A 121,896-nucleotide genomic window follows, 5' to 3' on the forward strand; every position below is an offset into this window, starting at 1 on the left:
GCGGTTTCTGGGTCCAAGCCTCGATTCGTTTCACTTGAGATTGCCATTGACGGCCGTTTATGAGCGCTATTTGTTCACATTAAACATAAAACATTTTAAAAAGTTGAACATTTTAAATACTGTATACAAAACAGTCTCCGTGCTCACAGCGTCACAGACATTAATATTTTAACTTTTTATAAAAGACAAATCATTGTCTGGCTATCTAGAATTTTTGGTATGGACATAAAGGTTATGATTATAATTTTTTTGTAGTATTACACCACATCGTGTGTGTATATTAGCACCGTTTGTTGTTTTCTTGTGGTAGGAGATAGAGCGTTAGGACCCAGAAGCGCTGTCACGTGATGTCAGACTTAACAACCGAATTGCGCGCCGTCTGTTTGACGCGCATGCGCGCAGCTGCGCTCGTTCACTGAAGTGTGAAGTTTAGCGGAAATTAACTCGCTTGCATAAGGCTCATTCACTCCTGACAGAAAAATGGAAATATTTGCATGACTTTCTAACATTTACAGATGGAGAATATACCTAGGAAATGTAAGTTCTGAAGGAAAACGCCACAAACGCATTAGCATTAAAGAGCGCAGCACATCTGTCAGAGCATCTGATGGCCTAAGCCACTTTAAATTATGTATATTAACTATATCTTAAGAGTTATTTATTTTAAAGACCTTAATATTAATGCATTTTACATGCTGCAGCACTCTGCGTCCTCTGCTATTTTTCAGATGCTCTTATATTAAACTACTGTATCGAGATAAATGGTATTGCCTCATTCCATATCGTATATAACGTGTGTGTGCTAAAGAATTATTTGGAACAATTTGCTTGTCATGATTCTCTAATTGGTGGAGGTTCTCTGCAGAATCATGGGTAATGTAGTTTTTTCATGCTGAATTCTGCTTTTAAAAATCATTGTGCAGTGAAAAAAATTATAATCAACTAAATATAAGAACGAAAGTTATTTGGGTTTGGAATGACATGATGGTGAGTAAATGTCCCTGAATGTACAGTATTATGCCATGACCATTAAATTAGCTCCAGTTAGTTGGAGAAGGAGCAAAATTGTCCATGTTTCCACGTGTGAAGAGATGGTTATACAAACCCCATTCTTCTGGTTCAGTTGATTTGCTCCTCTAATGGTGTCTGTGCCGGGTCAAGGGGTTGGTGCCAGGTTGACACATCACCCACAGTGTGTGTGTGTGTGTGTGTGTGTGTGTGTGTGTGTGTGTGTGCTTTTGTTTATATTACATTGTGGGGACCAAATGTCCCCATGATGTAATATAAACCTGAGTTCACCTACATCGTGGGGACCAGCCAGCGGTCCCCACAATGTAAATGGGTTTATAAATCATATAGAATGAGTTTTTGTGAAAAAGTAAAAGTTTGCACAGTTTCCTGTGAGGGTTAGGTTTAGGGGTAGGGGCAGGGTAGGGGGATAGAATGTACAGTTTGTTCAGTGTAAAATGCATTGAAGTCTATGGAAAGTCCCCACAATTCACAAAAACAAACATGTGTGTGTGTGTGTGTGTGTGTGTGTGTGTGTGTGTGTGTGTGTGTGTGTGTGTGTGTTTGTGAGTGAGTGAGTGAGTTAGCCTCCTCACCTGCCTCTAAGTGCGGGCTCATTTCTCAGCTTGATGTTTGAGAGTTATCTATTCCAAGCCAATCAATCCAACCAGAGAATGGAAGGTGGATGTCAGTGTGTCCATAGTTTAGTGTCGAAGAAGCAGACACTTTGTGATTCCTTAGGCTATACTGTCACAGTTTGAAAAGATAATGACTTTCACTGTGCTAACGTCCACTGGGAAATTACTGGCCAGGCCAAAAAAGGAGGCGGAGAAAAGAACGGAAGATGGGAAGGAAAAAGATCCAGGTCATGGGGATTTCTTGTTTACCGCTATTTCGGAGCCCCGGGGCAGGACAGTTCCACTGTAAGATATTCATTTCCTTGATAAACCACAATAATAACGCGAGAAAGGAAATTGCAGCTCCATTAGCATGCCTGTATTTGTGCAAAAAGCTGTCTGAAGTGACCTAAAACCTTTCCTCCACCTACATCCTTTTGACTGACGTTTCTAATTTAATTCCAAGCCTCTCTGTTATTGCAGCTGGGCAGATGCAGATTCTCAACTGGAAGGCGCTTTAATTGTTTCCATGGCAATTAAGTGTACACAGCTGTGATGAATATTCTGAAGCACAATAGAGGGATGAGCAAATTGACCCTGAGTAAACAAATCAGGCTCCTTCTCACAACCAATAGAAAAGGAGCGGAGGAAGTGCAGAATAAGCAACTTGGAAAGGATGTGGTGGGACTTTCTGTTATAGATGAATGAAAGGACAACAAATATTCACTCTCCAACTAAAATGTCGGTGGTTGCATTTAAAATATCTAGTAAAAAGATTCAGTAAATTAATACTATTATGTGAGGTGAAATAGAAACATATTTGCGTTTTTGCAACAGATTTTGGATGTGAAACTGCAATATAATTGTTATATTTATGGTTTTATAAGTATCACATATCCCAAGTCTTATGAATATAATGAAATTCTTTCATTGAATTGTTCATAAAACGGAATGATTTGTTTATGAATCCTCCTGATCCGGTTCTTGAGTTCAATTCATTAATTCAATTAAATGTTTGCTAAGATAAGTTTATAAGTGAAAATATTGTCTTTTCTTCAAAAAGCAAAGATATGGCTTTAGAAAGTATGGAAAATCACACACAAGTCGTATTTTATTATACTTTTATGGTGCTTTCCATTGTCTTATAGTATTGAAAAGAGTGCAGGATATTCATCAAAAATCAACTTTTGCTAACACACGTTTCATATGGATTACATAACCTGAGAATATTTGTTTTCCATTTGAATTGGTTCATTTAAAAGTAGACATTTTGCTTTCTATAGATAGGCTATATTTTCATGTCTTTGAGGCAAGTTTAAATGGAGTTTCGGTTCATTTTTTTTCCGGCACACTCAAGTTCACAGAGAGAGACGTCAGAAAGCACACCCTGTTTGCTTTTATTATTCTACACAAAGATTTGTTGTTATTGCACACAAATAAAACCTATTCAAAAGATGTATTACTCTTATCTGTATGAACAAAAATGGAGTATTTTAAGTGTAAGTGATCACATCGGCACCTCCATAGCTGTCATGCAGTAAGTGCGCTACTAATCGGCTTTCACACTCCGCACAAACACTTGAAAGCCCACATTTTTTAACGTTAAAGCGAGCGGCCATGTAAAGTTGCTATTACTTAAGGCTGGAATACACTACACAACTTTTGCTCAGATTTTTTTACAGTCAAGTTCACTCTAGTTGCCAAAAGTCAGAGCCAGTCTGCAGATTTGAGCTGACAGATTTAATGGAAAATCGCGTAGTATATGATGGTCACAGACTCCGATTTTTTTAGCTTCAGACTTTGATTCCATCCAGTCAGAGGACTTAAAACCATGTTTGATATTTTGAGCCGATTTTAGAACACATATCAGTGTATGATAATCATTGCTAATAAATACAGTACACGGTACAGTCATACATTGCCCAGACAATGGAAATCAACTTGGGTAAAGTTGGCTTTATATTCACACATTCGGACATCCGTATTCAATAGCCTTGTTAATCACACTACATTGGACATTCAGTGGACATTCACAAGTAAATATGCCATTAAAACAATACTTAATACAATACCTATTTTGATCGACTGTGAAAAATGTAAGCATACCTCATAACATACCTCCACGAATTCGCACATGACATGCATGAAATGAATGAGAAAACGCAGAATCTGCCGTTTGCAGTTTTGCCAAGTCCGCGGTTTTACCACGGAATGGGGCTACTTTTACACTGTTGCTGCGGGTTGTTTTTCACGTCCGCGAATCGAATCGATTGAATCAGATTTTATGCCCCGGAACGTGATTTTTACCCTGGGACCCTTAAGGGATAATTTTTTCAACACCATTTTCAACTAAAAATGTAAAACTTTTAATGCGTTTTGGCTGTTCATTTACACGACAATGGCGTTTTGGGTGCATGAAAACCCAGGCTTTTGAAAACGGGTTTCCTAAGTGCAAGTTTTTGAAAATGGTCTCTGTGTAAACAACAACAATGTAAAGGAAAAAAAAAAAGATCAGTCTATGGTGTTTCATCGTCATCTAATGGCCTGGCAGCAGAATACAGCGTTTTTAGTCGTTTTCGCGGATTCGTATGGATTGGGATCGTTTTGACAATGGTGTCCTCTGTACGCAGAAAACTCAAATGTGAAACTTTGTCATTTTAAGCACATCATTGTTGTGTAAATGTACACTAAGCGACTAATAAAATTTTGGTCGACTGCTCTTATCGTCAACTAACGGTTAGTCGATTATTGGGGACAGCTCTAATTAATTCTCAACATGCAATGATTAGCTTTGCCAAAGAATGAATCGGTATTGTTTGTGATTCTTTTTTTTTTTTTTTCTTAAACAATGAACATACTCATAAGGCTAAATATGTGCACAGTTTTTGTTATTTAATATTTTGTTATTTACAGTGCAGATAGACTTCTTGCACTGCAATATAAAAATCCACTAGAAATCAAATCCTTAGCTCAAAACTTCTTTTCATAAACTTTAAAATGAGTACAGCTACAAAAAATAAGCTACAAACTTTAATAATAAAAGCATTGCTGTTATATCAAAGCACATGGCAAGCTTCATGTGCTATTGGCCCCAAGTGTGCACTTTTGTCCGAGTGCCAGTGTGTACTATGGGAAATGGGAGTTCATTATCTGGATCTGTTCTGTCCCGACACTAGAAACTAAATTTTCACAATTGCCAGTGTGCCACATGTGTATACCAGCCTATAAAGCCTTTGTCTGATTGTTTAGTGGTTCATGCTGCATCTGTGACGGTGGAATCCACAACAGCCACAGAAGCAATGACTGTTATTCCAGTAATTGAACTCCGAGATGACAAAATGTGTTCAGACACAACATATGCTCACGGTCAACCCAGATACTTCTGAGAGAGTCGTGAAGGTGTAACACGCTCATTCCAACAGAACTGCCAGCTAGTCATGAGACTTGCAATTTAAATTTCTCACCGTGAAACATAAACAGCTTGAAAAGAAAACAGCATTCTGCCATTAAATAATCAGCAAACCTTTATTTAATCTCACACAATGCTGTAGAACAGACTGTGCCTCCTTGTCACCTGATTGTATTCGCTGCAAGAACTCTATTATGTGTCTAATACATTGTCACCTTCTCCCAGTTTGGTCCATGCAACCCCTGGCAGTGTTTGTGAAGGCTAAATAGAGAGGCGTTTTGTCACTGGGATCTTCAAATGCTAAACATTAACTATTGTGCTGTCGTCCTACCTTTCGTGCCTGAGAGAGCCATGGGAACAGATTCTCACATTCACATGCAAATACACAGAAAAGCATGCATCTCTGTTTGCTGTGTGGATAAACTGGATGCTCGTTCCCTCTCTCGCTCTCCCTCTCTCTCTTTCCATGCAGCTTTCATCTTTTCTATCAGAAGGAGCTGTTTCCTTCAAAGATGAAACCATTTCCACAGGCCTCTCAGAACCACAGATTTTAAGACCTCTTTTGGATGCTGCAAAAGGTTGTGCTGATAAGAGGAAGTGGAAGACAATACCCATCGCTTTTTGATTATTTGAATGAAGGAACAACAATGAATGTTCAAAGAGGAATGTGGAGCTTAGAGATTTTGCAAATGATGAGGAAAATCACAATGATGTTTACTGACAGACTGTCAGACAGCTTTTGGAAATTGATGATTATAAAGGTTTTTTGGCTTATGAAGTATCAATAAGTACAGCAATAATAAATAAATATAAGCACAGCTGCAAAATCCAATAACACACCAACCACAGTTAAATGCAGTGTTTAATTAAATTATGAGAAAGAGCATATAAACAATATTTGTCAAAATGCGTTTTTTATTTGCATTTATATATATATATATATATATATATATATATATATATATATATATATATATATATATATAATATATAATATATAGCACCCCATATTGACAGAAAAACACAGAATTGTTGACATTTTTGCAGATTTATTAAAAAAGAAATAATGAAATATCACATGGTCCTAAGTATTCAGACTCTCTGCTTTGACTCTCATATATTTAATTCAGATGCTGTCCATTTCTTCTGATCATCGTTGAGATGGTTCTACACCTTCATTTGAGTCCAGCTGTGTTTGATTATACTAATTGGACTTGATTAGGAAAGCCACACACCTGTCTATATAAGACCTTACAGCGCACAGTGCATGTCAGAGCAAATGAGAATCATGAGGTCAAAGGAACTGCCTGAAGAGCTCAGAGACAGAATTGTGGCAAGGCACAGATCTGGACAAGGTTACAAAAAAATTCTGCTGCACTTAAGGTTCCTAAGAGCACAGTGGCCTCCATAATCCTTAAATGGAAGATGTTTGGGATTACCAGAACCCTTACTAGAGCTGGCCGTCCGGCCAAACTGAGCTATCGGGGGAGAAGAGCCTTGGTGAGAGAGGTAAAGAAGAACCCAAAGATCACTGTGGCTGAGCTCCAGAGAGGCAGTCGGGAGATGGGAGAAAGTTGTAGAAAGTCAACCATCACTGCAGCCCCACTGAGTGGCCCGACAGAAGCCTCTCCTCAGTGCAAGACACATGAAAGCCCGCATGGAGTTTGCCAAGATGGTGAGATATAAGATTCTCTGGTCTGATGAGACCAAGATAGAACTTTTTGGCCTTAATTCTAAGCGGTATGTGTGGAGAAAACCAGGCACTGCTCATCAGCTGTCCAATACAGTCCCAACAGTGAAGCATGGTGGTGGCAGCATCATGCTGTGGGGGTGTTTTTCAGCTGCAGGGACAGGACGACTGGTTGCAATCGAGAGAAAGATGAATGCGGCCAAGTACAGGGATATCCTGGACGAAAACCTTCTCCAGAGTGCTCAGGACCTCAGACTGGGCCGAAGCTTTACCTTCCAACAAGACAATGACACTAAGCACACAGCTAAAATAACGAAGGAGTGGCTTCACAACAACTCCGTGACTGTTCTTGAATGGCCCAGCCAGAGCCCTGACTTAAACCCAATTGAGCATCTCTGGAGAGACCTAAAAATGGCTGTCCACCAGGGCTTGACATTAACACCCACCAACCCGCCAAATGCGGGTAGATTTCAGCTGTGGCGGGTAAGACAGCCACTCCCACTAGCCACTTTGGCGGGTTGAATATAATTTCAGTTTATAGCCAAATGAAACGTAGCCAAGCTTGTTGTATCACAAAATTACAATTCAGTCACAATTCTTTATCGATTAACTTGCGGTTATGAAGGTGGGATAGGCGGAATCGCGCTAAATGACACAACAGAAGCGCTCGCGTGCACAATCAGTTCTCCTTGCGTCTGAATACACACACAGATGTCAAAATGCATCGTGTGGAGTATCTCGCGTGAATACAGTCGGCTATGGCTTACGGCTAAGTGGACGTAAACAGGTGGGTAAAAACTGGATATGTGTCAGTATATGACGTCCATGCATTCAGCAGCCCCCAAATAAATACCCCTCTGTCATTAATGTTAATCAAACATCAAAAAATGTTAAATACATGTTTGCTAAATAAACATATGTATCTGAATTTTTTTTTTTAAATTACTATTTGTAATTTGCTTCTTTGTTCTTTTTATATAGCCTAACAAAAATAACTGTATACCTCATGTATAGTCTTGATTTGGGTGGTCAATCTGCATTTGTAAGTTTGAAGGGGTTTTAAATCTTGCAAATCAAGTAAAATGACACAAAATCAAGTAATTTAAGAATGCCAGAGTCAAATTTAATCATATAAAATGTAATTTCCCAACAGCAAAATTGTGGCCAGTGAAAATGCTGAGTGGCTAGTAACTTTGGAAAACCACTAGCCAAGTTGGCTGGTGAGCAAAAAAGTTAATGTCAAGCCCTGCTGTCCACCAACGTTTACCACCCAACCTGACAGAACTGGAGAGGATCTGCAAGGAGGAATGGCAGAGGATCCCCAAATCCAGGTGTGAAAAACTTGTTGCATCTTTCCCAAAAAGACTCATGGCTGTATTAGATCAAAAGGGTGCTTCTACTAAATACTGAGCAAAGGGTCTGAATACTTAGGACCATGTGATATTTCAGTTTTTCTTTTTTAATAAATCTGCAAAAATGCCAACAATTCTGTGTTTTTCTGTCAATATGGGATGCTGTGTGTACATTAATGAGGAAAAAAGCAGCAAATGGCTGCAATATAACAAAGAGTGAAACATTTTAAGGGGGTCTGAATACTTTCCGTACCCACTGTATAGTTGCAAGGTGGGGCCTCCATGGATCGGACTTGTTTGTTCAGCACATCCCACAGATGCTCAATTGGATTGAGATCTGGGTAATTTGGATGCCAAGTCAACACCTCAGACTCATTGCTGTGGCAGGGCGCATTATCCTGCTGAAAGAGGCTACACCCACCAGGGAATACTGTGTCCATGAAAGGGTGTACATGGTCTGCAACAATGCTTAGGTAAGTGGTACGTGTCAAAGTAACATCCACATGGATGGCAGGACCAAGGTTCCCAGCAGAACATTGCCCAAAGCATCACACTGCTGCCGCCGGCTTTCCTTCTTCCCATAGTGCATCCTGGTCCCATGTGTTCCCCAGGTAAGCGACGAACACGCACCCGGCCATCCACGTGATGTAAAAGAAAACGTGATTCATCAGACCAGGCCACCTTCTTCCATTGCTCTGTGGTCCAGTTCTGATGCTCACGTGCCCACTGTTTGCTCTTTCAGTGGTGGACTGGGGTCAGCATGGGCACCCTGACTGGTCTGCGGCTATGCAGCCCAATACGCAACAAACTATGATGCACTGTGTGTTCTGACACCTTTCTATCAGAACCGGCATTAACTTCTTGAGCAATTTGAGCTACAGTAGCTCGTCTGTTGGATCGGACCACACGAGCCAGCATTTGCTCCCCACGTGCATCAAGTCTTGGCCGCCCATGACTCTGTTCACCACTGTTCCTTCCTTGGACCACTTTTGAAAGATACTGACCACTGCAGAACGGGAACACCCCACAAGAGCTGCAGTTTTGGAGATGCTCTCACCCAGTCGTCTAGCCATCACTATTTGGCTGTTGTCAAACTCTCTAAAATCCTTACGCTTGCCCTTTTTTCCTGCTTCTAATGCATCAACTTTGAGGACAAAATGTTCACTTGCTGCCTAATATATCCCACCCACTAACAGGTGCCGTAATGAAGAGATAATCAGTGTCATTCACTTCACCTGTCAGTAGTCATAATGTTATGCCTGATCGGTGTATATATTTGAAGCCATACCGACCACAATTTTTCTCCTTCATTGCTTTAGAATTAGTCGCGAGCTGCTGCCAACTTCATTGATGCCAGCCTTATAGAAAGACTCAAGATTCCTATGTTACCCTTTCAACCCCCCATCCGTATCTCCGCTATTGATGACAAACCCATTGGAAACAGCATAGTTCAAGCCATCACTGCTGCCATTCAATTTCAAGTAGGACTACTGCAAAAAGAATAGTTACAGTTTAATGTTGTTCAGTCTCCTTGAAACCCATTGTTCTTGGCCATCCTTGGTCAATCTCTTGGTCTAAAGGATAATTCAATGGTCAAGAACCTAGAACCACAAGAACAGAACACACCTAGTCCACCAAACATTTCAATCCTCGTCAAGATGGTCACTGTTCTTCACAAGATTCAAATTTACCGCCACTTATCAACCTGGAAGAACGGCAAGGCTGATGCCTTATCACATATCTACGAAAAAAGCTCAAATGAAACTTTCCAACTTTCAATCTAGACCCTTCTATAATTGTTTCACCAATTCGGTGGGATATTATGACGGACATCGAGAATGCCCTACAACCTGCCATGGTTCCCATTGACTGTCCTGCAGGTAAACTCTTCGTGCCTTAGGACTCTGTGATTTACCCTCATGCATCTATTAATTCTCCAATGGATCCCTCTGCTTTCTCTGAGTCTGATATGTTACACTATTACTGTATATGAATGATTTTATTTATTTCTCAGATTAAGCCTTATAATACATTTATTTATTCATTACAACTTCAAATAACTCTCTTTCTATTGTGCTACATATTTATGGCTTGATATTTGAAGCTATACCAACCACACCGATGAGAAACATTATTTCTTTATTGATCTATGAAGCCTGGTCTAAACTCAATATGGCAACATTTGAACATTTTTCAGTATGCTTTCACAAATATAAGGCCTGTTATTTTGAGCCAGAATTTATTGAATAAAACTTTAGAAAACATTGTCCATTTTCTAAGCTATTTACCACCTGTTGTAGATTAAATACATTGTAGTGTATTGAAACATGCTGTAGTGTGTCCTCAGAGGTTTTACGAATGTGATTGGAAAAAGATGATTTTGTAGATACTACAATAAGATTTTCAGATGGTTTATGGCTCTATATTGCCTTAAACATTACATTGAATATATCCTGAACATCATTCAAATGCAAACATGAGATCTTAAGAATAAAATGGTATCCCTCTTAAAGGGGTGTAACATACTGGTACTTATTTAGACCAAAAATAATGGGGGGGGGGACTGTTATAATTTAAGTTTGAAAGTTGGTTTCACAGTCACTTTTTGACAGATTAACCATTCTTATTTAACCGTTCAGCTTTGCTGAAACAATAGAGAGAATTTCACTTTTTATGAGTAATTTTCTTTGATCTTTTATTCTAATTTAAGCAAATGGTCTCAAAGGATAAGCTAATATAGAAGTTCTATGCTCACACAAGTTCAAACAATCCAACGCTGTACACACTTGTTCTGGTGATGAAAGACAGAAAGAGACAACAGTGCTGTGTTCAAAGGAAATGACATAAGTTGGCAGTACTTACAAAAAGTAACTTAACTGAGCTTATAAATCAAAGGTTCGAACTCGATGTCATTATAAGAGATGCTAGAAAATATGCTGTGTAGCAGTCGGGAACTTAAAGGAATAATCACCCAACTATTTAAATACTGTCATGATTTGACAAAGAATGAATCATACTGATCTATCTCTTAAATTCAATTCACTGACTAAATAATCTAGGTGATGAGTAATAACAACTTATGTTTTGGTCGGTTTCTACTTTAAGGTAGCGTGCCTGCTTTTATGATGCTTTTACTTCCTCCAGAGAGTTTGAAAGAAAGTAATGTGAGTCATATTGGAACATAATATGAGTTTCATTATAGAATTACCCTTAAAGAACAAAACGTCCTGCACAATCATTTATCATATTTTACTTCACGCATTTGGTTATGGCATTAAGGAAAATTATTGGCTGCAACATTCCATTCCATCATTTGAATCAATACAATTGTGCTTCCCTGAAATTGTTTTTCCGTAACAGATATTATGCACAAAAGTGCTGGGCACAGAGTCAGGAAAATCTGTCTTTCTCATTGTGTCATTGCTCAATGATGAAGTACCTATACCTCAAATTGACTTAAAACTAAGGTAAGCATCATAACGTCATGTCAAAATTTAATGAAACGTACAAAGCATCATTGTACAGATGGTTTCAATGATTTATGGGTGTTTCTTCGACTATGGGCTCTTTCTGAAAATAAAATCTCTTAATACTAGTTTAATTTAGCAATATCCAACATGTTTTACGGCAAAAAATGTCATTATACCATCATTATTATGTATTGTGTTTAATCGCACTCTGTGACTTGGTGAAAATGACTTTTTTGTCAATTTGTGTAAATGAATAGTTCAGCCATGAAACACTATTAACATTCTGATTGGTTGTTTCAATGTAACTTCCACGGCCAACCGATTTCATGTATCTAGTACTACTTCCCCTTATAACCACGACGCATCCAAACCAATACACTAAATGCAAATTCTTATTCTAACCCTCCACCTCCCCAGCACCACCTGCCTAGACCTGCTATGGTGGATCATTACACTAAAAAAAAAGAACTTTCACTGTTGTTATTTTCACTCAAATCACCCTTGTTCACATTACTTAAAAAACCCATGTAACTACATGAACTTAATTTAACTGCGTTGTTTCTACTAAAATTGAGTATTGTCAGCTTTACTTAGTAAGTGTTTGTTCAGTCAACTTAACATTGCTGTGTGAAAAGCACACATTATTGTTGACATAACTAACTGTGCAGTGGATCCGTAGTTCCCAGCATGCTTTGCAAGGAACTGCATTAGGAGAGTAAATTTAGGGATTAAAGTCTTATTTTATGTGTTTTTCAGTTAAGGGAAAGATGTTGTTAGTTTATGTTAGTGTTTAATGTTCAGTTATGTTGGACATTTAGAATAGTTTCTGTAATGTTTTTGAATTTTGTGGTTACCATTATGCAGAAGAGTGTCGCCTGTGTTTAGGCTGTGCGCACTCATATACACATGCTTATAGGAAGAAATTCCTGCTCTCAATTCAATTGAGTTTGTTCAATTAGTTATTTTTTGCATTTTGGGATGAGGGGCTACATTCTGATATGTTGTATCATTGTATTTAAATGATTATTCGAAAAAAAATATGCGTTCACCTTGCGTAATCAACATAACATTATTAAGTAAACTGCACATATAAATATTATGTAACAGTGACGTTCAAATGATTTGTATTTACTTAAAGAAATTTTGTCAGCTTTACTTGAATTTCTTTTGTTCATTCAACTAAATAGTTTTTTTGTACAAATTACTCAATATTGTTGCGTGGAACCACTTGACACTTATTTTTTAAGTAAATCCAACAATTCATTTTTTTGAGTGTACTTTTTTTCATTATTTTTTATAAAATAATTATTTGATGGTATTTGATGGTAGATTTTTTTATTTTTAGAGAGTTTGTTTTAGAAAACAAAATAGATACGTTATTTGAAAAGTAACAAAAAAAAATAAAGACTAAAAACTGAAAAGTTTTCAAGACTTGCATCTTATGTAATGCAAAGACAAATGTTGAAATCTGCTAATTGTAATAAAAATCAACTGCTAGGACATAAAATTTGCCATAAAACTGAAGCCGAAGAAACACCCATAAATGTTTCCTTATTGAGCCATAACATTGTGGCAAGCTTATGAATAATAGACTACATAACAAAATGTTTTTATTTCTAAAACAATTTAGTGAGTATTAGTGAGAATCAAAAAGAAAAAGCCAGCATAAATCTCAAATGAACACCATTCCCATTTGCTGTTAAAAATAGAAAAAGAGGTTCTCATGCAGTTGGAAAACTGCTTCACTTTTGTGCTTTAGTGGCTTCCATTGGGGTTTGTTTATTGTTCCTTGGCCGCATTAGGCCAAATTCAATAGATTATGAAGGGAAACATTTAATCATTTATGGTGGGAGAAATTGCTTTTATTGCTGCACACAGTTAAATGGAAACAAAGGATATGGCACACAGACACAATTGGGCCTGCTCAAATACGTCTTACTTAAGAGGCCAGATATATAATTATAAATTCATAAGACATCCAAACAAGAAAGAAGAACTATCAAGGCGATTAGTAAAGAATTGAATGATGCATAAACCTTTTTTTTTCCTACTCAAATATGAATATAAGCCAAAAGTCTGCAAGCAGTGTGTTTTGCCCGAACCTCCCTAGTCCTTTTAAGGCAGGTGGAGTTATCTGAAGCGAATGAGTAATGATAGTTGGCTCCCATCACAAACCTACTGCAGACGTGTTTGTTTAGCAGGAGTCACCCTGTAGAAGTAAGTGCAGTGTAGCAAATCACATATGAAATTTTAACTTATCTATAAAAAGCACCAAAGTCTAAAACTCAGCATGAGATGGCAACAGAATTTGTAACAGCCACTTTTCTTTTTTATTCAGATATGAGATGTTTAGAGTAGTTTAAAGGATTAGTTCACTTTCAAATGAAAATTACCCCAAGCTTCACTCACCCTCAAGCCAGGTGTAATGACTTTTTTCTTTCTGATGAACACAATCAGAGATATTTTAATAAATACTCCAGACCGCCTTCCATATTCAACTTAGGAAGAGAGCACAACGCCTCTCGCAGTTCAAAACACTTACGCTACGTCCTACGCCTTCCCTATTCAGCTTACGGGAAAAGCTTAACTGACGCCACACCAGTTTACACTATCTTCGTAAATTGAATAGGGAAGGCGGTATGAATTGTTAGATAGTTTATGAAGGTTAAAATCTCTGAGGTGGAACAGGCCAAATTCACCAATTCATTTGTTTACTGTAAAGCTAGCTATTTTCATGCTAGGCTAATTTTAAATTCGATTAAAAAAACAGACACCAATGTTTTCCTTATTTGTGGAAAGTGACTGTTGTCTTGCTGGTGGCCAGGAAACAGACATTTCTCACTTAAAAATAAAAGGCCAAGTGTCAATTTGGCATTCATTAGCTGTGAAGCGCAAGATATATTTAGTTTCATTCAACCAAATTAATATCCACTCAAACACCATGGAATTTGCATACATATTGGATGAGCCTGCAAAACTGTCCAATTATGACAAAGTATTTTTTAGCATCATTATTTGGTCGATTTATGCACAAAAGCTTAATCAGGATACTGTCTCCTGTTGCCATGGAAAATTTTTGGCAAACGAAGACTGTTGGCATTCTTGAAAAAGATTCAGTGACATATTATCATATAACATTCCGACGCTGAGCCAACCCAATACTGATGCAAATTAATAGCATAATAAATTTGAATTATTTTTTGTCTTTAGGGACGAGACAGTGCCTCTGGGAATCTGCCCAGTGCCCACAATCCACATTTAATTAAAAGTCTATTCTCCATCTGATATCCAATACACATTTAACCATGTCGGTTTGGATTGCGGTTTGATTGGTCTTCTATCCAGTTTGTTTCTGCATGATTCCATGCTTCATTGAGATGGATTATTCCGCTGTTTCTTCAGGTTCCGGTAGTTTGTTTTTGTCTCTTATAGAATTTAGATTAAAATGATGAAGTATGTGTGCATGTTTTAGTTTTGCTTTTTGAGTATAACAATGTTAAAACACTAAAACACTGACATGCTCAAAGCTCATTTAAAATTTTGTTTTAGAAAGGGTATATTTCATGTTGACTTTTTAAAAATTTAGTTGATTCATCAAATTTGGAAAGGCAATTTAAGAACAAAATGTCTCTCTAAATAAAAACGGTACTAAATTATTTTCCATAGGGCACTGCTAAGTAGGTCTACTGCAAATCAAGGGAACTTGGCGTGAAAATTCCTCAAATTTACTAATGGAGGTGATGTGCTCTTCAAAGTATGTGCGCTTTCTGCTGTCAGTGGATTTTCCTTGCACTTATCTGCTCAACACAATTTGTGCCATTTGTACGTGCCATACATCGCTTGCATTACTGCCTTGACGCTTCATTTCTCTGAAGAATCTTTCCATCTCACCCTGAACTGCCATTAGATGGCAGACCATTTAGAAAAATGATGTATGAGCCAAAATATTATGCAAACTGACTCTGACAGAACATATCACACGAAGTGCAACGTGTATATTAGATAAGTGTCCTTGTGTATTTTATATATATATATATATATATATATATATATATATATATATATATACATACACACACACACACACACACACATAAATGTACATATAGTACATAATATATATCTTGCTCTTTTTTCAAAGGGTGAAAATTGAGTAAAGATCTGGCAACCCGATCTGGTCCATGTTTATGTTGTGGTGTCAGTATCCACTCTGATGTCTGATGAAATAAACACTTAAGCTTTTACTCTTGCATGTTAGAAGTATGTCTTGCATCAAGGCCGCACGAAAGTGTACTTCACAAGCTGCTGAGTGATCATTCATTTCCTTTTCCCTTGTCGTTTGCAGTTGGACCCAAGCCACACTTTTGAGTTAAGTGTTATCCTTTCGCTGTGTTCTACTGACCCTCGAGTCCTCTAGAGTCTAGACTATGACAGGAAAAGGTCTCAGTAGAACTACTGTGTGCATAGGAGTTGAAAACCTGCGTTTTTTTTGAAAGCTATTTATTTTGTAACCATTCAAGATGTTATATCCAACCAAACATGAGTGGTTTGACCTTGGAACCATAATTCTGCATTACTATTCTCCTTATATATATATATATATATATATATATATATATATATATATATATATATATATATATATATCATTTAAGCAGTATAAAATGTTTATTTAAATGGCCTTTTTTCCCATTGAGCTGTTAAAATGTACATTTTCCAACCTGATCTCAAGGCAATTCGTACGTATTTTACGAGGTGGCTAATTCGTACGAATTTTTACGAACTCACTTGTAGGAATTCATATTTTTTGCTAAACTCTATGTAATTTACGAGTTGCCAAATTCGTATGAATTCGTGCGAATGACCTACCCCTAACCCCGGCCCTAAACCTACCCATCACTAGGGTTTAGACAAATTGTATGAATTCGTATGAGGTCATACGAATATAGCTTACAGTATTATTCCAGTGTTGGAGAAAGTTACTTTTAAATGTAATGCATTACAATATTGCCTCACTCCCTAAAAAAAAAGTAACATAATTAGTATGTGTCACAGACACGCCAGGCTCCACCTCACCACAGTACCCACGCACCCAATCACCAGCATACTAATCACCGCCACCTGCATCTCTTTCACTCTGCAATCACCAGCACTTCAAAACCACCACACTCACACACACTCACTGTCCGGTCTCGTTTGCAATACCTTGTGTTTATGCTTACCTTAAGGACTCCCCTTCATCATACTAACCTGCTCCAGCGATCTCCTTCATCTCCTTCGTCTCCTGGTCCCTTCGTGTGCTTACCCTTCTGTGTGTGTGAGTGTCTCCAACGTCTCCCTCCATCTCACTTCAGCTCCTGGATTATCAACCATACAAGGACAGTATTACTCTCTATTCATCTCTCAAGAACCCGATAACAGCCATTACCACTCTGTGTTCTCATATTGTTCTAATAAACTCACCTGGATTGCTTTTATCTCTGCCTCCGTGTCTATATCATAACAGAAGACCGGACCGTAACAACTAACGGCATGAGTACAAACGATCCATTCCAGGAACTCGTGGACGTGCTGCGTCGAGCACTCACACCACAGCCCTCAACATCGTCATCCCACAACACGGCTGTCTCCGCACCCACCAGCACCACTCCTTCACCTGCATTCACCGCCAGTCCCATGGCCAAACCGGCGCCCTACTCTGGATCGGCGGAGGAATGCAGCGGATTCCTTCTACAATGTGAGCTGGTCCTGGAGATGCAGCCGCACCTCTACACCACAGACACGGCTAAAATAGCGTTCATTATTTCACAACTGCAAGGGAAGGCTCTGCAATGGGCAGATTCGTTATGGACCCAGAAAGGCCCAGTCGTCCAATCCTATTCGGCGTTCGTCTCCCACTTCCGGGAAGTATTCGGGAAACCTCTGACTGATTCCTCGACTGGTGAGAAACTTTATAATCTAAAGCAAAGAAACCTATCTGTTAACGAATATGCCTTGCAGTTTCGAACGCTAGCCGCCACCAGCGGATGGAACGAGCAAGCCCTCATCACCACGTTCCGTCAGGGGCTGGAACCCTCCGTGCGGCTGCATCTCGCTGCATACGAGGACTCCATGGGATTAGAACGCTTCATCCAACTCGCCATCCGCGTGGGGTCCCGTATGCAGTCGTGCATTCAAGAACACCAGGGCCAGTCATCCACCACCAACCTCCTCCGTCGGTCCGAACCCGTCAGCTCCCCAGAACCAGCCAACGAGCCTATGCTAATAGATCACTCTCGTCTCACCCCAAACGAAAGACAAAGAAGGCTGGCCCTGAATCTCTGTCTCTATTGCGGAACAATGGGGCATAATCTCTCCACATGCCCAATCCGTCCTCCTCGACCCGTGGTGAGTGCAATATTTCCCTCCATTCAGAAAATGAAACCACTCACTACAACTGTAACCCTTACTGCTGCTAACATCTCTGTTCCAGTGGTGGCGCTCCTTGATTCAGGGTCAGCCGGAAACTTCATCTCAGGCACCCTCTGTAGACAACTCAACCTTAAGATCTCTCCTTCACCGACGAGCTATCAAATCCACTCCATCACGGGCAAACCCCTAAGCCGCAGACACATCCGTCACTGCGTGGGTCCACTTCAACTCAGCATCGGTATCCTGCACACTGAACACATCCATTTGCTGGTTCTGGAGGAATCCACCGCTGACGTGGTTCTAGGGCGCCCGTGGCTGGAACAACACAACCCCAACATCTCCTGGCGCACGGGCGAAGTCCTGAAGTGGGGCGATCACTGCTTCCCAGACTGCTTCCCAGCGCTTCCTGTTCCAAAACCTCCACTCTCCAAGTCTCTTCTCGTTAATGCCACGTCCATCGAGAGCCCTGTTGAGAAGCGCTCCGTGGATGTTCCCCCTGACTACGCCCCCTTCAGCGACGTTTTCTGCCCGCAACGCGCCTCCAAGCTTCCTCCACACCGGCCATGGGACTGCGCCATTGATCTGCTGCCGGGTGAACCAGTGCCCAGGGGACGCATATACCCCCTGTCCATACCGGAGGAGAAGGCCGTGGAGGAATACATCAAGGAGGCACTCGAACAAGGTTACATCCGCCCGTCTACTTCCCTGCTGCTTCAAGCTTCTTCTTCGTGGCAAAGAAGGACGGAGGCTTGAGGCCTTGCATCGATTACCGTGCACTCAACAAGATCACCATAAAGTTCCGCTATCCACTTCCCCTCGTCCCAGCGGCCCTGGAACATCTCCCGCGGTGCCACTGTGTTCACCAAGTTGGACCTCCGCAGCGCGTATAACCTCATCCGGATACGTGAGGGGGACGAGTGGAAGACCGCCTTCGTCACGCCCACTGGACACTACGAGTACCTCGTGATGCCGTATGGTCTGGTCAACGCCCCTCCGTATTCCAGGATTTCATCCACGAGGTGCTCCGGGAGTTTCTCCATAAGTCCGTTCTGGTTTATATAGATGACATCCTCATCTACTCCCGGAGCTTGGCCGAACATCGCCACCACGTTGCGGAGGTCCTCCAGCGCTTACGGCAGTTCCATCTCTTCCTCAAGGCTGAAAAATGCTCATTCCACCAACCCTCCGTCCAGTTCCTGGGGTACGTGATTGATCACAGTGGCATCCGGATGGACGAGGGGAAGGTCTCCGCCATACAGTCCTGGCCCACTCCTACCACCATCAAAGAACTCCAAAGATTCCTAGGCTTCTCCAATTTCTATCGCCGGTTCATCAAAAACTACAGCACTATCGTCAGTCCACTCACCAACCTCCTCCGTCACCAGCCCAAGTCTCTGTCCTGGTCTCCACTAGCCACCAACGCCTTTGAGACCCTGAAGAAAGCCTTCACCACCGCTCCCCTCCTCGTCCACCTTAACCCGGACCTTCCGTTCATAGTAGAGGTGGACGCATCTACCACCGGAGTGGGAGCGGTCCTTTCACAGCAGCAGGGGACACCAAGTAGACTCCATCCATGCGCCTTCTTCTCCCGCAAGCTCAACCCGGCGGAGGTCAACTACGACATCGGTGACCGCGAACTCCTGGCCGTCAAGCTTGCCCTTGAGGAGTGGAGGCATTGGTTGGAGGGAGCTACTCACCCATTTCAAGTCCTCACTGATCACAAGAACCTCGAATATCTGAAGGCCGCAAAGAGACTCAACCCTCGCCAAGCTCGCTGGGCTATGTTCTTCTCTAGATTCAACTTCTCCATCTCCTACCGTCCTGGTTCTAAGAATACGAAGGCTGATGCCTTATCTCGCCTCTATGCTCCTGAGGAAAAGCCCGAAAAACCTGATACTATTCTGCCGGAGTCCATCTTCGTGAGCCCTATCCAGTGGTCCGAAGAAACCATTCCCTCCGCCAATGCCTCCACACGCACTCCGCCGGGTTGCCCACCGGGCTTGCAGTACATCACACGGACACGTCGCACTCCACTCCTGCACAACGTTCACTCTTCACTTGGCACTGGTCACCCGGGGGTCAAGGAGACCCTCTCGTTGCTCAAACAACGCTTCTGGTGGCCCAATATGGCCAACGACGTCAGGAGGTACGTGCAGGGCTGCAGGGAGTGCGCCATCTCCAAGAGCCCACGCCATCTTCCCACCGGCAAGCTCTTTCCTCTGCCCGTTCCTGAGAGACCCTGGTCCCACCTGGGAGTGGACTTCGTCACCGACCTCCCCGAGTCTGACGGTCACACGTGCATCCTGGTGGTAGTAGACCGCTTCTCAAAGTCCTGCCGATTAATACCCCCTGGAGGGTCTACCTACCGCCATGGCCACCGCAGAACTAATGTTTAATCATGTCTTTCGCTATTATGGATTACCTGAAGACATCGTCTCCGACAGAGGACCCCAGTTTATCTCCCATGTCTGGAAAGCCTTCTTCTCCCTCCTGGGTGTGACCGTCAGCCTATCGTCTGGATACCATCCTCAGTCGAACGGGCAGACGGAACGGAAGATCCAGGAGATCGGCCGCTTCCTGCGTACCTTCTGTCACGGCCACCAGAACTCCTGGAACCAGTACCTGGGTTGGGCCGAGTACACACAGAACTCCCTCCGCCAAGCCTCAACTGGACTAACACCCTTCCAGTGCGTACTCGGCTACCAACCCCCGATGTTCCCCTGGGACGGGGAACCCTCCGACGTTCCGGCAGTCGACTACTGGTTCCGGGAGAGCGAGAGGGTGTGGGACTCAGCTCACCACCAGCTGCAGAGAGCCCTGCGCAGACGCAAGATGGCAGCCGACCTTCGTCGCTCCGAGGCCCCTGACTACCAGCCGGGGCAGAAGGTCTGGCTGTCCACCCGGGACATCAGGATGCGTCTGCCCTGCAAGAAGCTGAGTCCCCGCTTCATTGGCCCATTCACCATCCTTCGGCAGATCAACCCCCCGTCACCTATCGTCTCCAACTCCCGGCACAGTATAGCAGAATTCACCCTACATTTCACGTGTCCCTACTCAAACCTTACCACCCTTCTGTTGTTCCCTCCACAGAGCCTGACGTGGCAGCCGCCGAGCCCCCCCTTCCACTTCTCCTAGAAGACGGCACAGCCTACGTGGTCCACGAGATCCTGGATTCCCGGCGCCGTGGTGGTAAACTCGAATACCTCGTGGACTGGGAGGACTATGGTCCCAAGGAACGCTCATGGATTCCCAGGAACGATATCCTTGATCCTCTTCTGTTACAGAACTTCCATACCAACCATCCAGACAGACCTGCCCCACGACCCAGGGGAAGACCACCACGACGTCGGGGTCCGCGGCGCTCAGGAGCGGGCCGTGGGAGGGGGGGTACTGTCACAGACACGCCAGGCTCCACCTCACCACAGTACCCACGCACCCAATCACCAGCATACTAATCACCGCCACCTGCATCTCTTTCACTCTGCAATCACCAGCACTTCAAAACCACCACACTCACACACACTCACTGTCCGGTCTCGTTTGCAATACCTTGTGTTTATGCTTACCTTAAGGACTCCCCTTCATCATACTAACCTGCTCCAGCGATCTCCTTCATCTCCTTCGTCTCCTGGTCCCTTCGTGTGCTTACCCTTCTGTGTGTGTGAGTGTCTCCAACGTCTCCCTCCATCTCACTTCAGCTCCTGGATTATCAACCATACAAGGACAGTATTACTCTCTATTCATCTCTCAAGAACCCGATAACAGCCATTACCACTCTGTGTTCTCATATTGTTCTAATAAACTCACCTGGATTGCTTTTATCTCTGCCTCCGTGTCTATATCATAACAGTATGTTTGAATTAGAATATTGAAGGTCAACAGAAAAGACATTGGTTAATAAAGTAAGATTAAATGCATAAAGTATATTTGTGTAATTTAACATAGTTAATAATTACAGGTTTGTATAGAATTCTGAGATTGCATTTCATTGTTTTTATTCATTTTGAGGAATACTGAATGTTTTCGTGCAAGTGAGATGAGTAAATGCATGTTCACATTTAGTCTATTATTACAATAAGCATCATGTTCACACAGCGCACACAACACCTCTGAACTTTCCCTATTTCTCTCAACATGGGGACAAGACAGCTGTCAGTCAATAAATGTGAAAAGTAACTTGCATTACTTATTTGAAAAAGTAACTTAGATATTTTGCTGTAAATTGAAATTCGTTACTTTACTAGTTACTTGAAAAAGTAATCTGATTAGTAACTCAAGTTACTTGTGATGCATTACCCTCAACACTTATTTTTACTAAGCAAAAGTATCACTAATAATCAGTAAATCTTAATATATCTGGTAAAAGTTCAAAAAGCAAGAGTTTTTTTTAGTTCTTGCCTTATCTGTACAGGCTTATGCAGTTATTTAGAATTAATACAATTTAATTTGAGTCATATTTCCTCTCCAGAGCACATTTAAATTCAAGAGATACGATTTGCTGTTCCAGTCATAATGGACTTTGATTGTATTCTGCTGCTTGGAGTCACAAACACAGACTGAAACGAACGAGGGCAGCACGTCTAGTTTCATTCAGAATATTAAATCTTTCTGAACACAATACCAAAAGCAGTGTCTGCAGACCCCGTTTTTTTTTTGTAACGTGACATACAAAGTGGCTGTTTTAGCAGAAGGAAATGGCCTAAGCCCTCTCTTTTCAGATAAGAAAGGTAATTACAGTGGTTTGGACAAGGCCGGCACTGTCGGGCGAATTCAGAGCACAAAACGGGCAGATTAGAATATGCACAAAAGCACCACTGGGATTTCAGATTACAGGTGGTCTTGGACATAACCACATTATTTGATGATGCATTGTTTCATGAAGTATTCTGACAGTGGAAAGAGCATGCTTGCATCCCATTCTTCTCTTCTGACATGTCTAAGATCTTTTATCATCAATTTTGGATGGACTTTGGGTTTCTTTGGTTCTTTTAAATGCTTGGTAGCTGCTGCATCCTTTCTTAAATCCAGCTTTCTGGAGGCAACAATTTTTATTAGCTTTTAAAGCACTAGTATGATGGTTAAATTACATCCAGAGCTCATTATTCTGACACATGGTGCATCAAGAGGGAATTTCTGAAGCCGTTTCCTCAGTGATAGCATGAGTACATTAAGCCCCAATAAAAACAGGAAGGCGAAATCTAGCGCTGTTCGCTATGACATCATTTGGACTCGAGTTGCTCTGTACATCAGAAATCAACAAAAGAGGCTTGAATTTACAGCCCATTTTAAAACAATTAAACTGGATTTATGGGGCCTTCAAATTGCTTGCAGCTTTTTAAAGATGTTTTAGCAGCACCATAAAAAGCACTCTCGCAAATAACAAAAAAATAACTTTGGCAGGGAAATGCGGTATTAAACCTTTTACTGGCTTGTTACGGTAGTTTCCTCGCACCCTTTTGTTGTTTCATATTAAAAGAATAGTTTGCTCTCAAGTTGTTCCAAAGCCGTTTGACTTCATTTCTTCCGTGGAATATTCTGGCCACTCTATGGCATGTAATGAAAGTGAATGAATCAAGTCAAGTCAAATTTATTTATATAGCGCTTTAATACAATACAGATTGTTTCAGAGCAGCGCAGTAATAAACAAAAAAATAACAGTATATGCTGCAAAGTTCTTCAATTATGAAACAAATACAATTTCAGCTGTAAAGCAACTCTAAAAGACAATAGTGTCATCATTCAGCTCACTTTAGATCAATGTTGATTCAATTCAATCACCATAAAAGTGATTCATACATTATGACTCACCCACTATACCACCAGTCTTCTGATACAATAGTGAGTAAAACACCGAAATTTGATTTATTACTAAGTTCATGAGAAGAGTAGCCATGTTTGATTCATGAATCATTTTTAGTCAGAGCTTTTAAAGGTGCAATGTGTAAAAGTTGGGATGATCTATTGACAGAAATGTAATATAATATACATAACTATGTTTTCAGTGGTACATAAAGACCTTATAGACATAATGAACCGTTATGTTTTTATTACCTTAGAATAAGCCATCTCTATCTCATACACCACGGGTCCCCCCTCCATGTCAAGTCGTCATTTTGCGGTGGCATGTTTCTACAGCAGCCCTAAATGGACACACTGCTCTACAGATTGTTTAGTACGGTGGCCCAGTAGTGCACAACACAACGAAATTAAAAAAGCAAACATAAGTTCACAACACAGCGAAATCAAGCCACAACACAACGGAATAAAGCCACAACACAACAAAACTGAGCCACAACACAACGGAATAAAGCCACAACACAACGGAAAAAAGCCACAACACAATGAAATCAAGCCTCAACACAACGGAAATGCTCCCGACCAATAGGGGGCTCTCAGCTCGGTAAAGATAGTTTTCCTTGCCACTGTTCTATAGAGTCGGCAGTGATATCAACACCACGATTAGTTTCAGCACTATGTAACCACCGTATATCGACATGAAATATTAATTCAAAATCACCTACGTGCACAATAGCTTCATATTTATACCTGTGAATGATTTGACGCGCTACCACTGTGCATGGTGAAGGGAACGTCTGCCAATTCCACCAAGTGATTAAAACGTATAATTTGTATTCATTAAAATTACTAAAAAACAGACATATTCAAATTCCAAAGCTTGTCAGTCTTACCAACATGAACTAACAAGCTTTGGAATTTGAACAAGTCTGTTTTTAAATGTTAAAAGTAATTTTAATGAATACAAATTATACGTTTTAATCACTTGGTGGAATTGGCAGACGTTCCCTTCATCATTCGCCATGGTAGCACGTCAAATCATTCACAGGTATAAATGTGAAGCTATTGTGCACGTAGTTGATTTTTAATTAATATTTAATGTCGATATACAATGTTTACACACTTAAAACTAATTATGGTGTTGATATCTTTGTAAGACTTTCGACTTTATAGAACAGTGGCAAGGAATACTAACATTACCAAGCTCTGAGAGCCCCCTAGTGGTCGGGAGCATTTCCGTTGTGTTGTGGTTTGATTTTGTTGTGTTGTGGTTTGATTTTGTTGTGTTGTGACTTGATTCCATTGTGTTGTGGTTTGATTTCATTGTGTTGTGGCTTGATTCCATTGTGTTGTGGCTTTATTTCGTTGTGTTGTGGTTTGATTTCGTTGTGTTGTGGTTTGATTTCGTTGTGTTGTGGTTTGATTTCGTTGTGTTGTGGTTTGATTTTGTTGTGTTGTGGCTTGATTCCATTGTGTTGTGGTTTGATTTCATTGTGTTGTGGCTTGATTCCGTTGTGTTGTGGCTTTATTTCGTTGTGTTGTGGTTTGATTTCGTTGTGTTGTGGTTTGATTTTGTTGTGTTGTGGCTTGACTCCGTTGTGTTGTGGCTTTATTCCGTTGTGTTGTGGTTTGATTTCGTTGTGTTGTGGCTTGACTCCGTTGTGTTGTGGTTTGATTTCGTTGTGTTGTGGCTTGTTTCCGTTGTGTTGTGGCTTGTTTTCGTTATGTTGTGGCTTGATTTCGTTTTGTTGTGAACTTATGTTTGCTTTTTTAATTTCGTTGTGTTACACACTACTGGGCCACCGTAGTTTAGTCATTATGTTGTTGTTCTTCTAAATTGTTCGTGTTTTTAGAGGCAGCTTTCATCGTCACTATGTTGAATACGCATGAAGTAGTAGTAGTTAGTAGTAGTCTGATTTATTTGAAGCAGAGATCGTTCTTTGTTAGAAGTAAGAAGAAACCTCATTGCTTAACTGGTAATGTACTCTCTGCTGTCTCAGACGACAATAGCTTTGCATCGGCAAGGCGGCCACCGTAGCTTCTCCGCAACTTCACCGCTAGATGCCGCTAAAATTTACACATTGCACCTTTAAATGAATTGGTGATTCAGTTCATAAAAGTTCACAGTTCACTGAACTGTGAAACTCACTGAATCAAGGATCCAGTTGCTGTGGCTAACAGCTCATTGGAGGGGAAGTTTTGCATTGAATAAGTTTCATTTCAATCTGTTTCTCAAACAAAGCTATTGTATGACTTGGAATATAATAAATATATTTTAATGATACTTTTATGCTGCTTTTTTGTCTTTCAAGATCTTGACGCTCTCAGAAATTCACTTGAATTAAGGAAAAAAAAAAGTTTTTGGGTGATCAATCCTTTAACATTCTTTTTGGGTCAGAATTACTTCAGAACTGTTTGTTTGGATGGAAACTTTGCTTGGAGTTAAAAGCTGCTTATAGTTTAAAAACTACATTAATTTCTCATGACATTTTTCATGAGTGCAGACAGTGTACTGAAATGACTTTTCAGACAAACTTTGATTAGAAATTTATTTTAAAGACCGTTTAGAGAAGGGCCCATCCATTTATGATAAATCAAAAGAATGACTCTCTAAAATAGATGAATTTATCATTGTCAAAGCACATTAATTTTGTCATGCTTTGACCTCGGTACATGTTGTTGACAGTCTGAAATGATTATTTGGATGAGAAACAGCAGACATTGACCCTATCTGTCACTGCACATTTATGCCATGCATGGTTGCATGCTTGTACTGCAGTTTTACAAGGCCATCTGATGCACTGGAAGAGGAAATTATGTTTCTATTTTTTTGGAACTCGAGTCTAATGTTGTTTGTCAGGGCAAATACCACCATCTGTGACACAAATTGCACTAACCTTTTCCCAAATGCTATTCTCATACATTCATGATTCACAGTTAACAAAATCTATGAATATCATGGTATATCTCGCAAAATAACTGCAGGAAAGTTTTCGACCAATAAAAAGTAGCATGCGTGGATACTTTTGTACAGAAACACTGAACCAAGGTAACTACCTTCCTTTTACATAGTTCACATTTTTGACCAGACAAATGGGCACAAAATATCTCAGTATTTTTCTCCTCTACTGTAAAAATGATTTTTCAAAGTTGTAAATAAAACAAAGATTATTGAAATACTTTTTACAAGAACATTTCACATTTAATTAGGTGTGTTACCCTGGACAGTTACTCAGAATAAAAATTGTTTTAAAAGTAACAATAATTGGTGTTTTGTTTTTCAAAGAGATTACAAAGCATTCTGCAAAAATTGGCTGAGAGCCGTGCAATATTTTAGTGATAACAGCACTTCTACCTTTTCACCGTTTATATCACTCCACTCGAAGTGACTCTCATGGCGGCCAAGCAAATCCACCATATTTTTAACAAATACTACACTCGAACTGTAGTTTTAAGAGTTTTTATGTAAGAATGTAGTTGTTTAGACCTGAAATATGTCACTCATATTTAATCATAGCACCTGTTTTGCAATTTGTTTTGACATTTTCGGAGATGCGAGCTCCAGGCCATCAGTGGCCGTTCAGTGCTCGTGTACCCGCCGAGAACAGCTTCATCTCGGCCAGTGCTTTGGGGATTTGCCGCTGCTTTTATAGTGGTTAAACATGAGATATAATTCATTTTGGGTAGATACAATCTTTGGTCTCATTAACCTATTGTTCCTGAGCAAATCGAATTGGGGTATGTTAAATTTAATAATTTAATATTAAGGCTATATTTAACTTACTCCTGTAGAGCATCCTGTAGTTTTTGTAGCCTACGTTTGACTGAATTGTACAACTAGGTTTATTTCCTATTGTGTAATGGCTATTGTTGTTTAATAAATATTATTTTATATAAATAATATGTTGTATTTGGTATTGAGAAAGGGTCCATTAGTGCAACATTCCACTGTCACTTTTAGCCAATTAGTATATATTAGTGTATATATATATATATATATATATATATATATATATATATATATATATAGCTAATTGGCTAAAAGTGACAGTGGAATGTACAAATTATACTGTCAGTTATGATAGCATTGCAGATTTTATAAATAAGTATTACAAAAAATTTTTTTAATACAATAGGCGGTGAATCCTGACAAATGGAAATGCTACTTATTGTTCTAAGGCTGCTTAGGAACAAGCTGTTTCATTGTTTCCCTTTGAAAGTCTTTGAAAGGTCAAGGAGAATAAGTCATTACAACGGGAGACGAGATTTTCCGTTCATTTTATTTAACTAAATCTTGTTTCCAGGTTCTGAAAACTGCTTTAGTAATCTGTGTTTAAAGTGTTCCAGTTGTCCAAGCTATAGTCTATCTGCACCATTTCTCAGACATAGGCTTTATCAAAGGAGTAGAGCCAGGCTTTACATTTCAAGACAGAAAGAACAAACAAAACACCTTGTAAATCAGCTACAATGAAAGTCCATCACCTATATGCCAACTGAGGTAAGAGAAAACGCAGACCTCATGGTCATTCTTTACAGCTACGCCAACTAATTTTCAAGGGAGGGTTCGAGAATGGAGGGTGTTTCAGGGGAAATGGGCATATGGACTTTCTTTGCATCACTTGCCTCTAAGTCAATTAGAATGCTACTAAGAGAAAAAGTCCCCAGCACAGTACATTAGCCGCCAGTGATTTGAACATTTATCACTTTAGGACAAGAGGCCACTGCGCTTGCCTGCATAATGGTCCTTACCACTTTGGGGGCCAAGCGCAGTGTTGTATGTAGACATAACCACCCCTATGCTCATCTTGTGCAGGCAGTGAAAATTTAAAGCCAATAAAAGCCTGCTTATGTTCCTTTCTTGCAGAGTAACATTAAGTAGTATCATTAAAGACGTGAGCTGGTTAGATCTGTTTAGATTTATGTTTTATTTCGCATGTTTCTGTTTCAGAATAGAAAAACAACTTTATCTATATCATCTCACATTTGCGATTATTTCTACCAATAATGACTATATCTCACATTTTCGACTATTTCTACCAATTTTGAATTTATTTTTCACATTTGTGACTATTTCTAAAAATTGTGACTATCTTAAATGTGCGACTATTTCTCACAATTACGGCTACTGAATATCTTATTTGCGACTATTTCTCACAATTACGACTACTGAATATCTTATTTGCGACTATATCTCACAATTGTAAATTTATATCTCACATCTGTGACTATTTCTACAAATTGTGAGTTTATATCTTATATTTCCGACTACTTTTCACAATTGTGACAGTATCTTATATTTGCATCTATTTCTCACAATTGCGAATTTATATATTATATTTGTGAGTATTTCTACCAACTTCGAATTTATATCTCATGTTGACTATATTACATTTATATATTACAATTTTGACTATATCTCACATTTGTGACTATTTATAAAAATTTTGACTGTATCTTACATTTGCGACTATTTCTCACAATTATACGACTATCTCACAATTGTGAATATATCTCGCAATTGCAACTGTTTTTCACATTGTGAATTTTTATCTCACAATTGTGGCTATTTCTCACAATTTCTCGCAACTGTGGCTCTGTATCTCACTTTTGCAACTATATCGTAATTGTGACTTTACTTCTTATTTTCAACTAATTATGAGGCACTTAGTGTTCTTTTGCATAAAAAATAAGCAGCAAAATGTAGAACTAAAAGCTTTGTAGCACTTTTCAGACAGCTGTCAGTCATAGGCAGAAACTTCTCCTGTGTCTGCATCTTTTGGGATTACAGTGGTGCTTCAACATGAAAACAAGCACCACATCCTTATAATATGCTATTCATAATGCTGACTAGAACTGACTAAAACACTTTGACTTAAAAAGCACTGTGTGGCTTTTAGCTCTGCAGGTCCACTCCTGCCCTGGTCTCCAGCTGTCTTAAAGTCTGCTAACGCAGCATGTGATTAACATATACATGAGAGGTGTTTCACACCTGAGCTTTTAAACAGCATTTCTCTGTGCTGCATATGGCCAAAACAAATTTAGTGTTGCAGCTTTACAATTCACTGTGATGTCTTGGGATAAACAGAAACATCATATGATGTGTGCTGATGAACTCCATGACCTCGTTGGATATCACAACTGTCATGGAACTTTTTCAGCACTTAAAAGAGAGCGTCCTGGCGACCTCAACCATTTCCTTAAGTAGTAAAAGCTGTCTCAGTGAGACATTAAATTGCCATCTGGCTTAATCACCGATAGGTTTAACTCAAGTCAGTGTTACCAAAATGACATCTGGACGTTAAGCAGTTTCATACTGCAATAGTTACTTAAAGGGATAGTTCACCCAAAAATTGATATTTTCACCCTCATGTTTTTCTAAACATGTATGCTTTTATTTTAAATATAAACATGTATATTTTTGTTTGTGGAACACAAAAGGATATATATATATATATATATATATATATATATATATATATATATATATATATATATATATATATATATATATTTATTTATTTATTTATTTATTTATTTATTTATTTTTTATTATTTTTTATTTTTTTTACCCTAATGTAGTTGTTTAGACAGTTGAGAGATTTGTTTAGACGTTTTCAGAGATGCGAGCTCCAGGCCTTCAGCGGCCGTTCAGAGCTCGTGTACCCACTGAGAACAGCCTCATCTCCCCCAGTGCTTCGCGGATTTGCCGCTGGCTCTTATAGTGGTTGAACCCAAGATATAATTCATTTTGGGTACATAAAACGGCAATCAAATTGGGCTATGTTAAATTTAATAATTAAAATTAGGCTATATTTAAATTGCACCCTTAAGAGCTCTGCTTTTGTACGTATGACTTATTGTACAATTGTGTTTATTTCCTATTGTCTATTATAATGGCTATTGTTGTTAATTTAAATATTGTTGTTCAATAAATATTATTTTATATAAATAATATTGTATTTCATATTGTGAAAGGGTCCATTAAGGGTCCTACGGCACTCGAGCCTTTAGCCAAATCACAGCCAATATATTGCACGGCTATTGCTCTTATATGGAAAAGTCTTCAAAATATCTCAGGAGGCTTGAAATATAGTGCAGTTGTATGAACTGCTTTTCTAAAAAAACAATAAATGGTGCTTTTAAGCTATACTCAAATATGTTGGAATGACATGAGGGTGACCAAATAATACAAACATTTAGTGAACTGTCCCTTTAAGATGACTACCATATTTAAACGGCTAGCAATCAGTCACACCACAAACAAAGTCTATGATTTGTGTGGTTGAGCTGAAGTGTTTCACTTCTTTCTCTATATTTAACTAATTCTGAACTCTGTCCTTGGATTCTGTGGATGAAAAACTGGACGAAACAGAAAAAAAGAAAAGAAATGTCAGTCCGACTTGCCATTCCCCATCCGTATACCCCCTCTAAACTTTCTTTTCTCATCTCTCTCCAGAGTTGCACAGCCTGTGCCAAAGATGAACTGAAGCATTAACAAGCTCGAATGCTGCTGGTTTGTTTCTCTCACACAAGCACTGAGCTTACTAGGGCAATACAGTCAAACAAACCTTCTGGCATATTTCACAGCCCCTTGAGTTGTCGCAACCCCAGGCAGATCAATAGGTCGGGTGACAAGATCACACACAGGTTAGTGAATGTGTGAGGTGTCAAACTAACAACTCAGCCTGGAAGGTCGTCTTCTATAGACATTTATGAGCAGATTTGGTCTTTGTATTGCTAGAAAGTGACTACTTTGATTTGCCCTTTTGGTGAAGCATGCTGTTTTGTCCTTCAGTGAGAGAGACTCAAAGCTTGGTAGGGAAAAATTGCAATAAAAAATGTACTAGGCACACTCATTATTTAAGTGGATATTTAATAATAGATAATTGTATTATTTGTACTCCTTTTCTTTTCTATCTATTATTTTCTATTATGAAATCTCGAGTTAAATAAAAGGCTTTTTAATAAACCTAAGAAATATTAGGATATGAGAAATTATCGATGCAAAGAGGGTGTATTTTAAGCTGACTCTTTTCTATAGATTAAAATAACTGCATTTTTAAGCTAATTGAATGGTGAATGGGAAATCATTTTCATTAATTATTATGGCATTTTTCCAGTGCAGTCAGTTAGAATGTGTTAATGACATCTGCTGGTGCGTTTCTCTAACTTCCCTCTGAACAGACAGATATACAGCGTATGCAGATGTTCAAAAGATATTCTTGTAGATTAGTGATTGTTAACCAGGGGGTCAGCGTCCGCTAGGGGGCCTCAACAAATTTTAATGGAGGCCACAAAATGATTTGAAATGAAAAACCGCCTGGGCGTTGTATAAAAATAATATGCTGAGACTGGTGAAAGTGGTGAAGACTCAAAAATTATGTTGATAAAATACGTTTACAAATTGTACCAAGTTGCTAATGATATCTTAAGTTTATATACATGCTTAGAAATGTAATATTTAGTATTACAACACTGTAAAATATTGTAAGGATTCATTTTTATTCTGAATTGTACTATGAAATCTAAGGGACAAAATATGAGATGGAAGAGAAAATTACATGTTAAAGGATTAGTTCACCTCAGAATTAAAATCTGCTGATAATTTACTCACCCCCATGTCATTCAAGATGTTTATGTCTTTCTTTCTTCAGTTGAAAAGAAATTAAGAAAATATTCCAGGATTTTTCTCCATACAGAGGACTTCAACAGGTTGAAGGTCCAAACTGCAGTTTCAGTGCAGCTTCAAAGGAATAAGGGTCTTGTTTAGTGAAACAATCGTATAATTATATCATTTTTAACCTCAAATGCTCCTCTTGCTCTGCGATGTGCCACGCATTATGTAATCACGTTGGCGGAAGTACCAAGCAAGTGTTTACAAAGCAATCATGCAAAGACTAAGTCAAACGCCCTTGACAAAAAAAGGTAAAACAACAATGTTGGATGATTTTGAAGTTGGAGGAGAAAATGAGAGGAGAATTTTTCGCTGTACTGCATTACTTCCGTCTATGCCACGCGTGACCTTTCCAACATGATTGCGTAAAGAGCAGAGCTAGTGCAAGACAAGCATTTGTGGTTAAAACGTATATAGATTTTAGATGTTTCGTTAATTAAGACCCTCATTCCTCGTCTAGGATCATGTAGAACCCTTTGAAGCTGCACTGAAATTGCAGTCTAGACCTTAGTAACTGTTGAAGTCCACTATATGGAGAAAAATCCTGGAACGTTTTCCTCAAAAACCTTAATTTCTTTATTGACTGAAGAAAGAAAGACATAAACATCTTGGAAGACATGGAGGTGAGTAAATTATTAGGAAATTTTAATTCTGAAGTGAACTAATCCTTTAATGCTTTTGCATTCTCTCGTATATGTAAGAAACTTTGCGTTCGCTCTAAAATTTTTGTGTTCCCCCCCGAGAAACTTTGCATTCACTTGCAAAATGTTTTGCATTCCCTAAAGAAACTTTGTGTTCGGTCGTAAAGAACGTTTGCAATTGAAGTTTCTTGCAGGAACACAAACATTTTGAGAGCAAACGCAAAGTTTCCTGGGGGAACGCAAAACTTTTGCAAGGGAACTGAAAAGCATTGAAATATTGTTCCCGCCATCTCCAAGTCCCTTTAGGGGTTTTATATAAATCAATGCAGGCTCGGTCATTTCTTTTAATAACTCAATCAGTAACTCAGAAATATACATATATTAATTTTTAGAATTTCAAAATGAGTTCACTGACTTTTAGGAGTCGAAGCATCAGTGTTTGTTTTCTCGCCCCGGGTTTCTCTCACTATTGTGAAAGGGAAAACCCGAAATGGAGCTGGAGCGTGATTACAGAGCGTTTAGAGCAGGGAGAGGAAATCACTCCGTTCCACTCAGTCCGGTTTACAGTCTGTATGTTTGCCAGTTTTTGTCTGAAAAATAAGTTACTTTATAAAAATTACTTTAATAGAACTATTGTACATTAAATTTATGTTGTAGTACTGTAGACAAGCACGGTTGTGACTACATAAAGCTATTCAGTACATCAACACAGTGTGATACATCTCATGTAGGCTAATTAAAAAAAAAAAAAGTCTGTGCAGTTAATTCCACGCATTTAAAATATATGCCTCCAAATCATTCCCTTGCATAAACAAGCATAACAGACGGAGGAGTTCCCAAAATCATCCTCCATGTCTCCTCAGTGCGCAGCTCCTGTGATATTCTTTTCTCCTGCTGCTGCAGCTCGCGGCTGTTCAAACATTCGCGATCTCTCTCTCTCCTTAGAGCGTCTCACCAAGAATGTCAGCCGTCTATGTCTAGGTTTTGTTTAAAGTCTGAATCTATTCTCTTTAAGTCTGAGCTCGGTTATCAAGGAGACCAAATAGGTATTTCTCAGTTTGAATATCCTTTCAGTAAAGTCAACATCTGAGTCTTGTCTCTGCGCTCGCCTTCAATCAATCTCGCGCACCGCGGGCACGGGACTATCAACCGTCCGCAATCCTCTCAGTGGGAATGGATACGGTGTCTTTACTCTCTTTTATTCGTGAATGGACCCCAAAATAGACAAGTTTGGTCGATTTATGCGTCTGTTTGTTTTCACTGTCTTTTCCAGTTCTGCGTTTTCTTGCTGGTACTAGACTGCAAACTTGTGTTTGGACAGGCAAAGAAGGGGAAATGATGGACAAAGACGGACTGGTTGTGCTGTTAGTTTTCTTAAATGTCTTTTTCATCCATACGGATGCGTTCAGAAGAGGTACCGCAGAGAGACAGTCGAGATCCGAGGGTGGTTTCTGTCGGATTTTGCGGACGCAGACGCGGACCGCTCGGAGAGACGGACAGAACGAGTTTCGCCTCAGAGTTGAAGGAGACCCAGAAACTTACCAACCCGAGAGCACTTACAGAGGTTAGAGGTCAAAAAATGTTCTTTAACGGTCAGTTTAAAAGGCTTTTAATGCACGCCTGTGCAAAAACAGCATGTGTGGAGTATTGTAAATATTGGTGCGTAAAGCGTCGTCTTTAGTGCATCTTCTGCAGGTAAACCAAGTTGGTTGACACAAAAATGCTGAACAGTGTGGGAAATGTGTGTAATTATTGAAAAAGAGTTTAGAAAACCTGCTTTTTGCAGCACTAAAACCTAGAATGTTTACCAAAGAGGATATTTGGATAGGGGAGAGTGGGATTTTAGTAGCACGTTTTGTTCAAAAGTCTCTTCGTGTGAGTTTGTGTGTGTGTGTTAGGTGTCTCAAATTGCGATATAATATTCACATACTCGTCTGCTACAAATTAAAGTAGGTTAGACATTTACAACGTAAAACTTTAAAGTGTACATTTGTGTCAAGTATAAAAAGTGCCGTAGTTAGCCTACAACCTACGCTAAACTACTGTAACACTAATAGAAAACATGGATATTATGAGCGTTAATTTTATGTGGCAATCACATTTATGTGTTAAGAAATCACTACTGTTTTATTTAAAACAATTGAATTCAAACTATATAGCTAATATTTTATGCAAAACAACAAAATTGTGTAACAAAATAGAAATACAATAAGCATAAGCAAATAACTGTTGCAAATTAGTCTATACTTTTGTCCCATTTTGTGGCACCAGTACTAGAAAAGTGTGTTACAACCTCCTTGTTTGGTAAGTCATTATATTATTTTTTACTAGAAATAATGAATTGTGTCATATGCCAAAACAAGACACCCTGCTGATTCAGATGATGCAAGTTCTGCAGTTCATCCATTTTTATTATTTCAGAATGTTTTTGTACTTTAAATCCTTTGTTTTTACACACTTTACAACATTTACTGTCACCATAGGAGGATGGCAGTCATTTATGGCCTCATTTCTAACTGGTTAAACTGTTACAGATCTCCCCTACAAGTGAGGATCTGTTAGAAAACACTGTGACTGATTTGAAAAACTATTTGCAGTATAACCTGGTGTATATTTTAATGTTTCCACAATAATTTACCTGTCAGGATAAGTGTAATATTGATTTTAACATCAAAACGCTCCATAACCTGATATTTTCTGACATTTGTATTCATGAAAGTGGCCTTCATTAAGCAGCAGATGCCTTTTTATGAGGGTTTTATGCCCGGCGTGTTTGTACATGCATATGTATTCACTGCTTCATGTGAAAAGCACTCGCACAACCCACACGCTTACACGCAAACGTATGTGCCAAATGCGAGAGCAGTTTGCGACTTGCCCTGGCACACTGTTGAGATCTGACCTACTGTTAAGATCTTTTCTGGTACCTCTGACTTATATTTTGTTCTCTTTCTCTCTCTCTCTCTCTCTCTCTGTAGTGAGTTTGTATGCCTCCAGCCCATCTTACTTTCGTGGCTTTACCCTCATTGCTCTGAAGGAAGGACGGGAGGGCGTCACTCCTGACGATTATGCCGGCACTTTCAAGGTGAGGGATTGCAGTGACCCCGTATAACTGCCTTGAACTGTGGCAATCAAAGATGACAGTATAATTGCAGTCTCTGCAAAATGATTTGCAGTTTATGTTGGGTTGCGTCTGCATGTCTGTATTTAGACGTGGTACATTTTAGGAAGAAAATTATCATTAACCCTTTGATGCATGAAATATTAAATCATAAAAAACACATTTGATTTAAAAACAAGAATGTAATCATCTTCTTTTCTGAAAAAAATATGGATTTTATAAATAAATACAGTGATACAGAAGATTTATTTTTTGTTGTCATAAATAAAAAACATTAACATAAAGAGGAAAGTCGTATTGAATAATAATTGATAGAGGATCCGTTAGTAAAAGTCAGCATGAAACAAAAGTTGCAATAGTCTTTTCTTCCCTATTGTGATGTATGAGTGAAACAGCTTCTCGAACAAGAAAAAATGTAGTGTGGGACATTATCCTTCGAGAATTAATTTGATGATTGTGGCTTGCTACTGCTGTGATGTCATGTGAGTGACAGTTTTCTCCGCCCTCACGCCAGTGAACATCATCAGAGAAGAGATGTCGCTGCAAAAGGGAGAAGTTATTTTGATGAAAGATTACGAGGATACATTGTTAAAAAAAATGATGTGAACAGATAATTCATTTATAATAAATACTGCATTATTCCATAAAAAAAAACAAGAATTGTCAATTTTGATTTCATGTTGACTTTAAAAATGGCTGTAGTGAATGTTATACATCAGAGGGTTAAAGGTGCGATCACATTTCACATTTCAATTTTCATAGGCAAAAAGGTACATTATCTATAGTGTAGTGATGTATGAAGCACTTCATACAGATGTCACTTTCTGTTGGTCAGCGCAGCGAATCCAAATTGCAAAATCATTCGCCCTCACACAAAATTTCCAATCGTCTGGATTTCACCTGCAAAAATTTGCTGAACGACAGTAAATATGACCACACCTATAGTGTTTTAAAGGGTTAGTACACCCAAAAATGAAATTTCTGTCATTAATTACTCACTCTAATGTTGCTCCAAACTCATAAGACCTTCGTTCATCTTTGGAACACCGAAATCAGAGAGCTTTTTGACCCCCTATAGACAGCAATGTCATAACCACTTTCAAGGCCCAGAAAGGTAGTAAAGAGATTGTTAAAATAGTCCATGTGATTTTATGGAGCATTGAGAATACATTTTGTGCAAAAAAAAACAGTTAACACAGTGCAGCACTTCCGGGTTCTACGTTGGAACGCCAGCTCGAAATTGAAGTATTTACTCGAAGTATTTACTTCATAACATTAAGATTGAACCACTGCAGTCACATTGACTATTTTAACAATGTCTTTAGTACCTTTCTGGGTCTTGAAAGTTGCAATGACGTTGCTGCCTGTGGGTGGTTCAGAAAAAAAGATCTTAAATTGTGTCCTGAAGATGAACGAAGGTCTAACGGGTTTGGAACGACAGTAATTAATTACAGAACTTTCATTTTTAGGTGAACTATCCCTTTAAGGATTTCAAATCCATCTTTTGCCAGAAAGCAAAGCTGAAGTTGTCTCAGACATGCTGCTCCTCATTGGTAACGCACTGACCGTCTCAGAGCCGTGTCCTCCCTGAAAGACAGGACCCCTATCATTTAGTGCTCTCCACATCAAGCCACAGTGCTTCCCAAACTGAAGCAGGAAGGCTGTTAGCGCGGCATCTCTCCCCCCAGATCTCATTAGCTGTGGTTGCCGCTCTGCACTTCTTACCGCTGTGTTTTTCAGCGCTCAGATTGCCTGGCGGATGTTAGCAGGCGTCCTCTGTTGAGGTCTTTAACTGGGGATTTTTTCGTCTTGACAGACTAAAATGAACGAACGAAAAAACACAATAAAAACAACTACAAAAAGACAAGACAAAACGAGAAAAGGCTGTGGTTTTGTCTTAAACAATTATGAAGCAATGACAAATAATGATGTTGGAGATGTTGAATAGGAGAAATCTTTCTAAAAATTTAGTTCAAATAAAGTTAAAGTTTTTAGAAATGTGATCTTTGTGTTCTTTTTGGCTTCATACATTTTTGAGATTGATTTTATACTTTTGACTCTAAAAAGTGGCTTTCAAGCACATTGTTCTTGGTATTTTTTTGTTATCTAATTTAATTTGTGCTTTTGTCAAAATAAGACTATAATATATACATTATTTACACACACAGTTAACAAACTCCATCTCTGAATATGCTGTGAGTTTGGTTTGCTTATAATGTTCATCTTGATACACAACGTGTGCCATTTCACCAGATTTGTAACATAAATCGTTTATAAACCTATGCCAACACAGAAGAAAACATCAGTTTGTTTCTAAATATGCAAATTGTTGGTCACTGCGATTTCAAAATAAAAGTTTAAACCCTTGCTGTGAGTTTGCATGTTTTGATGTCCACATGTTATATTTCAAGAAATTACAGTGGCTGTAGCATTTCTATCATAACGAAGGGGCAAAATATTAAAGATTAAGTGGACATTTAAATTGAAATGTTTTTTGGCCAATATTAAACAAGGATTTGATCTGCTGTAAAGTGTAACAACAACAATCACCAGGCTGTTGGTGCCCTGTGCAGGCATTTGTTATAATACATAATGTATTTTAACTGTCATTCAATAAAACCAAAGGATTTTTTATTTGAACCAATTATAATTGCCTTATTGTTATTATACATATATTTTAAGTAATTTTAAATGATTATGATTCACTTTTTTTTATTTCACTATTTTTATTACCACAAAAAAGGGATCTGATTACTCGATTAATCGTCAAAATAATTGTCTGATTACTCAATTACCAAAATAATTGTTAGTAACAGCCCTAGATATAACATTTCAAAATCCACTTGCATTGTTTTGCATTTTATATTTTAGCTTTATTAAAAATAGTGTTAAAATATCGTCTTGTTCTCATGAACCCAGTATCGTGCATGGTCTCGTCTCATGAGCTACTTCGTCATATCCCAAATAAATCGTACTTTCACAATAACAAAATTGACGCTTGTGTAAATGCTGAGTTGTCACATTGGCTGGTGAGCAAAAAAACTTAATGTCAAGCCCTGTGTGTATATATATATATATATAGAGAGAGAGAGAGAGAGAGAGAGAGAGAAATTAATTTACATTTTTGAGAAACATATTTTACTTCAAAATGAGTATGAATTCATACATTTAAAATGTTCATGATTCAAGTTGTGTATTCCAGTCATAGGCTGTTTATATTGCAGTTTTAAATGATTTTTTCTTTAAAAATGAGCTTCATCTCAGTGACCCACATCCATTTTCTAGTATTTATGTATACAATTTAATACATTATATTGTTTGATATGATGTCTGAGAGAAACATTAATGTGTCCTCTGTAGTATAATGACACCATTTATAACATGGGAATCTATTTTTACAAGCCCAAGTTTAGCAGGGAGCTTGACCCATTTATTAGGGTACTCTTGTGTAATGTAATTTTTGCCCATTGAAAATGATTGCAAACACATTTGCTGGGTGAAATGTAAGTTCAGTCTACTATAGCTTAGTGATTTGATCAATGACCCTGACCATGACCTGCATTATCTGCAGAATAAAACGTTTTTGTATGTTTGCTGTATTATGGTTTGTAATAGGTGTTTTAGAAAAGTTTTCAGTTGCAGACGTAACCTCATTCCAAGATGTTTGCTACCCATGTCTGTTAACTGTGCCTTTCAAAATATTCATATTCATCAGTCATCATGACAGTTCATAATATACAATGCTGGTGCACTTCTTATGCTAGCACAAATTGACAAACAACTCTCAGGCCAAACCAGCGTGGTTGAAATAAACATCGTGACATCTCGCCATTCGTTTCACTTAATCTCTCCAAGGAACTCCCTGGAAGATAAAACATCCTCAATTCCTTCAGGAGATGCGGTTATTCACTCAGGCCACGGAGTTTTGTGCGTGCGAGAGAGACAAACTGAATGAGGCAGAGTTTAAAAGGGCAAACAGAAAACGGCTTTCACTGTCCCTCAGGAGCAGGGCCACACAGCCTCGCCAGGAGCCACAATTAAAACAAATGCCTCTCCTCTGTTTCCTACAACTTTCCCCCAGCTGGTTCGCAGCATTTCTGAGACAGCCACTTACAGCCCCTTTTTACCCAGGAAACAATGCACCCGGCTGCTTGGCCCGCATGGCCTCTTTTAAAATAAACACTTGGAGAGCGACTGTTGCACAGTCCTACAGCTCAAGCATATCTGTACAAAGTTTAGCCTAGTTTCCCTATCAATTCAGAAGTTTCCGGTTCACTGTTTTTTTTTTTTTGTTTTTTTTTTCAGTCTGAACATGGTTGCGACAAGGTTGCTTGAGTAGCCAAAACTGCAGCTTTTTTACAGAAATGAAGGAAAGAACCAGAGGATACTGTGTGCAGCTTTGGGTTTGCATGAGAGTGTGTGAAAGAGTGGGAAGTGGAAATGGAGAGAACGAGAGAGAGAGAGAGTGAGAAAGAGGGAGGAAGAACTTAATGCACCACGAGGATGGATTTTACTCTTCGATGGACATTTGGCAGCGATTTCATTTTGAAACATGCAAACAAAATGTACTTTTCCATTCCCAGTGGAATTTTCCATCACTTGGACTACGTTATTTTACAAACAGTAGGAGCAATATATATCTGGAAGACCTTTCATGTACTTTTGTGTATTTTTTACTTATAGGTATAAAAATGTGCACAAGTACATATGTGACAGGTACTAAAGAGGGGAGGAAGAAGTCTTCATTATTTTTTGAATATTTATTTATATATGGTATTTCAGTGCAAAAACCTATGAGAGCTTGTTTATGCACATGAACTAAAAATAAAAAAGGTAATTGCAACTTTTTTATCTCACAATTCTGACTTTTTTCTCGGAATTGCGAGTTATAAAGTCAGAATTGTGATATAAAGTCAGAATTGCAAGTTATAAAGTCAGAATTGTGAGATATAAAGTCAGAATTGTGAGATATAGTCAGAATTGTGAGATATAAAGTCAGAATTGTGAGATATAAAGTCAGAATTGTGAGATATAAAGTCAGAATTGTGAGATATAAATTCAGAATTGCGAGATATAGTCAGAATTGTGAGTTATAAAGTCAGAATTGCGAGTTATAAAGTCAGAATTGTGAGATATAAAGTCAGAAATGCGAGATATAAAGTAAGAATTGTGAGATATAAAGTCAGAATTGCGTTATAAAGTCAGAATTTTGAGATATAAAGTCAGAATTGTGAGATATAGTCAGAATTGTGAGATATAAAGTCAGAATTGTGATATAAAGTCAGAATTGTGAGTTATAAAGTAAGAATTGCAAGTTATGAAGTAAGAATTGCAAGTTATGAAGTAAGAATTGTGAGATATAAAGTCAGAATTGCGAGATATAGTCAGAATTGCGAGTTATAAAGTCAGAATTGCGAGTTATAAAGTAAGAATCGCGAGATATAAAGTCAGAAATGCGAGATATAAAGTCAGAAATGCGAGATATAAAGTCAGAATTGCGAGTTATAAAGTAAGAATTGTGAGATATAAAGTCAGAATTGTGATATAAAGTCAGAATTGCAAGTTATAAAGTAAGAATTGCGAGATATAGTCAGAATTGTGAGATATAAAGTCAGAATTGTGAGATATAAAGTCAGAATTGCGAGATATAAAGTCAGAATTGCAAGTTATAAAGTCGCAATTACCTTTTTTATTTTTTTATTTAGGGTGGAACCAAGCTTCCATAAAAACCTGCACCTTATTTCTTAACCTTTCGAAATCTAATTTAACCAGACATTGAGAGTATTTAAATTTGCTAGCATTCTTTTTAATGTAGTTCCAAATGTAGGTTCTGGAGGAGCCTAAACATTCAGTCCTGTCAATCATCATCATTTTTCCATTTGGGTTCGAGCCTCCTTCAAGGAAAGCATGTGGGGAAAGCAATTAATTAAACAATTATATTAAAAATGGATGTTTAAATTACCTTTTTAGTTATCATGGAAAAAGTAATTCATCAAATGATGACCAAATGACAAAGAGCATTATAATCAGGCACACATTCAACATTTTAAAAAGCCAATTCATGTATATGGATTGTATTGGTGCATTTTTCTCAATTATTGACTTTTTTCCAAGAAGTTGGTGATCCTAGATGTTAAGCATGTCAAAATGTTGCCTCATGGGTTAACATGAACTCCAGGTTTAAGAAGCACAGAACCATCAGATACAAATATTTGTCTTTTGTGCTTGAAAAGGCTGTCATGTACAGTTAGTCATCTTGGCCCACAAATGAAATTTGATCCTATAGTCATCCCTGTGCTCATTTACAGTACTAGTTTGCTGTTTAGTTTGAAACTGTTGCGTCATTAGTCTAAAAAAACTCACAAAGTCAGACTCCTGCTGTTTTTGTTAGCTGATAAAGGACTAGCTCCCCCCTCCCTCATGTGTGGTTTCATTGTTCAATGTTCCACAGATCATCGATGAAACTGACACGCAGTTCATGACTAACTGCCCCCCGGCTGTCACAGAGAGCATTCCCAGAAGACGTACAAGGATACAAGTGTTCTGGACAGCGCCACCTTCTGGCAGTGGCTGTGTCACTCTCAAGTGAGTTATGTATTGTTTGTCTTTTATTTTTACCATTATCCTGGGCTTGGATAGCAATAAATAAATGAAAATCCATGAATTTGGGCTGATAATCAACGTTCGTAGTACTGAATTGATATATTGTTGAATAAATGGAAAGGAAAACAGAGAAAACAGGGTACAGTCTCGGCCTCTATGCCGAGTTTAGTGTCTAGAATACAATACTGAGTCTAAGCACTTGTTTCATTTAGTCAGTGTTTTATCAGTCACCTTCTTGGAAAGTATTGAAAAAGGAAAACAAAGTCTTTTTCAATCATATTTGAAGCTGAGTAAACAGAAATGAATTTAGGACCATTCATAGAAGAAGTGATTACGATTGATTGATGTTGGGCAGTTATTGTATATTAATATTGAGCCATTGAAATCACCCTTGAGAGTTCCCTTCATCTATTGTAGGCTGCGGATCAAAGACGATTCTGAAAATTCAGAATCTTTAAAAGTTTTTACACATTCTGAGCATTCAAACAACATCCTCCCATTTGAGTTTCCTTTGCATACAGTAAGCGCCCAAGCATTCTACAGTGATCTTCAACCAAACAAAATATGAATGATCTGTCAGTGTTGTGGTGTCAGTGTTTCCACTCCACCCCCTCATGCTTTCATGCTGTCTTTGTGTCTTTATCTCTCTTTCTCCCACTTCTTTTGAGGACATAAACAACTTTAAGTGTGTTTGATGCATTAAAGACATCTGAAAGTCTCTCTCTCGCTCTAGCTGTACATGGTGCAGTGCATTTATGCATTTTCCACATTATGGGTGCCTACCCTCAAAAAACTTTCCATGTCCACTCTGGCCTGTTTACACCTGGTCTGAATGACTGAGGTCTGTAATACCTGGAGAAAGTCATCCATTAGCATTCTAGTTCATTTTAATGGGAAGTATGCATTTGAAATCTGCCACTTTTGCTCATGGACACTCAATCACCCAAGCCCTTAGCCTTTAATGGCTTCAAATATGTTAAAACACAAACACAAACAGTTTTGTTCTTGCATGTCATGCAAGCAGGTTTGAGGTTTTGCAAGAACCAATGAATTTTTCTCTCGCATGTCATTCAAGCACATTTGACATTTCGCAAGAACCAGTGAGGTTTGTTCTTGCACGTCAAGCAAGTACAATCGTGTGATCGTGTTTCTTTAGAAGACTTTGATTAAACCGTTTGATTCATATACAGGTGCTGGTCATATAATTAGAATATCATCAAAAAGTTGGTTTATTTTTTACTAATTCCATTCAAAAAGTGAAACTTGTATATTATATTCATTCATTAGACACAGACTGATATATTTCAACTGTTTATTTTTTTTTTTAATTTTGATGATTATAACTGACAACTAAGGAAAATCCCAAATTCAGTATCTCAGAAAATTAGAATATTGTGAAAAGGTTCAATATTGAAGACACCTGGTGCCACACTCTAATCAGCTAATTACCTCAAAACACCTGCAAAGACCTTTAAATGGTCCCTCAGTCTAGTTCTGTAGGCTACACAATCATGGGGAAGACTGCTGACTTGACAGTTGTCCAGAAGACGACCATTGACACCTTGCACAAGGAGGGCAAGACACAAAAGGTCATTGCAATAAAAAGAGGCTCTGTGTCCAAGCACATTAATAGAGAGGCGAAGGGAAGGAAAAGATGCGGTAGAAAAAAGTGTGCAAGCAATATGGTTAACCACACCCTGGAGAGGATTGTGTAACAAAACCCATTCAAAAAAGTGGGGGAGATTCACAAAGAGTGGACTGCAGCTGGAGTCAGTGCTTCAAGAACCACTACGCACAGACGTATGCAAGACATGGGTTTGAGCTGTCGCATTCCTTGTGTCAAGCCACTCTTGAACAACAGACAGCGTCAGAAGCATCTCGCAGGGCTAAAGACAAAAAGGTCCAAAGTTATGTTTTCTCATGAAAGTAAACTTTACATTTCCTTTGGAAATCAGGGTCTTAGAGTCTGCAGGAAGAGAGGAGATGCACACAATCCACATTGCTTGAGGTCCAGTGTAAAGTTTCCACAGTCAGTGATGGTTTGGGGTGCCATGTCATCTGCTGGTGTTGGTCCACTGTGTTTTCTGAGGTCCAAGGTCAACACAGCCGTATACCAGGAAGTTTTAGAGCACTTCATGCTTCCAGCTGCTGACCAACTTTATGGAGATGCAGATTTCATTTTCAAACAGGACTTGGCACCTGCACACAGTGCCAAAGCTACCAGTACCTGGTTTAAGGACCATGGTATCCTTAACACTAGAAGTCCCAGAGATTTGTAACCCTCCTTTAGCCAAGTGGATGCTAACTGGCTAGTCTTTTGGCTATCATTAGCATCAATTCATGTGTAAATATGGTCATTACCTGAGCAATCTGCAGGGGGGTTGAGGGTGTGTGTGTGAATGGTTGCTGGTGGCTTGTTTGTATGTGTGGGGGAGGGAGGGCTGCTAAAAGCAGAGAACTTGATTGACCATGGGCCGGTTTCAGAAAGGAGGTTAAGTGAAAACTCTGAGTATGTTAACCCTGAAATGAGGGAGTGCAAGTGATGTTTAAAAAGTTAACTCACTCATTCACACTGCAAAAATGCTTTTCATACTAAGTATTTTTTTATCCTATTTCAAGTAAATTTAAAAAAAAATCTTAAATCAAGATGGATTTTCTATATGAGAAAATTATATATGATATTTAGTCTTGTTTCCTGGGGGGATCTAAATTAAGTGCATTTTACTTAAGTAAAATGATCAATATCTGCCAGTGTGGTAATAAAAATAATCTTAATGCAAACGGAAAGTGTTGGAGTGTCTACCCAGGTGAAAAAAAAAGTGCAGTAAAATACACTTTATTTTAGTACACTTTTACACTTCCATAATGTTCAGTGCTCTATTTCCGTGCACTTATTTTGTACTTAATATACTAAAAGTTCTTCTTTAGTACTTCTTAAGATAATCTTAAGAACATCTAAGTGTACTCAACTGTGCTATTTTGAGACACCATGAATTTGAACTAAAATGTGCTTTTAACATACTATCTCTGTATAGAAAAATGTATTTAGTTACCACTTATAGTACACTTGAACCCATCTTTCAAACACTTTTAAAAATGGACTTATGATGTATTTCAAATATAAGATTAATATATAATGAATATATACAAAATGTATTTATAATATATTACCAGGCAGTGCCAGGATTGTGAGTGATTGCTGGAATGTACTCACTCACTTTTTAATATTATTTGTAAATATGTGTACAAATGGTTGGTTTCTTTATTTTATTTTGTACTATTTTTATCAATAGATCTCAGCAACAAAGGAAAAAAAAAACATGGGTGTTGATTTCTCCCTAAGATGGCAAAGTGAAACACAAGTTTCCTTGAAGTGGCTCAGCATGGCCCCACATTGTTTACATAACAAAAGCAACTGTTCACAGCTGATTAAGGATATTAGCCTAAAGCCTTCCAGCCCATCGGCTGTCCTGCGGGTTTTATAGGTAGAAAAGCCAAATGGCTGCTCTCTGGGACTTCTAGTGTTAATTGGCCAGCAAACTTGCCTGACCTTAACCCCATAGAAAATCTATGGGGTATTGTGACGAGGAAGATGCGATATGCCAGACCCAACAATGCAGAAGAGCTGAAGGCCACTATCAGAGCAACTGGGCTCTCATAACACCTGAGCAGTGCCACAGACTGATCGACTCCAAGTAATATTCTAATTTTCTGTGATACTGAATTTGGGATTTTCCTTAGTTGTCAGTTATAATCATCAAAATTAAAAGAAATAAACATTTGAAATATATCAGTCTGTGTGTAATGAATGAATATAATATACAAGTTTCACTTTTTAAATGGAATTAGTGAAATAAATCAACTTTTTGATGATATTCTAATTATATGACCAGCACCTGTAGATTATTTTTTACAATGTCTTTATGAACTTTTTGAACAGTTGTCTAGGTTTTGGTGGAATGGACTTTCAATGGAGGGACTGAAATCTCTCAGGTTTCATGAAAAATATCTTCATTTGTGTTTTGAAGATGAATGAAAGTCTTAGGGGTTTGGAATGACATGAGGGTCAGTAATTGATGACTTTATATTTTTGGGTGAACTTCCAACACAATCTAATGGCAATTCATAACTAATTCGTAGTTAATTTGTATGAAGTTGTACGATCTCATTCATAGGTTTTCATACAATCAGTAGCTTTGTTTCCATCCAAAGTTGCGAATTTAAAGGGCACCTATTATGCCCCTTTTTACAAGATGTAATATTGGTCTTGGGTGTCCCCAGAATGTATTTGTGAAGTTTCAGCACAAAATACCCCACAGTTAATTTATTATAACCATTTGAAAATGTCATTTTTGGGGCCTGTTTTAAAAAGAGCTGTTTTGGTGTGTACCACCTTAAATATAAATGAGCTGCATATCCCCGCCCTGCCTTTGGATAAGGGCGTAACTTGCATACCTATGGCAATAAACAGTCGGTTGAAGCAGAATGGCTGAGAGTGAGAGACCCGCTGTTTTGTATGGCATTCAGCCGTACATGTTTGAACCGGAATCAGACCCAGATGATGAAGAGACTCCGGCAGAAGAAATACAATTGAGAATGGAGCAGGATGTCTCTGAATGGTTATTTGATACATTTATGTACTTATAGAGTTTTAATCGCGTCCCCTTTGCAATTATGGATGTGTAACACACACACACACACACACACACACTGTGATAACGTTCGCGCAATTTTTTGAAACTAAAAACACAAATACTGTCATAACGTTTGCTAAGTACGTTAGATACACACTATACAAACAAGGTTTAAATTATATACACAGACATTCTACAACGACAACAACTTTAGACGCATTTGTTATTGAATTGGCTGACATCGACTGAAATGACTATATTCTCAAAAAACATTAAATACACTTACTTCTTCTGGAGGTGACGTTGGATCGCGAACAGTAGGCAACGATCCACACTTGAGGATTAACTTTGAAGCAAGACCTGCTTTGAATTGACCCTCGTTCTCAAAACAGTCAGTCAAAAAATTATTTGTGCAAACATAAACGTATTTTGGAATTTTGAGTGGCGCCTTTCCTTCGTAAATAAAATCCATCCACTGCGTTTTCAGTGGCTCTGATGTCGGAAGTAAGTGAAAACTACTATGTTCATTATTACGTCCCACAACAGAACACTTATGTTTCTTAGGAGACATTACCGGCTGTCGTTGAAACAATGGAGGATGGTTGACAGATCACCGACGGCGGGGTCTATGCCAAAACCAGATTGTCAATCAAACCACGTGGGTGGGGCTTAGCGCAATTCTACGTCACAGTGAGAGCAATCTTAGAACAGGGCGTTCTGAGACAGTGCTGATGAATTATTGAGATTGTAAAAAAAACACTGGGTGCATTTTTCTCATTCTAGGGTGGTTTTGCTCACACACTGCCAACACACATTTATGGTCAAACACCATGTAAAAGTGAATTTTGCATAATATGTGCCCTTTAACTTATGCGCAAAATTGGAATATCACATAAAACATTTGAAAATAAAGCAGTGTTTCCATCCAGTGAGTAAACTGGTGCTAAATATCAAGAAAAGTAGGAGAAGCCACTGTATATAATAATTTTGTATATAGTAAATTATTGCGCAGATGGAACACAATAAAGTTGTCTTGTTTTCAGAGGCGGATGCCTGCTGTTTGGGAATGCAGTCCTGTAAGACGGTTCTGGAGGGTAATTATACTGAGTCACTTTGACGATAGGCTTTTCTCAGGCATTTCAGAACAACCAAAACAGCATTTCAGATTCTGCGCAACGAGATCGGTCCGCTGGTTGGTCCAGTTGTGCCATCCCATTGCACAGTCACATGATTTTTTTGATACACATCAAAGGATTTATTTGGTAAATATGTTTCCATCGTAGTTTATGCGCATGTTTTCTTGTCAGATAAAAAAATAGTGTTTGGGTTTTTTTATTCACAGTTTTAGAATGTATGTGCATCTTGGCATTTTTTTATGCAATATCCCAAAATGTGCATAAAAATAGGTGGATGGAAACATAGATAGTGACTGTTATGTTTACGGGTGGATCATGCTTACTTTTTCTAAAAAGTTTCTGTCACATCGTACGAATTCATACAAAATCGCCACCTCATAAAATAGTTACATTTTGCCATGAGATTGGGTTGGAGCTATCCCTTTAAACCCTTTGTTTAAGCACAGCTGAGTAGTCCTTATTTTGAATACTCTCGCACTATTTCATCTGGTTTGCAGGTGCTTTGTGAATAAAAAACTTTTTTTCCCATTTAAAATAATGCATCCTAAAGTGATACAACTGATTAAATGAGCCCCCAAATGTGTTTTTACTTAAGTAAAGCCAACTCTACTTGTGTAGCAATTGTGAAATTAAATTGATGTAGAGACAATTAAAACCTTCACAGTGGGAGTATTTATGAGCTCGTCCTCCTGGCAGTTATCTCATTCTCTCCTCTTTCTGTCACTTACACATTCATCTCTTTTGTCCTGTCTCTCTCCCCCTGTCCTTTCTCCTGTCCTTTTTTTTTTCCAAGGAATTATTATTGTAGATTTTAATTTATCCATCTATCTTAAAAAGGCAGGGATGTCTGTTTTTCTAATACACATTTGCTGGGAAGCATCTGCTGTGCCAATGTGGTGGATCTGCTGTCACTTCGCCTTGGCATGTCAGAACTGTAGAGACATTGCACCTTGTAGCACCGGGCTGAATGCCAGAGCTCAGGCTCGAAGCACAACTGGCAACAGCATCCAATGAACATCAAATAAAAGTGCAATTACTTCTGGAATCCCTCCAGCACTTTTCTAGTGAAATGTCAAACAGACCAGGGATTGGAAGGAAGTTTTGATCTGGATTTTGTTTCCTTTGATTCTTTGGTGCCATCAAGCTGTGGAAGGCAGATAAGATGCTGCAAACATTATGGTTTTGTTGAGCTTTGGGACTCTGACTTACAGGTGTTCAAATGAGATGATCAAGACCAAATAACAACATAGGAGATGTCTTAAGAAGTCTTGAGCAGTCACACTTTGTTGACCACTGTTAAGACACTTTCACACCAATCGTGAATATTCGTATTTGGTGGCACAAGCGCATTGAAACTTTCACTGCCCACATTAGAGTAGAATCCTGAAAATTCCTCTAAATTAAATGTTTGAAGTTTATGAACCCTTTTGAATACAGGCATTACCTGTGATTAGCGAAATGCAAAATATTCTACAAACACCCATACTTTTTCTCTGTAAGAGACCATTTATTTTCTCAATCAGCATTCTTTCACAATATTTTTACATCTTGTTCCCATTTTGTCAAATACCTTTTTAATAAATAAAAACAATTAATGCAAATTATTTAATTTATTAATTAATTAATTTAATGAATAAATAACATATTTATTATATATACACTTTACATGTATATTTTTAGTAGTTAATGCATTGATGTGTGCTGTTCCTTTTTAAGATTTAGGTTCAACAATTTAGATTATACTTCAGAAACAAAATTGTATAAAAAAAAAAAAGTGCAAATAATTCAATAGAAAATGTTTATTTTTGCTGCTAACCCAACAAAAAATCTTATTTGGTGATAATTCAGTTCTTTTTTTGTGTCACACTGAGAGTAGAAAATTCATTCAAACATTTTCTATGGCACTACTCGGCATGATTATTTAATTTATCACCACTTCAGTAGTGCAAATACACGTTATGATTCAATCCCATTTACTTTCCCATTACATTTTTTGCTATCAACCTAACAATGAAATTTGTTTGAAATTAATTTTATCTCGCATCGCATTTGCTGTGAAAGGGCCTTGAAGCGGAACAGCATTGTATGTCAAATAGGATGTTACTCGGTTTCTCAAAAAGCACTTTGCAAAGCCCAAATGAGCCCAGAATCCATCATATTGCAAACACCTTCACATTTTGATAAGGCCAGCACCACATTCTCTTGTAAGCCACCCACGTAAAACATGTGGGTTTATTCTCAGAAGGGCATAGCATTATAGACAGATCTACCACATGTCATATCCTTGACTGACAGCAACGGCAATAGACTCTAGTGGGACAGTACCAGGACTCACCATTGATATTCCACATGGGTCGATCTAAGCCGAGTGAGGTTAGGTCTCTGGGGTACTCCATCAGCAGCAGGTTTAAAGGAGATTCAAACCTCCACCGACCCACTCTTGAATACATTTGCTTTTTCCCTGGCTCTTGTTAAACATATTGACATCAGTAGATGTCTCTATATGTCTACATTTTAAAAGCCGAACTGTTTAAAGCATTCAGCATGCTGACTGCGATCATTGAAATCTACTCTCAGATAGCAGCATTATGGAAATGTATGTAGCATTATGCGCTGAAGCTTTTGTTAAAAGATGCATCGCCTGTTCCCATTACAAAACAATTTTGAATGCGATAATGGTGGTACAGTACATGTAAAACACACAGAACTATATAAAAGACTGATAAAAGGCACAAAAAGTTGGGTGAACATTTTAATGTCTTCATTACAGGGCCAGTGTTGTGCAGCGAAGAATCATTTTCTTTCAAGATGAAGGCTCACTTACCAAAAGACTGTGCGAGAAAGGTAATTTTAAAGCTGAGTTTCTCATACACATCTCTATGAAAACATTTTTACATCTACAAAATCATTTTTTCCCCCTCTTGGCATGCTAAGTAAACAGACCTTTTTTTTCCTTTCATCTGTTTTTGATGTTTCTATATAAAATGTGCATTGTAAGTGGTTGTGTTTATGCATGCCGTGTAAATTTGAGTTTGTTTAATTTTAGCATAGAGTGTGCATAAGTTAAATGCACATGTGCATTGATTTGTGACATGGAAGTTAAATAACTATCTTCTTCTGAACGGCTTTGCAGATCCAGTTGCGGCTACTGAAAAACCCATTCAAGAATGCTGTGCTTGTGGGACAGCCAAGTATAGAGTCACTTTCTATGGAAACTGGTCTGAGAAGGTGCATCCTAAAGACTACCCAAGTAAGAACAAGCCATTTGTGACATATTATATTTCCATAAAACATTATTGTGAGGTACATTGTGCCAGGGTACTTGCTTTAAAACACATTTATTGCTGAACATCATTTTGCAAATTTCGCTAACTTTTACCCTGTATTGCAGTGGTTCCGAACCTTTTTTCAAAGAAACCCCCATTTTAACATTCAAAATCCTTAACGATTTTTAATGATCCTTAACCAACAGCATTTTTTGAAGCCAAAAAAAAAATGCATCCATTCATCATAAAAATAATCCATATGGCTCCAGGGGTTAATAAAGGCCTTCTGAAACGAAGCAATGGTTTTTTTTTAAGAAAAATATCTATATTTAAAACTTGATAAACTAAAATAACTAGCTTCCAGAAGACGGCCATTGCAACTTGACAAAAGAGTAACTTCTGACGTAGGATGTAGGAGTAGCGTAAGCTTAGCCTTTTTTAGACTTCTAATTTGTGACCGGTGTTTTGTCTTGCTCTATCCTCTGTGCTTCCGCATTTGTCAATGCGTCATGCGTTGGGTCAGAGGTTAACTCTTTTGCCGTAAGTCGATTTTTGTAGGCTGCTGGATGCTAGTTATTTTAGTTTATATTGATTTGATTATGGATATTTTTCTTGCAAAAACCCATCACGTCACTTCAGAAGGCCTTTATTAACTCCCTGGAGCCATGTGGATTACTTTTATGATGGATGGATGCACTGTTTTGGACTTCAAAATCAGAAGCACCCTTCAAGAGCAAGGATATTTTAATTATAAATCCAATTGTGTTCGTCTAAGAGAAGATAGTCAAATATACCTAGGATGGCTTGAGGGTGAATAAATCATGGGATAATTTTCATTTTTGGTGAACTGTCCCTTAAAACACATTCATTGCTGTACAATAATTTGTACAGTATAATTTGTCTATAATAAAACATTGTTATTTACTAATTTTGATGCCACATTGATTTTACATTTCAAACTTAAAGATTTGAGCAAAGTGCAATGCAGAAAGCGTGGGCAGAGGTGGGCAGCAATATCTCTTTCCTACAGCTTTAGCTCTCAGGGCTGGTTTGCTAATATAGCAGTCAGCAGGAGAGCTGGTTCATTACCTATGTGTGTGGCAGCAATGATCCAATCTGTTATTTACTGTCTGGCAAACAGGCAAGACGACTGCCTGGGCCACGATACTTTGTGAGATAAGAGATGCTTGGGCGGATGTTGTCACAGAGCACACTGCTTCTAGTTAATAGGTTTGTGGTAAAAGACATTGATGTATGTGGTAGGCTCTTTAAAGAGAGAGAAGTGTAGAAGCTTAGATGTGTGAAGATACATGCTAGAGACCAAGTTACTTCAGAAGAATAATTAACTGGTAGGTGATGTTGGATTTAGCATTATATAAAGCTGCAGCTTGAAAGATCAGTTATTTATTCACCACTGTTGTTTCTGCCCCAAAGGACGTGCTAATCATTGGTCGGCTCTCATTGGTGCTTCTCACTCAAGAAGCTACGTGTTATGGGAGTACGGAGGTTTCGCCAGTGAAGGAGTCAAGCAGGTGGCTGAATATGGATCGCCTGTCAAAATGGAGGAGGAGATTCGACAAAAGGTAAGTGCAATGAGCTGAGATATCAGGATCATACTGATTAAATTAACTTAAAAGGTAATGTTGAAGTAATTGCTCAGCTTTCAGACCAAGTCTTTTTCTTGGGATTATCAGCTATTTACCCATTGATTGTTTTTTAAAAATTCTTTGTTGGCCAGGATTAGGCTCATTACATTTTGTGATGCATTTCTCAAGATGCTGTTTGTTTAGAATTATTTTAAACCTTGACAAACTAGCCAAAAGGGACGAATCTGAATGAATCTTTTAAGAAAATGAACAAATCTTTTTTAAGCAAACAGATCAGTGTTTTTGAACAAATCTTTTGAATCTCCCATGTATGAGTGCTTTGGTTGCTTCATAAAAGTCGACCCTAGTCGATAAAATGGAGGAAAAACTAATCAGTTAATTGTATTGCCTTTTGTGGAGAGAGAGCTTATTGGGCTTAAAAGCTATTTCTTTGTTATTTAGCAGATATGAAGACATGCAAAGTTTATTAAGGCATAATAAGACTTGTTTTGGCCATGATTGACTCAACGATTGATTTAGTGACTCATAATAGACAAAAAGTCATTTGTCCCAGACTAATGATATAATCCACAGAAGGAATGAATCTTATTGGTGAAGGGAATCAAAAGATTTGAGTCACTGGGATGAATCAAATTCCCCTGCACTAGAAGCAATGCCCTTGCTGAATTTTTTCATCTCTAATAATTGATCTGAAGTTTTGTCAGCACCCACAAAATCAAATTCCATTAGCTGACTTACTGCTTTCACTCTATCAAAAGTTGCTTGGCACTCATTTTACATTTCTGAAGTTTCGCACGCACTCACGGTGTCGGAAATAACATGTCAAAGGTTGATCAGTTAACGGAGGGTTCTGTCGAGCATCTTAATTAAACACATTAGTCAGTATCAGCTAATCCTCACATTGCTGTAATTTAATGTTCATTTCCGCCTTTTGAAAGACACGTTAACAATTGCATGTCTGAGACTGAAGGTCATTTAGCAGCTTTGTTAGGGAGGTGTGTGCAGTATAATTTAGTACTAACGTGACGGTCTCTCTCCATAAGGATTTTAAAGGTCGCCTGGGAAAGGTTCATACCCTAAATGTTCCCATTTGTCTTTTACACAATGCACCGTAGGTGGATTTGAAGTGCACATCTTGACACATCTCAGATTGAACACAGAATCTTTTCTATTTCACCCACATGCATATATATACATATACATATATATATATATATATATATATATATATATACAGTAAAACCAAAATTTATTCAGACACCTTGAAAATTTAATTAATACAGTTTATTCACTATAGTTTAAAAAAAAAAAAAAAAAAAATATATATATATATATATATATATATATATATATATATATATATATATATATATATATATATATAGTGGGTACGGAAAGTATTCAGACCCCCTTTTTCACTCTTTGTTATATTGCAGCCATTTGCTAAAATCATTTAAGTTCATTTTTTTCCTTATTAATGTACACACAGCACCCCATATTGACAGAAAAACACAGAATTGTTGACATTTTTGCAGATTTATTAAAAAAGAAAAACTGAAATATCACATGGTCCTAAGTATTCAGACCCTTTGCTCAGTATTTAGTAGGAGCACCCTTTTGATCTAATACAGCCATGAGTCTTTTTGGGAAAGATGCAACAAGTTTTTCACACCTGGATTTGGGGATCCTCTGCCATTCCTCCTTGCAGATCCTCTCCAGTTCTGTCAGGTTGGATGGTAAACGTTGGTGGACAGCCATTTTTAGGTCTCTCCAGAGATGTCCAATTGGGTTTAAGTCAGGGCTCTGGCTGGGCCATTCAAGAACAGTCACGGAGTTGTTGTGAAGCCACTCCTTCGTTATTTTAGCTGTGTGCTTAGGGTCATTGTCTTGTTGGAAGGTAAAGCTTCGGCCCAGTCTGAGGTCCTGAGCACTCTGGAGAAGGTTTTCGTCCAGAATATCCCTGTACTTGGCCGCATTCATCTTTTCCCCCGATTGCAACCAGTCGTCCTGTCCCTGCAGCTGAAAAACACCCCCACAGAATGATGCTGCCACCACCATGCTTCACTGTTGGGACTGTATTGGACAGCTGATGAGCAGTGCCTGGTTTTCTCCACACATACCGCTTAGAATTAAGGCCAAAATGTTCTATCTTCGTCTCATCAGACCAGAGAATCTTATTTCTCACCATCTTGGCAAACTCCATGCGGGCTTTCATGTGTCTTGCACTGAGGAGAGGTTTCCGTCGGGCCACTCTGCCATAAAGCCCCGACTGGTGGAGGGCTGCAGTGATGGTTGACTTTCTACAACTTTCTCCCATCTCCCGACTGCATCTCTGGAGCTCAGCCACAGTGATCTTTGGGTTCTTCTTTACCTCTCTCACCAAGGCTCTTCTCCCCCGATAGCTCAGTTTGGCCGGACGGCCAGCTCTAGGAAGGGTTCTGGTTGTCCCAAGCGTCTTCCATTTAAGGATTATGGAGGCCACTGTGCTCTTAGGAACCTTAGGTACAGCAGAAGTTTTTTGTAACCTTGGCCAGATCTGTGCCTTGCCACAATTCTGTCTCTGAGCTCTTCAGGCAGTTCCTTTGACCTCATGATTGTCATTTGCTCTGACATGCACTGTGAGCTTTTAAGGTTTTATATAGACAGGTGTGTGGCTTTCCTAATCAAGTCCAATCAGTATAATCAAACACAGCTGGACTCAAATGAAGGTGTAGAACCATCTCAAGGATGATCAGAAGAAATGGACAGAACCTGAGTTAAATATATGAGTGTCACAGCAAAGGGTCTGAATACTTAGGACCATGTGATATTTCAGTTTTTCTTTTTTAATAAATCTGCAAAAATGTAAAAAAAAAAAATCTGTGTTTTTCTGTCAATATGGGGTGCTGTGTGTACATTAATGAGGAAAAAAATGAACTTAAATGATTTTAGCAAATGGCTATATGTTATTTTACAAAAATATACTGTATGTATGCATGTTTGTGTTTGTGTATGTATGTATAATAAATCATTTCAAATAAATGTATAATGTAAATAATAAAGTATTAGTATTCCAAAGTATTACTGTAACATTACTGTCTGATTCCCATAACAACAGTCTTTATTAAATAAAACAAACACAGGTACAACCAAAGGTTATGAACAAACGATATAGCTTGTAAAACACAAACAATACCTGACCCTAAACTGAACTGAACTTAAATGTATAATGACAATGAACTAAATGACGAACAGGTGTATTGATTACATGACTGTCCATGGTAACTAAAGACCGGCGGGAAACTAGAACAAAGGAAACAGGTAATTGAAGAAACAAAGTCCATGAAAATTAAACTAAGACAGAATGTGACATTTACAAAATAAAATTGATTTATTTTTTATTTATACAAGATTTGTATATCAATAAATATTCTATACAACCATATTTTGGAGACAAATTTGTACCCAGAAGTGAGTTAAACCTGACAAAAACTCCCAAAACCTCCTTTTGGGGACATCCTCATATGTAGAAACGGCATAAAAATAAAGTAAATAGTTTGTTTGTTTGTTTGTTTTATTGTAAAAATGCAGAAAGTTTAATCTCCCTATTTAGATAGCTAAGCAAATGTGTGCATATAAATAATATATATGATATTTTACTAAATCCAGTACACTTCTGCATCAGCAATATCAAAATGAGAAACAAAGACACATAGTGCAAGACACAATACAAGAGTGCAGTACACGAAGCCACCTTCCAATAGAGCTACTTTTTTTCTTGAAGCTGTCAAGTGTCTATCATATTCCAAAATTGATTTTGTTTTCTTCTATCTTGTCCATTTATTTTACAGCTCTTTTGTGCTTTCAGGGCTTTTTCCACATGCTTGATCTACGTTCTGATACTGTTGGTTGGTTTTACCTGACATGATCATTCATCTTTTCAGATGGTGCAGACACTTTGTAACCCTAGTGAGGGTGAATCTGTCTACAGGGGCCCTTTGAACTGATATGCTTTGCAGCTCTGTTTTTTACTTAGTTTTTCAGCTTTTGGCAAATTGGAAAATTTCAAAAGATTTGATGTGCACTATGCTGTTTGACTTTAAAGATACCCTTCACTCAAAAAAAAAATTAAAACTCTTTTGTCATTCACACACTCATATTGATCCAAACCTTTGAAGTGTCAAATTCAGATGATTAGCACAATGTTCATGCTGCTCAATGTAAGTGAATTGTGAGTAGAGGCTGCCAAGCTACAAAATCACCATAAAAGTGTCATAATTTATGGTCATTTTTGGTACTTTTTGCTACTTCATGACAGCCACTGGTCACCATTTACTTCAAAACGAAAAGAACATTACGAACATTTTTCATTTTTGGGTGCACTATTTCCGTAACATGTTTAAATTTGTATTGCAGAATACTTCTGATAATTTTAAAGCTTTTAGCATAAAATGGTATTTCAGACTTTTTTAGCATATAATTTTCCCTGCTATATGCCAAGAGGAAGCAGAAACATTGCAGCGCTACGAGCATCCTACTGTAAAATCAGTCATCAAAGCCTTTTCCAAAAACCATCACAGTCATTTACTGTCATTTTTGGCAGACATCATTTCACCATTAGGCACATTGCTTTCGGGAAGGCAATCGCAGAACATTCTCAGCAGAAAAGAGTCATGCGGATAAATATTTCAGTTGTACATCATGTAGAGTCTCTTCTGAATGCAAAAATGCGACAATAGACAGGAGCACAATAATACATGCGTATTCAACACCATTGCAGAGACGCTCACTAGTTTTCTTTTGTAAGTATGGCCTAGCACACTCTCCCTCTGTTTTTCATTGAAATCTCAAAGCCTGACCTTAAAATGGGGGGAAAATAATCCTATAATGAGCTAACGCTTATTATAGGCTAAAACAAAACAGCTTTGCATTAAGCTAGTGATAAATTATACTATTATCTTGTTTACCACTGCTTGCACAATGGTTCTACCTTTAAAACTTCAGGTACTGGAGTACCACAAAGTCAAAAGGGCTTTTAAAAGGGCTTTTTCCCATAGCTGGTGCATGGACAGAGATGTAATCTGCTTCTAGTCTTTTTTTTAATATTGCCAGGCCATGGAATTCAAATCATCTTTTCCCCTCTTTTTTATGATGATTAAAATATGTAATTTTCGTTTCTCCCAGAGTCCCCTGGTGAGTTTTGACCTTGAGCTTACGGTCCACATTTTCACAGACACCTTTAACTTGGAATAAAAATTTGGAATAGCATTATAACATGCTTCAGTTAGTTAATGAGGTAGATGTCATGATTACCGAGGTGTCATAAAACTGACTCTATGAAGGTCATACGGTTTTTATCCGAGGCAAGCCTTTGGAAGATCTCAGACATCAGCAAACACAATAAGTCAGGAGGTTCTGAGGCAATTTTTTAACATTTGTTATTCCAACTTAGCTGTTATGTCATTATGAATCTTATTATCATCTCATCTCGGTGATGATATATTTATTCCTCAATCTATCAAAAGCACAGTGTGAGGCAAATGGGAAAGTGAATGAAATGTGCTTTGGAATGAAGCAGGACAGGATGTTTAGTGCTTTTGGAGCACTACGATGTACATAACTGTGAAATTTCCATTTATACTAACAGTATGGGAGCTCTCTATTTACATGCTAAATACGCCACGAGAACCTGTATTGTGATGTTTAGGTGGGTGTTTTGCTTGTGCCTCTTAGCAGTCTCAGTTAATTAGTGTCTGTATGTGCTAATTAAACATTGCAGCATTGATATGAATTTGATGTTTAGTTTTTGCTGACCCACTGAATATGATGTGCCTCTTTCCTTTTGTTAATTATCAGCTAAAGCTGCCAAGCATCTTTTGGTTTTTGGTCTATATCCATATGATATATAGTGCTGCTGCCAAAACACTGTATTTCGTTTGTGAATCTATCATTGAGTAATTTTACATCATTTAAAGCTGAATTGTGTAATTTATGTGCCTCTAGTGTCACAAAAATGGGATATAATCATAATATATACTACCGTTCAAAGAGTTTTGGGTGAGCAGGATTTTTTATTTTTTTATTAAATGTTTATGAAAAAGCCTCTTATGCTCACCAAGGCTGCAATTTTTATCACAAAAAAACAAACAAAACAAAAAAAAAACAGTTAAACCATAATATTGTGAAATATTATTACAATTTAAAATAACTTTTCTATTTGAATATATTTTAAAATGTAATTATTCCTGTGATGAATTTTCAGCATCATTACTCGGTTCTTCAGTGTCACATGATCCTTCAGAAATCATTGTAATATACTGATTTGCTGCTCATTTCTTATTATGATCAATGTTGAAAACAGTTGTGATGCATAATATTGTTGTGGAAACCATGATATATTTTTTCAGGAGTCTTTGATTTAACAGAACATTTATTTGAAATAGATGTCTTCAATGTCACTTTTGATCTAGTTAATACATCCACACTTAATAAAAGTATTGATTGAAAAAAAAAAAATAATCTTACTGACCCCAAATGTATGTATGTAAATGTGTGTGCATGTCACTTTAATTGCATATATATGTATCATCAATTTTAATTTCATATATATGTATCATTGTTGTGCTGGAATGGAGAAAGCATTTTAACATTGAAAAAATTACACCATTCAGCTTCAACTAATTAATTCATTTGATGCTAATTCTTAATAAAGACACTATATTTTTATCTTGAGGTCCACAAAAAAGAATTGCAACTAATTTGCATTCTTTTGAAAGTGTTAATGACAGCAATTTTGAATTTGAACGTATGCCCATTGTGTTACCCTGAGATAAGTTTCTAGCACAGAAACCCTCAGAGTTCCTCATTAGCATTGCAAGTCATCAACAAAACAACAAATTTCTTCCTTCCATTGCGGTGTTCAAACCAGCAATTAAAGATGAAGTCAGTCCCCATGGAAACTATATTTAGAGTAGAGACTCATTTTTGCTTATTTCTGTGATTTAACTTCTCATTTCTCTCTTGGATATGTCCTGCCAGATCCAATGGAAGTCCACTTTAGAGTAAAAAGCGCCAAAGGGACCGTAAAGAGTCAGCTTAGGTTCGCCGTTTTGTGCCTGTCTCCATCTCGAGCTGCGATGACAACATTCCTAATGCCTAATTCCCGCAGGCTGAGCTTGTGGGGCTTTGGATGGTATCCATCGGATTCTTCCACACCGTCCCAAAACTTCTGCTCGCTGGGCCCATTGTCCGTTCTAGCCCGACCTGGCCCTCGCACTGTTTAGAAAGATGTTTCAGTGCTTTAGCTGAGAACAATTGTCTTGTTTCAGCCGACTGGCAGGTTTCGGGTTGCCTGTCAGCTTTGCTTTGGATGCTGCACAGAGACATTGGCGTATGAAAAACAAAGCTAATGCTTCTTCTGGCGGTGGTTCCAATAGGCATTACTGATGTAAAAAAAAAAAAAAAAAAAGAACAAGTAGATCCTGTGAATTGTTTTAAGGCCCTTTGGGAGCAGATATGCTACTCAGTGAGCAGCATAAAAGTCCTTTAATGTGTTTTTAGTGCCAGAGAAGACCTTAATAACCAGCTAGAGGAGTAGCACTACAATTTGTTTCCAGCTGCCGTGTTGTCTTTTGCATCTAGGTGAGGAAGAAGAATTGGGTTTGTAGTAGCTAATGGGAATCTCACGGGACACAGTTCTCACAGTATAGAAAAGCTATGAAACAACAGTTTCCTTCGGTTTTTGTAATGGAAGAAGAACATTTATTTCTCCAAATCGTCCTTCAGATTTTGGCATGTTCGACATCAAAGCTTTATTTTCATAAAGCCGGCTATTAATACACACCAGTTGTTTTTATAACCCTAGTATTTTGAGGGTTTAGGACCCTTAAGTTGGGACGTTGGCTGTGCAAGCACAAAATGAACCGTCTATTGTGCACAAAACTTCTGTCATCTCCTCGTTGATGTGTGTGTGGCACCCTGCATAAGCACTGCGGTCCAAAGGTGCCCAGGTCATGTGTTCCGGTAATCCTTAGGATCATGACGGAATGTGAAACATCTGGGGTAGACTTTGCTGTGATAGCAGGGACTCAAAGCCTAAGATCTCCATACAAAGCTCTGTGACGCGGCTTAGGATTGGCACTGAGTCTTCCAAGCACCCCCAGGTGCTTCCAAAGCTCCTCTTCTAATCCTAAGGACCTCCAACGCTCGTTCCCAACAACCTCACTGAAAACACCTATAAGTGTTGGGGAAAACAGAGTTTTTTCAAGTTATAGGCTAAAGCTATTTATATTTTATAGTAGTTCAATTAAAGTGTAATACCATTTTTGCCTGTGTGTGTGTGTATATATATATATATATATATATATATATATATATATATATATATATATATATATATATATATATATATATATATATATATATATATATATATACGCAGTCCTCAAATTTGATGCACAAATGGAGTGTTGTTGGACACAGTTCAGCCAGTGTTTGTGCAATTAGTGGAGAGTATTTTTTTAGTGACTTTTTATGCAAGCTACATTTTTACGCCAGTAACTGGTGATGAGTGACTGTCTTTATGAGTAAGTCATTGATTTATTAATTCAACCGATATGTTCAAGTTTTCTGATTTAATCTGAAACAAATCAAGAGCCTGTTTATGAGTGAGTCATTGAATCATTTATTCAACTGATTTGTTCAAAAACACTGATTACTTCAAAACTAAGCCACACTACTGTGCATTGCTTGGATAAGTGGAATCATTCATTCTTCTTTGGCTTTGAGTGTGTATTTCGTAGTAAAATTTATTTAAATAAAAAAATAAACATAATGTATTCATGAAATAATTAAAATACAAGGGCCAGATTTACTAAACAGGGCAACTTAGAGTGAAAGCGCAATTTGCCGATGGGAGTTGGTGATCTACTGCTGACGTGCAAATTTAAAAAACAGATACAGTTAAATCATTTACATAATGACCTATGCAATCTTCCAAGAGGAGTGCAAATTAGCGTTTGGTCCAAATAAGCAGAGCTGATGCTCATCAGGTGCGGGTCGACACAAGCGCAACTTGTTACATGTAATATACGAATAACGTCTTCCTCTGGCATTCCAAAGAATTAATATGAGTGGAAAATATTTTTGCGCTCTCTGTTCTGTGCAATGTCTTGTCCTAGCAGCAACAATTGCAGCCATGTCGCAAAATGGATTAAGACATGTTTTTTGGGTGTTAAATAATGGCTCAAATACCAGTAAATTGATGAGCTCAAACATTAGTAAATCGCGTTGCATGATTCATTTAAATACTCTCCTCCCATAAATTTTTTCGTCTGAAAGGGAAACTCCTACAAATGCATATGCAATAAGATCAGCCGTAAAAACAACTCAGTTCACGCCTTTTCAGCGCTAATTTTGCACTGCGTGTCTTTAGTAAATCCAAAGTGTTTTTTTTAACACCAAAAGAGTTTTTGCTGGTGCAAGCTGTTATTAAAACTGTCCCCATGTATTATAAAGTTTTATTTTAATGATTTAGTTTAATTAATATATTAATGGATCGTTGAATCATGTTTGGAAAAAAGATTTACAAAAGAATGAATCATCTGATCAAAATGATTCACTAAAATGAATCAGACTTCCTAGCACCAGCTATAACCCATTAAAACATTTTATTTGAATAAACTGATTCATCCTGTATGAGAGTTTGTATGAGGAGATTTTATGCTTTGCCAGAATATAAAAAAAAAAATAATTCTTATTCTTTTATTTCTTCCAATTAGAGTGCATAAACAAGCATTTTGTGGCAATAGAGATGTTTCTGGATATGTAATTAACAGTGACACACTCTGGATGTAGAGGTCAATGGAGCAGTGCTGATTGGGTGTATTACATGGATATGGAGCTGTGCTTTCTTTGACAGTGATGTGATACCTTGCTGCGGCTCCGGAAAAGATTATCCCTTGAGCCGCTCCAGGTGGCTGCATGTATAGATGAAATTTGACTTTACTAATTTCCTGTGTAAATTAAAGAATGGACAAGAGAGAGGAAGAAAGATGATTGTGTGATATAGATAGAGATACTGATTCCAGTTCATTATTACCAGGTGATAATTAAGTCCGACCTTCAAATAAAATGAGAACCTGTAGCAAAAATGAGAGGAGATGGCAAGTGAACTAATGGAAAGGGTACAAAATAGTGCATGAGGGTTTCTAGAGCCACTTTTAGTACCAATAACTTGAAGTAATCATTTTCTGTATGAAACATCTCTCACGTTGTTCTGGAGGATTTTTTGTTGCTTCAGTTCATTGAGGTTTGCAGCCATCTGTTTACGCACAGCTTTCTTAAGGACCCGCCACATCATTTCAATCCGGTTGAGGTCTGGACTTTGACTGAGCCATTGCAACACCTTGATTCTTTTCCATTCTGTTGTAGATTTGCTGGTGATCTTCAGATCATTTGTCATGTTGCATTTCAGCCAAGCTTTAGCTGTTGGACAGATAGCCTTACATTCAACTCTAAAATACTTTAGTATACAGAGTAGTTCATGGTCGACTCAAAGACTGCAAGATGCCCAGATCCTGTGGATACAAAACAAGCCCAAATCATCACCCCTCCACCACCATGCTTGACAGTTGGTATGCTTTGTTTGGTTTTCGCCAAACGTGGCGCTGTGCATTATGGCCAAACATCTCCACTTTGCTATTATCTGTCCAAAGGACATTGCTCCAGAAGTCTTGTGGTTTGTTCAGATGCAACTTTGCAAACCTAAGCTGTGCTGCCATGTTCCTTTTAGAGAAAAGAAGCTTTCTCCTGGAAACCCTTCCAAACATGCCATACTTGTCCAGTCTTTGTCTAATTGTACTGTCATGAACTTTAAATTTTAATGTGTTAACTGAGGCCTTTAGAGTCTGAGGTGTAGTTCTTGGTTATTTTTTTGCAGTTTCTCTGAGCATTGCACGGTCTGACCTTGGGGTGAATTTGCTGGGACGTCCACTCATTGGAAGACTGGTGTCTGTTTTGAATGTCTTCCACTCATGAATAATCTTCCTCACTGTAAAATGATGGACTTTAAATTTTTTGGAAATGGCCATATAACCTTTCCTAGATTGATGGGCAGCAACAATTGCTTCTCTTAAGATCATTGCTGATGTCTTTCCTCTTTGGCATTGTGTTAACACACCTGAAGGTTCCAGACCAGCGAAACTGCCAAAACTTATGCTTTTGTATTTGTTTGTATTTAAACTGATGATCAATTAATCAAAGGTATTTGATTAGCAGTACCTGACTGATACTTACCCTGTTGATTCCTATTGAAACAGTAAGGGTGTACTTAGTTCATCACACATGGCTTCTCCATTTTGGCCTAGTTTTTGTTAAATAAACCATGACATGGTGTAATATGTCATGTTGTTCATCTGAGGTGGTATTTACCTAATTTTAAGACCAAGATGGTTATGTTGACATTATTTTTGTGTGAATTTGTCCATTCAAGTGCAAGAAGATAAAAGCGAACTCAATTTAGTGTTCATGCGCTTCATCTGAAACGTTTGCACCCTTTGGATGAGTTTGCACACAAAACTTCACACACAGCATGCACAAGTTCTCTTTTGTGTATTCTTGCGCTTGAATGTTTAAATCAGTAAAGCTTAAAGGGTTAGTTCACTCAAAAATTCTGTCATTAATTACTCACCCTCATGTCATTCCGCACCCGTAAGACCTTCATTCATCTTCGGAACACAGATTTTTGAATAAATCTGATGGCTCCGTGAGGCCTGCATTGGCAGAAAGTTAATTTACACTTTCAAACACTTCGAAGAAAACAAAGCTTCATTACGTCATAAGTGTTTCGAAGTTTCAATGGTTCACATGACTTTGGCATTTTGAAACACGCTCCAAAGAGTGTTAATTTTAACAGCAAATTTTTATTTAGTTTTAGTCATGGTCTTTTGACTAAAATGCCATTTCGTTTTAGTCATATTTTAGTCATCAGAAATTGTTTCAGTTTTAGTCTAGTTTTAGTCGACTAAATATCATAAGATTTTAGTCGATTAAATCTACAGTAGATTGGGCAGCTTTCATTCTTGTGCCCAGAGCTTTCATTATTGTTTTGTGCCTGTTTAAACACAGAATGCAATACATACTGTTTTGGTCTCACCTCCGCTCAACATCCAGGTGATGACAACATAAATGGCAACACAAATATGACATTAGAGCATATGGCATTCACATCGAACAAAGTTTACAAAGAGTCACTCTTTTTTTTTTTTTTTTTTTTTTAATGACCATCATTGTAATGTATTGGGAAGCCAGAATGTTCCCAGACAGGAGATTTATATGATGCAGGCAGCAGCTCTATCAGTGGCTTGTCTCCTACACTTGCCATGCTGAACTGCAACGCGCCAACACGCAGGGAACTGTGATGTCAGCAATAGATTTACATATTAACAGATGATAGGACAGCTGCTCTCGCGTGAAACGCATGCAGAGTGTATCCACTGACAGAAAGATACATTAGTGGTCTGTTTTATGCATTGTTGTTGTTGTATTTAAAAAAAAAAAAACGTATCATAGCTGCTTTGTCAGGTTTGAGATTATCTGCAGTGCAATTGTGTGCCGAACCTTGGGTGGAGAAAGGTACTGTTAAATTTCTTACAGAGAACTGTTACACCCCTAATATATCTCAACTAGTTGGTTGTTTTGTGATCCATTAAGAGACTGTCAGGCCTCTTCGTGTAAGATGAGGCAGGGCCGCCCACCACGTCCCCTTTCACTTTCGTCTGAACCCCACATCTCCGTTTCAGAGGAAATTGCTGCGAACCACTCAGCCCCAAGTCTCCCAAGTCTGTCAAGTGAGAAAAGCAAACGCTAAGCACTCACATCTGACATGTTACAGGATGTGCTCTCATTTTTTTCCATCTCTGAGGCAACAGACTTTAAAAGGAATCTTAGCTACCTCAAAGCCTACAGCCTCTCTTTGACTACTTGAATTGAAAATAGACATCTAAAACATGGCTCCAGCAGTTACCATGCTTTAAAGAAAAAAAAGAGGCAAATAATATTGGGAACATCATTTCAGATTTTTTTGGTTTACTTTACTTACTAACTTTCTGGAATGCAAGAAATGGATCCTTTATTACTAAATACATTTTAAAGTCAAAGTGAGGTGAATTAATGCGTGTTTTTGGGTTCAAATAGTCCTCTGCAAATAGTCCCATTCACCCTGTTCCCAGCATGTATTGGTGAATTAATTAATATGGTTCCACTATTTCATTGTTTGCAAGTTTGTTTTATGCTGTAGTTGTTGATGCTTACTCAGTGCATTTACAATGAGTAAGTTCTTGTCTTGTAGTATCAGGATGACTTTGTTCTAGTCAAAATTAGTTAACTGATTGATGTTGGGATTCATGTCAAATCTTGAGGTCTGTATGTGGCCCTTTAAGGGTGTGTTTAATTAAAATGAACCCTGGTGCGATTGCTCTGTTAGTGCGGTTCATTTGAACATGTGTGAACGCTGCCATCCGAACCCTGGTGCACACCAAACAAGCGGACAGAGACCACTGAAAAGATGGGTCTCTGTCTTTTTCCAAACGAACTCTGGTGCGGTTTGAATTATATATGAACGCAACACAGACCAAACCCATGTAAACAAACCAAAAACAGGAAGATGATACGGATGGATTCCCGCTGCTTTTTTGACTCCTTTACACATTTTATAAGCTCTTCATGAGTTCCTAGCTGGCCAAAATACCATCATGCAGGCTAAGCACACACAACAAGTGCATTTATCTCAGCACACATCATTGTTTTGGATGTTTGATATTAAGTTCCGTCTCAAAATAGGCAATACGTCATAAAATCCGACCAATCAGGTTGTGAACGTGTCCTAATGCCTTTAAGTTCGGTATCTTTTGGTTCAGTGATAAAATTGCCAATCTGAACGCTAATCGGACCAGGACTAAATGTTTTTTTTTCTTTTTTGGTCCGGACCAAACAAACCAAATGAACCGAACTACAAGATTTTTAAGTAATCATGTTGTGATTATTAATGCAGTGTTCATAATCACATCACATTAATGTCAGTAGTTTAAGACAACGAGCACTTTTCTCTCCATGACATTGTTGAAAAAAAAATTGCATAATATTGAAAATTTAAACATATTATGTAAATGAAGGAAACAGTTTGCATAAAACTTATTTACAAAAAGGTAAATTCAGAAAAAAATATATATATAAATGAAATGTTATGATAAATTAAACTAGATAAAAAAAAGTTTGTCAAGACAAAACTTTGAAGCTGGCTTGAGAAAGCCAGACCAGAAAGTTTGAAGAAGTTTTAAAAGCTTGAAGTTTTAAGGGTTTTCAGTTTGAAGTAGTTTGAAGTTTAAAGTCATTTTAAAGCTTAAAGTTTGAAGGTTTTGAAGGTAATACAGATAATGCATAACCTCTATTCTCAACTCAAAAAGCCATTCAAATGGTTGCCTTCAGTATTTTTTGTTTTATGCACACCTAATTATTATAGCGCAATCAATATAAAGGGTCAAACTAGAGCTGCTGTAAATTACCATAGTATATCCCCATTGTTCTTGCAGAAATTAGCATGCTGTGAACCATAGCAGAGGAGTATAGATGTATATAAAAGACTGACTGGTGATATTTCAGGATTCAGTGGACACACATGGTGTTTCACAATGTTCATTCCCTAGAGGAACAAGAGCTAGACTCTTCATTCCAGCATCCAAAGAATGTAAAAGAATGGCTAGCTTTCCCATATTGAGATTCAGAGGCTACGTCCAGGTCCCTCGACACCCTCTGTGTCAGTACAGTCTTCATAACCTGGCACTTGGACAAAACACAATAAAGCCACATTATGCGATGCACTTTCTTTAATTCATGAGGGATCCCTCATAAATCCGTTTTCAATAATGGCCCCTTTTCCCTGCCTTGTTTTCCCTATGTAAATGAGACCTCTGCAGCAAAGGGCCGACTGACAGTAATCTTCCGTAATTTGGTTTGCGCGGCTCTGTGGTAGCGCTCTGGGAGGCCTGAAAGAACACATATCATTCAGAGGGAGGTCAGACAGTGCACAAAACAAACTGACAAGGCCAAAGCTCACTCACACTGCCTGACTGACAGCTGAGAAGCCTGCATACTCAAAAGGCCAGCGAAGACAGCGAACGATTAAAAAAAACCTGTTACGATTCTAGCGTGAGTCTGAAGCGCTGATGCTCATTTGAATGGTCTGTCTTTTTGATTGATGGCAGGTCTGCACACCTGTTACACACTGACGTCATTCCTGAATTTTGAGCAGTTTTGAAACAATTAAGCTTCATGATTGTATTGCTTTGAGTTCAATTTCACCTTTAAGAATTTGAAATGGAAAGGTGCTTATCTTATATTATTTGTTGTTTTTATTAAAAAATAGAGTCGTAATAAAATGAAGAGTATCCCAGTCCCTTTTGTATGATTTATTAGTGCAAATTATAAAAATAGAAGGAAATGAACAATAAAGTATTGATTATTGGCCGATATTAGATTTTTTATTTATTGGTATTTTTTTTTTTATCAGTAATTTGTTGATATTGTGTGTGTGTGTGTGTTTCAGTGTGTTTATATATCTTGGTCAGTATTTTTGGATATTTAATTGATCATGCTCATATTTACTATATAGTTTATATAATTTTTTTTATATAAAAATGACCTAAATTTAAATAAATTACATTTGTTGTTCTAATTATTTAATTTAAAAGTAATTCAATTACATTAAAGGGTTAGTTCACACAAAAATTAATTACTCAAGTGACAAGAATGCTTTTTGTGCACCAAAAAAAACCCCGAAATAATGTCTTTATTCAACAATACCTAGTGATGAGTGATTTCAAAACAGTGCTTCATGAAGCTTCGAAGCTTTATGAATCTTTTGTTTCGAATCAGTGGTTCGAAGCGTGTATCAAACTGTAAAAGTCATGTGAACCGTTGAAATTTCGAAACACTTATGACATAACGAAGCCTTGTTTATTGATATCACATGACTTTGGCAGTTTGATACACGCTTTCTGGGCATTTGAAAGTTTTTTCTTGCTGGCATCAGATTTTATCAAAAATATCTTAATTTGTGTTCTGAAGATGAACGAAGGTCTTATGGGTGTAGAATGACATGAGGGTGAGTAATTAAAGTAATTAATCATTTTTGGGTGAACTTACCCTTTAATAGCATTATAATTATTATTTGTATTATTATTTTTTTATTATTTAGACAAAATTTTATAATATTTGTACACCAATGTATTTGGCATAATTTACATAAACAAAAATAATCTATATTGGCCTGAATTTGAATTTTTTGCGTTCTGGTTTGAAAAAATTGGTCATAATTTCATGCACCATGGTATATTGACATTATACCATGATACTGTTTATCATGTATCATGGTATTTGTCCAAAAAAACAAACAAACAAACAAAAAATAGGGTATTTCTATAGTACCATTAAACATTAAACATAAAACATGGTACTTTTTGTACGTTGTTAGTCTAAGCTGTATCGAACATTACAGATCAGGCTTTCAGCAGTTTTTGCCTTCTAGCAGAAACTCACAGCCGTTCCCTTAATAGTCCCACTGCGGCCCTGTCAGACTGAGAGATGATTGGCTGTAGAGATTCAAGACGAATGAGGGGGAGAGTGACAGGAGGTGGAAGACAGACTTCAACTCCATGAAAGGGGAAGATGTGGACAGAGGAGATTGTAAAGGTCTTTCATTTGCACTGTTTTGAAACATGCTTCACTAGATTCTTTACTGAGAGTAATGGAAGGAGAGGGACTAGACACTTCTGAGTCAAGCTACGACAGCTGATGAAAGCTATAATATTAGTCTTACAAATGGCTGGGTAGTGAAAAGTCCAAATCAGAAATTAAATAACTGGAGAAGACATATAGACAATTTAGCGAGTGAAAAGGTACATTAACACTAAATCAAGTGTGCCATTCTAAATAAAAAAAAGTCCAAATGAATGAATTGATGAATTGATTCAATCTTAAATCAAGGTTCAGGGCAGACTGGGCAGCTTGGTTTGTGCCGAGCCACATCTGTCAGGTCAGGAGGTCCATTGCATCTCTTTTTTTTTCAGCCTGTCTCGAAAAGCCTGAGGTACAAAACCTGCATGTCAAAGAAACAGACTTTCCCGGAGGTGTCACATGTCTTCAAGGTAGTGATGACACTTTAGTTGTGCTGTTCTGTCTTCTCATTTTGAGCCATGCCAGATGCTAGGATGGAAACAGTGCTACAAACATAACTAGGATCTGAACTAGTAGAAGGAAACCAGCTACTGCTTTTTTAGTAAGAATACTACTTGTAACCTGAATGTGTACTGTGTGAACTGATTTTGCTCTGATTTGCACAGGTGTTAATGAAGCACCTAAGGACAGACCGGAGTGTATTTGTTTGCATGTGTGTTGTCCTGGGGTGCTCTTTGTGGTCAGGAACAGACAGATATTGTCAGCATCCACTGGTTGGCCTGTTGGCAGATACTTGCTTCTGAGCTGTTGGATCCTAGATTGCTCTCTCTCTCAGCTCTGAACACATTAGGGTACTTTGTGAACAAACATTGGCTGATTCATGTGCATCTGGCTTCATTATGTATGTGTGTCATTCAAGCAGATAAGTTAATTCTAATTTTTCCAGTAGGTTGTCGTTTTGAAACCTAAGAACAGTTGAGAGCAGTACAGTCAAACCAAAAATTATTCAGACATTTTTTATTTTATTTTTTTCTAGTGGGTGAAGGACACTATAGTTCATTCATGTAAGTGAGGATAGCAAAATAAAGCAACATTTTTTCAGTGTTAACCAAAATGAAAACATTCAGGTTGAGTAAATGACAGAATTGTAATTTTTGGGTGAACTATCCCTTTAAATTCAATGAAAATGAGTCTTTGGTATGCATATTCAAATAGGTGTCAGAGATCAAGTTTTAAATAATTCATATTCATGAAATAAGTGCTTGAGCAATGATCCAGATGACATGAATCATTCGGAGATAATGACGGCGACAGTGAGGAAACTCTAAAAGGCCAATTGGCAGAGTTATGCAGGAGATACAACAATGGATCATGACTTTCCTTATTAATTTACTCAAGGAATAATCAAGGTATTTAAATAGCAATTTATGCTAATTGGCTCTTCTGAAAATTTTAGCTCAAGCATAGGAGAGTGGTATAGAAGCAAATTAGCTGGACATGAAGGGTTTTTTTTTTTTTTTTTTTGGCAAAGTGACTTTGAGAAAAGAAAGTTTGTATTACATAAGTGGCAATTACCAGAGCAGGTAGCTAAGGTTAAATGGCTTAATCCCACGTACGAGTGAGAGGGTAATGCAATTACAAACAAAGTGCTGATTCAGTCACAGTGCTAGATACAAGTCAAGTATTGCCTTTCTTGAAAAAAAAAAATGCTGTGCAAATGAAGTGTCTGTGTTAGTTTGTGAAGTAAGATATGTTAGTTGTGTAAATTACCAGGGATAAAAGGTTGCTGGTCCCAAGCTAATACATTTAAATAGTTTTTTTTTTTTTTTTTGCATAATCACAAACAAATAGTTCTATCTTCCCTGTTTATAATATTAAAAAAGTTTTGTTTCACTGATCTCGTCATGATAGAAATGTGATTTGAGAGGAGATAATGCTGATATTTTTCTTTATATTTATGGGAAATATAACTTCATCCAAAGGGGGAATGACAGCTTATTTTAGGCTACATTTGCAGCCTTATTATTTGCAACCCTGTAACCCAATTTTTTTTTCAGTTAAATATATATATTTTTTAAATGTTATACTTTTTATCTACTTAATATTATTATTTATGTATTTATTTTATAACAAAATGCATAAACTTGAAGGGACTTAATAGGACTTTTTAAATATTTTTATTTTAAAAATGCAGACTTTGACTTTTGTTTTTAAATCATATGATAATTTAAATTCCCCCTGTAGTCAATAATTTTATCCCTTAAAACTCATCTTTTATCACCAAAATGACATATTTAAATGTTTTTTCCTGTGAAAAAAAGTCTTCATGCCTTAAAATAGCTTTAATATAACTCTACACCCTTGCCTAATTTAATATACGTGGATCAATGAATATGCAAATTAGCCTCGACTCGCTCACACCAGCCAGCTCAGAGATCCACTCAGCCAACTTACTGAGGTAAACGCTGCACAATGGTATCCCTCTTTACAACATCAGATAATAATATGATTAGCTTTTGCTTGACCATGTTATTAAACCGCTAATTATGTGAAGCTAATGTTACACAAACCACTTTTGCCATGTCAGAGTCAGACAGCTGCGTTCTAACATTCAGTATCCTTAAAGGTGCCCTAGAACTTTTTTTTAAAAGATGTAATATAAGTCTAAGGTGTCCCCTGAATGTGTCTGTTCAGCTCAAAATACCCCATAGATTTTAATTCATTTTTTAACTGCCTATTTTGGGGCATAATTAGAAATGAGCCGATTCAGGGTGTGTGGCCCTTTAATTCTCGTGCTCCACGCCCCAAGAACTCGCGCTTGCCTTAAACAACATAAAAAAGTTCAAACAGCTAATATAACCCTCAAAATGGATCTTTACAAAGTGTTCGTCATGCAGCATGTCTAATCGCGTAAGTACAGTGTTTGTTTTGATGTTTACATTGATTCTGAATGGATTTGAGGCTGTGCTCCGTGGCTAACGGCTAATGCTACACTGTTGGAGAGATTTATAAAGAATGAAGTTGTGTTTATGAATTATACAGACTGCAAGTGTTTAATAATGAAAATAGCGACGACTCGATGGTAACTTTAACCACATTTAACAGTACATTAGCAGCATGCTAACAAAACATTTAGAAAGACAATTTACAAATATCACTAAAAATATCATGGATCATGTCAGTTATTATTGCTCCATCTGCCATTTTTTGCTATTGTTCTTGTTTGCTTACCTAGTCTGATGATTCAGCTGTGCACAGATCCAGACGTTAATACTGGCTGCTCTTGTGTAATGCCTCGATCATGGGCTGGCATATGCAAATATTGGGGGCGTACACCCCGACTGTTACGTAACAGTCGGTGTTATGTTGAGATTCGCCTGTTCTTCTGAGGTCTTTTAAACAAATGAGATTTATATAAGAAGGAGGAAACAACGGAGTTTGAGACTCACTGTATATGTTTTCCATGTACTGAACTCTTGTTATTTAACTATGCTGAGGTAAATTAAATTTTTGAATCTAGGGCACCTTTAATACAAATGCTTTAACAATTCAGAATGTCAGTGGAGAAAGGCATATAGTTCATCATAAGTTCGTAATATACATCATACACCCGCATTATTGCTAAATCAACATATTTTTTTTAAATCAGATTTTAAAAATTATACCAGGATAACCTGGCTTCTCTCGAGAATCCCCTGCTAGTTCGCTGTGAATGATATGCTAAAGCCCGCCGGCATGTTGACATGATTGGTTAAAAGGTAGTTTGTGACGTCACAGACACCAGCGATTTCAAACAGCGGGTTTTTCACTGCAGTTTGACATGAATTTGACATATATTGACATATGAATTTGCACATGGTTTGTCTTAAAGCATATTAAAAACACCACATAGACATATAAACAACATTAAAAACATGATTTTCACCACAGGGGACTTTAAATGATAATGTAAATATTATAGTATTGATTGAATTAGATTTTTATTTGATTTTATTTTCATTCCCTATTTAGAACCCTCTTTGTGGTAATGGCCTAAATGCACCTGTCAGGGTACCCGCGGGGTCTTAAAAGCATTGAAAAAGTCTTAAATTTGATAATCTAAAATTAAGGCCTTAATAGCCTTGAATTTGGTATACAAAGTCTTGGATTTCGTTACAAAGGTCTTTTTATTTTTTTTTTATTTTTCCTAGGATTAAGTTCATACCATAACAAAATGAACTGTTACTAGTGTAGGCTAATTAAGAATTCATGCAGCGTAATGTTGAGTGCACCTCGCGCTCCACGTCATAGCAGTAAGCGTGAAAGCTCGCGCACCCGTTACTATGGTTACTAGGCAAGTGAGGTAAATTACTAGAGATGAGCCAGATACTCGGCTGAAACGAGTATCCGGTACGGATAAAGCACTTCTGCCGAGTACGAGTATTATACGAGTAATACGAGTCAATATCTGTGCTCGGATTGAATGAAAATCATCATTGGGTAGCTGATTGTGTCAGCGTTCTGTGATAGTCTAGTCCAGTGGTCTCAAACTGCCGGCTCGCGGGCCATTTACGGCCCGCAACTGATCTCAAAAATAAAACATAATCTGGCCCGCTAAATTATTATTATTATTATTATTATTATAATTATTATTCTCTAGTACGCGTCACATACGCGGCCACGCCGGCATTCTCCTTTCCAATGCACTTTCGCTCCCGTGGCGTCTGTCGTTGCTATGCAACCATGAGCCGCGCTCTCAACCGCGTAGCTTCTATTATGAGCGCGCTTGCCTAAATTACAGTAAAAGCACTCGACTTAAAGTCACGAGCGTCGTTTTCTATCACCGAAACGCGACCGATGCTACCATGTCAAGAAACAGAAGAGTGTACAAATGTATTCAAGGGTTGTATTTGTTCTGTACAGTGTTGTTCAGTGCAAGATTTTAATTTTATTTAAGCTAGCATGAAGTAAAGGAAAACGGCCTACTTCCACTAAATGTTAAAAACTAATAACAATGAGAGATTTTTATTTTTTGGCAAAATAAAGTTGATATATATAGCTTCAGTTTTTTGTTTATTTCTATGAGTGTTGCTGGTTTTGTTCCTAAATTACTAATTTTTTTATTCCATGCACCTTGTTGGATGTGAGAAGTTGCACCAGACTATTGCAATTAATAGTATTATATTAGTAGTATTATATTAGTATATTAGTAGTATTACATCAATTACATCATAGTATTAGCCAATACAATTATATTACACTCTGTAACAATGAGAGAGACACTGCTGTTTACATTTAGTAGGCCTATGGTAAATAAAATATTTATAGTATAGGTATAAAAATATATGCCGAATTAATTATTTTCTAGGGTTCAAAATTTATACAGATTTGACATTTTCCCCTCATACTTCTGTCAGAATGGGTACGAAGTTGGTATTGAATTTCATTTAAAATGGTATTAAAAAGGTCTTAAAAAGCCTTGAATTTCATTTGGAGGATCCTGGGGGTACCCTGACCTCTGCTTACTTTGTTGATGACTGACACATTCAAATTATGCACATTATAGACCTTATGTAGCCCTGCCCCTTTTCAGCGCTTGTTGCATTGTCTTCTGATTTGTATTTCCACAACATGAAGGTAAGATCTTACGGATTTATGAATGAACCGCTTGGTTTTAAATCTTCCCAGTCTACTGATGTTTGTTATGGCAACCACTTCAAACATTACAATGCTCATGATAACCTTCGTTAACTCTACAGTAAGTAAATCCACTTCACCAGCTAATTGCTCTTCGACAGCGATGCCATAGAAATATACAGAGCTACCGCAAATATGGAAGTTCAAAGACAAAATTCTAAAGATGGATGCGCACTTGTTTCTCTGGTGTATAAGGTTTATAAAATCAAAAAAGTCTGCATGCCTTTCTTTAATCACTGACCATGTCACCTTTTTGTGTCCTGCATTCATATTTTTCTTTAGCAAAACTGGACATCATACTTCTTAGCCTGCAGCTAATCTGTGTTATATTCGCTGGCCTGACAATAAAGAATTGCCTCAGAGGAGCCGGCGATAAGCCGCACGATTAGATATCTGATCTGCATGCTCATTACATGGCGAAGGATCACTTCCTTAACAAGATAAAACAATGAATATGCATCACACAGCCCTGAGGGCGATTCATAAAAATGCATTCCAGTGTTAAACGTTTATTTTAATAACCTTTACCTCAACCCCCAAATGACAACAGCACACCAAAACCCAACACCACACACCTGTTGTTTGTTAAATGTGACAAAATTCCAAATGAATTGCCCTCTGGTCCAACACGTATGCAATCAATATCACGCCAGCCATATGAATTAGCAATTACGTCTGAACTTTTCGCTCAGGGGCTCTGTGGCATGGCATTTGAAAAACAAAATGATTAAACATCGCTTTTTTTCTCCCAGTATAGCCTTTCTTTTCATTTTTGTTTAATCATTTTATTGAACGTATGTTTTTAAAGTGGGAGGTCTCAGACTGCTCTCATACAAGAGAAACTAATTACAAACAAGATACAAAAGCACCCATAGAAAATGAAAGTCTGTGGGGTTTTAGGACATGAAATCTGATGATTATTTACCTGTCCGGGCAAATGCTTTGTGCATAGTAGATGATTTGTTTTCCACATTCTTGATTGTAATCTTTGGATTAATGTCCTCAAAATCCAAGAGAATAAATTTCCATCTGGGTTAATCTAGCCTGAGGTATATGTACATTATCATGGCTGCTTTTATAAGCATGATGGAGACAGTTATGGCTTCTTCACGTCAAAGCAGATTCACTGGTAGTCACTGTGGCACATAAAGAAAGTGATATCTTATCGGTCTTATCCTCCATTTCGCTGCACAACTGGCTTCTTTATAATGTCTTGTCTTTGTTCAGCATACCTGCTTTTTATCTCTGGATTTATACATTGCTGTGAAGTAAGTAAATACATAAAAAATAGTTGTAACTTGCCAGTAAGAAAGATACTTCGAAGGAGTAGCTGTGTAGCTTAACAAAACACTGCATTGCTGTATTTTGCATCATATTTTAACATGAGGTTCAATTCATGTTCTGAATTGGCCTGTTTGAACACTTAATTCAGATGAGCAGTTTACTGATCAAATAAATGATTTACTTATTTATTTTAACACTGGATCTTTTTTGCTTCTGTTATGTAAATTAGTTTGCTTTTCTGCCGTACTTGCGTTAGTTTAATTATTGCAAAATTAAGTTAATTTTAATGCTGCTATGCTAATTTTTTGCCAGATAAATTTAATATATTTTTTACATATGTGATTTTTTTTATTTTAATTTTTTTATGTATTTATAAATATTTAAGAGTTATTGTAAGGAACTCTGCGAGTAGGTGCCTGAGTTCAGGACTTTTATCATGATTTCACCATGTGCCTGCTTTCACTGCTTTGTTTATTGCCATACCCTTGTTAGTTTCCCTCATTTCCTATTTATCTTGTTAGTCTGCCTCTGTATAAATAGATCCCTGATTCTGTCTAAGTTTGTGGGTTATTGTTTGAGTTCCTCAACTTAGTGTTTGTGTGTTGTTCTCCCATGGTGTTCATGCCTTGTCTGGAGTTCATGTTATTGCCATGCCTGGAACCAAGTTTGTATTCATGTGACTGTTTTAGTGTGGAATAAACTGCTTGCATTTAGATCATCAACACAGCAGACATAGAATAACCGACCCATTTGAGATGGATCAAGCAGCAGTTTTTCCTCCTGGAGCTCAACTTCTTCTGTTACACCAAGATAACCATTCCATAGAAGACCATACTCAAGATTTCCTGGACCTTGCATACCTGTCTGATTTTCCTGATAAAGTGCTTGCTGCTTTTTTGTCGTACCAGTCTGAATGAGCCTTTGAAAATCCCTATGTTGGGACATTAGATGAAACAATTGAACAGGCTTTATTATTGAGTGGTTCTATGTTCACTGATAGATATTGGAGGAAAAACCTTGTCACGTTTCAGCACGTCTTTCAGAGCCACGTCACGTTTCAGCGCGTCTTCAAGAACCATGTCCAAGTTGATCTTTTAGAGCCGTGCCATGTCTTTGTAGATCTTCCTGAGCCCTCACCCGAGATGGTTGCCACACCTGAGCCCTTCCTTCCAAGTGTGCTTACTTCCAAGTGTGCTTACTTCCAAGTGTGCTAACTTTCAAGTGTGCTTACTTCCAAGTGTGCTTACTTCCAAGTGTGCTTACTCTCAAGTGTGCTTACTTTCAAGTGTGCTAACTTTCAAGTGTGCAAGTGTGCTTACTTTTAAGTGTGCTTACTTCCAAGTGTGACAGTGTATTTACTACCAAGTGTGCAAGTGTGCTTACTTCCAAGTGTACAAGTGTGCTTACTTCCAAGTGTGTTTACTTTCAAGTGTACAAGTGTGCTTACTTCCAAGTGTACAAGTGTGCTTACTTCCAAGTGTGCAAGTGTGCTTACTTCCAAGTGTGCAAGTGTGCTTACTTCCAAGTGTACAAGTGTGCTTACTTCCAAGTGTGCTTACTTCCAAGTGTACAAGTGTGCTTTCAAGTGTGCAAGTGTGCTTATTTCCAAGTGTGCTTGCTCCCAAGTGTGCAAGTGTGCTTACTTCCAAGTGTACAAGTGTGCTTACTTCCAAGTGTGCTTACTTCCAAGTGTACAAGTGTGCTTACTTCCAAGTGTGCTTACTTCCAAGTGTACAAGTGTGCTTTCAAGTGTGCTTATTTCCAAGTGTGCTTGCTCCCAAGTGTACTTCCAAGTGTACAAGTGTGCTTACTTCCAAGTGTACAAGTGTGCTTACTTCCAAGTGTACACGTCTGCTTTCAAGTGTGCTTATTTCCAAGTGCACAAGTATGCTTACTTCCAAGTGTACAAGTGTGCTTATTTCCAAGTGCACAAGTATGCTTACTTCCAAGTGTACAAGTGTTCTTACTTCCAAGTGTGCTTACTTCCAAGTGTATAAGTGTGCTTACTTTCAAGTGTGCTTACTTCCAAGTGTACAAGTGAGTTTTAAAATAGTTAGCAACATTTTTGAAATGGTAACTTAAATGTACTGCTGTGGAAATTTGCAAAACAAGGACTCCTTGTATGTCCTGTGACAGAATTGTGTGGCTCAACTATGCTCAGATTCAGAGAAAATTAACATCAAAGCCGTCCAACTTTAAAGCCATTTTTCAATGTTTGCCGTTTGAAAACAAATGAATGTGTGGCTTGAAATTTGACCCATTTGTTTTGTTTTCTGACATTGTTTTGTTAACATGATGCTTTCAAAAAGTGGAATGTCCCACCATTGGGGTTTCATTGTCCTCAGCTTCTGAATGACATTTTTTAAGAGGCATAAGGGTTCACTTGGGGTTTTCATTAATCCTCCATCTTAATTGCTTGACTCGGTTACCTCACGTGTCACTTCCTATTAGCGGCATTTGGATGTGTAATGTGCGGAAGACAAGATAATTATGGTGAGATGGCTTGGGTAGTGCACAACATAGAGGAAAGGTTATTTGCATCTGTATGGAGCCTGACTGCCATAGAGCTACAAAGTGTCACGTCTGAATGTACTGCTAATGCGTTTAGCTTGAGTTAGACATGCAAGCTGTACTTTCCTAGCTAAACTCCCAAGCGGATACTGCATGAATTCAAATAGGAAGTAAAAAAAGATTAAATGCAGAGTAATTGCACTGGAAAGGTATGAGGGCATATATCTAATCTGTGTGTGTGTGTGTGTGTGTGCATTCATATGAACACCAAATATTAAATATGAAATAATAAAGTTATGTTCATTTATTTAATATTATATATAAAATAATAAATAAATGTAGACAAGCTTTGAACAATGTTATTAGAGAGGCTCATTGGCGCCGATAGCCTTGTGGGCAGTGCCAACATATAGCACCATTCGGACGACCCGAATTAAAGTCCTGGCTCTTGGACCTTTCCCGATCCCGTCCCCCTCTCTCTCTCACACCTTGCTTCCTGTCCACTTTATACTATCTTATCATAATAAAGCCAAAAATTGCTTGTTAGAGAGGCTAACATACTTTTTAGTGATCCATTAAATTTAAATATAATTTCAATATAATTTTGGTGCTCAGAACAGCATATCAAATGTATCTCTCTGTCACAAAATTTGTTTTGGAAGCTTGTGAAGAAACTTTTTGGCTCTGGAGCATTTTCTGAAGAGTTTATTGGAAGTGCATTTGTTATTATTCATTGCTTTGACTGGGTCTCGCCTCCACCCATGTCCAAATCAAGATAACATGAACTCCAGCGTGTTCTCATATTGCAGATGTGCTACAAGTCTTTCAGAGGAACTTTGTCGTAAGTCTTCAAGCTTGCTGAGGTCAGCAGGTCTATTTCCCTGCCAAGTAGGTCTATTCCCTGGGCTGGCGGGAGGTCGGAAACTAATTACAGAGCACAGGGCAAGGAAAAGTCAACTCATTTTCTTCCACCTCCTTATTGGTAGTTGCACTTCAGCATGTTGGTATAGCAACGGACATTGACGGATACGCTTTTGTCATAATGGATTTGTCAAATAAAGCTTGTTGCACTTTATACAATACCTCTTTCTGTCAACACATACACTCAAAATACACACTTGTAACCCACACTATGATAACATAAGCTTGGAATATGTCTCCTAAAGCCTAATAGACCAATTATGTTATGTAACACAGTGACCTGTGTATAAATGTGCCAACCAAGATGCAGAAATTGTTGACTTTTAAAGGTTTATAGATTTTAAAGTGGTAGCTGTCCAATTAGTAACTGATCATCCTATGAATTTTTGCCATCTGGACTTGTCATTACGATGCACAAATGAGAACCAAGGTTCATGTTGCTAAGCTACATGCCAACATCTGCAGTTATTCCAATTTTTGTTTGTCTAATTGGATTGAGTTTAAGTCCAAGAGCTAATGAGTGTAGGAACAATGGCTGGAAATCAAGTGATACATGCCGGCGTGTCGTCTTCGAATAATAAGGTGTAATTGGAAGGACCGATGATAATGGATCTGCCTTTTTAGAGCCAATTAAGCTTTTTTCAATCTCTAAACATATTAACATCTGTGTTTTGTTTAATTACACATCTGTTAAAATTAATTTCAACCACAACAAGAGTAAACAAACATGATTGTCTCTCAATTAAATTCAAGTGGCCTGAAAAAATTGAAGAAGATTGTTTTCTGTTTTCGCAATTTGAATACAAATGGAATCCGATATGAATTTGCATTTATTGTTCGTTATATAAAACAAGTGCCATTTGTGTCCCTCATGTACACTTTAAATTTTTTTTTTTAAATAACTTTTTTCCCATTATTCACATTCTGACACAAAAATCTAAAATTTCAGAATTATAACAATTATAATTTATTTTTCAGTAGGAAAAATAAGCTAGGATTTTATATTTGATCTCTTATATATTATTGTAAAATTATTTCAATTGTGTACCAGAGCTGTGCATCAGCCCTCTTCCTTTTTGTTTTCCACAATTTTTTAATATAATGAAAGCTTCCATAAATTAAAATCATGTTGTCAATTGTCATAATTACAACATATTTCAAGGACAAGCTAATTTCAACTTTAAAAAAAAAAAAATTATGGTCTACTGAATTAATATTGAATTAATCTGTTAAAGTATGTTTACAAACTAGAAAAGGCATAGAATGACCCTTATATTTAATGATCTCATTCATCCAGAGACTCTTTTGACAGGCAGTGCTTCCAAAGCAAACAGAGAGAAAATTAGTTTTACCTCTGTTTTTTCTTTTTCATAATGCATTTCTATTCAATATATTATACCGGCATATGAAATTCAAGGTTGATTGACTTAATCAGTCAACAGTTCATGGCTGATTGTCCACTCCACAAAAAGTCAGACTTGGTGATTAGGAATTTGACAAACTTTGACAAACTGTGGTTAAACTAGTTGTTATGCTAATGTTTTAGCCAACTTTATGAATGTTTCTTTGGGTGTTTATACGACAAAGATGCACTTTTAAACAGAAATTTCTTCCTTTATATTTTTAAAAAGTTTTGCGTACAAACATGTATATAAAATGCTGTGTTATGCATGCCAGGCCAGTAGGTGGTGAGGTCAGGATTAGAATTCGTTGGCAATGTTAGAATTTGGCGTACATGTAAATAATGCACTGGTTGTAGTAGCGGTGGAGGTATTCTTTGCTGGAAAGCATTATTAAACTCTCAACACAGTCCTGTAGTCCACCATTGTTGTTGTAGTTGTCAAGTACTCGCACATGCCTATAGACTGAACACGTAATACGTATGTGCATGATGTCGCCGGTTTATTAAATTCACATTTGTGTAGTTTACATAGAGGCAATAATGGTATAGTTTTCAAAACCTGTTTTCGAAAGTTTGTCTTTTTTAGGCCCCAATAATCTCGTTGTTGTGTAAATTAATGGCCAAAACTCAAGCTTTTTATTTTTAGTTAAAACATAGTGTAATGTAAACGGCACCTTTAATTCTGAACATTTTTTTCCCCCCTTTCCCTGTAGGAGTGTGAGAGAGAATTTAAGTGTGGACAGTCATATCTCTGCATACTTATGGCCGAAACCATTGATTAATGAGGCTTAGCAGTGCACTTTCTGGCACAAATCATCTGGTAGAGTGGTATAGCTTTCAGTGAATGCTCAGAAGATGATTATAGAGCTATAAAATGATTGTGGTTAGCATAGCTAAGATGATTTTATCTTGAAAGAGTCTGATTAAAAATTTGTTGTGTTTAGTTGAAGGTAAATCTCTCTTTTACTCTGAGTTATTGGTTATACAATCTTAAAAATGGCAAAAGTTTTTAGCCTGAAACCATATGAACCTCCATTTAAGACTGCTTTATTCTCTAATTCTGTGGAAAACATTCATACTGGGACTTTAAAGAACACATGAACAAACACACAGATGGAACCTATAGAAACTTTTATAAAGCCCAAGTTACTGAATCTATTTTTAAGAGACTGTTTGAAACTTGTACATTAAAAGTTAAAGAAAAGTTCAAGTTTCACACAAGTTTCTGTGTGGGATTGCTCAGATATTATAAATGCCAGTGAGTTGTGACATTTTCCCGATGCCTGCTGGCTGTTGGCCTCACCTCTCCTTCATCACTGACAGAATGAACGACTGAGAATTTTAGACTTTCGGCTGAAACGACGCTTTGGCCCCGATTGAAAGGTTGTTATAGCCAAAATTGCACATACAAAAAAGAGAATTTGAAAATACATTTGTTATATAAATGTCTTGTTTTCTTATTTTAGAAGTACTGTAGGACTGACAAAAATCCATAAGGCAGCCCTATAGAGTGTGAGAAAGAGAGAGCGAGGAAGAAAGCAAGAGCGAGAGGCTGAATGTTATCTCATTTTCTCCTGTCTTGCATTTCCCGGGATTACATTAAAGCCTGGATGGGGATCCAGTAAGAGTTGGTTATTATTAGCTCAGTTCCCTCTTGCGTTTTAGCAGTATTACCATAAACACAGTCAACTCTTCTCTCACTGTAAACGCAGTAACAAAGGGCTCCCAACCCTGGATGAAATTATGAGCTCTTTTGATGTAGCAATCTTGAGCCTGATAAAAAGGGACTATCAAGCTTTGTTTTTGTTCGTTTGATCTGAATCGTTGGTGTGTTGCTTGGCATCCCTTTCATGTCAGAATTATTAATTGTCTTCACCTGTATATTATTTTCCCTGCTATTGTTATGATTTTATTTAGAAGACTTCACAGACACTTGGCTGTGGGCTCACAGGAGAACTGGGGTAATTGTCACACCGGAAGTTATATATTTCACAAGGTCTATATTTCAGTAACTATAAGGTTTTTAGACAAAGGTTCAATTACAGAAAAGCTTGCTGACTCTAGCAGTGGTTTTGTATGTTTTTTTTTTTGTTTTGTTTTTTTTTAATAGTTCAAAACCTCCTTAAATAAGAATAATGCTGTGAGCATGTATGATATGCTGCTTCTGCATAAATAGACATACATAAATCCTGTAGCAGATCTAGGCAGGTGGAGCTGGGGGAGGTGGAGGGGTTCAGAGGAACTCTGATAGCAAACAGGATGAGCAAGCAATATCATTGGCTGCAGGATCAGCAGAGGCCAATCAGATTGTGCCATGTGGTAATGATGTGATTGCTTGCAGGTTGCATATAAAGGACCTATCAGCAAGCGTTTCATGACTGAACATACAGTACAACTTACCAAAATCTGCATCATGTCTCATGTAATCACTCAATCAATCAGTGTTTCAACCGCAGAAAGACGTCAATGAAACAGCTTGTAAACAATGTCATGTAATGTTACATTTACCTCAGAAAAGACATTCAATGTCCATATGTCATGAGTCAGCTAGAAAAATTAACTCTAGAGGAGCATTTTGATAAATATATGCACTATATTGCATATTCATTGTATTTTTTACTTAACATGTTCATCAATATTATGAGCACTGACAGGTGAAGTGAATAACATTGATTATCTCTTCATCATGGCACCTGTTAGTGGGTGGGATATATTAGGCAGCAAGTGAACATTTTGTCCTCAAAGTTGATGTGTTAGAAGCAGGAAAAATGGGCAAGCGTAAGGATTTGAGAGTGTTTGACAAGGGCCAAATTGTGATGGCTAGACGACTGGTTCAGAGCATCTCCAAAACTGCAGCTCTTGTAGGGTGTTCCCGGTCTGCAGTGGTCAGTATCTATCAAAAGTGGTCCAAGGAAGGAACAGTGGTGAACCGGTGACAGAGTCATGGGCGGCCAAGGCTCATTGATGCACTTGGGGAGCGAAGGCTGTGTGGTCCGATCCAACAGTCGAGCTACTGTAGCTCAAATTGCTCAAGAAGTTAATGCTGGTTCTGATAGAAAGGTGTCAGAATACACAATGCATCACAGTTTGTTGCGTATGGGGCTGCAGAGCCGCTGACCAGTCAGAGTACCCATGCTGACCCCTGTCCAGCGCCAACAGTGGGTACGTGAGCATCAGAACTGGACCATGGAGCAATGGAAGAAGGTGGCCTGGTCTGATGAATCGTGTTTTCTTTTACATCACATGGATGGTCAGGTGCGTGTGCATCGCTTACCTGGGAAACACATGGCACCAGGATGCACTATGGGAAGAAGGCAAGCCGGTGGAGGCACGTGTTACTTTGACCCTAAGCATTGTTGCAGACCATGTACACCCTTTCATGGAAACGGTATTCCCTGGTTGCTGTTGCCTCTTTCAGCAGGATAATGCGCCCTGCCACAAAGCAAAAATGGTTCAGGAGTGGTTTGAGGTGTATATACATCTTCAGTATAGTTTGGACTTGCTGGACTGTCTGCATACAGTGCCCAATTCATCATGACTCTGTGTCACGTTTATTTTTAGTGTTTCTTACAATGCAGTTGGCTGATATCGATTTGGCCTTATCTTTATTTTTAAAGTCGCATAAGTAATTAACCAGCAAAGTTACAGAAAATAGCATTCTCATTATACTTTCCTCTTCTTTTTAACAATTTCAGATCTGTTGCTGATTAAGTGAGCCTTTGTGTAATGGACTTGAAAGAACGGTGGACTTTTTGTGCTAGTGTGAAATCGTGCACCTTTCAGCAGATCCATAAAGAAGATTGTGAATCAGTGAACAATAGGCTATAGGGAATTACAGGGACTTGTTATTGAGTAGGGCCAATTAAAAATAATGTGTGCCAAAAAGACTGATTCATACTTTTTAACCATGCCAAACTATATATATATATATATATATATATATATATATATATATATATATATATATATATATATATATATAAAATACTGTAACCCAAAGACAGCTTCCAATTAAATAAAGCATTTTTCTTTATGCCAGTGTGTTGCTAATGCTATTCATTTAAAACTTTTGCCACTGGAGTAAAAAACAACAAAGACTAGAACTGGAACATTCCTAAAATACAGAGCATCTGCAAAATAATGTTTATTGTTAAAATGACCATGTTTTTATATAACCTCTATGCTAAGAACTCTTTAAGGCAGAAATCATTTAGTTGTGAAAATAAAAAGTGCAGAAGCCTTGCAAGTGTGAGACTGAGTTGTTAGCTCTGACTGACACCTCTCCGAGCACAACTCAATTACTGCCACCACGCCGCACTTGTTTTGGCAGCAGCTGATGGACACGTCCTGCGGGGATTGCGGTCACGGGCGGCACAGGGCACAATGGTCCGATCAAGGTCAAGATTACAGATGATTCAGAACTAAAAGGCAACACAAAAGTGCCGGTAATGTACTAGGACTGTTGAAGGATTATTCTGAATGGAGGTTATTGGGTGATAAGTAGCAGTGACTCTGAAAAAAGAGGTGAAGATTGGAAAAAGTGATTCAGAAGAGAACTTCAGTACACGCTTGCCGAGCTCTGGACGACTGGTAATTGCTGTTTGCCAAATGAGTGGCACTTCCAGAAAACTAAAAATATTTTTCATTGTCACTCTCTATCTACTCTCATTTCTTTGTGTGGCATGGTCCGGTTAGCTAGAAGATCAATGACATGACTCTCATTTTTGTTTTCAAAATAACATAAAAAATGTGTGCCATTAGTGAATAATATGACTTGAATACATATCTTCTATGATGAATTATTTAAAAATTAATTCTTATATTTTGTGTGTGGGGGGGGGGTGCAATTCATACATAAAATAACTTAAAAAACATCTTCTATGATGAACATGATTTTAATATCTGAACTAAAATTTATTTTAATAGTTTATTTTTAATCCTTTAAGGGTGATACAACTGTTATGATATTATAATGATGAAAAAGCCTCATTAGAAATTAAATATTTTTTTGAAAGGAAAGCCTTAAGTAATTATATTATTAATAACATAATTAATTATATTATTATTTCAAATTTAAACAAACAAACAAAAATAAATAAATAAAATAAACAAAACATTCTAAATATTCTAAAAAAGAAGGCAAGGTTAATTAAGATTGTACAAAATCATGTTATAACCCTCTATAAATGTACTGATATTTACTGTATGAAAAAACCTAATACAAAAATACATTTTAATAATTTCTAATATATGATATATTTGAAAATATTTTTACTGAATGGTTACACCATGACTTTTTTATAGTCATTAAATATAAACTTTTGTTGAAAATTGTAGTTCCAATGAATTAAATCCCACCACCCTAATGTCATCGGCCATCGCTATGTTTCACTGTAGACATCGTCCACTGCCAATTTGGTAGACATCACCCAACCCTACTTGGCACATAATTTTAAACTAAATTTTTCCTTTTCTTTGTCTTTCTTTATCTTATTTATCATTGACTCAGATGCCATAACTACACCATTATGGTGCAAAAGGCATATTTCACCATTCAACAGCAGCCTTTGGTAGTATGTGAGCTGCATGCCTTGTCAGTCGGTTCTGCCGTGTGCTTATATGAGACTCTTTTGAAGCCTGGAGAAATGGAAAGGTGTATATGACCTTCCCTGAGGCATTTCTCAAAGAACCCTCTGAGACCCTTTGGCTTCTCAGCAGTCACACTCTTCTACCTCTCATCCTTTGTTCCTCTCCTCTTCTTCGGCTTGCTCCATCCCCCCGGCAATTTGGTCGAGGTCAGTTTGGGGCGACAGTCTGTGAAGTGTAAAACCCGTTTTCAGAAACAGCAGCCAGGGACCCAGAGTGACACAGTTCTCATTTGCTGCACAGCAAGGATGGCCCACAAGCAAATTCAGTATGTGCAAGTGAAAGTCAACAGTTGTCCTTCTTATCTGACATCCTGGAAAATGTAAAACACTACAGGTGAACAGCATTTAAAAAAATAACAAATAGATATCACCATACTTTCCCCAGTTGATTAATCACAATACATTAAGACAATATTTGTTTGCTACTGAATTTGAGATTTCTGACTCAGTGTGTGAGAAAAAAACTCATTTCGAGAAAACAGCCTTTATATATGTATTGAAATTGAAATCTACAGTTGCAAATAGATACAGTGTAATAAACACTTAGATTTTGGTTTAGTTTTCTTTCCACTAGTCATTGAAGTTATTGAAGGAAAATAGCCCAAAATCTCAAAACACTGGTTTTGCCTGTGATGTCTTGCTTTAAAGTAATAATTTAGCTAAAATTACAATTCTCACATTGTTTACATTGTCATTGTTTACTCACCCTCAGGTTGTTACAAACCTGTATGACTTTTTCTTCTGTGGAACATAAAAGAAGATATTTTGAAATGTCTCCAGTGTTGTTTTGGACCCCATTGTCGTTCATTGTAAATACAAAAAACGTTTTTCAAAATATCTACTATTGTGTTTCACAGAAGAAAAATCATAGAAGTTTGGAACGACAAAAGGGTGAATAAATGGTGACCAAATTTTGGGAGAACTGTCCCTTTAAACACTGTAAATAAATACTGTCATTAGCATTCATACAGCGATACACGGGATATCTGCATCCGCAAAACAAACACCAGGCCAATGCGTGTGACCTGTATGTGAATGCGAGCAAGCGACCCGAAGAATTGAGAATAAGTTTGTGACCAAAACACCAAAGCAAAACTAAAAGTGCAGTTGCCTCAAGGTGATAAAAGTTGAATTGGAGACATTTTCTTTACAGGAGCCTTTAGGGAGCTGTAGACTCTCTCAAAGGTTGAAAAATCGCCAGTCTGCCTTGAACAAAATGTCTTTCTGTTTTCTTGAAGCTTCTCTGGTATATCCGTCCTTAAAACCCTCAAGGAGGTCAAAAAGCTTCAGAAGAACTTCTGGCCCATGGTTTGGCACTGATGTATTATTATTATTTCGCACCACAATCGATGTTCATGTTCGGAGCACTGGACCGGTTTGTTTCTTGGTTCAGCGGTTCGCCGATTTACTTTGAGATTTCGCTCCCAGGTTGTCAACCTAAGTACACTTGATAAATCCTCAGAATAAGCAGAAGTGATGTCCATTTGGCCCATTTCAGCCACTATATTTCTTTTTGGTTCAAATGCGAAAAACTTCCAGAGTGGTGGACCGTAAATTAATATCCTCAAGCATGTGCGGCACCATCTGCCTCTTTGAAATATATTCATCAATTTGGCCAATTAGCAGATTAATTGCTTAATTACTTCAAGGCAGCTGTGTATTTCTCACAAAAATGCCAACAATGCCAGAAAGAAGTCTTGGAGGCCGTTTCACAAACTTACTTCTTCCAGAAATCTTTGTTTGGTAGCAGCTGTTACTGAATTTCTGTTGCAAAGTGGGTCTATTGTTGAACCAGTTAGTGTGTCGATAAATATAGAAGTCGAATGCACAACAATATGTCTTTGTTGACCCATGTGGCCTGTGTGTGCTATTTCTGAGGATAAATGCAGTAACAGCAAATTTACTTTCAGTGCACTTGACCTAAACTGATGGCTGTTTTTTAAACTCCCAAACTAAATCTGCATGAAACGATCCAATAAGCATTGAGTAAGCAAGTGAATATTGATTTTTATGGTGCTTTGTATCGGTTGTCTTTGCGTTAATGTAATTCACGCAGGCCATTAGGAATGTACAAACTCACTTTGTACGTCTGTTTGATGTTGGGCGGCAAACTGTGAGTGTGGATACTTTCCTCACTCAGCTCTGCATCAAAAGAGCGTTTGCCACCAGCATGTTAATTTTTCAGTAGTCTCACTTTCATTGATCTGACAGAAGAGTTTTGTGAGGACATTTGTAATGACGGGTCGCTTGCTGCCAGTATAGATTGAATTTAAGTAAGGGGTCTCAAAGACACTTCACAGGCCATATTATAAGTATTTGTAATGAAAAGTATTTGTAAGAAAGCATTTGCTTTCTTTATTATCAATATGACATATTCATATTATATGAAAAATTATAATCATGTTTTTACTCGCGAACGTCTGACCTCAATGGACCGAACAGAAGAAATGAACCAGAGAAGATTTCCACGTCAATGTAGGCGGAGCCCAGAGCGCACCTTCCTATTACGCAAGCACTACGGACCAATGGTACTGAAGGTGTTTACCAGCCGGAGTGAATTTTTCTGAAAAGTTCACTTTGGCATGCTGTTTCACACTCCTGAAATGAACACCAAACAAACTTCGTTTTGGCCTGATTTTGTTTTAAATGGCCTCATACCAGTTATATGATGCATTATAATATAAACGTATTAACTTATAAGCAGTAATACATTACAATATTGCGTTACTCCCTAAAAAGTAACTACTTGCGGTACTCAGTTACATTTATGGAAAGTAGGGATGCACCGATATGATTTTTTGGGCAATACTGATACTGATATTTGTCACTTCCTCTCTTATTTGAAATTTTGTCATCAAAATAGATTGTATTTTGATCATGTTTTAAATAAGAAAAGTTCAAAAACACCTGCATTAATATACTAGCAGGTTTATTGCTTTATCATCAAATAATTTTTAATTAACATGGTTTGGATCTATTTAACATTCCGCAGGCCTACATAAAGACAACAGAACAAATATACATATGAAATAAACTGTGCTTTTTAGGTAGATTTAAAAGTTTTCAGGTTAAGTAAACAAATGTAAAATAGCACTGCATATTCTTTACTGTATAAATTATATACATATTAATCCTTCTTTATTGTAACAGACTTTATTGTGATTAAACTTCTAATTTGTTTTTGTATACATTTTATGTAAGTTTAAATATGTATGAGATCTCCTTTACTAAGGCAGGACTCTTATTTTGACGGGTGTTCTAGTCTATGTACTGACAAGGAGAGCATGCATGTCTTCAGAGTTATTTTGCAGATTTAAAATTTGTCCGTTTATTAAGCATCCCCCAAAAAGGCATAATATCTGTATGTATTTGTTAACTATTAGTTGCAATCAGTGTTATGAGTAATTTGCTGTATGTCGATGATAAAGCAATGGAGAGCGAGAGAGAGTTTAATGCGCACTTCTTGTGCTCTGTATTGTTTAGCTTTTGTGGTGATTTTATTGGAATGAAACGGACGCAATAAACTTAATAAAGCATCAGTAAAGTTTTGGTCATCATTTGGATGGGGTCCGCTACACTTATGAAAGTTACAAAAGTTTAGTCAAGAATAGTGTGCAATTTTTGTTATTTGATTAACTTTAAAGCACAGACAGCAGTGCTAGGATTACACAACAGTCATTATAAAGCTCAGCACCTTCACGCAGTTAATTTATAAACCATCAGTTTGTTATATTGGCCTTTTTCCTGCTACAGCCGATATGCCGATGGTTGTAAATTGAGCAAAAATCGGCCGATAAATATCGGCGCCCGGTACATCGGTGCATCCCTAATGGAAAGTAATGTGTTTTTTTGCCGTTACTTTATCTCACCTGAGCTGGGCTTGTTTTTTAATAACAACAAAAAGTTCTATTTTTGGCAAATGTTAAGGCCCTTTCACACCAAAAGTGAAATGAATAAGCCTCAGGCTGAAGGAAATGCATATTTACTCCTGTACAGTAGAGGGCTTCTAGATAGAAGAAGAAAAGGATACAGGAGAAGGACAAATGTATACACAAATATAATACACAATACACAAATGTGAATACACAAATGTAATGTTTATCTAAAGTAGTTTTTGCTTGCTATTAGTATTGTTAAATTGGATCATCAAAGGGCAGCAGCAAAGACATTGGTTAATAAAGTGAGATTAAATACATAAAGTATATTTGTTTAATTCACTATGTTTAATTATGGCAGGTTTGTGCAATATTCTGAGATTGCATTTCACTGCTTTTATTCATTTTGATGAATACTGAATCTGTTTTTGTGCAAGTGGGATTAGTAAATGCTCACATTTAGTCTAGAACAACAATAACCGTCATGTTCACACAGCGCGCACAACTCCTCTGCACTTACTCACAGTTTCACTCCATATGTGGACAGGAGAGCTGTCAGACAATACATGGGAAAACAAAGTAACTTGCATTACGTATTTTAAAAAGTAACTTAGATATTTTGTTGTAAATTCAAAAGTAATGTGTTACTTCACTAGTTACTTGGGAAAAAAAGTAATCCGATTACATAACTCAATTACTGCTTATAAGATGCCTGTGAACATACTGGTCACTTTGGGACAAAAGGAAAACATGATTTTTAAACTAAACGCTTTCTCAGTGTGCAGTGCATTATCAGACAGAGGTCTACATAATGAGCAGGTAAGGCACAAGCTCCATTATGCTTGAGTATTGCACCTGAAACTGTCAGCGGTAACTTGTACCTTCAGGATCCTGTCTGAATGTTGGAACACTTCTTTCAGCCCCTAGCATCCCCTGATGAATACGTACAGAGCCTGCCTTTCTTACTCTTTCTGTGCCTGTCGATCTCTGTCTGTTGCTTTTGTCTTAATCACACTCTCACTTTCTTTGTACGTGTCTTTGATTGTTCTTTACTAATGTGGTTTTATTATAGCTGTTTCTTTTGGTTCTCAGTAAAGTATTGTTAAAGCGTGGTGTCTTTTTCCCTTGGGTCCAGGTATCACATAACAACAACAACAACAAATGGATCAATGCTCCAAACAATAGCAGAAATCTTAAACACACAACAAGAAGTGAAGTATTGTTATGAATATAATATTTTCAGAGGTTTAGGGAAAGAAATAAAGAATGGAAAAGAAACTTTTCTTTTTGCAGTGGTGGAAAGATAGACAAATTGAAGAAAGTAGAACACAAAATCCTTGCTGTTTTGTCTCAGCGCACTTGTCGTTCTATATATAGGATGTAATAAAAATTCAAATTCTTTTTTTTTTTTCTGTCTGTTTCTCTCCGTCTGTCTCTCTCAGGGTGATGATGTTATGACAGTTATCAAAACCAAAGCCCAGTGGCCCGCCTGGCAGCCTCTTAATGTGTAAGTTTCCATCTTTTTTGTACTTTTACATTTATACTGAGGCCTCAGAAAGTATTTTGACACTTTAGCCACACTTAAAAATGTAGGAATGTCATTGCATTAGACCACATGACAAAATATAAAACCAAGTGTGACTTAAAGTGTCCAAATTTAATGGGGGCAACTGAATATATTAAATATGTTATTGAAGAACCAAAGAATCTCCATATGCAAAAGGTATTGTGTCTTGTACATGAAACATTAAATTTTGAAAACCCCATAAAATATCCAATATATTTGGGGACAGTAAGAAATTATTACAGTACTTTTATTCAGCGAGAATGCATTAAATTGTTCAAAAGTGACATAATACAAATACAAAAATCTATTTTCATCTTCCAAAAAATATAAAGCAGTACAACTGTCTTCAACATTGATAATAATAAGAATTATGTACGGACCATCAAAATCTGCATATTAGAATGATTTCTGAAGGATCATTTGACACTGAAAATTCAGCTTTCCCGTCACAGGAATAGGCAGTTTTATTTATTTTTGGACAAATAAATGCAGTCTTGGTAAGCATAAGAGATTTTCAAAAACATTTTAAAGGTGCCCTCGAATGAAAAATTGAATTTTTCTTGGCATAGTCAAATAACAAGAGTTCAGTACATGGAAATGACATACAGTGAGTCTCAAACTCCATTGTTTCCTCCTTCTTATATAAATCTTATTTTTTTAAAAGACCTCCGAAGAACAGGCGAATCTCAACATAACAACGACTGTTACATAACAGTCGGGATGTACGCCCCAATATTTGCATATGCCAGCCCATTTTCCCAACATTATGAAAGGAATTACACAAGGGCAGCCAGTAATAACGTCTGGATCTGTGCACAGGTGAATCATCAGACTAGGTAAGCAAGCAAGGACAATAGCGAAAAATGGCAGATGGACCAATAATAACTGACATGATCCATGATTACATGATATTTTTAGTGATATTTGTAAATTGTCTTTCTAAATGTTTCGTTAGCATGTTGCTAATGTACTGTTAAATGTTGTTAAAGTTACCATAGTTTCTTACTGTATTCACGGAGACAAGAGCCGTCACTATTTTCATTATTAAACACTTGCAGTCTGTATAATTCATAAACACAACTTCATTTTTTATAAATCTCTCCAACAGTGTAGCATTAGCCGTTAGCCACGGATCACAGCCTCAAATTCATTCAGAATCAAATGTAAACAATATAACAGTATAGAATACTCACATAATCCGACGCATGCATGACGAACACTTTGTAAAGATCCATTTTGATGGCGAGCTCCGTGGGCGTGGAGCAGGAGAATTAAAGGGCCAGTAGCCTTGAATCGGCTGATTTATAATGATGCCCCAAAATAGGCAGTTAAAAAAATGAATTAAAAAAAAATCTATGGGGTATTCTGAGCTGAAACTTCACAGACACATTCAGGGGACACCTTAGACTTATATTACATCTTTTAAAAAAAAGTTTTAGGGCACCTTTAAAAATCGTACTAACCCTAAACATTTGTATGGAACCCCAGAAATGACATGCAGAGAAAAATAAAACACATTGTAGCCACAAATTACGAATTCATTCCCTTGACTTAGTAATTAGTTAAATCATGACTACGTTGTACAACTTTGTTCCCTCAATTTTCCCGTACTTTTAAACGGTAGTGTAAGTTTCCGAATCTTTCCATTGTCTTCTTTCTCCTGAGTATTTTTTAGTGGAAAACAACAAGGTCTGGTTCATGAAAAAAAAAAACCTCTCTTTAGCACCTGCTGGGTATGTAGATGTTTCTTTCCCGCTCACTAACGAGGCGGTTAATATTTTATGTGCGGTTTTGTTTAGCGAAGGCTTCCGTTTTTTGATGAGAGTAGCATTTCCCCCGCAGTGCTTTTGCGATTGAGGTTAATGGCCTCCCTCCAGCTCCAATACATCAGGACATTTTCTTGACCTATTTTAACATCAGACTGTCAATTACCACAACCAATTTACCCCATGAAGAGGGAATGGAATGGCAGTTCCGCTAATTATTTCTAACCATAAGTCAAACGTACAAGGTACTGTACTTTCCACCTATAGGGCTCACTGTGGTGTCCCATAACTTTTTTTAAAGCATTAGAGACATAAATCACTTTTTTTTTGTGAGATGTATTAGATATGTTTGATAAACTCTTATAAAATAAAATTTGATATTAAAGTCCCCCTGCAGTCATTTTATCCCTTAAAACTTGTCTTTGATCACCAAAATGATGTATTTAAATGTTTTTTTCCTGTGAAAAAGAATTCTTCATGTCTTAAAATAGCTTTAATGTAATTCTACACCCTTGCTTCATTTAGTATACGCAGATCTATGAATATGCTAATTAGCCCCGCCTCCACTCACTCACGCCAGTTCAGAGATCCTCACTTACTGAGGTAAACGCTGCACAATGGTATCGCTCTTTACAAAGTAGGACACATAACTGTAATTAATATGATTAGCCTTTTTGTTGACTATATTATCAAACAGCTGCTAATAATGTGTTGCTAATGTTACACAAACCATATTCCCGTTTGACATCTCAGAGTCAGACAACTGCCTTCTAACAATCAGCATCCTTACAAACTCAGAACGTCGGTGGAGAAAGGCATATAGTTCATCATAACATTGTAATAAACATCATACACCCGCCATATTGCTAAATCTTGATATTGCTAATGCTTATCTTGAGGCTCCTTTGCTTAGAGTGGTCAGTTAATGATATGCTAAAGCCCTCCGGCACATTGGCAGTTTGTGACGTCACAGACGCCAGCGATTTCAAACCACGTTTTTAAAGAGAAAATACTCAGCAATTGTGACTTATGAATTTGCACATGGTTTGTCTTAAAGAATATTTAAAACACCACATAGACATAAACAACATTAAAAACTTGATTTTCACCACAGGGGGCCTTTAAGGAAGGGTAGCTAACATTCTTTGCTGAATGTCTGGTTTGTAGACATAAGTCCACCATTTTCTTTCTTTAATAGACAGAGAACAGTATGCATAGATACTCAGTTACACAGTTCTGGGTTTAGAGGACCTGGAGAAGAAGTCATTTGAGAATCATTGAGTCACCCCCCCCCCCCCCCAAAAAAAAAAAAAAACGTTTGCACCTCTTCACATATAGTGAAATAAAAATCATTGAGGCTTGTTGCATTTAAAACATATAGGTCAGGGATATTAGGGTTCAATTTATTTAATCTTACAGGGGTTAAATAAGTTCTCTTATCCAGTTATATTGTAGTCGTCTCAACCGAGTATCATTGGTTTATGTTTGTGCCTTTAAGCTTATTGTACCCTATTCATCCTCTGATTTTATTTTATTTTTGCAGACATTGTGCTTGTTATTTGGCATAGTCCTTGGTTTTGATTTCAAAACATGAATTTAATTCTCATCTGCCTGGAGTGCATGGCTTTCTCTTCCTCTCTCTTCTGCTCTCAAGTGTGGGCTGTGAGAGTCATAAGGTGCTGGTTTCATGATGAATATTTAATATGTGTTAATCAATAGATCCAAGTAACATCTTCAAACGCGCAGCCTGCTCTGCTCAAATGGCAACAGTTGCTTTGGTGATGGTTTGTTATCAGGGCAATTAGTTTGATTAATTACCATCTGCATGGATTCTAACAAATTATGCCTCAGCGAATAATACATGACACTGACTTCTTGTAAGTGGCGCTGTGTTTGTGTACAGTCCTTGCTTTGAAACAACTTCACCTTTTCCTTCGTCTTCTCTCAGGCGTGCCGCCCCCTCGGCAGAGTTCTCGGTGGATCGAGCCCGTCATCTAATGTCATTCCTTACCATGCTGGGCCCCAGCCCTGACTGGAATGTGGGATTGTCTGGGGAGGACCTCTGCACCAGGGATTGCGGTTGGGTCCAGAGACTGGTGAAGGATTTAGTGCCATGGGACGCCGGTACTGACAGCGGGGTCACTTATGAGGTCAGCTTTCATAGAGTGATTACGTAATTACATTTAGAACATACCGTTAGATCTTTCAAAATCCATATACCATATCCAGATCTTTCAGAATCCATATACAGTTGGTCAACGCAAGTCATTGTGGATAACTCTGTGTGGATTGAAGCTACGTTGAACAATCAAAGGGATAAATCGCATCTCTTCTACTGTATGTTAATCTGAGACCTTGTCTTCACAAACTCTTTATGACAAGACTTCAAGTCAGTTGCTTGGTTTGTCTTATATACATTGAATTTTTGTTAAAAGTTGGGCTATCAGTAGATTATTTAGTATTTAAAATATTTAATCACATTTTATATATTTTTTGTAGTTAACATGTTAATGCATTCAGTTTCAAGAAAACTAAATAATACATTTCTCAAATTATTCAGATAATTAAAATCTGCTCTTGCACGAAACATAACAGATTTTGCAAACTGCATGCAAACACGGACCTAAGTGCAAATGTGCGATACTTAAATAATTAAATATAATAATAATAATATACGTTTCATTATTAAATTATTGCACATTTGCATTGAGGTCTGTGTATGCATAGTTTGCAGCATAACAATAATAATAATATTAAAACAATAATTATAATTTAAAAAATCACATAACAGAATGCAAGGTATAATGTCAAATTAAATAAAGTTTTAATGGCATTTAAAAAAAAAAAAAAATGTGTTAAAAATGTTTAATCACCTGCATTAACACATTAACTTTGACAGCCTTAATTATAATGGAATAATATTTTGTTTTGCCCTGAAGGTATAATGTGGAAATGAAATTGTTATATAAACAAAGCAAAGGCTACTTTGTAGAGCATATTTTAGTTTACTGCTCATGAATAGACATAATCCAAGGCTACACTAGATAAATAAATACAGCAAAGAAAAAAAAAAAACTGTGCAAATAAGGCAGTGTCCTATGTTGCTTCTAGTGTCAATAACGTGTTAATATTTACTCAAGAGCCCTTCAGTGGAAACAGTATTAAGTCTTTGGACATGCAAAATGTTTAGTGGAACCAGTGCTTGACACGCTGCCCCCTGCTGGTACAAGACAGTCCTGAGTTGTTCCTTGAAAGAAATAAAAAGTCAGCTTTAGAAGTTGAACTCAGCTTAACCGAGCAGTTGGAGCAGCAGTTGGTCTTTGTTTTGCAGCGTTTCTCTGAAGGCGTCGGAGTGGAACGCAAATAACTGTCAGGTGACCCAAAGTGCAGAGGCAGGAAACAAGGCCATAAATCACTCATAAAGGGAATATTACAGAGTGAATGAATGATGTATATGGAGATGAAAGTTGGGAGGCCCTGGCAGATGGCATCCAAAAGTCACATACTCTGCCTCTCTTTTTTTTCTCTCCCTCCCTCCCCTCTCTCTCCTGTCACCCTCCACTTCATATTTATATCCAAGTCTCCCAATAAACCCAGCAATCCCCAGGAGCGGATTCGACCCCTCACCAGTTTGGATCACCCGCAGAGTCCCTTTTATGACCCTTCCGGTGGCCCCATGGCACCCCTTGCCCGGGTGGTGGTGGAGAGAATCGCAAGAAAGGTGATTTTAAAAGCTAACATGTTCGTTTCATGTCTTTTTTGTTTATAATTATAAATCTATCATGACAACTCTCAGAAGAGTTTAGCATGTTAATGGATATGGCAATGTATTTGGTCTTGGAGGAATAGATGTGCTACGCTGCTGCTGATGTTGCAGCTGTTGATTATTGCTGTACTGAGTACAGAGACTTGCTACTGCCATTACATATATACTCTCGCTGTTGTGAGCAAATAAGACATACTGCTCAATTTATCCGTAGCAGATCTGTACAGGTGGAGCTAGGGAAGGTGGAGGGTTTCAAAGGAACTCTGGCCCCGTTTACACGTCATGGTTATTTTGAAAAACTGAGACATTTCCCTTCGTTTGCGCCCTTCGTTTACACGCAAACGGAGAATTTGACTCTGAAAACAAGTCTTTCTAAAAACTCCGGCCAGAGTGGAGATTTTGAAAATCTTTGTTTGCACGTTTGCATGTAAACTGAGACAAACGGGTGTTTAGGCAGCCAACGTCACAGTATGCGGCAGAACTCGCACCTACGTCAAAAGTGCGACCTATGTTTACATGTGATCATTTAGAGTAGCAGTCGTATTTATGTTTATGTTATTCGCTGCTATTTATGTTGTTATTCGTTGCTATTTATGCATTTATGTTGGTGCAAACTCTTCTTGTGTATTATTCGTTGCTATTTTCGGGATTCTGATTGGCTTACGTGGGCTTGAGTGTAAATGAACACTTTTCTGAAAACTGACATGTGTGCACGATGTTATTTTTGAAACCGGAGAGATTGAAATGTCCGTTTATGAAATTAGCCGCCCACGTGTAAACGTAGCCTCTGACTGCGCACTTCAAACTACTACAGCAAACAGTGACCAAATATTTAAATGTTGAGAAGCAAGCTCATTGGCTGCAGATGCAACAGGAACCAATCAGCGTGTACCGTGGAGTTTATGATGTATTTGTCAGCAGGTTAAATGAATGACCTATCAGCCTGTGCCATCTAGAGATTCATGACAGAACTAGGTATTATTCACATCTGTCCTAAAAGTCCTAAAAATCAAATGAAAATAATTTCATCAAAGTTTAAAGAAATTAATGCTTTTATTCATTAAATTGATCAAATGTGACAGTAAAAGTTTTACATTGTTACACAAATAAATAAATGCTATCCTTTTGAACTTTCTATTCATCAAAGAATCCTGTAAAAATGTATCATTTTTTGCACAAAAATATTAAGCAGCACAGCCGTTTTCTACATTGATGATAATAATAAATGTTACTTGAGCAGCAAATCAGCATATCAGAATGATTTCTGAAGGATCATGTGACACTGAAGACTGGAGTAAAGATGCTGAAAATTCAGCTTTGCATCACAAGAACAAATTACATTTTAAAATAGAAAGCAGTTATTTTAAATTGTTAATTAATTTTTAAAACACTTATTTATTTTATAACACTAATACTGTTAAATGTAATCATTAGCAAAAATCAAAATAAATATTTATTTGTCATAGTGTAAATTGTGATGCCTAAAATGTTTTATTTGTAATTTATTTAGACAAAATAATATAACATTTTACTATTTGTTGGTTATTGGCCATAACATTGAGTGTGTTTTTTTTAAGGATGTATTCATGTCTATTCCCTGTTTTTTAGCAAAATGGGACGTTTTTTTTTTTTTTTTTTTTTAACATTCACCATGAACAGCTGTGTTGTTTAATATAGTAACTGACCCCGAATTGCTGAATCATAAAAGCCCATTTGCTAAACAAACTAAAGCAATTGCTTACAAAAATATGTCAAGGCAAAGAGTCATGATACAAAAAAAACACAGCAATGCTCATAACACATCTGTTATTCTTCAAATGACAGTGTTTGGAGGATTCGATTCTAAAGTAATCCATTCTGGAACTTATCGGCATGATCCAGAACACTTAATATTCCACACCAGATGTTTCATCTCTATCTCACAGCTGGGAAGAATCTCATCTCAAGGCTTTTGAGTGGGGTAAAGCGTGGGATTGCCTCCAGCCAGCTAGTTTACAATCATCTGCCCCTGGAGATTTTTTTTTTCGTCGGGCTTAGCATGATAGTGATCAGATGGCAAATGGTGGATCTTATCAGGTGCTGTGATGTTGATCCATGTTCTTCCAATCTGCAGGGAGAGCAGTGCAATACCGTGCCCGACACCATAGACGATATCGTCGCTGATATTGCTCAGGAGGAGAAGGAGGAAGGTGCGTATGGCTACGCTATCTTATCCAATTTGTAGCACCTCATTTAAAAACATAGCCACAGGACAGTTTAATGAACAAGGCGGCCGGCAGGTATCTTAGAGTAAACCTCCCAATGTCCCTTCTGTCATGGTTAAGTCAAACAACAGGAAGATGAAGAAGAACAATATGCTTTATCATGGTGCACTTCAATTATGTTTGTTGGCTAATGCACCGCGCCAGATAATTACCTGTGGTTTCCCTCTGGTTTTTTTGTGAGTTTCAGGATTGGGAGGTGAGGACTGGAATGAACAATGTGGAGCGGTGCTAGACTTATTTTTTTTTATTTTTTTTTTTAAGCTAAAGAGCATCATTTCTGCACTTCTAGCAGCCATTAGTCCAGAACTTAACCAGTGTTACTGTCTGGCTGGTCAGGGAATGTTTTGATAGCACCACTGAGAGGAATAAAAAAGAGACAAGGACAGAAAGATACAAAGACACAAAGAAAAGTCAATGTCTTTGCCATTAAATGCCCTGCTAAAATGTCTCTGCTTTTCATTGACCATGCCATTTCCCCTAATGAGTCTGTCTACTTATTTTTCTGCAGGAGACAACACTCCAGAGACGTGCATCTACTCAAACTGGTCTCCATGGTCGGCCTGTAGCTCCTCCACCTGCGATAAGGGTCGGAGGATGAGGCAGAGGATGCTAAAAGCACAGCTGGACCCCATCATGCCCTGTCTGCACACCCAAGACTTTGAGCCCTGCATGGGTCCGGGCTGCAGCGAGGAGGGTGAGCAAGATAATGCTGGTCTCCAGCTCTCCAGTGCATATAAAAGCCTTTGAGGCTGACGGATTTAGAGATCGCTATCTCAGAGCGTGCCAGGAAGGAAGGTGCATGGAATAAGGGAAAGACAAAAAATGTAGGAGTAAGGAATAAAAATGTTAAATGCATAAAAAGCATTGATTTTTCTTTTCTTTTAGTCAGCTCTGAGTGGAGCACATTATTAATTGATAATCTTGTTACAGAGAGTAGTGTAGAGAAATGCAAGGCCTCTGATTTCAAGGTTAAGAAAATCTTATCCGACCTCAAACTGCTGCTGTGGAGTTTTATGCCCGCAATCTGCTTGAGCAGACCAAGGTATCGATTCTCTCGTTGGAGAGATAGACGCTATAAACCATAACCGTAAACTATAAATTGCGGTTTATCGTTTAAAAGAATCAATAGGACATTTGCACTTTGGTTGGTTGGCCATTTGGGTCAGAGTGTAAAATCTTGGTAAGTTAAACTGCAAATAATATCTTCACGTTTGAGTTGTTGGCTGTCTTTACTTAGATCTGTGTATGTATACAGCTCTAAGGGCTGCACAGTTAATCAAATTAAAGTCAAAATTGCTGTATGGCCTTCTGTGACTTTAATTAAATATATATAGTCTCCATGTGCTGGATGCTCTACAATAGGCATTATTCTTCAGTGTGGCAGAAACAGGTCTTTACTTTTCCGCAAAAATAAAGGCTACATTCGAATGTTTAACTAACCACTTTGCGGCGTGATGAAAAATTTATGATGAAAAGATATTTTTAATTGAATATCAAATTTTTTAAAAATTGCATTCAATTTTAAAATAGTGTCAAATAATCAAATTTTACAATATATTAAAGGTGCCATCGAACTTTTTTTTACAAGATGTAATATAAGTCTAAGGTGTCCCCTGAATGTGTCTGTGAAGTTTCAGCTCAAAATACCCCATAGTTTTTTTTTTTTATTAATTTTAAAAACTGCCTATTTTGGGGCATCATTAAATATACGCCGATTTATGCTGTGCCGCCCCTTTAAATCTAGTGCTCCCCTCCCTCTGAGCTCGCACTTGCCTTAACCAGCCTAAACAAAGTATTCGTCATGCATGCGGCATGTGTGCGTCGGATTATGTGAGTATTGTATACTATTATATTGTTTACATCTGATTCTGAATGAGTTTGAGGCTGTGCTCCGTGGCTAACGGCTAATGCTACACTGTTGGAGAGATTTATAAAGAATGAAGATGTTTATGCATTATACAGACTGCAAGTGTTTAAAAATGAAAATAGCAACGACTCTCTTGTCTCCGTGAATACAGTAAGAAATGATGGTAACTTTAACCACATTTAACAGTACATTAGCAACATGCTAATGAAACATAAAGACAATTTACAAATATCACTAAAAATATCATGTAACCATGGATCATGTCAGTTATTATCGCTCCATCTGCCATTTTTCGCTGTTGTCCTTGCTTGCTTACCTAGTCTGATGATTCAGCTGTGCACAGATCCAGACGTTAATACTGGCTGCCCTTGTGTAATGCCTTGAACATGGGCTGGCATATGCAAATATTGGGGGCGTACATATTAATGATCCCGACTGTTACGTAACAGTTATGTTGAGATTCGCCTGTTCTTCGGAGGTCTTTTAAACAAATGAGATTTATATAAGAAGGAGGAAACAAGTTTGAGACTCACTGTATGTCATTTCCATGTACTGAACTCTTGTCATTTAACTATGCCAAGATAAATTCAATTTTTCATTCGAGTGCACCTTTAAAGTATCTAGATATTAAAAAAAATATTAATGTTTATGTTTTTGATATAATTTTTATACTATTGAAAAAGTGTAATTTCTAATATATTCTAAATGTTCAATTATTTTGTATAAGATATGATATACTATCATATATACATAATTTATTTTTTAATATTTTAAAATATTTTTTAATATACAGTATTAAAATGTTCTAAATAGTCAAAATGTGTTTAATCCCAATGTGTTTAATATATGATGTACTATTGTAAAAAAAAAATATTGTAGTTTTATAATATTTTAAAATATCAAATTTAACAACTATAAATATTAGTAGTAGTTGTAATATGCAAAAATAATATGATGTTCAAGTGGACAGAGTTGCAAAAAATCAATCTGAATGAAAATAATCACAACTAAAGGCCGATTCACACCACACAGACAAACGCCAACAAACAAGTTGGCCACTGGATTTAGAATTTTAGGATTTTTTCAAAAATATCTTAATTTGTGTTCCGAAGATGGGTGGAATTTGTGTTCATTTTTGGGTGAACTAACCCTTTAACACACTGATCTGACAAAACACAACAAACGTGTTTGTTGTTGTTTGTCTGTGCAGTGAGAATTTGCCTTAAAATGGACCAAAAATAGGTCTGAGTCCACTTTGAAGTACAATGTGAATCCAATGAGAACCAGATTGCTTTGTAGTCCATTGAAGTCATTTTTGGCTCTAAAAAAGGTCTGTATTTTTATACTTTAAAGAGAAGAAGCATGGATGTCCTTCAAGACTAACTTTTTCTATTAGCAGCAGAACGTTTTGTTGTGCAAAACTATTTTAACTTGGAGACAAAAGGCATAGTTTGTAGTTTTTGCTGTTCTGCATTAGAGCTGCTGTTTTAGTTTGAGTTATTCTTGTTCTTTTAATCTTGATGTCAAACAAAAATGTGAGATGTTCTAACACATTGCAGTTAAAATCGCAATATCAATACGCAAAAATGACCACAATAAGATTCTTAGACTTAGTTGTGCAGCACCTGTGATGTTTTTTATCTGTCGCTCTGTCTCGCCATCTGGTTGATGGTGACTTTATCTCTTTTTTTCCCTCTGTCTGTCAACGTATCTGCATCAACCCATCCATCTACTTCATCTGTACCTCTCCATCCTCTGATCTGTCTGTTTTTCCACATCACGTCTTCATCCTGTCAACCCTGACGTGAAGCTTTTAAAGACGCCGAAGGCTGTTGTTTCTCGCCAGTGCTCGCTATTGATTAATAGAACCAGCATTGCTTTGCGTAGACGCTCCTTTGTTTTTAATTAATAGGCCGTTAAGGGCCTGCATTGATTGATAATCCACCATCCCGTTGACAGGCTGGCACTGGGGCCTCTGGGGGCCCCATCAGGGCCACGTTTATTTACAGCTCTTATTAATGATTCACTTAGTTCTGCTTTATTAGGTAGTGCTCGATGCTCGTCCCAAATGGGGTCTGCAATTCTGCACTGGAGACAAATCTATGGAGAGTCGCCCCAAGTTCATCCATCCCGTCTGATAACAAATCTATTTACAAGCTCTGCCTTAGAGATAATTGGAACGGCTGAGGTGAGATAAAGCATGGCTGGATCGGTCAATTTGATCACATCTGTCAGCACTTTATAAGGGGAGAAAGGTGGAAGATATGAAAGATGAACACAGCACAGCAGCATTGAAGGAGGATTGTAATCTTACAGTCCGTCATACATAAAGAAAGAGGATTATAGGAGAAGCTCACTGCATAATATTGTTGTATATAGTGAAGACTGAATATTTTACATATTTTTTCTTTATCATAATAAAATAAAAAGGGCTGGGCTGCTGGACGTGGGCTGTTTGTAAGTCATGGCCAGCAGTATCAGAGACTCCAGATTTCAAAACTTCAATTATTATTAATAGTCCTATTATTAATGATATAATGAATATTAGTATTAAATTCGGAAAATTAATACTAGGTAGCAGGTAGCAATAAGAGGCCGGAAAAGTTAAATGTACATATAAGGAACAACTGGAGGACCAATATGCAACTTATTAGATCAACTGGCAACATGATTGGGTATAAAAAGAGCCTCTCAGAGTGGCAGTGTCTCTCAGAAGTCAAGATGGGCAGAGGATCACCAATTCCCCAATGCTGCGGCGAAAAATAGTGGAGCAATATCAGAAAGGAGTTTTTCAGAGAAAAATTGCAGAGTTTGAAGTCATCATCTACAGTGCATAATATCATCCAAAGATTCAGAGAATCTGGAACAATCTCTGTGCGTAAGGGTCAAGGCCGGAAAACCATACTGGATGCCCATGATCTTCGGGCCCTTAGACGGCACTGCATCACATACAGGAATGCTACTGTAATGGAAATTACAACATGGGTTCAGGAATACTTCCAGAAAACATTGTCGGTGAACACAATCCACCGTGCCAAAACTCTACAGGTCAAAAAAGAAGCCATATCTAAACATGATCCAGAAGCGCAGGTGTTTTCTCTGGGCCAAGGCTCATTTAAAATGTACTGTGGCAAAGTGGAAACCTGTTCTGTGTTCTTTTTGGAAAACTGGGATGCCATGTCATTCGGACTAAAGAGGACAAGGACAACCCAAGTTGTTATCAGCGCTCAGTTCAGAAGCCTGCATCTCTGATGGTATGGGGTTACATGAGTGCATGTGGCATGGGCAGCTTACACATCTGGAAAGGCACCATCAATGCTGAAAGGTATATCCAAGTTCTAGAATAACATATGCTCCCATCCAGACGTCATCTCTTTCAGGGAAGACCTTGCATTTTCCAACATGACAATGCCAGACCACATACTGCATAAATTACTGCATCATGGCTAGGGATGGGTACCGAAACCCGGTATTAAATTGGCCCCGGGGATAAATTTTGAAAGACCAGTGTATCGACAAGCTCTGACGTTAACGGTTCTGTTAGCGGTACTGGAGAAATTATGAAGAAAATACACGTACATTTATTATTGCTATATAGACATTATCTTGCAAATTCTATCTCACCACAGTCGCCAGTTGTGTCTGTATGCAAAAATATTTGGACATTTATCTATGATGCATTTTTGCTTTCGCAATCCAGAAGAGAGATCGTAAAACTATTAAAAACTAGCCGCGTTTCGTCTTGCACACCTTCATTCTCTTCACAGCTGTGCGCGTTCTTCCCTAAACCCAAACTTAACGTCAGAATCAGAACAACCGGTGATTGTTGTAAAATGCTGTCTTTACTGTTGCTGAATTGCAGTAAATGTTTGATAATTATTATCAACGTTTTAAAACGTTGAAAGCACAATAATACGCATAAGAGACGCTTTTCCTCAGGCTGAATTGTGTGTGTGTGCGCGTGCGCTCCAAAACGGATCGCAAATAGACAAACAAATTACACTTTGGGCTTGAGGTGCACGTCCAAACGATCAAATACACACTAAAATATGTTAAAAATGACCGGATTGGAGCGTGTTTAGCTACTTAAACGTAGTTTATATCGTAAGTGTACATGAACAGCTGGGAGAAAATCCAATGTGTTTTAATATCTATTGTTTTAAAGTGACAGCAGTCACCTTCTGACAATTATACCATCAAACAACAAAATGCAAAGAGAAAATCACTCAGCTCCTCTTCTGAATATAGTTAGCTTTAATAAGCATTAATCTATTAATTTATACTGTGAAAACCATGCAGTGTTATTTTACATTTGGTTACTTTACTTATATTTCTTTTATAGGCTAGGCCTATATTACTTACCTGCACACATAAACAAATGAAAGCACTTTATTTCATTTGTATCTTTGTTTTTTTGTATTTGTTGGTTTGTTTTACTTTGTTTCTTTGTTCATGTTCTTTCTGTATCTTATATAAAACACAAAAAAATGCCAGACACTATATAATATAAAGCTGTTCATGTTAATTCATATATATATATATATATAAACAAAAAGTACCGATAAGAATACTGTTAAAGTACCGGATCGATAAGCAGTATCGGTAAGAGTAGTAATACCGTAAAACCTTAACGATACCCATCCCTAATCATGGCTGCGTAGAAGAAGGATCCAGGTACTGAAATGGCCAGCCTGCAGTCCAGATCTTTCACCCATAGAAAACATTTGGCGCATCATAAAGAGGAAGATGCGACAAAGAAGACCTTAGACAGTTGAGGAACTAGAAGCCTGTACTAGACAAGAATGGGACAACATTCCTATTCCTAAACTTGAGCAACTTGTCTCCTCAGTCCCCAGACGTTTGCAGACTGTTATAAAAAGAAGAGGGGATGCCACACAGTGGTAAACATGGCCTTGTCCCAACTTTTTTGAGATGTGTTGATGCCATGAAATTTTAAATCAGCTTATTTTTCCCTTAAAATGATACATTTTCTCAGTTTGAATATTTGATATGTCATCTATGTTGTATGCTGAATAAAATATTGAAATTTGAAACTTCCACATCATTGCATTATTCACAATTTGTACAGTGTCCCAACTTTTTTGGAATCGGGTTTGTATTTTTTATATTAAATTCTACACATTAAATATTGCATTTTATGTTAATTATAATATTGTATAATTTAATGATAATAATAATAAAAATTACAATAAACATTTTTTCTGACAATATAGTTTATTACTATATTGCAAACTTAATAGGCTAAGTATATTATTATTACATTCTGCACATTAGATATTAAATTGGTTGTTAATTATAGTATTGTGTAATTTATTATTATTACACAATAAATACAATAAACAAATGTGGCAAATAATATACTTTATTATTATTATTATTATTAATAATAAATTATACACATTAAAGACACATTAATTTGATGTTAATTATAAATATTGTATATTTAAATAAAAATAACCACAATAAACATTTTTCCTGACACAGTAATATAGTTTATTATTATTTAACATCAAATGTTGTGTATAATGTAACAATAATAATTATTATTATTATTATTATTATAAAGCAAATTTGTTGACAAGTAATTTAGTTTATTACTAAATTACTTGTCAGCCTGTTGCATCATTTATAATTTTACTGTATGTTTGGCACCTTTTGGCTCATCCATGTAAAAACGATTGAATTACTAATAATTTTGTCCACAAAATAACAAATATTAAAGCATATACATCTTTCAATCAAAAGCTTTTTAAAGTCAGTCAGTTGTGTAAAAATTCAGTACATTGAGTCAAATGTGTCCATTCATTCATCACCAGATCTCAGGGTATACTTTTAAGAAAGTTTTGTGACATACTGTACCTCACTATAGCATATGGCTGCGTTCTGTTCTCTAGAGGCTTCCACATGTATGATGTCAGAGTGGATCAGCTGGTCTCCATGCAGCGCCTCATGTGGCATGGGCATGAGATCCAGAGAGAGATATGTCAAGCAGTTCCCAGAGGACGGCTCCAGCTGTACACTGCCAACCGAGGAGACCGAGAAGTGTGCTGTCAACGAGGACTGTTGTGAGTTATACATATATGTTGTGTTCATGTTTTATGGACATTCAGTGTCAAATAACTATCCTAAAATCTACACCAGTAATATTAGACACGTGTGTGTGTGTGTGTGTGTGTGTGTTTTAGCACCCAGTAGCTGTGTGGTGACCGAGTGGGGTGAGTGGGAGCCCTGCAGTGTGAGCTGTGGAGTGGGGATGAGGAGGAGAGAGCGCATGATGAAGATGGAAGCATCGGACGGCTCGCCCTGTCGAGCGCAGCTGGCTGAGGCAGAGAAGTGCATGATGCCTGAGTGCAGTAAGTATGAAGCCACGAAATGTCAATTCAGTCAACTCAATCCAACAACCTCTCATGGGCCAGGCAAGATGCCCTGCTTCACCAAGCTTGATTCATTACCAGAATTCCTCTTTGGTGCTAGTCGATTTCTAATTAGACTTGCTTGTCACTTGAGTCGGGCTGCGCCAGCCGTTCATAAAGGCTCATTTAAATTGAGGCGTCAAGAAACGACTCTTTGTTAAGTCAGTACTTCATTTGGCTGCATCTTCTGTTCTTAAGGCAAGATATAGAAGGTTGTAAATTCTCTGTAAAGTAATGAATAGTCACATTATATGACTTTTATTCATGCAATAATCAATACGTCAATAAGTTAAAGGCTGTATATTTTAGTTTTAACTCGTAACGGTTGATGCTTCAAACTGAACAATTCAAACTGGAATAATAAATAAATATTATAATAAGTAATCATAAATAAAATATAATAAATAGTAGATTTAAATATGTTAAATTGGGACAATACCAATACAACAGACTGGAAAGATGTTTCATTCATTCATTCACTTTTATTAAAGGGTTAGTTCACCCAAAAATGTAAATTCTGTCATTTATTACTCACCCTCATGCCGTTCCACACCTGTAAGACCTTCGTTCATCTTCGGAACACAAATTAAGATATTTTTGATGAAATCTGATGGATCACTGAGGCCTCCATGGCCACCAATGACATTTCCTCTCTCAAGATCCATTAATGTACTAAAAACATATTTAAATCAGTTCATGTGAGTACAGTGGTTCAATATTAATATTATAAAGCAACAAGAATATTTTTGTTGTGCCAAAAAACAAAACAAAATTACAACTTATTTAGTGATGGCCGATTTCAAAACACTGCTTCAGGAAGCTTCGGAGCACAAATGAATCTGTGTGTCAAATCATGATTCAGATCGCGTGTCAAACTGCCAACGGCTGAAATCACGTGACTTTGGCGCTCCGAACAGCTGATTCAATACACTGATTCATTATGCTTCGAAGCTTCCTGAAGCAGTGTTTTGAAATCAGCCATCACTAAATATGTCGTTATTTTGTTTTGTTTTTTGGCGCACCAAAAATATTCTCGTTGCTTTATAATATTAATATTGAACCACTGTACTCACATGAACTGATTTAAATATGTTTTTAGTACCTTTATGGATCTTGCGAGAGGAAGTGTCATTGCTCCCTATGAAGGCCTCACTGAGCCATCGGATTTCAACAAAAATATCTCAGTTTATGTTCCGAAAATTAACGAAGGTCTTGCGGGTGTGGAACGGCATGATAATAATAATAATAATAATAATTATTATTTTTCTGAGTAGTAAATGTAACTGGCGAATCAAAATTGTTTTTTACTTAAATATGATTGATCTATAGTGGGTGAGAAAAAGTAAGCATCATGGAAAAGTTTTGGTTTGAATGCTCTTAGTTTTAGAAATATTTTAAATATAATTTATTTGGCTATACAGTAAAAATGTAAAATATGCTCTAAAATACATTTAATATACTTTTACATTTTTATAAAAATTAGCACTGTCAAAATTTTTTTTTTTTCAGTTTAACGTGTTAAAAATATTTAACACAATTAACACAGCATCCTTTTTTACCATCATCCTTTAGCTAGCGTTACATTATATGATCACACTCTAATTCATGCAAATGCTTTTAAACCATTCAAGTGCGATAAGACGCAAAAGAGAATGCAGTGCGGTTCTGGCGCAAGCTGTCTGTGAATCTGACACACAACTCGTGCGCACAGAAAGCCACTTCGCTGGTGTTCTGACAAATAATGCTACCTATTAGGTTGTGCTAGCAACACTATATTTGCATTGTTTTAAGGGCAGGTTTAGGGTAAGGATGTTAATAAAGCCTCAAACCACATAATAATTACGATGCTGGTAGCACAACCTGATAGGTACAGTAGCATTTTTTGCTGTCAATTTGTACTTCCTACTAACAACATCCGCATTGAGTTCACAAAAACACACAAAATTATGCCAAAATGCCCATTTTGTAGAGTATCCTTATAAGCACAGTCTTAAATGAGTTAAATAATGTCTTAAAGGGTTCTTATAATGCCCCTTTTGATGAAATATAAGTCTCTGGTGTCTCCAAAATGTGTCTGTGAAGTTTCAGCTCAAAATACCCCACAGATCATTTAGTATAGCTTATCAAATTTGCCCCTATTTGGATGTGAGCTGTTTTTGTGTTTCTTTAAATGCAAATGAGCTGCTGCTCCCTGCCCCCTTTCCAGAAGAGGGCGGAGCTTTAACAGCTCGCACTTCGGTTGCTCAACAACAACAAAGCTGGAGAATCTCACGCAGCCAAAATGACAATTGTCAGTAACGGTGTTCAGCCTTACATTGTTCAAACCGGAGTCGAACACTGATGGAGAGACTCAGGAAGAAGTTACAACTTTTAGAATGCAACTGGACGTTTCTGAATGGTTAGTGGATACATTTATGTAGTTGCTGTGGAGTTGATTCAACTCTTCGACTAGCATGTGCCATTTTTTGTGCAAATCCAGCGTTGAATTGACCCTCATTTGTGAAGCAGTCCGGTGTAAAAAACGGCATGCTAACAACACTCTACTACAACAACTCTTCCTCTTCTCTAAAGCAGCCCAACATGGCCTCGCCCCCTTCGTTGCGTGTTCTCGGGGTCAGGGTTTATCTAAATTTTAGGGTTAGTGATATCATTAACCTGGGAAGAAACTTGTTTTAGTCCCTACCAGCCGTTTGTTGTAGTCCTTAAACAGGGAATTCCTTAAAAGAAAATGTCTCCCTTTGCATTAAACTTTGAGCGTTGTAACTTTGCAGATGTTGTTTGTGCTCTAACAGCAACATTACACACTAACTAAAGTGAAAAAAATGTGCAATTAATTACAGAAAAATTTGCAATTACGTAGTAAAAAAATTGTAATCGATTGACAGCACTAATAAAAATATAAAAAAGTAGTAAGACTCTATTAACCATGTGTGTGTAGACGCAGTGGTGTGTATGCTGTCTCCGTGGTCAGACTGGGGAGAATGCAGTGTGTCCTGTGGTGTAGGCATGCGTTCCCGTCAGCGCATGCTGAAGACGCCCGTAGAGCCTAGCCTGTGCCCAGATGAGCTCGAGCAGGTTGAAAAGTGCATGCTTCCCGAATGCCGTGAGTAACACACACACACACACTCAGAAAATACACAGAAATACACAGATTGGTGAAAAGCTGTCTTTTTAATTAATGCCAATCCTCCTCTAGCCACAGACTGCATGCTGTCGGAGTGGTCAGGGTGGTCCGAGTGCAATAAGTCTTGCGGGAAGGGTCACATGATCCGCTCACGAATGGTCAAGCTAGAGCCTCAGTTCGGGGGCCTGCCCTGCCCCGAGACGGTCCAGAGGAAGAAATGCAAAATCCGCAAATGCACGAGAGGATCCCGCGCCAGCGACAAGAGGAAGAGACAGGAAGCTTCAGACAGGAGGAGAGCAAAACAGAGCAGGGAGTCTGTGGCAGAGGAGAGCTCAGGTCTACAATTATTTAGTATTTACTTGTTGCAAATTTAGCTCTCTGTCAACAGATCATTCCTGGAAGCAGGATTTATGTTGATTGCACATAGATTGTGCAACTGAATCTGACTTTAAAGTCAACCTGAAGTGCTGAATAGCTAATATGAGGTGGGAAGAGAAACTGTTTTTAATGCTTTTGCAAGTGAACGCAGAGTTTCTCTGGTGAATGCCAAAGTTTTGCGATCAAAAGTATTGAAAATCGTTTTTCATCTCATTTTCAGATAAGTTTTGTTTTTAAAGTTACCATATGGATACATCAAGATGATATGAAATGCCCGTTTGTTTGTTTTTTCTAATCTAATCAATTCCCAAAGAATAAAATCAAGTCTCGACCTTTTTTTTTTTTTTTCATTTGAATATTCCATTTTACACAGAAATATGTTACATTATGGTAGTAAAATGAGTTGCAAATGTCATTTTTTGTTGCCGTCTTAAGTATATGTTAATTTCCTTTGTATATTGTTCCTGGAAACTGGTAATTCCTCTGTTCCAAATCCAATTAGCTCCCTACAGAGTCAGTATTTTAAGGCATCCCAAATGCACTCTCAACATAAAGGCCTGTTCCAAAAGGCAGATTAATAATAATGCACAATCATTTTGTAAATATTATTAGAATTTAAAATTAATTATTAAATTGTAATATATTTTAAAATGTAATTGATTTTCAGCATCATTACTCATTACTCAGCATCAGAAATCATTGTAATATGCTGATTTAATCAAGAATAGAATAGAAAGTTCAAAAGATCAGCATTTATTTGAAATAGAAACCTTTTGTAACAATATTAATGTCTTTACTGTCACTTTTGATCAATTTAATACACATTGCTGAATAATGAAAGTATTAATTAAAAAAAAAAAAACATACTCACCCCAATGATATTTGAACAGTGTTCACTTATGAGGTGTCATGACAAATAGGATGCATCTTAAAATGCCGTATGTAGGCATTAAGGCAGGGACTATGTTTTGGAACAGAGCTACTATTTTTGCTTTTGATCAAATTGTTCTCCTAAGCTCCCTGTAAATCCTCCGTATTGCTCCTACATGAAGCAATCAACACATCACATCTTTCAAAGCTCTGCCATTCTCTCTGAGCCAGAGTATCTCTTACACACACACACACACACACACACACATACACGCACACACACGTCGTATTGTCAGCATATGATGAAGTGATTCAGTACGGCCACAGATGGTGATGTAGAGGATGTCCCAGGCTCATTGTACAAGGAAAGTCTCTCTGGTCTTGCTGCTTATTTCTAACACACACACACACACACACACACTCATACATCACCTTTAACTGTGCTGTCCCCATGATCTGTGGAGGACACTGGTAATCTTCATTCTTGACACTTTATTTTAGTCGCCACCTTCTCAAGAGGAAGTCTGCAGGGTTTTGTTCTTTTCTCCACCTCGATGATATGTAATACTGAAAGTTGTTGTAGGAGATTTCGTCTCTTAGCCCCACTTTTTGCTTTCAGCCGCGTAAATTGTGCGTTTACATTTTATCTCCATTATCGCGAAACACACAGCAAACACAGATGCCGCCTGCTTCAGAGTTTCTATTACTGGTGCGAATGCAACCAGGAGGAACTATCCTAGTGGCTAGTTCCTATAACTAAGTTTCTAGAACTTTTTGGTACGAAAGCCCCTTAAAATATGTGATATGCAGTGTTGGGGAAAGTTACTTTTAAAAGTAATGCATTACAATATTGCGTTACTCCCTAAAAAAGTAACTAATTGTGTTACTTAGTTACTTTTATGGAAAGTAATGCATTATGTTACTTTTGCGTTACTTTTTCTCATCTGGGCTGGGCTGCTTGTTTTATAGCAAAAAAAAGTTCTGTAAATTTCAAAGTAATGTGTTACTTTACTAGTTACTTCAAAAAAGTAATCTGATTACATAACTCGCATTACTTGTAATGCGTTACCAAAAGGTAATAAATGCAGAGCGTGCCAAGTGTCCCGCTACCAGGACACTAACAGTTATCAGTTAAGGCCGTTGTTTAAAACCCCACCTTGATTTTCTTTTATTCTCTTCCAACAGCCTGTCCGATACGCCCGTGGTCCAGCTGGACGGAGTGTACCAGCCCGTGCGGCGGGGGGGTCCAAGAACGTGTGATGAACGTAAAGAAGAAAGGCAAATCCTCACATCCCAACAACTGCAAAAACAAGAGGGAGATTCGCGCGTGCAACGTGCACCCGTGCTAGAAGAGACTCTATCACTGTAATACACACACACACCCCAACACACACAGACTCGGCCTTTAAAGAGGCTGAATAGGGCAGAAACAGAGTAGTTTTAACCCAGGGTTTCCAGAAGCGGGACCAGAGAGGGATGTGTGTTCCAGTTACAGCTTGTAGGATTTTAGAGTAACACACACGTGGACCAGGCCTGTTATCCGTGATTAGTTTTAGATGCCTTCTTAGCGGGCGTATATACTGTATCAATGTATAACCAACACTTCACTAAAACATCAGTGTGCACTTCTTTTTTAACAGTAATTTCATTTTCCTTTCATTCATTATGCACATCCAAATTATTTTGGGGCAAAGGTCAGATGTCAAAACAGATATGTAGCATTCCTGTAAAACAAAACAAAAACCAAAAAAAAACATGGGCTGCATCCGAAATCACATACTTCCCTACTATATAGTAGGCGAAAAACAGTACGTGACAAAAGAAGTATTCCAAATTTTGGGAACTAAAAATGGTTCTTCTGTGGCATTGCTGCAAAAACACCTACACAAGAGTGTACTTGTTCAAAATAAGTACCTACTCAAGAGAGCATGTGATTTCAGACACAGCCATGGTTTTCTGCATCCAATTAAGCATTTGGATGAAATCTCATATTAGTTTATAAAGGAAAACAGGGAGTTTACAGCCAGCATTACAGTTTCTTATCCGAGGCCACCTCTATTGAGCGATATCAAGGTGGGTCACCCACAATCAATGCCCAATTGATTCGGACAGCAAGTGTTTGGCGAGGATGGAGGATTTTTTTCCCTCGACTAGTCGGAAAATCTAGGTGAATACAGGTTTAGGGAGATGCATTGGATGGCCTATGGATAGTTTAACATTGTATTCCTGAACTAAAAAGCACAGGTAAGCATAACCATTCAACATTTTTTTTGGTTTTATTTTATAAATCGTTATATATTAACTTGGAGTTGAAAATAGATTGTGACTTTTCATTGCATTATTAGATGTATAAGAGGCTAATGTGAAATATTAACTCATCTGTAGGGACAGAAGGCATTTAAATGAGACATTTTCTTACTTTTATTGTGGAATTTTGGTATATTTAGCTTCAAAAAGTCTTGCCAAAGTCAAGTGTGGATTTTCATTTCTCTCTCACTATCTCTCTCCCCTCTTTTTTTCTTTTCACTCATCCCTTCCTCTGCAATATTCTGCTATTTTGGAATAAATCTTTACAATAAAAGTTTATGTGACTACATGTTTTGGATTTCTTATTGGAAAAAAAAAAAAGTTTTTAATGAACATATTCTTTGTTGATCTAGGACAGTTCTTTTGTGTAACCACTAGGGGGAGACAGAGACTGAAGTTGCTCTACATAATTAAGTCGTAAATGCCACATTTCGTCACCAAGTGGCATCATGCCTTTACGTTTCAGTTTCTCGACAAACTCGGCTGCAGGATGAGGAATAGGTCAGCCAAAAAATGAAAATTCTGTCATAATTGATCACCCTCGTGTTGTTGGGCAGAATTGGGGACTGACAGTCTGTGTCTCCATTCACTTTCATTGTAGGCCTGTCTTGTTTCACAGATGAAAGAAAGCTATGTGGGTTTTGAACATTCTTAATATTGAAGTACTATATGTGTTTTAAATAACAAAGATGACTTACTGTGTAGGCTATATCTTTTCTTAGCTTAGGATTTTAAGAAATGTCTTGAGTGTTTTACTGGATTAAAGTAGTTTGTAGCCATGGGAAGCTGCCTGAAATAGTTTGATGACTCTATCAAGCAAGGGTATGTCATTTTTAGTAATACGTTTTACGGAAGTGTAGCCTATTACACTGGTAAAAGAACAAGCGTCGAGCTCAAGTGCTGAGCTGTTAAACGGCGATCGCATATCATACTTTTATTTAGCTTTGAACTTTACACCGCGTGCCTTTTAAACCTTTTATGAAAACTCCCACGGTTATTTGGCTTGACAAGTGTGGGGTAAATGGCCCTGAGGCATTATACTTCAAACACAGGAGATTTTCCTCTCTTCCTAAACATGATGGGAGTAATTTATTGCTAGAACGCATCATGTCTCGGCTAGCACTGAGCACAGAAATTAATTAAACTGGGCCAAACACAGCAGCTTGGTAGTCATGGTAACACGTGCTGATGAAAGAAGGACCGGGCAGTGGATTTAAGAATCCTACAATGAAAGTTTGGCATATGAATATTAATATGACTGTGTGACGTTTTCACAGTTGGCCTGCTTGATTTGCAAGCTACTCAAAGATTTGAAGTAATCTAGTTTATCAGTAAAATAATTCCATACTCTATGGGACAAAAACACAGGCCCTAGTTGTGAACAGCAGCTTTCAGGAAAATTTTTTAAAGGTGCCATAGAACGTCTTTTCAAAAGATGTAATATAAGTCTAAGGTGTCCCCTAAATGTGTCTGTGACGTTTCAGCTCAAAATACCCCATAGATTTTTTTTATTAATTTTTTTAACTGCCTATTTTGGGGCATCATTAACTATGCACCGATTCAGGCTGCGGCCCCTTTAAATCTCTTGCTCCCTGCCCCCCTGAGCTCTCGACAATAATACAGTGCATAAAGTTCACACAGCTAATATAACCCTCAAATGGATCTTTACAAGATGTTCGTCATTCATGCTGCATGCATGCATCGATTCCTGTGAGTAAAGTATTTATTTGGATATTTACATTTGATTCTGAATGAGTTTGAGGCTGTGCTCTGTGGCTAACGGCTAATGCTACACTGTTGGAGAGATTTATAAAGAATGAAGTTGTGTTTATGAATTATACAGACTGCAAGTGTTTAAAAATGAAAATAGCGACGGCTCTTGTCTCTGTGAATACAGTAAGAAACAATGGTAACTTTAACCACATTTAACAGTACATTAGCAACATGCTAACGAAACATTTATGACAATTTACAAATATCACTAAAAATATCATGTAATCATGGATCATGTCAGTTATTATTGCTCCATCTGCCATTTTTCGCTATTGTCCTTGCTTGCTTACCTAGTCTGATGATTCAGCTGTGCTGCTCCAGATGTTAATACTGGCTGCCCTTGTCTAATGCCTTGAACATGGGCTGGCATATGCAAATATTGGGGGCGTCACTGTTACGTAACAGTCGATGTTATGTTGAGATTCGCCTGTTTTCTGGAGGTCTTTTAAACAAATGAGATTTATATAAGAAGGAGGAAGCAATGGAGTTTGAAACTCAACGTATGTCTTTTCCATGTACTGAACTCTTGTTATTTAACTATGCCGAGGTAAATTCAATTTTTGATTCTAGGGCACCTTTAATATATATATTTTTTGTAAAAATATTATAATAGTCTATTGCAAATAATATGTGCCCACTGTAATAATAATCACTGTCTGCAAAGATAGGTTCAGTTAATGAGGCGATTCATTAAATTGACCCTTCGCCCGGAGTTTGATTGACAAGCGATCTAACCAGTCATAACGCCGAATCCACCATTTTGTCCGTCAAAGCAGTCAGGAGTTAGAAGATTAAACTCGGTGGACTTGAACTTGAAAAATGGTGTGTACTGACATGTTTCCGCATTTTAAACAACATTCCTTAACATGTTCATTCATGTTTATTTGATGCTATAAATTAACTAGTAAGAAGAAATGATAGGTTCACGAGCCGCTTGAGCTGAGCGATCTGTCAGGACACATTAAAGAGCCACACAACGGTTTTCAGATTCACATTTCGGATTCACAATTTTAACCCTGGTGAATCTTGACATGGTCATCCTGAAATATGGCCATGATGTGTCTTTCTACATGGGTTAGGGTTAAAAGAACCATTGCCAAACATATATAACATGCTAAAAACATAAAAATCACAGAAATAATGATACAGTCATAGACTCTTAAATATCTGCTTATTTAAATCCAAACAGCAACTTTTTTTTTGGGCAGGGCAGTGTATAAACAACATTAAAAACTTGGTTTTCACCACAGGGGGTCTTTAATTATATGATGCTTTTGAGAAACGCAGCCCTGTATGTTTCAGATCCACTCAAAAGAACCGACTCACAAGAGTCATTCGTTCTGGAATTGAGTTCCTGTTCGTAGCTGCAAGTTCACTTATTAACAACCGTCATTCGTTCGGAAATCGGAGTAAACATCTCACTTTGTTGTTTCTTGCGGCAAAACAAAACCCATTCTGAATACGATTCTCAACTTTAGAAGTACAGCAGAACTTTTGGGAAACTATATTTGTAGCCTACATGTTTAATGAAGCACTCAAATGTACTTTTACTTCACAGATGTTTTGACATCAGGAGAACAATGTCCGCTCTATTGTCTCTTAAGGTGAGTCAGTTCAGGTTGCCTGACATTGTTAAATGCTACGCATTCATTACAAGGTTTTTGGTGAAATTGATTTCTTTCAGCGATGCTGTTATGACAGAGACACCGGAGACAGGAATAAAAGCAGTTAAGATGTTTATTTGGCAATCAGCAGAGCAAAACGGGTGATGAATGAGGAGGTGGAAGATCTCAGAGGTGGAATGAGTGATAATACTGTCCTTGTTGAAGTAGCAGATGAATGGAGATGGAGACGCTGGAGAAGGCTGATGGAAACACTCACACACACTGGCAGGTAGACACACGAGGAGACTGGAGACAATGGAGACGAAGGAGATGATGAGGCTGGGTAAGTATCGCTTAGGGAGTCCTTGAGGTAAGTTTACAACTGGTGTAACACAAACGAGACCGGACAGTGAGTGTGTGTGAGTGTGGGGTTTAAGTGCTGGTGTTGATGACTGATGTGATGAGCTTCAGGTGGCGGTGATTAGTATGCTGGTGATTGGGTGCGCGGGTACTGAAGTGAGGTGGAACCTGACGTGTCTGTGACAGTACCCCCCCTCCCACGGCCCGCTCCTGAGGGCCGAGGACCCCGACGTCGTGGTGGTCGTCCTCGAGGTCGTGGGGCAGGTCTGTCCGGGTGGTTGGTGTGAAAAGCCTGTAACAGAGCAGGATCAAGGATATCATTCTTGGGGACCCATGAGCGTTCTTCGGGACCGTAGCCTTCCCAGTCCACCAGGTATTCCAAGAGACCACCACGGCGCCGGGAGTCCAGGATCTCTCGTACCACGTAAGCAGTTCCATCGTCCAGGATAAGTGGAAGGGGGGGCTCGACGGCTGCCACGTCAGGTTCTGTGGAGGGAAGAACAGAAGGGTGGTGAGGTTTTAATAGTGACACGTGGAAGGTGGGATGAATTCTTTTGTATTGTGCAGGGAGTTGTAACCGGTAGGTGACGGGGTTGATCTGTCGCAGGATAGTGAATGGGCCAATGAAGCGGGGACTCAGCTTCTTGCAGGGCAGGCGCATCCTGATGTCCCTGGTGGACAGCCAGACCTTCTGCCCCGGTTGGTAGGTTGGAGCGTGGGAGCGCCGAAGGTCGGCTGTCATCTTGCGCCTGCGCAGGGCTCTCTGCAGCTGGTGGTGAGCTGAGTCCCATACCCTCTTGCTCTCCCGAAACCAGTAGTCGACGGCAGGAACGTTGGAGGGTTCCCCGTTCCAGGGGAACAGTGGGGGTTGGAAACCGAGTACGCATTGGAAAGGTGTTAATCCAGTGGTGGCTTGACGGAGGGAGTTCTGGGCGTACTCGGCCCAACCCAGGTACTGGTTCCAGGAGTTCTGGTGGCCGTGACAGAAGGTACGCAGGAAGCGGCCGATCTCCTGGATCTTCCGTTCCGTCTGCCCGTTCGACTGAGGGTGGTATCCAGACGATAGGCTGACGGTCACACCCAGGAGCGAGAAGAAAGCCTTCCAGACTCGGGAGATAAATTGAGGTCCTCTATCAGAGACAATGTCCTCGGGGATTCCATAATGGCGGAAGACATGGTTGAACATTAACTCGGCTGTGTTCATGGCTGTGGGTAGACCCTCCAGGGGAATGAGTCGGCAGGCCTTTGAGAAACGATCTACGACGACTAGAATGCATGTGTTACCCTCAGACTCTGGGAGGTCGGTGACGAAGTCGACTCCCAGGTGTGACCAGGGCCTCTCAGGAACGGGCAGAGGATGAAGCTTGCCGGTGGGAAGATGGCGTGGGCTCTTGGAGATGGCACACTCCCTGCAGCCCTGCACGTACCTCCTGACGTCGTTGGCCATGTTTGGCCACCAGAAGCGCTGTTTGAGCAGCGAGAGGGTCTCATTGACCCCCGGGTGACCAGTGCCAAGTGAAGAGTGAACGGAGTGCAGGAGTGGAGTGCGTCGTGTCCGGGTGATGTAATGCAAGCCCTGGGGGCAACCCGGCGGAGTTCGTGAGGAGGCATTGGAGGAGGGGAGTGTCTCTTCTGACCACTCTATGGGGCTCATGAATATGGATTCAGGCAGGATGGTGTCGGGGTCTTCGTTCCTTTCTTCGGGTGCATGGAGACGTGAGAGAGCGTCAGCTTTGAGATTTTTGGAGCCTGGACGGTAGGAAATTGTAAAGTTGAATCTTGAAAAGAACATCGCCCATCTGGCTTGGCGAGGGTTGAGTCGTTTGGCAGCCTTTAGGTACTCGAGATTTTTGTGGTCAGTGAGTACCTGGAACGGATGGTTAGCTCCCTCCAGCCAATGCCTCCATTCTTCAAGGGCGAGCTTGACAGCCAGGAGTTCCCGGTCCCCGATGTCGTAATTAACCTCCGCCGGGTTGAGCTTGCGGGAGAAGAAGGCACATGGATGGAGCCTACTTGGATTCCCCTGCTGCTGTGATAGGACCGCTCCCACTCCGGTGGTGGAGGCGTCCACCTCAACGACGAATGGCAGGTCTGGATTGGGGTGGACGAGGAGGGGAGCGGTGGTGAAGGCTTTCTTGAGGTGTTCAAAAGCTTCGTTGGCAGGTTGGGACCAGGACAGAGACTTGGGCTGATGACGGAGTAGGTTGGTGAGTGGACTGACGATGGTGCTGTAGTTCTTGATGAAACGGCGGTAAAAGTTGGAGAAACCTAGGAAGCGTTGGAGTTCTTTTATGGTACTTGGGGTTGGCCAGTTCTGGATGGCGGAAACCTTCCCCTCGTCCATCCGGATGCCA

At 37.9% G+C, this 121,896-nt stretch overlaps 1 protein-coding gene across 3 annotated transcripts; it reads left to right on the forward strand.

Annotated features, from left to right (window-relative positions):
• Positions 1–33,950: 33,950 nt before the first annotated feature.
• On the forward strand, positions 33,951–116,087 carry spon1b (spondin 1b). Of its 3 annotated transcripts, none has more exons than XM_067379368.1 (16): positions 33,951–34,632; positions 36,047–36,153; positions 42,641–42,774; positions 51,333–51,406; positions 51,696–51,812; positions 53,263–53,411; positions 92,905–92,969; positions 96,744–96,945; positions 98,376–98,516; positions 100,675–100,750; positions 101,334–101,519; positions 108,608–108,778; positions 108,899–109,066; positions 112,065–112,229; positions 112,323–112,586; positions 114,684–116,087. In XM_067379368.1, exons 1-16 carry the CDS (start codon positions 34,404–34,406, stop codon positions 114,845–114,847), a joined length of 2,412 nt encoding a protein of 803 aa, XP_067235469.1. In that variant the 5' UTR covers positions 33,951–34,403; the 3' UTR covers positions 114,848–116,087. The 3 variants fall into 3 exon arrangements, with proteins under 3 accessions (XP_067235469.1, XP_067235470.1, XP_067235471.1); XM_067379369.1 differs by having other exon boundaries at positions 112,329–112,586; XM_067379370.1 differs by lacking the exon at positions 112,323–112,586.
• Positions 116,088–121,896: the final 5,809 nt, after the last annotated feature.

The sequence above is a fragment of the Chanodichthys erythropterus genome, chromosome 24 (genome assembly GCF_024489055.1).
Source record: "Chanodichthys erythropterus isolate Z2021 chromosome 24, ASM2448905v1, whole genome shotgun sequence".
NCBI classification, from domain to species: Eukaryota; Metazoa; Chordata; class Actinopteri; order Cypriniformes; family Xenocyprididae; genus Chanodichthys; species Chanodichthys erythropterus.

Bases quoted from the DNA above. Each gene is read 5' to 3' on its own strand.
- spon1b (XM_067379368.1), top strand. From the start codon at position 34,404: ATGATGGACAAAGACGGACTGGTTGTGCTGTTAGTTTTCTTAAATGTC. The intron at 34,633-36,046 runs GTTAGAGGTCAA...CTCTCTCTGTAG, and splicing joins ACCCGAGAGCACTTACAGAG to TGAGTTTGTATGCCTCCAGC. The intron at 100,751-101,333 runs GTGCGTATGGCT...ATTTTTCTGCAG, and splicing joins TCAGGAGGAGAAGGAGGAAG to GAGACAACACTCCAGAGACG.